Source organism: Myiozetetes cayanensis, unplaced genomic scaffold, assembly GCF_022539395.1.
Source record: "Myiozetetes cayanensis isolate MyiCay16 unplaced genomic scaffold, myiCay2020 scf19, whole genome shotgun sequence".
Classification (NCBI taxonomy): domain Eukaryota; kingdom Metazoa; phylum Chordata; class Aves; order Passeriformes; family Tyrannidae; genus Myiozetetes; species Myiozetetes cayanensis.
The window spans coordinates 9,492,315-9,594,958 of record NW_026087400.1 but is presented as its reverse complement, the minus strand read 5'-3'; the positions used below and the strand labels follow the sequence as shown (position 1 = coordinate 9,594,958).

At 43.8% G+C, this 102,644-nt stretch overlaps 2 protein-coding genes across 3 annotated transcripts; both read right to left on the bottom strand.

The window, feature by feature from the left end:
• Nucleotides 1-5,860: 5,860 nt before the first annotated feature.
• Nucleotides 5,861-62,491, bottom strand: ATP9A (ATPase phospholipid transporting 9A (putative)). 2 transcript variants are annotated; one of them, XR_007628742.1, is made up of 29 exons: nt 62,324-62,491; nt 52,723-52,867; nt 52,295-52,408; nt 51,076-51,184; nt 44,029-44,087; nt 43,123-43,174; nt 42,449-42,543; nt 41,260-41,340; nt 40,278-40,353; nt 38,201-38,277; nt 37,465-37,625; nt 36,570-36,712; nt 35,713-35,825; nt 34,078-34,290; nt 28,512-28,673; nt 24,277-24,369; nt 23,229-23,312; nt 22,092-22,262; nt 20,085-20,183; nt 19,719-19,808; nt 19,482-19,626; nt 18,400-18,464; nt 17,508-17,663; nt 16,264-16,328; nt 15,374-15,482; nt 14,036-14,093; nt 11,915-12,118; nt 7,117-10,734; nt 5,861-7,057 (listed from the first exon to the last, which is right to left on the bottom strand). XR_007628742.1 is itself a non-coding variant. In XM_050313484.1 (28 exons), exons 1-28 carry the CDS (start codon nt 62,389-62,391, stop codon nt 10,598-10,600), a joined length of 3,144 nt encoding a protein of 1,047 aa, XP_050169441.1. In that variant the 5' UTR covers nt 62,392-62,491; the 3' UTR covers nt 5,861-10,597. The 2 variants fall into 2 exon arrangements, 1 of the variants encoding a protein (XP_050169441.1); XM_050313484.1 differs by having other exon boundaries at nt 5,861-10,734.
• A 10,366-nt stretch (nt 62,492-72,857) lies between these two features.
• Nucleotides 72,858-87,322, bottom strand: SALL4 (spalt like transcription factor 4). The gene is made up of 4 exons (XM_050313984.1): nt 87,094-87,322; nt 77,027-79,555; nt 76,114-76,421; nt 72,858-75,022 (listed from the first exon to the last, which is right to left on the bottom strand). The coding sequence occupies exons 1-4, from the start codon at nt 87,161-87,163 to the stop codon at nt 74,600-74,602; spliced, it is 3,330 nt and encodes a 1,109-aa protein (XP_050169941.1). The 5' UTR covers nt 87,164-87,322; the 3' UTR covers nt 72,858-74,599.
• Between the last annotated feature and the right edge of the window lie 15,322 nt (nt 87,323-102,644).

The window sequence follows — 102,644 nt, the reverse complement described above, 5'->3', positions numbered from 1 at the left end:
AGGAAGAACAACACATGCTCTCCAAGGCCAGGTTGTGCAGGTCCACAGGCACCTGCCAGCTCAGACCTCGAGCTGCTCTGTCCTGTGCCCATCCCTGGGGCAGGGGAACATTGGGATTCCTGTCCTGCCTGCTCTGTCCAGTGAAGCTGGACACCACAGAGATCCTGTCTCCTAAATTACAGTTGCTACAACAGTAAAAGGAAAAGAGCTGTTCCCTTTTGCACATTGCTTCCAGCTCACAGAGTTTATGGAATGAGAATAGCATCATTAATTGATCGTTATCCCCAGCTATTCAACTCACCTTCCCCTTCCAAGGAGTTTCTGTAAAGAACCAAGGTAGGAATTTGAAGAAATACTTCTGATTGCAGGAGATGATGAGCCCTTACCCCCAGCTGTTCCTTTTGGGGGGTGGGTTCAGTATCACTCCCAAGTACATGTTCACATGTTCACACACCACTGGCTCTACAGTTCTCAACATGGACCTTCCTCCAAGTCCCACAGAGCAGCAAGTGCCTCTCCAGGGAGACTGAGGGGAAGTTTGCAAAGATTTTGGAAAGGGAAAGCACATCACAGTTGAATGTTAATCCAGGACTAAGCAAACTCAGACCAAGATGATTGTGAAACCCACCACACTCACAGACTACCTGCACTCAAATGCCCACACCTGTCAACTCCTGGCTCAGCTAGACAAGACAGCCAAGGGATTTTTTTTCACACAAATTCAGAGGGAATAGTAGTTTAGATTGATATTCTTGAAACTAAAGACAGCCTACCACCCACTATCAGGGCACTGGCAAAAATGTGTGTATAAATTGACAGCATTAATTTCAGTTACATTAAGACATAAAAGTTGGTTTATTAATAATAAACCCACAAATTAATCAAGTTAGACACCTGTGCATTAGGTTTAGGATGGAAACACTGATGCAATCATTCATTATATCATATGATGGCTAAACTAAATAAAGATAATAAAGAAAGGTTATGACTGTTTTGAAAAGGTGGTTTTAGTCCTTTAATATTAGTGCCAGGGTGTGGGAATCTGATATTATATCCTGAACAGAATTTATAATTCACTACTGGGGCTCTGGCCACACCCGGAAGCTAATCTAGAATTTCACACATTTAATGAACTTCATACTTGAAATATGTGGTCTGTAAAATCTGATTTACACTGTTGTTAAAATAGCTGGTGTTCGAAAGAGAATATATTTTAAAGTAAATTTGTGCACAAAGTTTGTTGTGTTTTTTATTTTCTAAAAACCCCAAACCCGGTCATTAATTTACCCCAACACATATAAAACCTTCCCTACAGTGTAACTTCTATTGCAGTATTTCTTTCAGCACCTCAGATTTACTCCCTAAGTTTCTTTAGGAGTAACTGCACTCAGTTATCCAAAGGGGCAGAGAGCCCCACCATGGAACCGTAGGCACTTCAGTCGTTAAGTTGACTTGACAAGTCAGTCCATGATGGAGTCCAGGGTCTATAATTAGTCCTTACCTGCCACCACCATAAAAGCCCTGCATTAGGTCAGTCCTTGCTTGGGCCATACCCTGCAATCCCAGCTCATTCGAGCGTGTCAGCTTTTTATTGGATGTTAACACCTGATATTTCCTCCAGGCTCTGGTTTTACTGAAGGCTTTGTGGCATTATGTTCCTCAGGGCTGGAATGGCAACAGGAACTGAAAGAGAGAAGAGTGGGAGCCGTGTAAATCACTGCCCGGCCCGGAATCCTGACGGTGAAAGATCACAAAGACACCTCGGCTGCTGGAGGAAATGGTTGTCATTCACAGGTGAAATACAAGAGGTTTCTTTCTGCTGAAGGCAATTTATGGTGAACGTGGCACCTGTAAGAATTAGTTCCACACTTCAGTAATGAGAACTTGCAAGAATTCAACTCAGATTTGAACAAAACCTGAGGGTTGTGTGAGGGGGTGGGTGAGTGTGACCTGTTCATTTACAGCAGCCACGGGTCTTCCACTGAGATACCAACACAATGCTCATGTTCCATCTGATTTGGGAAAGATTTTCTCCTTATGGGTTAGTGTTGAAAATAAAGATTTCACTTAGATTATTTGTTTTCTGGATTGTTTGTAGGAAAGATCAGATATCAAAATCTGATCAATGTGAGGCTCAAGACTTCCTAGAGGCAAAACTGGGCAGCTTTGAATCAAACTTTAGTCTACAGATGGTCACCTGAGAAATTCTGGCACTAGTTTCAGCCTAAAATGTAAAGTCACTTTGGTTAATTTATCTGGATCCAGATAAGAGGTAGCAATGCCTCTTGACAAATAAACAAATGGATACCAAAGACTGAAAGAGATATACCTGGAGAAATCGAGATAGATGAGGCATTGAGAACATCTAACCTTGGTCTTTTAGAATTTGTGGTTTGTTTTTTTTTCATTTTACAACCCAGCTGTCAGGGTGGAAAAGGTCCAAGTTCCTGTGCCACACTGCAAACAGTAATTGATAAACTCCTCTTTGGAGAAGCTCATAGCAGACAATGATAGTGTAGATCCTGCTTAAAACCAGTCTTTCTCTTCTCCAGGGGTTTTACTTACCATGTACACAGATAAATAGAGGTAAGGAGAGGAGCCAGCATTGAGCTCTCCTCAATGGGGCCTGTTCTATAACTGTTGGAAAAAGATCAAAGCCAAAGGCAACGAAAACATTCAAGGTCCCAGTCCCAAACTGTCACCCTGGCCCACCCAAGAGAGACAATTCACACGGGGAACCTTCCTGTGCAGTGACAGGGATGGCTCTGCCTGTGCTGGTGATTCACTGGAACCCACTGCACTGGAGGGGAGATACTGTCTGACAGATGGAACTCTGATCCTTACAAATATTCCAAACCTTAATCTCAAATTTACAGAGGTGCAGAGGGATCCTGCCTCTGTGAGCACCATCCCTTGCCTTTCCGAGTGCTGTTTCTTCACCATCGCTGTGGAGCAGGGAACGTGCTTCAATGAGACCACTACAGGGCATTTTATGTTAAAGTGTCACTGACAAATGGGCTGTTCCCAATTTAAATAAGAATCCTGACCAATGGCAAGTGGCTTCACTTTTGGACAAGCCACAGGTTGGTGAAATCTGCTGTTGCACGTGTGACACGTCCTAAGCCCAGCAGATGCAGCCCAGGACAGACCCGTGCCCACGGCACAGAAATGTAATGCCTCGGCACAGCTTTTGCAGAGCAGATGTGAAACACATGAGCAAATCTGCTGAAAACACAAGCACAGGACATACCTGCTCCCCAGCACCCACCAAGGTGTGCTCAGGGGATACTGCTGAGCTGACTAAGCAGAATCACTCGGCACAATCAACTCACCTCTTCTCATGCTCTTAAATTTATACTGTGGGTAGTTCTACTTCTACCCTGGTAAACAAGTTTCTGGATATGGTTAAGCTACTCAGAGTGTACATTTAAAATAAAATCTGTTTCACATAAAGGGACAAATGAGAATGACTATTACCCCCATCTTTAAAGCGCTAAATTCTTTTGCACAGATTGTTCTTGTTACTACTTCTTTCTGAGAGGGAATCTGAACAGCAGACAATATTCTTCCTTACGTGGACAATTCCAGCAAGCCAAGAGCGGGAGGCTTTAAAGTGGGAATGCAATGATTTTAAAGCCCTTTTTTGTAACCCACTCAGTAACAGTTGCGTCTTGGGCCACGAAGGGAGGAAGAGCAGCAGAGGGAAGGACATTCTTCTGAAGGCCAGATCCTGCAAGATGCCGATCATCTGTAACTTTAATTACAAGCTGCTAAAATTTAGAGATCCACCATGTAAACTACAGAGCCCCAAGGCACCCAGAGAGCTTTAAGGCCAGAAAATGCAACTCATGCCTTAAGGGAGCCACAGCATCAGCTTTGAAACTGGTCTTAAGCAGGCGCTGGACCAGGACTTGGTGCTGCTGGTAATTGCTGCCACACTAGAAGTTTTTCCCTGGATTACCTGTGCAGTTACAATGGTGCCTTTTCTGCAGCCAACTGCTGCTCACTGTCAAACTCTCCACTCCCACAGGCAGTTGCAGAACGTTTAGCACAGATGGAATGTGGATCTGCAGATCCAGGTGGAAGGTGGAAGAATCCAGTGAATTTCTTGCATTGGGGTTTATCAATACTCCAAATCATAAGGAGAGGACCTTTTTGAAACCTGCAATCACATTCTTAATTTAACACCAGACATCTGAGTACTCTGTGGAATAAAAAACTTTCCTATAGGATTGACTCCAATACTTAAGATGCAGAAAAAGTCTAGTCATGAAAATGTGGATCTTGTCCTGCATTCCATGCTCTGCCATGGACTGTGGGGACAGCCCAGACCACAGGTTCTCTCTGCCCCCATCTCCTACCTGTGAAAGGGGAACAGGAGCAGTTCCCTTTCTCTGGTGAACATTTATCACAACAATATTTAACACCACAGGAATGCAGGGGAGAAGGGGCAGTGCAGGTTTGCAGCTGCCACGACTTGGGCCATCAGGAGGTGAAGACAGAGCAGTTTGACCAAGTTTTCTTCTCTCCAAATGGTTTATGGTACAGGAAAACCTCTGTACAGCTCCATACAACACGTCAGGTACAGGGCCAGACACCTAATTACAGCCAGCACCTATTCCTTCTTCTTTTTTTTCAGGAGAAAAAAGGGGAGAGAAAAAAAAAAAAAGACACACTTGTGTAGAATACAACCACAATTTGAAAAACAAGGCCACTGGCATTCTCTGGTAAAGCCTAGGCTGAAAACTTATCCCAGGATGCGTGATCTTCCAAAAATCTGCCAACCCCTGCAGTGTTCAAACTTCTTGTATGACCACAGCCACATGAAGAATGGAATGAAACCCCATGGAAATCTTTGACATTTCTACTATTATGCAATATTTGGGTGAAAAAAAAAATTGCTGAAATTCTCCTTCCCCTTCCAGAGTGAGTTTAGAAAAACTATTTCTAGCTTTTTTTAATTACACATTTCACCATTAAAAAGAAACCATCCATAAATTAAAAGAACCACTAACTAGGGCTTATGTAACCCATTTAGAGTGGGAAATTGGTAACACTTGGGAGCAAAGTCTGTTCCTGTAATTTCTGGAGTCTACACCATTCATTTGATGTGTGCAAACATCACAAAAATTGTTTATTTAATATTTGCATTAACTATTTTATACAAAAAAAGTTAATGATGAAAAAGGGCATCTGTGTCCTACGGAATCTAAAATAAACACTTTCACAGATGTTTAATGATCTGAGGGATAGTTTATCACTGCTTTCATTAAATAGTCTCCCAAGTTAGAGATTTACTTTACCCAATTCCATTTTTAATTTTCTTTTTTTTTAAGTGTTTATGGCTCTATCACATTTTTGGTAGAAAACTGTTGTACTGTGTTTGTAATCAACATTATGGACATTCCCCCAGTGGAGAATATTCCATGTTAAACTCCTGCCTCTCCCCCATTTCTGACCCCGTGTTGGGGCAGCCAGCCCTGGCCCTGGGACTGCTCTTGTGCTGAGCCAGTCACTTAATCAAATGTTCAAGTGATGAGAACATTCCAAAAATAGCTGTTCCTATTGCATCATTGCTGTTCCAAGAGCTGCAAATATCTATGTTTCAAATGAAAGACTTTCTCCTAACCCACAGCAGTGGGTACCAGCAGGAACGACCCTCTTAGGACTCTCAGAAATCTGAATTTAAGGAAGCAGCTCTACACTGATCAGCACAAAACACTGATCATTTCTTGCATATGCATTTACCACACAAACAAATTAAAGGGCCACAATGCAACCTGCCCTGCATTCTGACAATTCCATCTGCACACATCTGGGACCGATCATGCCAGGACTAACCAGGTGCATCATACTTGGATGAAGTAAAGAAGTTGCATAAAATTTATTTTTCCACCTTGTTTTACAACATTCCCTTTTAAGTTCTTACACATCTGCAACATATAACTCCACAGAACAATAAATAATTGGCATTCATATTTCTCTTGACTCAAGAGTATTTACACGTTGTTTAACTAGATGACAGGTACAAAACATCGGCATCACAGTAAATACCATTTTGACACCAGAATCCATTTCCCCATTAAAAATTAAATTAACTTAACATTGATTTTTTAAACAATTTTAACAATTAAAAATGTTCTCAAAGGCATATAAGTACACAAGTTGTTGTAGGCAGTAGTAATGGACCATATTGGCAAAGCTGTGAAACCCAGGATCTCATGCAAATCATAGTTTAATACTTATGAAATAAGTATATAATAAGTATAATACTTATAAATAACTAATAATAAATAAAAGAGCCCATCCAGCTCACGCTGAAGTGGGCACTGGACTGGCCCCAGCAATTGTGGAGATGAACCCAATCCCACGGGAACATTCCCTGCACAGACCTCGGGACGGTGAGCTCACATCCCTGGTTCAGGGCACTACTTTGCAAAGCAAGGATTTATGATGCATCAGAGGCTGCAGCAGCTTTCTTCAACAGATAAAGCCAAAAGAGCAGCTTTAGGGATTCACACCCCTGGCTCTCTGGGGCTCCCTGACAAACCCAGCTCAACTACAGCAAAACTCCCTCCAGCAGCTACAGAGGACGAGAGAGGCTGTCCCAGCGTTTCACTGTGAGAGCTCAGGAGACCACAGAGAAACACTCTTGGTGCTGCTCAGTTTGGCCCCACCACAGCTATAGCTCTCAGCACACCGTTCTCAACCCCAAGGGGACACCAGGGATGTCACTCATCGCTCCTCAGCCCAGTTCTGATAAGAGCCTGCACAGATTTAAGCTGCTGCTGTTGAACAAAGAACGTTGCATTTCCACTGCACCATGAGCTGAGCGAAATGAATGTCTGCACAGAGGAACAGGACCAGCTCTATGGAGGAAACACATCCAGAGACAAAGGGGAAAAAAAGGGATGAAGAGGGTTGTGACACCTGTGGAATTATTGCAGAAAAGCAAGGAGAGAACAGTTTGTGTCACAAAACCTACACATTAACTCACCACCACAGCAGCTCAGCACAGAGCACAAGGTGGGACACACACCCAACCCTACAGCATCACCTGGAGCCGTGGGAAGCAGGAGCAGATGGTGAGACACACACCCAACCCTACAGCATCACCTGGAGCACAGTCCCAAAGCACAAAAGTTAGATATGAACTGCTACAGTACATAAACCAGACAAATAAAGGAATAGTAAGAACACTAAGGCTACAGAACAGATACTATACAGAAGAAAACAATGCTTCACTCCCAAAAAGTACAAATTATGAGCCTACTAGAGGAAAAGATTAAATTTCCAGCAGAGAATCAATTTATTCCAATGTACAGTAAATATGAACATACGTATTAAACTTTACTTTTAAAAACATTTTTTAAATAACTTAAGAGAAATAGATTGCAAACATAAAGTGCTAAACTTGAAAAATAGAAGCATTCCTCTTTCCTGCTGTTTGTTAGATGGCAGTTTTAGTTTTCTGATTGCTTTTAAAAATTCAGTGTGTATCCAGACAGCAATTACTTCCTGGATTTACAATCTTGTGCAAAAACACTAGCTGCAAAGGAACATAATCTGCACCCCAAAATACAGCTATGGATCATTATCAATTCCACTAAATGTGTGTTATTAAAGTTATGATTCAATAAATATAAATGAAATCACAGTTCACTCCCTTTCTTGGTGTGAGCTAATAGTTTGCAAATATGGTCCACTCAGTGTAAACTGTATTGACTTCAGGAAACAGTGAATTCTACCATATACACATCTCAAATATTTACACAGTAGCATGGCACTGTTGTTGCTGCAGGACATTTAACCACTAACACACATGAGAAGGGACTGGGCTCGACACGGACGGGTGCTGAGGGTGTTCACCAACAGCCAGAGGGACTGGACTGCTCAGTCACAAAATCAGGCCAAAAGAAATCCTTCGTTCTTGTACTTAAACCTACTTAAATTTGTCTGGATATTAGGAAGAAATTGTTGTCTGTGAGGGTGGGGAGGCCCTGGCACAGGTTGCCCAGAGAAGCTGTGGCTGCCCCATCCCTGGAAGTGTCCAAGGTCAGGTTGGACGGGGCTTGGAGCAACCTGGGCTAGTGGAAGGTGTCCCTGCCCATGGCAGGGGGTGGAACTGGATGAGCTTTAAGGTCCCTCCCAGCCCAAAGCATTGTGTGATTTTGTGATTCTATGAAATGCTGCCTGAGGACTCCAGAACAGCAGCAGGGCTGACATTACCCAGGAGCTGTAGCATGTCATGATAAAGACAATGTTAAGGATCTTTTTGGCAAGTGACATAATTCACAAAAGGCTTTTCCTCCACAACACAAATCACTGGGAATACTGGACTTCCAGGGCTTTTCTCAACATGAACTTGAGAATCAAATAAGTAGAAATGTATACTATTACTACTTTTAGGGGAAAAATATCAGAAGAGATGGAAAAAGGCAAATTTTCAAAATATTATGAGAAGGTGAATACCAAGAATTAGCTGTCCTTGGCCAGCTGGGTGTTTCTGAAGTTGCTATCTATAAGGACTTCAGACCAGAGCCTAACTGGAAGACTGGCACACAAGAAAAATCAGTGAGTTAAAAGTGTTCTCTGTCCTTATTCCTGAAGGATTTTGAAACCTAATTTTCTAAATCAAGAGGGTTTCCCCACATGAAACAACAAACTCATACAGACTTGCACTTTCCTCTCAACCCAAGCCACGTGCACTACAAAGCACATCCAATTTCTCTCTAAAACTTCTGGAACTTGCTTCCCCTCCCCTTTGATATTTATTCACAGGAACTAAGAGCAAGGAAGGCAGCTCAGGTTGTGCAAAACATTCCCTGGAGCAACTGCCACACGTCAGCCACACAAGCCACAGCTATCTTAGATCTGAAAATTCGAGACACCACCACAATGGGCCAACACAGACTCTTTTAGAACAACATTCCCATTTTCCACCAATTTTCACATCAGACCTTTTAATGCAGCACTGTGCAGCTTGAGACAGTGAATGCCTGTAGCAATGGCAGCAGAAGCTGGCAGCCCTTTAAAGAGGTTCAACATGGCACAGCAACACGGTGGCCCTGACCTGGAAGGGTTTCCTTGTGACTGGAGAAGTGAGACCTCTGGGCTGTGCCTTGAGATTGGAGAAGGGAGCTCAGCTCTGGGCTCTGCCTCTCCTATGCAGCCAACTCCCAACGGCGCCAAGCAGTGCCAGCTCCAACCATGGCTTTTATGATGTGGGAACAAGACAGCAAGCAACTAATTTAGCCCAGACTAAACAGCCTTTAGATGAGGATGGATGCCACTAAAAGCTCATCCATGTTTGATGCATAAACACAACCCTAAAAGGTTCTTGTAACCCTCTGTCCTTCTCCTGAGAAGCCTGAGCATGTGTTGCTCTCCTCATGGTATTATAATGTGGGCCAAAGTTAATCATAACACCAGAACCCATTGAGTTTAATTTTTGAAAATTAAAAATACATGAATTTGCTCTGCACACGAGCCCAACGCCTTTGCATGAACCCACTCCTGTGATTCAAGTTTCAGAGCAAAGCAAGTGCAGGGTTCCAAAAGCTGCCTCTCTGCAGGGAGTGTGTCATTAACAACATCCACCTAGAAGTGCCTCAGCTTATTTGCAGCTCATCCTCACAGTTTCACCCTAACAGGAAACAGATTTTGTGTAGCTGTGAGGAGTAGCAGCTCTGTGACCTCTCCTTTCAGTCTCCAGGGATTCAAGACACGTCTGCCACATTGTCTGCAGAACAGTACGAGTCTCTTTTCACGTTGTCGACACATTTCAAGTATGATCAACTGCAAATTTCTGTTCCAGAGAGGATTTGCTTTAGTTTAGATAATTTTCTCCTACACAAATAAATACAGAGTAAAGCTATTATGTCACCAGCTCCTTTTAACAGGAAGCACAAAAGCTAAACAGAACTGAGTTTCCTCATTTTGGACTATCATTTATCAATGGTTGGATACCTCCAAAATCACTGGGGTGACCACATTTCAACTGAAGGAAAATCTCAACCAGGCTCAGATTCTCATGTGTGTGTAGATCCGACATGCTGGAGCCCCGTTCTGGAAACAGCATGCCATAAATCAGGGATCAGCTGTCAGCAGTACAGTGCATCACCTACATTAAGGGATTTCCAAGATGTAAGAAGAATGTAACTGCTTAAATGAAAAAGACAAACAATATAAAACAACATAACACAATGCAAAGAACAGCACAGACACTTTAAAAAAAAGTCACTTAAAAATTGTCAAATGTAAATCCCAAGGTCAGGTAGCAGCTTTCACAGACTTTTTAACCATGCAAGAGAAACCCATCGCCATCTCAGTTACATGCATTTGACCCCAGCTAAGTGGAACAAAAGTGACAAGAACTGGATGAACTAACAAGTGCCTCCACTCTCAGAACACTCCCTTTTATTGTCAGCTTTCTGTTGGCGGCAGTTGTGGAGTCTTTTTCAATAAAGCAGCAGGTAACAGAGATCACCACACGATCCAGATGCAAATATCGGATGTGCTCGTTATAGGAACAACTACAGGGTTTTGTCTCTCAGCCATGGGCAATGTCTGTCTCTGGTGTGCAGGGAGAGCAGCCCTAGGACGTGAGCTTCGAGTAGCTTGGGGGAGAAAACCTTCGCCTCAGGTACTTGAGGACGTAGAGGGGAAGGCAGCTCACCAGAGTGATGACGGTGACCTTCCACAAGAACGACAAAGTCGCAATGAAGTAAACATCTGTGTAAGGAAAAGAGCACAAAGTCAGCCAAGGTGGGAAGTTCATTGTGGGAAGACGTGCAGAGAAGGATCTACCAACACTTATTTCTGCCTATGGCAGAGGGTTGGAACTAGATAATCTTTAAAGTCCCTTACAACCCAGGCCATTCTGATTTTACAATTCTCAAAAATGCCTCACCTCCACACTCAAGTTCAAAGCTCACACAATACCTGGTTGGTTCCTCACTCTACTGCCCTTGTTTTTCACAAAAGATGCAGAAACACAAAGTGCAGAGGGTGCAAAGGGCTGAAAGGGATGTGACTCCTCAGGGGTAACTGCCCTCACATACCCCACCTGAAACAGGCCCATCCATCTCCTGGCAGTGCTAAGGACTCCTTGGCTGGGAGCTGCCCTCTGCTACTTGGCTGGCAGCCCAGCAAACACATCTCTTGACTCAGAATACCTCAGAATCTCTGCAAAAATAGTCAAAGCCTTGTTCAAAATGGAGCTGGTATAACCAAATCCAAGAGAGGCAAATCCAGCCCACTGGGAAGTTATGCTGGCTGCCTTCAGAGTTAGGGAAGAGCTTTATGGAAGAAGTAGTGACATCTTGTGGTTCCTGAAGGAACAATGGAACAAGCCCTGAGGGTCTGATATTTGCAACTAGAGAGTTACTGGGAGAATCTAGAATTCCTCACCTTTTTTCCTCTAGCCAGGGAAAAGGATTAGTTCTGTTTCAGAAAACTAAAAAATCAACAACCAAACCCATAAGAGAAGGGCCCCAATGAACAGATTAAAGAAGGTAAATTTTAGGAGGTAGCTTCTTCACCCACTTTAAAAGACTAAATCTTTCAATCTACCAGCAGAGTCTTCAACCTGTAACCTCAAGTTCAGTTCCCAAATGGAAATAAAGATCACTGGTACATGAGACAGACTGATGTGTGGCAGAGCCCAAAGTATGGGTGAGATTTGCTGGGCAGCACAGTCTGCTGACCACCTTTACCTCCTCTAGCATTTTGCTATGGGAAGGAACCATGAAATGTCTTCCAAGTGCCTTCAAATCACATAGAACTTATTGTAGTACCCCTGTCATTGTACCTATTTGTTGGCTCCATCAACAGCCTGTTGCTCAATTCAGCTCTTCACAGTCCTGTTCCTCCCCAGACCATGAACCGATTGGAGGGAAGCCTTTAAGCTTACCAATAAACTCGTGTAAGAAGACCAGGGAAGCAATGTAGCAGGAGAGACTGAGCAGCTCAGCCACTATCATGAGCCAGTGCCACGTCTGGATCGTCAGGGCCACCATCAGTAACTCGGTGAGGATCAAGGACGTGAAGGAAATGGCAACAATGTGGACAAACTCGGATTCAAAGAGGAGCAGTGCTCCATACATGATGATGCTACCTGCAAAGGAAGGGAACATTTGGGGATTTGAGTCAAAAACCAGGCTAAGCTCTACAACCCCGTTAGGTCTTGGAAAAGCTGAAATATAATCATATCTTGAGAGTGTTTTTCATGAAACCTGATGAATGTAATGACAACAAATCGTTACTATTTAGGAGAAAGAACTGAGGAGAAGACAGGGAAAAGTTACAGCAGAGGAACCCAAACTTTTATGACAGTCTCTCATATTCATAGACACATGTAGATAGGAAATTAATACACTCTGCTTTGGCAACTGGAGATCTCTAACATCAGGAAACTCTATCCTCCCAGAAAAGCAGTTGGTCACTACTCAGAAGCTAAAATATATCAAATTCTTCTAAAACCTACTGCACTGCTTCAGTGCCAAGATGCAAACAAGGTGCTGAAAAGCTCAGTGGATACAAATGAGGCTCCCTTTGCACTGCTTGGACCAAGATCTCTCCCCTTTACACTTCCCCCCCCCCAAAAAGGAGCACACGTGAAAGCTCTGTTAATGAGGCATTGTTCGTGCTCCCATTCTGGAACACTCACAGCCCTGCGTGGCCACCTGCACAAATAACTCATGTTTAGCAGCATGAGTAATCCACACCAACATCCATCACACGGGGAAGGGAAAACCTGCAAGTGGCTAGAGCTCGAGCCACAAAGTTCAAATCCAGCTGTGAACTTTCCAAAATTTAGGACTGCTCAAGTTTTTGGTCAGGCTCATCTCTGCTAGCAACCAGCCCAATTGTTTGGCCTGCTGTTTTCTGGTTATCGAGCACTTCACAAGTGAAGTCACTTTAACCAAACGCTGTAACCAGATAGTGGTCTTAGCTCAAGGAGGAATCTTTCCCTCCATGCATCACCCTCTGGCTTTAGCTGTCCACCACTTGTGAGTGTTCTATCAATGCCCTGGCTTTGCCACTGTGTTATTCAGCACCAGGAGACCGTGATCCCTGTTGTGAGACTGCACCGTTACAGATTTCAGAAAATAAAGCCAACAGAGATTTTATATTCTTGGATTCACTCCCTGCTGAGGATGGGAAATATCAATTAAATCCATAAGAATTATCTGCTTATTTTGACGCATTGTTTTGACTCTTGTTGACAAAGGAGTTTTGGAAAACAAGAAATATTGCCATTTTAGCTTTTAGCTCCATGTTATTGACATGTTTGCCACAATTCCCTGATTGACACTTTTAGAAAGTATTTGAGTTTGAGGTTACTTCACAAAAAAAAAAAACCAAACACAAAATTAAATAAACGACCTTCTTAGACAAATATCCCAATTACTACATTCACTTTTGGAAAATGGATGCACTGTAATTCAGGCATTTACTTAACTGCTTTAGCAGCCTAAGTAGAGTGTATGGGATATGATCAAGAACCTGACCTCTACTCTAACCCTTCAGTATAGATGTTGTGAAGCAACCAGAACTATTGCCACTTCCATTAAACAGGTTTTGGATAAAATCAGAAGCTACAGATGCTGTATTTTGCATGTTGTCAATAACCTGCAAAATCTACAGATCTGACAAAATCTGCAGATTTGAGATTTTCCAAAAGAAGGGGAGAGCCACAAGCTCTATTTTACTGCTGGAACAATTACAGCACTGAAAGGAACTTGCACAAAATTACAAAGGATGGTGGTTCCAATGATGGTTTGAACTTCTATATCTCTGCCTACAATAGGATTGACAAGTTGCTGCCAGTATTAGATTTTAGATAATTTCTTCCTTTAGTAACACTACCGACATTTTCTGAGACAAGAAAAAAAGTACATATTCATTATCACAAGGATACTTTGTGAAAATCACTTCATGCCTTACCAATAAAAATCTTCCTGCAATAAAAAAATTAGATATTCAGACACATTAAAATATGTCAAGGCACAAGCAGAAGTTAATTTCTTACCTTGATAGATGCTTATTAATACCCATATTAAAAACGTTTTGTATGACAACGGTCGTCCCTGGGGGGGGGGAAAACAGACAAAGCTCCATTGGGGTTTTCTTTTATGAACAGTCACTTACTTACAAATCAACTCAGAAATTAATAAAACAGAATTTGAAGACGATTTGGGGAAAAAATTAAATAAAACAAATCAACCAACCCAGAGTCACTCCCTCTTTATTCTCGTTTTTGGGGGTGCACGAAGGAGGCCTGGGACTATGGAAGCTCAACTGCTCACACAGCACAGCCTCACCCTCACTGCACACACAATTAATTCAGTGCAAAGATGTCTCATGAGTTTAGTCCCTGTACTGTAAAATATAAGATGTGTGTACACACGTATATGTGAATATATTAATATTATTTTTCTAGACACACACAAATCACCATCATATTGAAGGCAGATAGGTTTTTAAAAAAGCATCTCCAGCCAACACAGCTATACCAGCACAAAAACCCCTATGTTTAGACCAGGCCTAAGGATGGTTGAAGAATTAGTGGTTTATGACATAAGAGACAACATACAAGTGAAACCAGATGGAGACTTATTGAGGCTGCTGGAAAAACAGGCTTTGCTTCTGAGAGTATCTGTTTAACAGAAATCCTTGAGGGAAAGGATCTGTTGAAGACTCAGTCCACCCTTTCCTTCAATTAAGAAAGATGTTCCCAGGCTGCATACCCCAGTTATTCAGAACATTTTCCAGGGAGGAAGAATAAAAAATAAAAAGGAACCTAAGACAAGATTTACCTTCCTGATATTTCTACGGTAAACATCAAATAAAGTTTTCTTTGTCTAAGGAGAAGGACATGACTTTGATTCTAAAGCTACAAAAATGGCACAGCAAGCAAAACTTTAGGTACATTTAGATCATCCTCAAGGTAAATTTCTATAGAGGAACCTCTGTGATTACCTCCCTCCTTCATCAAATGAGGATATCCCTTCCCCTCATTCCCTTCTCTGCCTTCAGGATAGCTCCAAATCCCCGACAATTTCTCTTTCCCCTTTATTTTGGAACAAATTAGTAATATTAAATCCTTAGAATTTCCCACAGAATGGAACTTCTACTTCCCCAGCCGCTTTTAATAAATTGCATTTCATGCAGCATTCAATAAGTATCTGCCAGGAAATCTGGTGCTATCTGTTAATTCAAATTTGCCTTTAGAACAATCTTGCTTGAAAATGCCCAATAAAGTTCTGGATCTCTTGACAATATATTTGACTTTACACATTTAGGGAGTTTCAAATCAAGATGGGAACCTTGCCTTAAGCCAAAACAGACAAACAAGAGTGTCCCTCACCTTAAGAAGATCTTTGTAGAGCTCTGGGTACAACATTGCAACTTCAGATTTAACATCCTTGTCCAGGACAAGAGAAAACACTGGAAACATTGTGTAAATTGTGGAGTACCTGGGAAGAAGGTAGAAGACAAGTAAACTATCTCAGGGGTAGATGAGCAAACAGAAATGCCAGTCTTTAGGTGCCAAATAATGCACACGTTATAAAAACTTGCAAAAGGAACACATTTTTGCATGTAGGTAAAACCTGCAGGATTGGCTTTTTGAGTGACTTTAGATCAGGAACACTCACACACAGGTGATTGGTTCAAGTGGTGCAACTGGTGTTACTGGGTTATGAATGGAGTCAAGGACAGACCTGTCCTCACCCCAAAGCCTGCTCTGCAGTTCAGGTTTGATTCTGTTTGCCTCAGAAGCCAAATACGATGAATTTGCCTTTTTTTTTTTTTTTTTTTTTAATTAAGTACTCAGAAGTATAAAAAGTCATACTGGGATTACACCTGCAACCCTATATTTTAGACAGGAACTGTATCCTCCTGCTGAAGAGGTTGGGTTGTCCCTCTTTCTGACACTGTCAGGAGCTGGACACTGGCTCTCACTGCTGTGCAGGCACCAGACCATAACAATTGTCCCTCTGCTTTTTACTGGGATCCAGGAACAATTCCTGGAGAATGGGTTGCTTTCACATGTTCCAAATGTGACAAATCACCTTTTGGAAAGGTTTCCACAAGTGTCTGCACTGCCTTTGCTCAGAGCAGAGAGGGGACAAGAATCACATCCATCTCCTGGAGTGGTGCAGTGAAACACAGAGTGAAGAGGGATGATGTTAATTAGCCCAAATCTACTCCGTGAGCACAGGTTTCCTCACTATTATTAAAAAAATGATCTCTTACCCAATGATGAGGAAGCCTTGGTAGAGAGGAACCGAAGCAAAGTAAAATACTGATGAGAAAACAGCCTAGAAAAGAAATGAGCTTTTTAGGCACTAAGATACTGCAGTAAAAGTAACAGCTTAAAAATACACCCTGTTCAAACTGGCACATGCTTGCAGTGGGTTCTCCAAATTCCTGAAACGAAGACAGACTACTGTAATGCCAACCCTTTTTATTCCTAAGCAAACCTTGGACGAAAGTTATATTTAACAGCAAACACTGGAGAGCTGGACTGGAAACCTTTTTGTAATGTAATTCCACAGAAAGGAACAGAAAGGGTTTCTTCCAAAGCCCACTGGTTCAGTCAAAGCCATCCAGATGCTGAGAAGGACAGGTGCATCCTTATTTATGCCTGGATGATGTTTTCTCAATGTAAAAAAGGGTGAACACTCATTAATACAAAACTCCAAAGAGTTCAAGATTTTTATTTCTTTTTGGCAGAAGTTACAGGTTTGTTCTCTGTTCTTTTTTTTATCTGCAGAGAAGGTAGACTGTCCTCTGAATTTGAAGTTTTTGTCTCTATGCATCCCTCTCCAACATGTTTACCCTGAAAAGGGAAGAGGGCAGAACCAGCCTCCTCCAACATATCAAGTAATTCACTCAAAAAAATACTTAGAATTTTTAAGGAATGTATCAGTGCACCATGGTGTGGAAATAGCACCTTCCAAAGAGTAACCTCTGTCCTTAACTGCAATTTTCACTCGAGTCACCACAGCTAAGAACAGAATTTGGCTCATAAACTCTTTAAAATCTCTTTCAACTCTCCCTGCCAACTGGCAATCACATTTTTGTTGCAGTGAGGCTCTGCACAGGTGTGAATTCCAAATCAAAACTAAGGCCTTCAAATAGTGAGAGACCAAACTTAAAACACACCTGGAAAACATGTGCACTTACTCAGCAGAGGCCTTGAGGGCATTTCTCTGCTTCAGATTTTGAGCATTTCCAAGCACTACTAAACAACTGCACACAGCAGTGTTTTCTAAGGTAGAATACTGTTTGTCCAGTTTTGGAGAAGTTGCTGATATTTGTCCAACACCAGGAACTTTCTCACGTGTTTTCATACCAAAGTTAACAACTTAAGTTCCAGCCCACGAAAATTTTCAGGACAAATAATTGCATCCAAAACAAAACACACAGGACCTTTACTTTAAGATTTGGCTTTTTTCATCCCTTCCCTGGAAAAACCCTCATGGCAGTCCATTCACCTGCATTGTGCTGATGCACAGGCTCCTGTGGATCACAAACTGACTGAGGGCTGCAGACCTCTTGTAGCTGTTCCTTCCGTGCACCATCAGCAAACGACCCAGATGTTTAAACTGAGTGATGGAGAAATCGGCTGCGAGTGATGCCTGCTTTCCTTCCTGTGAACAACAGCAAGAACAAAAGCATAGTGAGATCATTTCATCACTGGAAACACAGCAATGCTGTATTATTATTTAGTTATTGACAGAATTTCCAAGAATATTTGCAATGCATTAGGTGAGGGAGAGTATTACCTCAGTAATTCTGCCTTCCACCGTGGTTTTTAAGCAAAAAGCAAAACTATGAGAATTCCCATCTGAACCTTGGCCTCCAGTTCTAAGCAACCCTCTGGATTATGACTCACAACATGTATGTTAACGTGACACTCATATCAAGTTAGTTCTGAACACAAATTTTCACTCTCAAAAGTTCACTCAGTGTGAATGTTTTGGCTCACTGCAGAGTCTGTCCCTGCCGCCAAATCCTGTCCTGTCGCTCCAGGCAGCTCCACGTGCAGGAACCAGAGTTCTAACCCAGAGTTTGTATCCTAAACAGGTTTTAATTGTACATGTAGGGTATATGTTATCAGTGTAATTATAACTACAGCATTTGGAATATCTATGCGTGATTAAAAACCCACGATGGTCCAAATGCAGGGATTCTGCCAAGAACCAAATAATGAATTTGAACTCCCTTAAACAGTAGTCTCCTTTACAGCCAAATTCTTTTTCATGGTAAGGCTATTGTTCTGATGATTATTCTTGGGGACTTTCTTGCACAGATTTCTGAGGATTCATTTAAGAGTGACTTCCAAACCAGCCATAGGAATTCTTATTAAACATGAGGTAATCTCACCTTTCCTTCAACTCCAACGCCACAGTCAGCCTCCTGAATCATGCTAACATCATTCCCTCCATCACCTGCAGGACAGAGCACAAACAACATTGGGAGTTAAGCAACAAGGGCAACTTGCAATTCCACCAAAGGCATCTGCATTAGACTGTATTATCACAAGAAACATTTAACCCTATCCACAATTAACCCTATTCACAAGCAGGAATTTTAGTTCTTAATTGTTTTGTTTTAATAGACCCACAGGTCACTGATCAATTAATCTAACTTGTAGATGTACCATTACACCTACAGTGCCGAAATAAAGCTCACAGATTAACAGTGGCACTTTACCTGATCAAGTTCAAGCTCTGTTTTACAAAGATAGCACAAGAAACATTCATGAGTAGTTGGTCATTGTAGTTTCCACATGAAAAATTTCATCTTCACAATCATCCCACAAAAACACTGCTCCCCAAACCAGCATTTCCAGGTGTTATGAGATGACATGGGACCGTTCACTCAGAAGAATCACAGAACATGCTGAGTTGGAAGGGACCCACAATGATCATCGAGTCCAGTGATCCCCTTCATGATCCCTCAGCCCTGCACAGGACCATCCCCAATAGTCACACCATGTGCCCCAGAGCATCAGCCAAACACTTCTTGAGCTCTGGCAGCCTTGGTGCTGTGCCCGCTGCCCTGGGCAGCCTGTTCAGTGTCCAACCACGCTCTGGGAGAAGAACCTTTTTCTAATATCTACCCTAAATCTCCCCTGACAACTCCAGGCCATTCCCTGGGTCCTGTCCCTGGTCCCCAGAGAGCAGAGATCAGTGCCTACCCCTTCATGAGGAAGTTTTAACTGCAGTGAAGTCTCCCTTCAGTCTCCTCTTCTCCAGCTGAACACACCACGTGCCCTCAGCTGTTCCTCATAAGGCTTCAAGGCCATTCCCCATCTTTGTTGCCCTCCTTTGGACCCTCTCTAACGGCTTCAGACCTTCCTTACACTGCGGTGCCCAAAACTGCCACAATATTCAAGGTGAGGCTGCACCAAGAAATAGCAGGTGCCATCCTACACGGTCAGTGTTCCCTATCCAGTCCCTTACCTACTGCACAGGTGAGTTTTCCAGTCCTCTCCTGGAGCAGCCGCACGATCTGGGCTTTCTGTGTCGGGGCGCAGCGGCAGCACACGACGGCGGGGCACTGGCACGCCAGCTCCATGAACTCGTACTCGTAGTACTTCAGACACACCTAATTTAGAGACCAGAGGCATCACTGACGGCTGTGCAGGAAGGTTTCCTCCAGCCACAGAGCTCTGGGGCTGTTCCTGGTTCAAAGCCTACCTCCAGGGAGTCCCCTGAGATCACGAGGGCGCAGTCGTGTTTCCTGCGGAAGGCGTTCAGCTCCAGGTGGGCTTCCCCACGGTTGGTCACCTGGGGAAAAGGATGGGAACTGGGGGAAGGTTTGCCTCATCGGGGTGAAAAAACCCCAAAAAGTCTCGGAGGGAGCAAAAGTAACATGGACAGGACAGGCAGCACACTGAGGGAGTCAGAGCACACTGTCAGAGAAACAAAAACTCAGGGGATAGAAAGCTGGGTCAAAGGAATAAAAATATCCTGCTGGAAAACAGTTGTGATCTCAGCACTCCTCCCGTCCCGAATTTGGGCCCCAAACGAGCCTTTTAAGAGGGGTACATGGGTGTTACTCACTAGTCTGAATATATGGATGTCCTGTGTCCGTGTCACCAAATGTGCGTTCTTGGCTGTACACGTGGCTGTCTCTAACTTATCCCCTGTCAGCATCCACACCTAAAACCCGAATATTTAATGCATTAGATACAAACTGAACGACCACGTCCACAGGATGCTTGATCTACAAGCATTGCCTGCCAGTTCAGGCATATGAAAGGACTGTTAAAATACACATACAAATTATTCTCCTAAAAAAAACCCTATCTTGAAACACACAAGAAAATTCTCACACATGAAAGAAAGCAAAGCTTTTAAAGACGCTGAACCACAAAGGAAGTTACAAACTATGTATAACATTTTTCCCATGTGCAATATTTCAAGATTCTGCTGATAAACCCACAAAATACAAGCTAAAAAATGTGTATGTGTGTGTTAATGTGTCCCTCCCCAGCCATTTTTCGAGCGGGCCCTGCTGCAGAAAGATCCTTCCTGGCCCTGCCTGAAATGCGGATGATGCAACTGGGATTAGCTCACTGCTGATGTGTATGGCTGGAACACACTAAGTTACTTGAGGTTTGGGATTTTTTTAGGTTTGGTGTTGGGTTTTTTTGGTTGGTTTTTTGTTTTTTTTTTTTTTTTTTAAAATATACACTGCTCCTTTTATTTTGTGCTGGTGAAGGGGGGGAATTAGAATGCAATGTCAGCAGTAATACCGTGTTATAATCTGACTGGGAATTCCTTCAGTGGTATAAATATATCAGTTTGTTTTGGGTTTTTTCAACTGGTTTTTAACCTTTCAAGACACTGCCTAAGAATATTTAACGAGTAAAAAACTTCAAGAAAAAAACCAAACAAAATAAAAAAACACACATAAAGACTTGCTTATTATAATCTGAGGTTGGAAAGAGATCTGATCTTAACAAGATGGTCCCTGCCATGAATTGCAAGACCCCCCTCACTCTTGATTTATTTCTTGCATGCAATGCCCTGATGAACATTCCAGTGCAAGGAGTGCTCAGCAGTGCTGTGCTCAGGGTGTGATGACACATGTTCCACACCCCAACAGCCACAGTGAGGAGAGAAAAGGAAAACACTTTGGTGTGACGGGTCAGGACTACACTGTGGGGGGATAAACCCACAACGCCACTAAGGAGCTCTGTCTGATTCCTCTGGTCTCACTTCTCTGCTGAAGTCCCTGCTGTTTACAGGGATGGCTCCAAACAGAAAGCACTTTTGGAAGTCTGTCCCAAGCCTTGAATTCCACTTCCTACCTAAATCCCAAACACGCAGCCCTGCTTTCGATTCACAGCATGGCTCAAGATTTTTGCTCACTTTGCTACTTAAAGCAGAGAAACCCCAACCAGACCCTACTTTTATTGCCCAAATCTGAACATTTAATCCTTTTTTTTCCCCTTTTGTAGTCTGGGATCTGAGTGATAAGTTTTCAGAGAGAGAAACTAAGTAGGCACCACAGCAGCTCCCCCACCACTGAGCATAGCTCAGGCTCTAGGTGTCTGAGTATGAGAAGCCAGAGCCCAGAGAGCTGGGGGAAAAAAAAAAAACAGTCTCTGATTCTCTTGGTTCAGACTCCCCTCTAGTGGCTATTGAAAATGTGGATATTCACAGCTCCAAGCCCAGCACCACAGACCAAACACATCCAAACCTGCCTTGATTCATGCAACTACCTGAAAGAAGGAAGTGCCCAAAAATCTCCTGTAGTTCCCCACCCTCCTGCCCTCACACTCTCTGTCTGTGCAGGAGGAGCCAGAGCATGTTAGGGAAAGAAAAGCACGGGAGGTGACATGCTTTCATGTGTTCAGGCAACATTTACTACTTCCCAGCTATGTTCTGTTCCCAAAAGCGATGTTTAAAACACATCACCCAGCCCCATCACAAAGGTCATCTGGTGAAGTGTTTACCTTGACAGGGCCCCCAGACTACCATTATTTACCATCTGCAGGACAGTGCCATGTCCTCCAGAGGGTCTAAGCATTCCTGCTAGGAAGAACAGTGGGTTAGGCAGACCTTAATGCCAGCATTTCTCAGCGTCTCCAGCGTGGGTCTGACATCGGCCTGCAGCTGATCCTCCACCCCGGTGAGACACAGCAGCTCCATCTCCATCTCCAGGCTCTCGATGACCGTGGCCACCTTCAGGGATCGGTCGTGCACGCTCAGCTTTGCCTGGATGTACCTGGCCTGAGGGCAGAGCAGGCACAGCACAGTCAGCCCCTGCTTCTGTGGCAAACTGGGCTAACCAGCATGAGGGTCAACCACTGAACCTCCCTCTGACAACAGGCATTCAGCCTGGTCTAGGGAGAGGTGTTCCTGCCCATGGCAGGGGTTGGGACGAGATGGTCTTTAAGGTCTCTTCCAACCCAGGCCATTCTGTGATGCAGAGATGCCACCTGTGAGTGCTGGTGAACACGAGGTGTGTGTTACAGGATAAGGTGAGAAATACTTCAGGGAGCTGTTGCCATTTTGTCCCTGTGCTCTTTCAGGTGCACAGCGTGGCCTTGATCACACAAAGGCACAGCAGCTGCTGGAGTGGCACCTGCAGAAAGCCTGGAAGCAACTCCCTCACCCCACAGGTCTAACCAAGGTTCTTTACCTAACACATCTACAAATGATGGCAACAGAGAATCCTAAGCATTTCCATTATCACATCTCTGCATTTAAATAACCAGCTTGTCCTTTACATTCTCCTGCCTGGGGTAAGCAAGTCAAGTGCTGTGTGTAGAGACCCATCTAACAACCCCCACGCATGAAGCCTGTGTTTCCATGAAGCCTGAATGGGTTTTATTCAGGCTGTCTGTAGTTCCCCTGGATGTCAGAATACAAAAATGGAAATTAAAAGCCAACACATTTCCCAACACAAACACAACTTGTCTAACAAATTATTAACATTTGCAGAATTTATAACTACAAGAGATTATAAGGCAGGATTCAGGAACAGCTTTGGAGGGTCCTGGCTGGGATCCAGGTTTCATACGTATCACTTAAAAAGCAACTTTGATTAAAAGAACATCAAGACATTGACGAATGACAATTCTAGCAGAAGCAGGAGGGAGATGAGAGGCAGCATTATCAGGAGTGCTCTGGGAGAATCACTTCAGTGATTGTTTAAAAACACAGGGAAAAAAAAAAAAACAAATAAAAACTTACTTCAAAGTCCTGATACTGCTCTTCTGTCAGAGACTTCTTGGCTACGACAAGAACCCTCAGGCCTTCCCGAGCCATGTTACCACACTGGAAAGAAGGATCACATTGTAAACCAGAAACTCCATCTCCAGTAAGATGATTTATGCACAGCAGTGTGGAGATGGCAGTGTAAGATAGCAGGTTAAGAAAATAACCACCCCATTTGAGCAACCCCAGTGAGTCTATAACGTCTGATAAAGTGCATGATAAACCCGAGAAGAAAAAGGAGACTGGCAATGGTTTGTAACCTGTGCCAGTGATCAGAAAGAAAAATGTCCTCTCTGCTATGCCAGGGTGGCAAAAACAATCCCATTGATTTAATTGTCTCTGTCTCTTAAGCAAAAGGACAAAAGCCTGTGATTTCTAGACTTCACATCTTTGGCCATCTACTCTTTTAAAATAAGACCAAGTTGTTATTATTTCTGTGAACACCAGAAAATCAGCAATTGAAGTTATGGTTAGGATGCCCTATCCCTGGAGGTGTTCATGGTCATATTAGATGGGCTTTGGAGGAACCTGGTCTAGTGGTCCCTGCCCATGGCAGGGGGTTGGAATGACATGGGCTTTAAGGTCTCTTCCAACCCAAACCATTCTGAGATTCTATGAACTCTGTGCCACCATTACTACTAACCCAACAAACATGTCCCAGTACCAAGATGCCAAACGTAGTTTTGAAATTAGACCTTTCAGTCTAAAATAGATCCAAACACAGAATCAAGCCCAAGAAAAATTTGGTGAGTGTCAATCAGTTTTTGAGTGAAACCCATTTTATTTACAGGACTTATTCTGCATTAAATATGCTGAACTTGCCACCTGACTTCCTTGTTATTACATATACATTTGGTTGAAGATTAATACAATGAATTGCCAAGATCAGTGACCTTCTGGCTTACAGGTATTTTAGCAGTGAGGTCCCCCCTGCCACACTGACAAGCCTTGTCAGGTGTTTTCCTGGAAGGAGAAAAGCCCCCATGTGAGGAACCCCCTGAGCACAGGAGGGACAGCCCTGTACCTCCTCTTCCAGCCAGTCGTTGTACTGCACAATTCCAGCCATCACCACATCCGCCCCCTTCATATAGAAGGTGATCTCTCCTGTAGATTCATCCTGCAGATGAGAAACAGAACAGTCTAAGCTGGGCCAGTATTAGCAGATTTGGAGGGGCCTCAGCAAGTTAATTATGAGTTCTCAGCACAACAGTCATGGAAATGTCTGTACTGGGTCAGGCTGAAGGTCCACCTGGCTCAGCATCTTGTCTAGGGGTTAAAAGGAGATGCTTATTCAATTCCAACTCAGTTACTTGCAGAAGGAATTAACATTTAGACAAGGAGGATCAGCTTTTTAATCAGCCACACGGCATCTCCACACAGACACCTCTCAGTCCTGACTGTGTGTGCCCTCAGAATAACCTCTAGCCCTCACCTTGAAAATGAATTTCATGCTCACCTGAAACAATAAAACAGATGCGTGAAGCTTAACAGAGTAAAAATCACTCTAATTTACGCCCTCTGTTACATTACATGGAATAAGCAAAATTAAAGCTTCTGCTTGCCACAGAAAGGTCAGGTTGCTGCCTGTCTTATCTGATACAAGCAATTTATAGGCTGCAAGCAAAGCATATTTACACTACCACAAATTAAAAAATCCCTTCTAACCAGGCAGATACCTAAGGAGACCACAGGCATTTGTATTACAAGCTAATGGAAGCGTTGGCAATTTCCTCAAAGGAGACAAAACAATGAGTAAGGAACAAACTGCTCTGTAAACCAAGATAGCCACCAGGGATAGGAAGAAAACAAAGTGAACACGCAACACCAAAAAAGCCCAGAAAGGTCTGCTATAGACAGCTGTGAATGAGGGGGAAAAGTACTTCAGAAAAAAAAAGAAATTAAAGGAAAGCATAGTAGACATTTCATTGTCTCACTAATAGATGGGTCAGTTTGTTCCATTATTACAGAAACTAGTGGTGGAGGTGCTCATACATGAATACTTTGAGTCGGCAAGTAAAAGCCTCATGTCCTGTGGCAAAATAGAGGTTACATCCATAGGGAAAAAAATATAAGCAGTACCTGATGTGGATACTAAACCTGCAAAGAAAAGAAGTATCTTTGCTGGGCAAATTAAGAAGTAGCCAAAGACAATGAAGCTTCTTTACTGACCATTTTTGCCAAGCTCGCAGAGATACTCACAAGGAAGATTCTTATAATTAATCCTAACCATGGTTTTCAATGTCCTGAAACATCCAGCCTTCATATACCAACAGACACACATCCCACATCCCCAGAGGAAAATGTGTCACTCTACCAAAACAAGTAGAATCTGCTTAAATAAAACACAACGCTTTTGGCAGTAGCCAAAGGTAAAGGTTTATCTTTGAAATTATTTGATTAAAGAGCGCCTAACAACATCTCTGTAGGAAACTGAATAAAGACTCCACTTCCCGTGCTGCAGAGCTGGCTTAAGATAGTTTAGATTTTTTGTCCAATATAAATACTGTATCAGCTATCTCCTTGCATTAGTCATTTCCTCTCCCCGAGTTCAGTAGGAGGTTAGTGCGTTCTCATATTATGGCAAGATCACACTATAAATCTACACAGAGATTTGCCAGTTATATTGTTTTGGAGAAGCATCTTTTTCCACCGTGGTCTGACTCTGGCCACGGTTCAAAGGCTTCTTTCAATTCCAGATATGACAATAGCACTATCTTTGCTGTACAACAAAGATCATTCCACAGGGGCAAGGGGAAAAAAAAAAGGCAAAGAAAAAGAAGAATGGAAAATATTGTGGTCAAACAAACAGGCCTTCTTCAAAGAGGAAGATAAGTCAGTGCACAGAATGGTGAAGAGGCTGCTTGAGTTAAACAGGGCTTCTTAGAACTGAAATAATCAGGTACAGAAATAACAGTTGATCACAAGGAAACAAGTAGATACTGAATAAATACCCCAAACCAGGCAACATCTGCTACTTGCTTTCAATATTAACTATTATTCTATTTACTAAAAGCTATACATTGAAGGGGATCTTTCCATAGGAGCCAGAGTAGACAGGATGCACAGGGGAGATGAGTGCCTGCCAGGGACTGCAGGAACAGCATTGCTGGGCCGGGCACAGGAATCACTTGCTGAAACTCCATCCCCAGGGTGTACAGGAAGCCTGGCAACATCATCACAGGGCTCCCAACAGCCAAAAAAATAGCAGTTTATAAGAATGGGCAATACTTGCATAGCTGAGCAGAAAACTTTACCATTTGGATTCTACTCACTACAGTGGTGAGTGCAGCTTCATTTCCCTTCCTGCCTCATCACTCTGTGCTTTTTCTTCTGGATACTTCAGCTACTTTCCCTCCCCTTATTTTTGTTTTTTTTTCAAATAAGCAGCAGAGTTTTAGAAGATACACTGAAGAGGTAAACATCTTGAAAGTTGTGTATCAAAACCAAATGAGCACCTAAACATGAACACATATATGTTTAAACAAAGTAAATTTTACTTGATAACTATTTATAAACTTTTTTTTTTTTTAATGAAAATAAAAACCTTGATTGAAAATGTTATTTTGGAATATACAGGAACATGGCAAAGTAATATCCAGGCAGGCAGCATCTGCTACTCAAACCTAACTCTGCACAGGGTAGAGAGGGAGCTGATTTTAGTGGCTTAGAGCAGCTGAATGGCTACAAAATAAAGACACTCAATTAACACAACAGAGAGGGACTAATGCTTCTTTAAAAGTATTTACAGTCAGGATCTGGGCCTGATGTTGCTCCCACTGACCACAAGTGGGAGTTTTGCTGGTTTTGCCAGCAGAAATACCCTAAATACAGGAATACAAACTGGAGAATTTCTTCCTAATGGAGGAGAAGGTAGACAATAGACAATTTAAAAGGAATAAGCTTCAAATCAAAAAGGCAAAAAAGAGGATTGTCTTCCACTGAGATAAGAAAATTTCGGGCAGAGGAAATTTTTACAATCTGTTTCCAGATATTCCAAATAAACACAGTGTAACCCAGTTTTACTGCAAAGTGAACAGAGGAGAGAAAAAGTAAAATAACCCCCACACACTAATCTTACCTATTCTCCCCACCCTAAATAACAAAGCTGCAGAGCCCACGGTGTGATACAAAAAAATCCAGTCTTGCCCTGGATTATAGGTTTCATATTCATGTTTTAGATTCCTGGTACCAATTATCTGTCTGTACTCTCAGTAAAAAGAAAAAACAAACAAGGATGTTTTAATTATCTCCAAAAGAAATATTCAGATTGCTTCACCTTGTTTGCTCCACAGGCAAACAGCAGTGCCTTACCACAGCTGGATTTATCTTACTAACCTAGTGCTAGAGAGTCAATCTTGAAAACTAACAATCATAATGGTGACAGCTCTTTTAAACACCCACACTTTGTTGTTTTTCTTTCTTTTTCAGGTAGTTTTTTTTTCCTGAGGCTCTGATCTTATACTGTATTTTATCTAAACCCACAGTCATGTGTATGGTTTCAGCTGGGCACATATTCAGCGTGTGCAGTGCCTGCTGCTGAGCGAGGTACTTGCATAAATGTTCCCTTTCACCTCAACTCAGCTATTTCCAAGCCCTGCTCGTGACACTGTGTGCTCAGCCTGGCTGTGGGCTCTGTCCAACACCTCACACCAAAAATCATCTCCACAGCTCCCTGCAGCTCCAAGTGCTTCCTCCCGTGGTGCTGCACTTCCACAGGCTCTGAGAGCACTTTTGATGCCTGGCAGAGATCTGGGGAGCAGATTCACAAACCCACTAGTAATATCTTATAACTGTTGTGGCATCAGTCCAGAATTCCCTTCCTCCTTCCCACCTGCTGCCTTCTCCATCATTCCTTGTTGTACCCCACAATGCTCTGGAGATGCAGTGTAAGCTGGACCCGTGATCCTGCTTGGCTCTTGGCTGACCCTGAGGGGGGAAGGCACTTGTGACCTGGGTCCACTCCCAGCCCCAGTCCATCCCACAACCCTCTCAGCTCCGCCAGCACGACTGTGGCATGGGCATAGATGTTTGATGTGTTCCACTTCACGTTTTTCCCAGTGAGAGCGTGGAGCTTCCCTCACTGGAAATATTCCCAAACCATCTAAACACATTCCCACGGCATTTTCTCTGGGATGGCCCTGTTTGAGCAGGAAGGTTGGACCAGATGCCCCCACCGTGGTCCCTCCCAGCCTGCCCCATCCTGTGATTCTGTGATTTACAGGAGATCCCACAGGGCACGGAGCTCCCGGCGCCGCTCACCCGGACGATGATGCCCATGCGCTTGCTCTCGTAGGTGAAGGGGAAGATCTGGAGGATGGTGAAGTTCAGGATGTGGCCGCCCGGGGTCCTCAGCTGCACGGAGGACTGGTCTCTGCCCACCAGCGTCAAGCCCACGCTCTCAGTCCACTGTACCAGGGCCACCTGAGAGGAGAAGGACACGGTGAGGGCGGCCAGAGCCCACCATGAGGGGAAGGGATACTGGGGGGCTGCAGAGAATTCATTAGTCATTAATGGTGCTATCAAACAGATCTGCTGATAAACACAGGTGCTCCTCTATGGCTCTTCCTAGTGTGTTTTCCTTGATTTAGAAGCTTACTAACAGTGTTTTTGTGGTTTGGGCAGCCCAGCTCCTGTCTGGTTCAGCTGCCAGGCTGTCCTAGACCCTCAGCAGGAGGTGATCACCCTTTAATTGGACATCAGGACGAATTTCTTCATGGAAAAGGTGGTCAGGCATTGGAAGGGGCTGCCCAGGGAGGTGGTGGAGTCCCCATCCCTGGAGGTGTCCGAGGAAGGACTGGACATAGCACTCAGTGCTCTGGGCTGGGGGACAAGGTGGGGATCGGGCACATGGACTTGATGGTCTGGGAGGTCTTGTCCAACCTAAATGATTTGGGGATTCTGTTCCAAATGAACAAGGGCAGGCACAGGGACCCTCTGCCCAGCCCTGTGGTGCCCAAACCTCCTTGGGCACATCAGGTAAATCCCTTTACAAACACTTGCTTTTTGAAAGTGCTATGTCCCAGCTGGCTGTTTATGAAATCAGGAATTCAAACCAAGGAATTCACCCTGGATTTAAAATATCAAAGCCAGAAGCACTAATGCATTCCATTAATAATTCATATTAAAAAAGCAAACAAACAAAATGAGCTCTGTTACTATCTATCTGTTCAGTAGTAACAGTTCATCAACAGCTTTCAGGCTCTGTAGTGATCAGCAAGGCAGCTGAAGGCAGGCTCAGACACTTCTTAGCAGAGAGCCCTTCTCCCTAAACATTAAAAAACCTGAAACACAAAACAAAACCAAACCTAAATCAACCCCAGATTTTTCAAGGCACACACCAGAACTCATTTAACTGAATTTAGGTGGGTATAATTTTGATTGCAGCTTCCAGTATTTAAGGACCTACAGCACTGAATTCTTTACTAGCTTTCACTAGACTGCAGCTGAGTCAGGACAGAAGACCAAAGCCTTTATTTTGCTTCCCTGACAATCCTCCCAGAATCCCCACCTCAGCTGACACATCCATCTAAGACTGAGCTTGCTGAGACTTAACTCTAGAAGCTGTCTGGGCAGTAACAGATGGGAGCAGCAGCTGACACGAGCCCATACATCACTGGCCTCCAGAAAGGATCAAGGGATACTTTCTCCAAACAGACATGTAATACTGGGAGTGTTTTACAGTGACATTTTCAAAGGCAGGAGAGCACTGGGAACATGGTTGCTGCTGATTTGAAGGTTAACTACACCTTATGTCTTTCAGGTCCTGCCTTTAAGTGACCACAAATGCCTTAGACAAAAATGAAATTTATTTTGGGAAATCATAAACATGAGATACTAATAAAAATGGAACCTGTAAATACTTGTATTGGGTCTACATTTTATTATAAGAATTGACCCAGTTGGGTCTAACTGGAGAATCTTTTGTGAACTCAGATCTCTTTCATCCAAAATTAGGCATAAAAGAAAACTTAAACTTTTGCTTTCATAAAGTAGTCTTAAATTGCCAGATTAAAATAAAACTCCAAAAATGGTTGAGTTGACTTTGCCTTGAAAGACCTTTAAGTCAATTTGAATCAATATTTGGTTTAATATTAGCAAGTTTTTGCAGGCTTACTCAAAGATTACAAATCAAAGGCTCTTTCAACCTTATCTTTGAAAAAGTTTCTTCAAGCCATCCTCACTGCATTAAAGTGTGCAGTTAGATAATCCTCCTAACAGTCTCCCAGAGCAGAAATGGAGCTTAGGTTTCTAATACTTTGGTTAATAAATAATTACTGAGAATTGCTCACAACACAATGTTATGTGATGTTCAGCCTGAGCAGCACTGGCTGTTGATTTGTCCATGTTGGTAAGCTGCAAATGCCTGGAGACACAAATCTCTGCTCCCAGCTCAGCATCTCCTTTTTACAGACACCTTCTCCCTCCTTCCCTGCCAGCATCTCATTTAAATCCTACATCAGGAAGCTTTAAACCTCCAGAAAGAAAAGCCTTGTGCAGAGGAACAAATGGATGAGGTGCTACATCATGCACAGGGCACACTTCAAACTGATTGACTGCAGAGCACCAGGAACTGGGCATTGCCCTGAAATGGTACCTCAATGGAAGGGGAAGAATAAGAAAAGAAATTCCCCTTCTCCATGCTGCTCCTGAGCAGGTGTGGGTCCTGTCTCACCTCCAGGTGAACCACAGGGGCCGGAGGTTGACTCCATGAACGTGCCACTTCCCAGCCTCTACAGTACTTAATGAATAACTACTGAGAGAGACAGCGATGTAATTCTGAAGTGTTCCCATCAGATGTACTAAAAGCACTGACATTACTGTCTCCACTCAACAGGGAATACAATGGGCCTGGCCTTTGGGAAGTGCAGTGGCACCAGTGGAAAGAACAATGGCAACGGAAGAACCGACGGCTCTTCTGGCAGGATCCGGGCACCTGGGACAGGGAGCACGTCCTGGCTCCATGTGAGACAGAGGAGGTTTATTCTGTGTTGTACAAACAGATAACTAGAGGTGCTCTCAGCCACAATGAAAAGATGAGAAACATTCAACATGCAAAAATACATTTACAGCTTAGAGTGAGATTTAAAAGAGGCTTGAAGTCCCTCAAACACCTCCACCAAACATGCTCACTGAGGAGGGAAATCAACAAAGTGACCACACGCCAGGATTTTCCAGCTCCATCCAGGCCAAGCCTGATCCTGATCTGAGTATTACAAAGCCGAGCAGCTCCAGCAGCTCAGGACACCATCCCCAAACTTTGCTCTTTCTGCCAATTAAATTACCCAAGCCACCACTGAAGTGGATATCGACTAATAAATTTCATTCTAAAGAGACAAATTGATCCTTGCGTGCCATGAGTTGCTCTGCAGAGCCCCATTTAGGGCTGCCTGGGCAGGCAGACAGCAGGCAGAGACCAATTGATCCGTGCACCCTTTCATGTCCTGGCAGCTGTGGAGGGTTGTCAGGGTTAAAGACTGTTTGCCCAGGAATCCCAGGCACTCTTATCTCTGATCAGATTATATCTATTTCATTTCCCCTGTTAGTTACTGTATGGCCACAACTGACAACTGGCTCGCAGAGCCCCAAGGCTGTAACCGATATCTGAATAAAGATACTTCAAGACTTCTAAATGGCAGCGTGCACAGGAAACAAATTTAGGAAATCCTGCTTTCTGTTACAGGAAATGAATCCTGTGCCAACTGGTAGAAATTACCCTTGCTGTTAAAGTAAAGAGAATACAAGTTTTTGTACTCATTTCATAAACTGACCTTCCCTGCCATGGCAATATTTTATTGATATAGGATTTCAAAGGCTGGCTTTAACAGGAGTCCAAAGCCATTCCCCCACAGGGAATGTTATTTAACAGCATTGCTCCCTACTCGAGGACTCCACTTGTGTTGATCCTGTGTTTTGTACCATCTAGTATGACATACAGAGCATGGCTAAACAATATTTGTATATCTAAGACCTACAGACAATATTTCCTCAGTGCAGCAAAGCATATCTGATTTCTGAACCCGCTGTAATTCTCTACTTAAGATATCACAAGAAAGGAAAAAAAGAATTTAAACAATAATCTTGGAAGGATTAGTTATCATGCTATAGTAAAACAAACAAACAATATCCCCTGGGCATTTCAGACAAATTGCTGCATAAATATTTTAAAGACAGAGCAGTGCAAGGAGAAAAAGGAAAAGAAAAATCACTGACTTCACCATATACCACAGTATATATGTAAACAAACAGAAAATCTGTGCAAAAATAGCCAGTAAATGCTTTAGGGGGAAAAACCCCCAACTTAAATGCAGATCACAAAAATTACCATCTGGAAATCATTCAGAACTCATTTGAATCCAAAGGCAGTTGCTTTCTGTAAGCTGCTTTTACAGGGGAGAGCAAGACATTACAGAGAAGAAAAGCAGGTAAACAAACCCCTGCCCTAGACTGTGCATGGGAGAGGACGAGAGGACACCCACACCCTGCTCAGGGAGGAGGAAATGCTGGTTGGCACTGTGGGCACGTCAATGGAGGAGGGGGAAAGAGCAGAGGTGCAGCTTTTGTACAGTGCAGAGAAAAGCACAATATATGAAACGAATGGATTCCCTTACTTTGGAAGAAAAACACTATAGGGAACAGATTGAATGTATATGAAATGTATAAACTAAGTCTGTGTGCCAGTCTTTCAGTAGTTCATACAATCCCAAAATCATCACACAGCTGGGCTTTTAACAAATAAATGTATTTCCATGCAAAGCATTTCTCACCTCTAACAATGAGGAGAGCCAGCTTCTCTTCTGATGTCAGAGGTGAAAAGGTTATTATCAGAGGCAAACCTGGTTTATTTGGGGCAATAAGTGGAAAAGCCCTTCAAATGTAGTCAGAGGGGTGACATGTTCTCATGGCATCAGTGGGATTCTCAGGGGAAGTTTAAAACTTCAGTCTCTTTCCATAGCACAGAGAAAGTGTAGTTGTACAAATTAACAGAAAGCAAAATCATTAATCTTGGTTGCACTAAAAGATGTATCCAAGAAGTGTAACCAATACGCAAAAATGTATTTTATTCCTCCTGTCTTTGTCACAGAAGGAAACAACATTGCAATTCAATTTTCCAAATTTTGCAGAGGGTTGCAAACAACACTTAAATTGTAGGTCCTGTATTGAAACTGATCTCCCAAATGTTCAGTTAAAGTTCCCAGTGAGGGTCTGGAGAGCTGCAAAGTTTCTCCCTCCTGTACCACCCTGCATAGCCCTGGCTGTGCTGGGGGCTGGCAGAGATCTGGCAGGGTACAGCTTTGCTCCAAAACAAACTTGCACACTTCACTCTTGAGCACTGGGCCTGTCCATCTGCATGGGAAGGGAGGTGTCCTGGGTCAGCAGGGCTGTCCGGTGTGATTTACAACTTTTCCCTTGGTCTGGAAGTTCAAACACCTCACAGAGCAGGGACAAGCTGAACTGTGTGAGTATTCTAACCCCCTTCCACAAGTTTTCTCCCCAAAGAAGATAAGACTGCTCATAATTCACCAAACGTGGTCAAAGGGACTCATGGTGTTGAAGTGCAAAATACACCCTGGACAAAAGCTACAGGAGCAAAAATTCTGCAATGCTACAACAGATCCCAGTCACCATGTGGATCTGTAGCTTCAGGCAAAGAGGCAGAACAGCTGAGAGGGCACTTATGGTCAATTCATGGGTTATCAGAGCAATAAACACATTGAAATATTATCCCCTTCACCAAACTGGAGGGCTTCCTCCAAGTAACTGTGCTTTTTTCCCAGCAACAAGCACGGTCATACTGACACTTTCATCCACCCCAGTGGGTACTGACCTCATCAGGGCTGGAGGCCTGGTACACCCTGCAGGAGTCCTCGTAGTGTCTCTCAGCCTCTGCCTGGTCCGTGACCCCGTTGGACTCGTACACGGGGGTCACGTTGTGGCACAGGGCGATGGCCTTCACCGCCTCGTGCACGCGGCTGCTCATCGTCTTACGCACCTTCGTGGCCAAGGTGAGGCCCTTCACTGCAGGGGGGTCCTGGGATTGCTTATAAACAAAGAAAGGAGGATTACTGGGAGGGAAATTTATTAGATGAAGTCTTTACTTCAGTGAAGACCACATATGAGGCAGCTGTGCAGTCCATCCCCAGAAGTGAGACACACTCATCACAGATCTTAACTCAGGCCATCACTGGGAACACCCCAGGGCAATCCAGCTCCTTTATCGTTGTTACTGGTGTAGCAAAATGTCCCAAAACTTTTACCTAAGGTTTTGGAACAGTACACCACGGAAAAAAAACTTTTGTTGCAGATCCACCAGGCACCACATGGTGATGGACCAAAGTCAGAAGACTCAGTGAAACCACTTTTTGCTCCACAAAAGCCCGGCGTGGCTTGGAAAATTAAGAGTCACGTGGGTTTCATGTTCAAGAGAATATAATTGGTGAAAACAGAAAACAGATGACTCGTATGGAGCTAGAAAATCTTAATTACATTCATTTAATTTTTAATACTATTTTTAGTATCAGAATGGGAGTCTTCAGATAATTGCACAATTACTAAATTATCCTGGTTGAAGAAGGGACACACAGTGATCCAGTTTCCTGCTCTGTTAACCTTTAGTGTCAAGAGGACAAAAGTTTCACTTCCAGGTCAAAGGCCACAACATGGTAAAAATAAGAGTAAAGAATAAGAACTACAGTTCAAAATGAATCATTGCCAGCAAATGCTCCTCATTATAAGGAATCTCATTTGGTAATTATACAAGTTTTATGAGACATGTTCTTTGCCACGGTAATTCCACGTGTTATTTTCCACGCTAGTGATTAGGATACAAGATCCTCAAATTTAATATTGCTGCTCATCAGCACTGCTGCCAAAAACCAAACAGCAAACCCTCAGCTGAAGTGCATTCAGTCACTAGTCACACACTGGACTAGTCAGTCACCCAAATGTTCTTGACAAATATTGAATATTTTGGCAAATAATTAACTAGTAGTCAAGTTTTCTCCAGAGCTTGAGTACAGCATTGAGGGCAAACAGAACTGAAGTTTGGTGGGTTGTGATTTTGGGAGGGGGTTGCTGGATTTTTTTTTTGGTAGTGCAGTTCAGTCATTTAAGGGTCTCAACACCGAGAGAAGAAAGAGCTGCTAAGAGAAGGGAAAGAAAGATGCCTAGATATCTAAATAATTGTCTGTTATTTTACACTCAGACCTCAGTAACAAGACCCAGGCACATACACCCACTTACACTTGCATGTGCTGGGACATTTAAAGACTGCAGACATGTAACTACCTACAGATGCAGCAAACAATCATGATGTTATTTATGCATTGAGCATCCAACGACCTTCAGACTTTTCCAAAAAGTAATAGTCAGTAACAGGTCCCTGCCATTACAATTCATCATTAGCCCAGTGACCTGGAAAACTTTTGTGAATGAAGAGTCAATTGATGCAGTTCAGTTCTACCTGGGTGTATATGCTGAATATGTGGCTCTGCACTTCATCCATGGAGTCCAGCCCGTACGCCACCGTCCCCAGGTGCAGTCTCTTGAAGACCATCTCGTTCTGTGTCAGAGTTCCTGAAACAAAAGCAGCACCAGACACGGAGTGGGAACCAGCACACCTATTCCCCAGCACTCCTTATCCTTGTGTCTCAAATTCAAGATAAACTGGGCCAGAAGCTGAACCAGCCACTGCACCAGACTGTCAGCACAGGCCAGGGCTAGTAAAAAAACCCCAATATTAGCAAACCCGAAGGCTGATTCTCCTGGGAAGTAGTGGTGCATAAATAAGAAAGACATTCACCTCACAGTCAGTGCCAGCAGCAGCTGCAAGCATAATTCTGGTCCCATTGGAACAAAAAAAAAAGAACTGGAAGCAACTTCAATGGAATGAGGATTTTATGTCAGACCAAGGTTTTCATTACAGCTTAAGCTTTCAGAATCATGCCCAACTTCAAAAGTGTAAAGACAGTAGCAAACAGACTAATGATATGTTTCTGCCTGCATATATAAACTATCTTTATCTGGCTTTGAAAACTATCTCTAAAAAGTTGATTTTAATTTTGTTTTTACCCTCAGCTTTTGTTTTAATAGCATGCTTTAAGTGTTCTTTGAAGTAGTGTAACATTCCTGTCCTACCTTACCTATAGTGCCTTCAGAACAAAAAAAAAGCAGAACTTTCTTTCAGATTAAATCTTATGTCAAAGTGACAGGAAATGCATATTTCTTCTAGTCCAAAAAAAACTTACATTATACTCTCTGCCTGGCCAAAAAACATAACAAAATCCCAACCACAACATTCCATGACTTTTCTACAGATACCTGTTTTGTCTGTAAGCAAATAGGATATCCTGCCCAACTGCTCAGGAATAGTGCTGGATCGAACCACAGTGCCAGGGATTTTGGAATCTCGGCGGATCACCCAGCTGTAGACAATTTTCCCCATGTCCAGATTCACACGTAAACTGTGCAGGAGGGAGGGGGAAAAGAGGGGAAGGGGAAAGAAAAGGTATCACCAGTTAAACTTTGGGAAAAATCCTCATGAACTGCCTCAATGCAATGAAAGGACACACAGTCCACCCTGAATTTGAGCTGCTAAAGAGGGTGTTTCAGGAGAAGTATATTCAAAGTCAGTGGTCGGGTGGCAAAAGTAATTACACTGTAATTCAAAGATAGATGATAAAATTACAATGAGAAGAACAGATACGATTTGAGGGGAAGATGGACACAGAGTAAGAACAGTGGGATTGATCCAGAGAGAGCAGATTAAAAATGGAACTCAAATGAATCCCAGTACTGCACCCAAAGTAATTTACTAATTCACTTCCTAATCCAGTACAATTCAATATTAAAGTTTCATTCCCCTCTAAAAGACAGTTGTGTTCCATGACACTACAGGCTGTATAGATAACCCTGCTTTTCCGTTTTTTGCTCTGTTCTTATCAAAGTAACCAGGTAGTCCAAACACAGAGAAGGGCCCTTAAATGACTAATCCACAGCCCGAGTCAGTGAATGGGTTAATAAGTTTGAACAAAGTCAGCAGAAACAACAAAGGAATTCTTATGTTTGAACAGTAACTTGATTTCTATTTCTAGATTTGCTTAGCTGTAAAACGAGGAGCAGATAAGAGTTTACGTGCTTGTTCGTGGTAGAAGCATGGAGGGGGACACAAAGCAAGCAGTATTTTGCTGGGAAGCACTAACAATTGCTGCCTTACCTAATGGGAATGATGTTTGAGAACAGGAGGAGAAACCTTATGATCTGAAGATACCAACGGCCAGCGAAATGCTGGAGGGCCACCATGACCAGGGAGACCACCACGAGAGCCCCAAACAGGATCTTGGTGAGACAATTCACCTCCAAATCAAAGAGACCAATCTAAAAAAGCAAGAGAGAGACTTTTCAAGCACACAAATGAAAGTGTGAGTTCAATGTAATATTCACAAAGGAAATGAACTGCTGTATCCAAAGAGACATTCCTCACCAGTCAGCTTCTCTTTTAAAAAACACTACAAACATATTTAAATTTATAAGTAATACTCTTGCCAGCTTATTAAATAAGATTTCCATCCTTTAGAAGCCAAGCAGCGCATGAAGATGTGTGAGAGGACACTATATAAACATCCCTGCACTGTGTCTTAGCTTTGCTGTAATAGAATAATGCAGCAAAATGAGCTTTTCTATTCTGACTGAGACTGTCTCATTATAAACATACAAAACAACGGTTTAGCCAACCTTAAAAAAGTGCGAAGACACATGTATAATAGGATCAAAAAAATAAGGAGAAATAGGTTCTGTTATGGCAACTATCCTGAATCACAGCCTAGAAAATATCAATTATTCCCAGGAGGTTGTCCCTGTAGTGTGTACATAGAGCATTTGGAAGGATCTTCCTTAAAAAATTATCCATTTCTGACCCTTTTATTTATTATAAGACTATTTCTTCACCATACCTTACTTCTTGGGTTTGAAGTATTCATCACACTGCGCAGTTCCCTTCCAGTGTAGAGGACAACTCCCACCACAGTACCTAAACAAACAAATGCTTTCTCTATAAAAACACTTGCTGGATGTTGGGTGGGAAGGATTTTTAGCATGTTAAATTCAGAAGCAACCAGAAATTTAAAAAGTTGGTATCAATATGACACTTAGTTGAAAACACGGACTGGAACACAAAACATCCTCCATGCCAGTAAGATTTCAACCACACTGCATCAACTCATGCACATGGAAAGAGCAGTCAGCTTTGCTCTCTCTCAGCTTTCCCAGACCCCCTTTTGCTGTCAGTTGTCTCTCCATACTATAAATAAACGTTGGTGGGGATGGAGGACCTCTTGGATTTCCTCCCACCACTTGGTGTTGCCTTACACCAGACAGTGGTCCTTATTTATTGGTGAAGTTTGACACAATCAGAGTAAACCCAATGAATTACAACAGCTTTCAAAGACAGAATTACCTTATTTTAAAATCTAAATTTTCTTTAAGTTGTCTGATTACTGCTGCTACCATAAAGTGAATCATACCAACTCCTACCTTACTGTAACAGATGGAGCTGCTGGGAGGCCATCAGTGTATTTTAATGCTCTATGCCACAGTTTCTAAAGAGCTGAGAGCAACAAAGTTCTCTATTTTCTTCTTGCAAAAACATAATACAATTTAGTCTCATAAATTATTGGGTTTCTCCAGGTTTTCTCCTTAAGACTTTGCAAAAAGCCATAAAGAAAAAGCTATGTACCATCAAGAGTTTAAAAGCTGCTACTGTCAAGCTCTAATCTTTTTTTTACCGTAAAATTTTACTCTGTAAAAAAATGCAGAAAAGCAACTCTAAAATAAACCACTACTGCAAACACATTGTTACTTCATACTCTACTATTCCCCTACTCTCATTAATGATCAAAGTTTTAATAAGCTGTGAGCGAATTATTTTTAAGTAAGACTGATTCAAAAGAGGTGGTTTCTAAAAATATGCTGAGAAACATTCCTTTTAAAAAAATACCTCCAAAACCAACAACAAATCTCTGGAGCCAGATGGCAGGTGGTGGTAAGATCATCAGAATTCAAATCAGCAGATGGCACAGCTACTCCAAATCCAACCTCAAGCAGTCAGAGTCAGACCCATCCCTACTACAGCAGATGGAGAAGCCACATAGCTCTGCTCGGCCTTTCAAGCAAGGGCTGCCCCAGTGAGATGGCACCACAACTTGGCAGCTTTCACTCACAGAAGAAGAAAAATAATACCCACATCTTTTTCCTAACAGAAATAACCTACAACCTGCTATTTATTATTGCCACAGGAGGAACAAAACTGAGTATTATGTTGATAAGTGAGTCAAAATGAGAGGAAACACCTGCCAGGAGAGTTTCTAGTTGGTTTATGGCCACTTAAAACAGACTCAATTGCATAAACCCTTTGAAATTATATTTGCAAATGCACTGTCAAGTCTCTCCATTTGACACCTTTAATTCCAAAACTGGACCTCAGAATTTCACCCTCCTCCAGCCATGGCCCTGCAAGCTTCACAAACACACTGGACAGGAGAGGAACAAGGCTTTTACTTTGACAAGCCTCTACAGGAGGGCATTGATTATTCTCAGGCCTTGGGAGCTTATCGTGTATATAAGTCAAAATCTGTCAAAGACTTTATTTTTTTCCTTTTTAAAAGTATATAGGACGAACTCAATGGAAGCACTTACCTGGAAATCTTTCATCTTAGCTTCTGTTACCAGAATCTATTTGACACCATTTCTGTTACAGATTAGGATGTCAATGTGGAGAGCAATTAAGTGCTATTCTGGCCCTACATGCTAAAGAAGTGCCCCAAAGGCCACTCCAATTCTTTCTCATCTAGGAATGTCCAAGAGGCAATTAGATGTCAGCTCAGGTCCCCAGAGGTGTTAGGACAAGTGGGAAACCTCATTCCAACTGCTAATTTCCCCAACTGACAGAGATTATTATTCCATTACAAAAATACCTTTAAAAATTGTTAACATATTCCCTTCAAAACAATTTCACACGTGCCTCCATCTTACCTGATGCAATCACTGTGCTGGCCCACAGGGTGTTTTCTATGCTCAAACTTTCATTTACTGGAGGGTCACTGTCCTCCTGAAATGGGAAGAAAAGAAACAAAATAGTCAGCAAAAGAGCAGAGGCACACAGAGGTGTTTGCAGAGGGATGCTGGCAGAGTTGGTAGAGGGATTCTTGACAGGATGGAGGATTTTCATAATCCCTGGTAAATCTCTGGGTTAAAAACATGACCACTTTATTTCAGTGGGGATCTATTAAGACACCTCTGCCTGGTAGAGGTCTCTGGGAATCAAAAATGAGAAAGGGATTTGCCAGCAGCCCTCCAGGGAAGTGTTCCCTCCCTGGGCTCATGTGGCATTTCTCCTGCTGCTGGAAGATCTCACTGAGAACCCGTTTGGGCAACAACTTCTAAAAAGCTCTACCTGCCTCCTATTTGTTACAAACCCATTTGCCCTCTGGAAGCTCCCCAAGGGTATCGGATGAATCTCTCAAAACTATCATTAACCCACTGAGAGGAAGGGAAAAAAAAAATCAACCTTTTGCCCCAACAATGCACCTTCCCAACAAGTCAGAAGAGATATGTTTTTAATGGTGACATTTCTCAGTGGCTCAGTGCTGCTGCTCCCTGAAATGGGGGCAGATATAACTGAGTTCACATACACTGCCTTCAAACCCAGCTAAGATCCCCTTTTTTTTCCACAATTCAAAGATTTTAATCCTAGAGAGTCCATGGTGGTCCAGACTTTCTTCTGAACAGCCACCATGAACATGTAAGTACCAATCTTGTCCAAGTGTTCATGTCTCACACCTTCAGGTGAAGTCCTTAATCCCAAAGAGGATTAAGGGCATTGTCTCCAAGTCAAAGTTTCAATTTTTATTTCATGGATTTTATGAAATAATAAAAAAAAAAAAAAGGAAAAGTAGAAAGAAATGCAAGACAACTCCACTATTTCTCCGGGAAAAACCCTGTCAGCAAGACTCACCCTTGTGAAGGTGCCCACGAAGTTGTGGATGTCAATATTGGGCTCCTCTGCATATACATAGGATCGGATTTGCAGCAGGTCCTACAAAACAGACACGTTTTGGCAGACAGACAACCACATTTTAATAATGTACAAGTGTTTCTACCAGAATACTTGAGCAAGAGTTACTTATCAAGTTACAGCAATTACTAAATCTTGTTACTTACTGCAGCCCAAGAGTCTGAGAGAACATACACTTGGTGTAGCAGCCTCACTGAGGAGTATTTCTTGGAGGGATACCTGACAGACTGCTGGGACTTACTCACATCTCTGTGCCCCATAAAGGAATTTCAGCCTGAATAATCAAGGCAGCCTAAGATACTTCTTACCTTATAGCAAAGAAGCTTTGGTCTTTCAAGGCAACTGAGGCACACCCTGTCACTCAGTATTTCGTGTCACTAGGACAGTTCTGGGGTGGCAAGAAGACAAATGCCAGTTCTGCAGACGGTTTTCACTGTTGACTCCTACACAGGTATGAACTTGTTCACTCCATGGAGAGAATGCCTTGCTTCAAAGGCTTTGTACAGAATAAGCTCCTGGCACTTTTTGCAGATAAAACATCAATAAAGCAGGTACTCTGATTTCCCCCTTCTTTTACTTGTTTTCTTAAAAAACAAGCAAACAAAAAACCCCGCCAACACACAGCACACAAACTGCTTTAGCTAGAGATTTGAGGAAATAGCATGTTTGATGGAGGCTTTATGCTTATTTTAGATCATGCAGTAGAGCTGCCATGGTGACACCTCCCCTTTCATAAGGGTGGGCAATGAAAACTGAGCGGCCTCCGAAGCCATCTCAGAGGGCAACAAGACCTGTCCTGCACTGAGTGGCAACAATGGTCTCTGGAAAGGAAAAAGAAAATAGGAGCATCTTACCTTGAGCCACCTGAGGCTGCTGACCCCAGAGCCTTCCTGCAGAGCCTGTGGTGAGAGCCCTGTGGCACAGGGGCACCCAGTGTCACCTTACCTGCCACTTCCCCTGGAGCTCAGGAGGAGCCGGTTCACACCTGTATTTTTGGTTGCCAAAGCTAATCTGTCACATGCCCTGAGCAGAATTGTGCTCTTGGGTGCCCGTGGACCGAGGCACTTGAACGTTTTTCAGGTACAACGTGCCCAGGTTTAGCAAGGCGAGGTTTGCAGCAGGAGCTTACAGAAGCAGTCGGCAGTCTCTGGGTGCAGGTGACGGGCAGCCGCAGTTTCCAGTCTGTCTCCCCATCCAGCTGGTCGGTGCGAAGGAAGCAGGACCCTGTGGGTTTTCAAAACAGCAGTCAGTGCTCCTTCCAGCTCTGTCTTAGCTACACCTACAGATAACTCATATGAACTGGCTTCATATCTAGGATATTCATGTCCTTTTTCCTTTGGAAACAGTACCTGATTCCAAGTAACATTTGTTAATAAGGTAAGGATGATGTTCCTGCATCACACATTCATTTCCTTCCACTAGTCCAGAATACAGTGAGACACTACATTTCTAAGACATTTAAAATGTTCTCATTAGTCTTTATATTTTCTAATCCTTCTGATTCCTTACCCCACACTTAACAAAACAAGTCTGAACAGCAACTAAAATGATTTATATCTATAATGCAAACTGTTATGCAACCAGATACATCTACCCTGGATTCAACTCCCCACGCTCTTTGATTAGCAAACAAAAAAAGACTATAAACATGCCCAGAAATGGTGGTCCATAAAACTGCTTGAATTGTCTGTCTCTCTAAAATTTTACTATTATCTATCTCTTTCACATTTCCAAAAGATAATTTTCTCTAAACAACCAGTGAAAGGTTAATGGCTATTTTGACAATTGGTTCCAGATGTTTACCATTCTTCTCTGACGTCCTCAGGAAGATCATGTCAGCAGGGACCCGCTGGTTCTGGGAGGAGAAGAAAGGCCATTATTGTGCACCCAGCCCTGCACGCGTGTGCAGCTCCTTGCACAGCCCCACCGTGACCAGCAAAGGGGATGTGGGGGAGAAAGGGGATTCCTTTGTCAAGCCAAAGCTTGGGATTCATTTTGCTTTGAATCCTAAACTCACTTCCCTGCAGAATTCCAAGTGCAAAATAATAACTGCTGCCAGCTCCCACTGCCCAGACCAAAGGGCTTGGTTTACAAAAAGGCTGGTGAGTAATTCTAGAAGTATGAAGAAATCTTAAGCTAACGCTGATTTCCTTTCAAGAAGTCCCATGCTAGAAGAAAAGGTTGTATCTGGAATCCGCAGCCACCAATTTTCTCTTTTTGTACTGAATATTTTCATACTAATGGCTTTAAAGGTCATAGCTGCTTGCACAGAGAGTGTGTGGGAAAAACATAAAACCAGTGGATAAAAAACCCCACATACGAGCTTGTATAAAGGTGGAATTATACCAGTATCTACAAATGGATCACTGTGTCTACCAATACTGTGTTTATACCCAAAGCAACATTTGAATGCTGGATTTTTAACAGCTTTTAACCAACAGTCAGAGAAAGGATAGGGAGGCTCTTTTATCTTCTTATAGTATAAGTAGAAAAATTAGGTTATAGGAGCACGTCTACAGGTTTGCAAAGATGGTGGTGTTATTGGTGGGGCAGGGGAACCCTGAAAAGTGATTAAATATTGTAACTAGTGTTCAAGACAACATTCTATTGTGATTTGTAAAATAAATATGAATTAAAAATTACATCATTTTCTATGCACTTGTAAAAAAAGTATTTCAGACAGAAAAGATGTATATATGTAAAGCAAACCTTTTCAACAATGATGAGGTCACCCACTTGTATATTAGAGCTCTTCACCTTCACAGTCCCTGCAAAGGAAAGATACCAGTGTGTTAGAGCAGCAGTAGGACAGGGTTTCTGGGTGCTGTGTGATGCTCCTTCCCTCCCTTCCTTCCACTGCACTATTTTGGGGGAAAAGGGTAATGTCTCCATCACAAGAATTGGCCTGTAAAGACTTTCCAAGCCCACTGAGTAAAGTGGGGGGAACTCAGTCTACAAAAAGAGCTGAAAGCCTCTAGTCTGCCAGCTCCAGACCTCAGCCTTGGATGCAAAAACCCCCAGTGACAACTCTGTAACAACTCCTTCAACTCTTTTTTGTACTGTTTAACTCACGAATTCAAAAATATTTTCAGTGTCAGGCAGAGAACAGAGCAAGAACAGGAAAACTACAGTAAGGAACTATCAACTCCTTTTTCTGAGGTGGCTGAAAATTTAAAGCTTGACTCTCAAGCCAAGACCTGGAAGCTGCAAGTACAATGGGTCCATCTAAAAACCAGGCTCATTTCCTCCCCTGCTGCAGCTCCAGTATCTGACTCAGCTCTACCACCTCCCTTCTGCCTCTCCATGGACCAGCCAGAACGAGCCCTGCAGAGAACAGGTCCTACAGAAAACACGTAAATATTTATTTCTGTGCAGCTGTCAAACATTTCCCAGTTGCTTTAAAACAGGGGATTAATTTAACAATTGGCTAGTAATTTCAAATCATTAGCCAGCTCTAGATTTGGCTTCTCAGACTAAGCAGTGATTTATAATCAGTTAATTTGAACCCTGCCTCTATGTGTCTGTCTGTTATATTTCAACAAAAGCCTCTTTAATCTGCTGTGATTTGAGTGGGAGTGGGGGAGGCACGTGGAGCTCACCCCAGCATGGACAACACTCCTACTGTACCTCAAAATTCATGGACTAAATGGCCAGATAGCAGCTCAGGGGGGACAGGGAAGGGGGAAGGGAGAAAGGGGGAATAGAAATTAGCACAAAGCACAAAGGTCACTGGGATTTTACTACTGGCAGTCCCTTCATTAGCATCCTTCTCAGGATATGCTTCAGTGTTTCTGCTCCAAATTAACAATGAAAGCCTTTCTGGGCTCCGGGCAGCCTGCTGCTCTGGTGACACACTGTGTGCTTAACAACATGCTTCAGCACTGCTGCTAATAAACGCAGACTTCCTTACATGCTGTAATTATTCCTACAAATTATAAGCAGTCATGGCCCATTTCACAAATATCTCATAGGTCTTTCGTGGATTCTGGGGTTTGCCTTGTGAGATTTTTTTTTTTTAAGTTAAAAAAAAAAAAGGAAAAGAAAAAGGAAAAAAAAAAAAAAGGTAAACAAAACGAATGCTGGGCTGAAGACATCTCTGCCGGGGCAGGAAGCAAACCGGGGATTAAGAGTCCATTACGCTGAGGCTTGAAAAGAAAAGCCGCACTCCAAGAGGATCAAAAAAAGCATCCCTGGCAGTCTTCTGTATGGGCTATACAAAGTTAGGTACTATGACACTAAAAGGGTCTGACAGATAACATCTCTTCCTCCCCCTTTAATACGGTTATTCACAAAACAACAAAAAGTGCTTTTGAATATTCTCCTGTGCAAAGGAAGGGGGGTGAAAAAAACCCGTGTGCTCTCCCCACACAGGCACAGCCATTCCTAAAACACTGTGCAAGAAAGCTCTTGGAAGGAGAGGTGGATTTGTTCAACCATATTTTAGGTATACTCTCAAGGGTAGATTTGTTTAAACGTATTTTCTGTATTCTCTTAAAGATCACAAGGATTTGCAGTAGGAGCAGCACTGCCTGGAAGGTTCAGGAATGGAAACTTATTTTTTGTAGTGCTTTCCCTAATGAGGTAAAAAAATCGTGCTGCAAAAGAAAAATTAATGCCTGGACAAAGGTAAAATGTGACGCTTTCCTATCATTATGCACATGAAAGGCTTTTTAGATCATTATTCTGAAAACAGCATCATCTGCTTTAAAATTTTTCCAATATGAGCAAACCCAAAGCAGCTGGAGCAGATTTGTCTTGTTCAATAACCCTCCCAACCTCAGCTGTTTGAAGGTAAAACACAGAGGGGACCTTTCTAACCAACACACATTTTTATAACTCCTGTATAAATGAGATGCCCTTTTTAGGTAGCTAATTCTGCTTTTGCAGCCATCCCTGGCCCCTCGTGGGTGACATCTCTGCAGTTGCACCACACGTCCTGCTAAGAAGGAGCAGGACCAGATGTTTCCTTTGACTCAGGACTCCCATAAAGCAACTAACTTGAATTAGTTTTATTTTGATCTTGGGAATTCTGTAATTCCTTTTTCTTTCTGTGGGGACACTGCCACCTAAACATCAGATGTTTTCTCAAGCATGTCTAAAACTAGTTAATAACACAATTGTTTCATTTCCCAATATTGCTCTGCTACTAAAAGTATTTTTGTAATTATAAATCACTGTTTTTATAAATGCAACTAGAAGTGCTTCCTCTAAATACACACAGGTTTGTTTAGCATTTATATATCACTTTCATTTTATATTTTCTGAAGTTAATCAGAACACAAGTCAGTATTTAACACATTTTTTAAGGGGAACTAGTCTTGATCTCTTATTAAAAAACCCACTTGTTGTTAAAGTGTGACTGGTATTTGTTTAATTCTTTGCTGTATCCTGATTTATTTTTTGAAAGACAAAATAATAAACACAATAAAATGCAAACAGTTTGTTCCAGACCTAAGCTATGGTCTTTGAAATTATCACCAGATCTGCAGCATAATAGATGTACCGTAAAGCAGATTATTTAAAGTATTACATTGGCCAGAAGAGATGCCTTTTTTGTACCATGTCAGTACTTAAGATTTCACAATAGATCTGCAGAGATTCACTTGAGATACAGATCAAAACACTTAATTTGGAATTAAAGATGAAGCAAAAAGTTTATGAAAGCAAGTTAAATACATCTGTAAAAAAAAAAAAAAGGGTTGTTTGGACGTGCTGCAGCACACTTTTGGCTTTTGCAGCTTTATGCTGTGGAGCAGGACTCAGAGGGTTTGGGAAAATATTGTTTTTATATGGCTGGTAAATGCCAATGATCTGTATCTTAAGTAGCACCCCTCAGTAGGAGGTCTCTTCCCACTTTTCTGTGGAGTTTCTCTCTATTATGCAGTGTTACCCATGGAGGGGGGGCTGAAGGAGAAGAAAAACAAACCAAGAATTTGCAAGCACAGTTCTAACTTTCCGTCAAGCAGAAAGTCAGCACACAGCCTTCTGAACACAAGGAGGCTTGTGGGTTTATGAATAGGGGACTGAAATTTGATTATTTTTTATTGCAATCCAAACAACTGTCCTTTAAATGGAGAGCTTTCCACAAAAAAAATGCTTTCCAGAAGTCTGGTGGTTTGATCATTTTGGAACATAAAAAGGATCGTGTTGGTAAAAACATAAAAGAGGTTTAGGGTGGAGTTTTTTGTTGTGATGTAAAATAAAGGAACATAGAAAATACGCTACTGTCTACTCTAAAAGATTAGTCCCTGGAATGCAGCAACTATATTCAAAATAAATGGGATCCAAAGAGGATTCTTCCTTTTTCTCTACGAGGCAAGCAGCTTAATCAATCTTAAAAAGCTTAACAAGAAGAGTGCAGGAAAAAAGTTTCACGCACAGCAGCAAAGCTGCAAATCCAAAATGTGCTTTTTGGTTCAAAAAATTTTTAGATCCCTCCTTGGGGGGAGGGATAACACACCAGGCTGGTAGGTGTGCAGGGGCTGTGCCTGGCCGTGCTCCAGCCATGGATCTGCACAAAGAGCTGCACACAAAGGGGACAAGAGGCTTGGGAAAGCACCCAAATTACTTCCCTGTTCAAAACTGTGCATAAGCACGTGCTTAAGTCTCCCCCAGTTCACTCAGACCTAAGTATGTATTTACACCCATGGGGTTGCAGAGGGAGGCCAAGGTTGGAGATGGGAAAATTTATTCTCCAGTCACCTTAACTGCAGCTTAGTGCAAATGCTCTGGAGAAATAAAAGTCCCTTGGAGAAAGCCACAGTGCTCCATTAGATCCATTATAGCCAATCTCCAAGACACTGCTTAGTGTTGAGCCTCACTAATCCCCCTCCCCCAAACTCTGGCTTTAGAGGAGAAATTAGCGTGAAGATTTTTAAAAAATTATATAGCAACAGTTCAGAAGGCTTTTGTGAATCAGTACCTTCTGCACTGCCCCTCTCAGTGTAGGGCTGTGTCAACATCCTGAAGCACGACCTGTGCTAGTCAACAGCAATTAAAAAAGAAAGAAACAGCCTGCAAACAGCCCAAGTCGAGCCCTACCTGCAGTTTTGTCAGCTACGCTGCAAATTAATCATTCACATCAGCTCTTCTCAACTTATTTTGATATTTGCTGCTTCTACTTCTGAAGTGACAAAGGGTTCCCTCAAAAACTTGCCTCCTTTCTCTGACTGTGCTAGTGGATGTGATAAACCAAACCCAAAACTTCCATCCCCAGCCATGGCCAGGCTCACAAGGTCCTTCCCTGCTCCCAGGTAATTCTCAGAGGTGCTAAAGCTTTAATTGGTGGAAAAGGAGATGGTCAGGTCTTCCAAAAAATTAAGTACTGAGATCCAGTGAGAGACAGAAAACTACTTTTCTCCCTATGAGACAATCATAAATAATTTTCTATGTTTTTTCTACTCTAAACTGTAACATCAGATAATCTCATTTCTGTTTCTGCACCAAATTCATGTTAAATAAAGTGGCTTAAGATTTTCAGCTAGTGTCCAGCTGCCAATCCTCCCTGGTTTCTTTCACAAAATCAGAAAAGTTAAAGGACTGGGGGGAGGGAAATCATTCATGGGAAACGTAATAGCAATATGAAAAGAACTGAAGGAGAGGTCAGGCCCCTTATAGATCATTGAATAGAATCCAGAAGGCAACTCTTTTATATCTTTAAATAGATGTAGTACACCCCTCTTGGATGAGGCTTTTGTTGGTTGCCAAGCATTTTAAGTGTTGTAGTAAGAACACGTTATTAAAAGGGGATTTAATATTCAGAAACTCAAACTCCCTAGTTTGGAGTTGCCTCATAACTCCTGGCACTTGAAATATATATAGTTTTAAGCAATTGCATAGAAAAAGCAGCCTTATTCTTAAAAGTGCAATTGTTGAAAGGAGGCATTTTTTTCTTATACCCAATTCATTGCATCTTAACTCAGGAATATAAACTTTTATAACAAAGAAACTGGAAACGAAAAAAAAGATTGCTTAAATTCAGTTCATTCCCTTTTTAAAACAAAACCCTGGCCTCACCATCTTTGTCATGGTATTAGGAGTAACTCCATAGTGAGGCAGCACTGGATTTTTCAAATGAGAATTTAAATGTCTTTGTTAGGTACTGCACAGCTGTAAACAATGGTCAGAGCCAGGGATCAGACTCAGCTGAGCTGCAGCCTGGGCTCTAAAATGAGGGCTCCAAACTCCTCACAGTTGGAGAAAGAGGCTAAAGATGATGTATACAAAAAAATACAAAAGCTGATACTGCCAGTGCTGAGGAACTACATCAGTTGCTGCTGACAGAAACACACACACATCACACAGTCCTTTTTATCAAAGGACTTACATGATCTGAGTCCCTGTCTGCTATAACCCAAAAAAAGAGCTATGAAACTCAACCGCTATTATGTTCTGTAACAGATGAAACGTCAGTACCTTAAATTTAACACATGCACTCAAGATTCTTCAGTACACAGAGTACCTGAACTCCACTAGGATTTGGGGTACCTGTGCTGGAATGGTCCCCACCCTTCACCTTCTGCATAACCATCTCCTGACAATTTCACACACCTACATTTATTTTTTCAAGTAAAGCACTTTTTTAAACAATCTGCCCATTTGGACCCTTTTTAAAGCACACATTTGTGGTTTCCTTTAAGAAATATGAATTGAAAACTTACAGAAAATCCTTCTCACATCTTTCTATCTCACTGACAAGGGTAAAACAGAAAAAAACCAAACAAACAAAAAAAAAATCCCCAAATAACATGTCTCATCTACTACAGCTCTATTGTTTTCTTCCTGCTATGCTGTTTGCTGTATTTGCCCCTCCCTCCCTTTATCCACACAACATTACAGAGCTCTTCTCTCACGTCACAGCTTTACAGGAAGGAAAACACATTTCCCTTCTGGAAACATCCACCTCCAGTTTCATTTTCTTTGGTGACTCCAATCCACCAAGGGACAATAATCAGGAAAGATGTTTTAGATTACACTGGAGTTAGGAGCAATTGGGGTTTCAAAATATCCCATCAGTTGCTCTGAAGTTGGCCCCTGCCTGGTGCTGCAGTGAACTCCCAGCCCACCAAGGAAGGCTCCTTTGGAGTTGAAGCCTCTGGATGATGATCTGAAGTTACCTGAGCAATTATCACACACACACACCCTTGCATTAGCTGGGCACCTCTCTAGGAAACATATGGACATTTCCTCCTACAAGGAAAGGCTGAGAGAATTGGGATTGTTCAGTCTTGATTGTGCCTTACAGTGCCCGCAGGAAAGATGGAGAGAGACAATTTACAAGGGTCTGGAGTGACAGGACAAGGGGGAATGGCTTCACACTGCCAGAGAGCAGGGTTAGGTTGGATATTAGGAAGAAATTGTTCCCCGTGAGGGTGGGGAGGCCCTGGCACAGCACAGAGAAGCTGTGGCTGCCCCATCCCTGGAAGTGTCCAAGGCCAGGCTGGATGGGGCTTGGGGCGACCTGGGATAGTGGAAGGTGTCCCTGCCCATGGGAGGGGGATGGAATGGGATGACCTTTAAAGGTCTCTTCCAACCCAGGCCATTCAATGATTCCATAAACCCCTCAGCAAATCCCAGCCTCCAGCACAGCCTGGAGAGGAGCCATCCAGGAGAAGCCACCGGGACTCCTGAGGGCTCCTCAGCAGCCACCACACGCCCACGACCCCATCCCCACTCCTGGGGCCCTGGCTCTGCCTGCCAGCAGTGTTGGATTGAGTGGCAGCAGGATGCAGGGGGTGCTGGAGCCGCCGGGCTGACCTCTGGCTGTGAGCTTGCTGTAGATCTGCGAGTTCACTTCCTTGTCCCGCATGTAACATCGGATCTCCTCCGCCGCCTCCCGGATCACCGTCACAGCCAGCACAAACCCCTGCAAGGAGCACGGAGGGGGGACACAGAATGGATGGAAAGGTCAGGGAAAATCACATCTGCCTCTAATAAGAGCAATATTTGCCAGTGCCAATGCCAACAATCTGCATTTCCTTATTCCGTCTTATCTTCCTAAATCGTTACAGTGGTATGTGCCACTGTGCAGGACTCCCAACACCAAACTGACAGGACCTGCTTAAAAAAACCTCATTCCTTAAAAAAAACACAGTTGTTTTTCAGTTTTACCATGATTCTCTCCCCAGGCAAATCTTTGTAAAGTTTATCTGAAGAATGTAACTAACACATTTCATCTCAATTCACAGGTAACTGAGAGGGGTTACACAGGAGTCCACTGGAAGACAGGATCCCTCAAAACTCAGTACTCCTGCCACCACAGAGCCATCAAAGTTAGCTCACCTTTCTTTATTTTATATCCTTATTTATATAGAAATGTATACAGAAATTTACATATGCAGATACACAAATATAGAATGCATGTGCCTTCCTGTGTATGTACTCATACACTCAACCTGCACAAATAAGCACTCTAAAGATATAAATGTGCACTACTCATGGTGTAATTGCATGTTTGCCTGATGAGGGTTTCAGTCCTACTTTTCTGTGGATATGAGTAGTCATTTCATTGCCATTTGTCATGAGGAAAATGCCCACATCACACCCTTCACTGTATAAAAAATAATTAAATCAATGCAAAACAATTCTTTATGGGGTTAGTATCACAAAGTCATGTTTTTACTAGACATTATTGAGCTCAGACTCTCTAAACAGTTAAAACTCTCCTCATCCATCACAGAAAATGAAGTTTTTACAACCTGTATTGTTGAAAATTGCAATCATGTTCTGATTATCTCTGTCAATAAGGAACTTTTTATTTTTAGAAGGGGACAAGGTGATGTTGGAAGCTGAAGGTTTCTAGCATATGCATCTTGGCTTAAATGAATGATCTAATTCATTAATTTAATACTGAAATGCAAGGTAGAAAATTTCTGCAGTATTTAAACATGCAGACACATGTAGAGACCTACAGGATGGGCTTTAAAACTTCTTTCTTTTTCAACCTTCTTGAATAAATAAACCTTCAATGACCTACCAGAGGAACCCAGTACGTGTAAAGTGCACCAAGCCTCATCTCAACGACGAACTGAGAGCAGGCCAAAAGCAAGAAATAAAGGTTGAAGAAGTATTTGAACTGGTTAAACAATACCTAAAAAACGAGAAAAGAAGAGGATGGAGGAGATTAATGGAGTTCAGATGTTATGCATATTGACCTAACCACCAGAAACATTTTTGCATGCTCTTCCAGTGACTAAATGCCAACTTGGGGCAGTCTTAAAGTAGTCCTGGCCACTCAGGACAGATCTGTGTCTGCCCTAAGGCAGCCTCTGCAGGAAGCCTACCAAACCCAACCCAAGCATGATTTTCTCCAGCTCCAGGTTCTGCACTTGCCTACTGCAAAACCACTGAAAGCAGGGAAAGCATTAGGGTGGGATGATGAAAAGCAACTTTACTCATGCTTACCCCAGGGAGAAATGTGAAAAAGTTGTATTTCTGATTGTTGATCACATTGCGAGGGTATCTCTGGTCTCTCTTCTCGGGGTGGCCAAGCCAAACAGTGCGAGGCCTCGGGTCTCTCCTCCCACAGCATCTTAAGCACTCACAACACCTGTAGAAGGAACATTAATTTATTAATTAATTCAGTCATTTTTAACACACTTTTCTGAGCCACACACATTTGCCTCCAGACCTTTTCTTTCCACAGGTGGGAGCCCCCCCCTGCCACCAGCTCCAGGTGCCTCGCAGGACCTTCAAGCCTGGTACTAAGGCCAGCTAGAAATCCCTGCTCCTGGGAATTTTAGTGAATAAAACTAACACTGCTTGGTGTTACAAATCCTTACTCGATACAAGGAATCAAACAGAGCATCAGCCCCTCCACAGAAGATGTAAAGACATATCATGAATCCCTCTTGCACCTTGAAAAAGCCTCTCTGTTCAAAATCACAGCATTGTACCCTCCCAAACCCCCAAAGAGTTATTTTCCTGTTGTCACTGCTTCTTTCTGAAAGCCAATCTCTTCCCAACCCTCCTTGTTCCTTTAAAAACAGCCCTATTGAATTTCATTGACATTTGGGAAAGTCAGCATCAGCCAGATTGATAACCAAAAGCTTCAGAGCTCTTATAAACATCTTTCCAGAAAGCACCACAAAGATCTGTTCTTGAATCAAGCATTCTGCCACAAAAGTTCACTTAAATGCACAGCTAACAAAGAAATAACTATTTCAGGAAGTACACAAAGCGTTCAGCTCTTGAAGTCCTTGTCGTGCCAGAAGATACATGTGGCACCGTGATCAGAGTGCACAACTCGCCACACAGAAGGTGGTTTCCTACAAAGAACCATTTTTAAAAATATTTTATGCCCTGCTGGATGCAAATAATCAGTTAAGTCAGTTCCCTCAGTACAGAAGGGGAGTAAAAACCAACTTTGCTTTCAGAAATAAAGAAGAGGTGTCACCATGTGATCCAGTGCTCCATGAGCAGACACAGACATTAACTTCACAAGGCTGGCTTGCAAGACAATTTCTCATGAGCTTTTAAAACCAGATAAAAGAATTTTTGCATAATCAAATTACTTAGTCATTATTCTATTTCATGAAGAGTGACAGATGAGCCCTGGCAAGGTGGATTTTCTCTAGTCTGTACTCAAGCACAGCCTGAGCCCTAAGTGTAGAAATGCCACCCAAACGCAGGAAAAGTGGCTTTCTTGCTCAAAAAAGCTTTGAGAACAAAATGCTGACAAGACAGCAGAGCACTACACAGCACTCCCATACTGGCACTGAGGGAACACAAAATCACAAGTTTTGGATGGTGCCCAACAGTCTCCTACAGCCCCAGGTTAAGTCAAACCCTCCATTCCAAAACCAGAGGGTGTGTAAGGTCCCTCCAGTTTCAATAATGATCCTACTGCTTTCACCCACACCAGGTAGAAAAGTAGGAGAATGCAGGAAAATCAGAGAAATAAACACAGTGGGCAAGGCCAACAGTTCAAACCCTGATAGTAGGGAAAACCTAAATCAAATATCTGGAATAAAATGGTTGGAGATGTTTTAATGTTCAGGTATATACAAGAGGCATCTGATTTCCTACAGACTTGCAGCACCACTGTCATCTCTGCTTTCCTCTGTACAGGGATATTACCTGTTATTCTGAATTTGTAATGTTTCTAAGCCAATAGACTTTCATATTTGACTATTCCCAAGGTAGTAGCATACAACCATAATTAACATAAGTACCCCAAATGTAACTCACTTCAAAAAGTTATGTTTGCCCCTGATGTCCTCAATTTCTGTCAACTCTACAAACTGTTTTTGCTTGTTAAGAAAAACTATCAGATCTTTTTTTCCCCACACATTTGTTTACAAACTCACACCTGAAAGGCAGTTTGTTACCAACATGAGACAAACAGCAAAGCTGATGTTAAACACTCAAATTCATAAACTCTACTACACAAGTGTATTTTATTAGCTTGATAGCTTTTAACTGCAGTTTTCCTTTGTCTTTGCAGATGAAGACCTAAGACAAATATTCACTGGCATCCCAAATATATTCTAACAGAAAAAATGGTATTTGGATCACAATAGGAAACAGATATGCTCTATAGAAAAGAAAAAAAGAAAGGAGGTGAAAAAAAGAAGTTTTCCTTCTTTCACAATGAAGAAAAGGCTCCAAAAAAGAGGCTTTGCCCAAGGGAGCAAATCTGGTGTCCACACACCCCATTTCATCACAATGTGCTTTGCATTTACAGAGTCAGTCAGTCCTTGTAATCAGACATCTGAAACCAGTTACCTTTGTTTATTTTTAGGTTGGGCCTCTTATAAGGATTGTACTCAACAGCAAAAATACCCACACACCTATATCATAATATTTGCTAAAGGATAAGTAAGGCTCAAAGAGGGCACTACTGTCAATTTAATACAATTTTTACTTGTCTTGGGAATATTTTTTACAAAATAAAATTCACCCATATGCTCTAAAGAAACTTCCAAATATCTGAGCACATCTACAAACCAATACCTAAATGTCCAAAGCAGACTTTCAGACTTTTAATAAGTTCAATGACTTACCAGTGTGTTTTCTTCATTGATGTAAAAGAAAAAAAGCAAACAAACCCCACAAAGTAATCAAAATATTTTACCTTAAGAAGAGTGTGCTCTGACCAGATGTTTATATACCATTACATTGTTTTTAGTCTTTTGGTTTTGAAATTACTAGAAATTCACTACTCTGTGAATGCTAACACCTAGCAATGCAAAATTGCTTACACTGGTGTGGTTCTAAATAAAACAGCAGCCCCCAAAACTGAGAGCACCTACAATGGCAGGGAAGTAGAAGGTAACTGGACAAAAGTGAAATTACCCAAAATTTGATTTGTGCAATCAAAGTCGTGATCTCTTGTAGCGCTCCCACCACAAAGACACTCTTTGCTGTAAGAATTTTAATTTACAAATGCTGTGTTACTATAAGGTTTAAGAAACAACCTAAAAATAATGCATCCCCAAGTAAAAGCAAGAAAGGGCATGGGAGAATCTGCTGTGTAAAAATAACACGTTTGTGAAATTCCTGCCTGGCTCAAGTCACAGTTTTTGCAACCTCCTGAATTACAGGGAAAGCAAACTGGAAACCTAATTAAACAAACAAACGACAAAACTTCCTGCCCAGCAAGTTTTGAAGGCAAATATCAGTATTATCAATGCTCAGGTAAAGAATATCCAGCATTTTCACTATAAAGTCTCCTGCACTGCCTTTCAGCAAGAGGCTTATATGTAAAGGATTTAATTAAACAAAAACCAAAAAAACCAAACCAAAACAAAACAAAATGAGAAAAACCCAACAACAAAAAAAAACCCAACCCAAACCAAACAACAACAACAAAAAAAAAAAAAACAAAAAAAAAACCACCCAACCAATGAACACAATACTACAACCAGCACTCCCAGAGTCACAAGTTGCAACACTGACTGGGGAGGTTCATCAGCACTCAGGAATCCCATCACGTCATGGGCTGGGAGTCTCCTCCACAGCTGCAGCCTCAGCCAGGAACTCAGGCACCAGTGCCTGAAAATCCTGGCAAATGCTGACTTTTACCCCGCAGTCATTCAAAGAATTTTTGGTAGGAAGGCACCTGGTCAACCCCACCACTGGCATTTAACTCTCACCTACTCTATGACCTTGTTTTTCCCTCTTGTGTTCTGCTGGCTGGGCACAGGGCAGAAACCCACCATCCAAACCCTGGGATAGCAGGAATGTTATCTCACCCACTCATTCCTCAAGTGCCAGCCCGTGGCTTGCTGAAATAAGATAGAAAATGAATTTTTTTGTAAAAACACAGACATTTCTCAAGCACAGAACAATGTGCTCGTTCTTACAGGCAGATGTTTATCACTCCTTCCAAAGATATTCACTTGCCATAATTTTTACATTTAACTTCTCAACGATGTCTTAAACTTCACTGGGGAAGAACACATTAATAAGCTCCTTATTTCTGCTTTAAGATCCTCTATATGACATCTGTGAGCCTTAGAAAGCACTTTGCAAAAAAAGGAGCTGCTGCAGTGGCAGATTGTGTTTTCACAGTTTCAGGGCAGGTTCATGCACTGGCAGGAAAGTCCCACTGCCTGAGCCTTTTCTGTCTCACACCTGATGGATGTTGCAATGCAAGCAAACACCAATGTCCACAAGCACATTTACTGCTAGATATCCAACATGGGAGACCCACATGATGGGGGGACAAAACACAGCTCATACTGAGAGCAAAAGGGAAAGAAGAAGTAGAAAGATGGGTGGTCACCCTAACAAGGAACATGTCAGACACTCTTCCCTTTCTCCTCTTAAAACTGAATAATACTACAACCAGCACTCCCAGAGTCACAAGTTGCAACACTGACTGGGGAGGTTCATCAGCACTCAGGAATCCCATCACGTCATGGGCTGGGAGTCTCCTCCACAGCTGCAGCCTCAGCCAGGAACTCAGGCACCAGTGCCTGAAAATCCTGGCAAATGCTGACTTTTACCCCGCAGTCATTCAAAGAATTTTTGGTAGGAAGGCACCTGGTCAACCCCAGCACTGGCATTTAACTCTCACCTACTCTATGACCTTGGTTTTCCCTCTTGTGTTCTGCTGGCTGGCACAGGGCAGAAACCCACCATCCAAAACCTGGGATAGCAGGAATGTTATCTTACCCACTCATTCCTCAAGTGCCAGCCCGTGGCTTGCTGAAATAAGATAGAAAACGAAATTTTTTGTAAAAACACAGACATTTCTCAAGCACAGAACAATGTGCTCGTTCTTACAGGCAGATGTTTATCACTCCTTCCAAAGATATTCACTTGCCATAATTTTTACATTTAACTTCTCAACGATGTCTTAAACTTCACTGGGGAAGAACACATTAATAAGCTCCTTATTTCTGCTTTAAGATCCTCTATATGACATCTGTGAGCCTTAGAAAGCACTTTGCAAAGAAAAGGAGCTGCTGCAGTGGCAGATTGTGTTTTCACAGTTTCAGGGCAGGTTCATGCACTGGCAGGAAAGTCCCACTGCCTGAGCCTTTTCTGTGTCACACCTGATGGATGTTGCAATGCAAGCAAACACCAATGTCCACAAGCACATTTACTGCTAAATATCCAACATGGGAGACCCACATGATGGGGGGACAAAACACAGCTCATACTGAGAGCAAAAGGGAAAGAAGAAGTAGAAAGATGGGTGGTCACCCTAACAAGGAACATGTCAGACACTCTTCCCTTTCTCCTCTTAAAACTGAATAATCTTAACCTAAAAAAAAAAAACAAACAAAAATTTGACAAATACCAGAACCAAAGTACAAACGTGTTTTCAGATTAGCCTCGTGCTCATTAAATTAAAAGTCCTTTTTCCAGTTAACTTACTCATTTCCCCCAAAAGAATTTTGCCTACAGGCATTGTGTAGTTCTGTGACCTACTCTTTCTTTGGATGCCACCCCTGTTTTTAAGTATCAAGCTCAGAGACCCAGATGATGAGGGAAGGGGATGCTCAGGCCATCACATTACTCCAAAGTTTTCTGCTCAGGGCAAGGGCAGTGTCACAGGAGAACGTTTCTGGCAGAGAACCATTGGCATTATTAGGAATAATAAAACACTTGTCATCAAGAAATCAGAAGACAACAGCCTTGAAAGGGAAAGATTGTCCGGAAAAGCAGCTGAAAGTTTACATCACTGCTTAGAAATGCTGATAAAATTAATACACATTTTCCAGGAACACAAATCACAAAGTTACAGAAATATGAGCAGTTTTCTAAAAAAGTTTAGGAATGAATACACATTCCTAAACATTTCTCCTTCTCCATTTTTGAAGTATTGAAGAACAGTTACTGCAATGTAATAAATTATACTGAAGTATAATAAACTAGCAAGTCAGGGCAAACCATGAACTCTTAAAAATGATCACCTTATAGAAAGAACATGAAAAATACATGAAGGCAGCTTACATAGGGCAGCTTTTACAGCACTGTGCTATTCACATTTTAAATCATAACTTGGCAAAAATAAAGAAGAAACAAGCTCACAAATCTCCAAATAAAGTCACAACCACTCAAAAGCATTTCATTAGATGTGAACTGTATCTGAAACGTTGAGTCCTATAAATGACGTGTTCCTTAATCTGCACAGGGATCTAAATGAATGGGAGGTGCTGAAGAACAGGTTTGCTCTGTACTTCACTTAGGACTGTGTTTGCTTACAAACATGCATCCTTAGTGATGATGTAAGAAGCAGCAATATGACAGATTGAATGTCAGATGCCAGATGAACAGCCATTACCAAAAAGCAGGTTTTATTTACAAAAGCAGCGTGTTTGACGGAGAAGTATTTGAAGATCAAGTGAAAAATGCTTTCATAAGCATTTTTCATGCAAAACAAACCTAATGGAAAAATCGTCCCACATTTGTCTAATACGGTGGTAGTATTTGTCAAATTAGTGCTGAAGTTCATTGACATATTTAGTCACTTTTAAAACAGGTACATTTCTCAGATGATGTTTCTATGACCCTCATGGGCTGTGCCAGTAAGTCCTTGGCACCTTTAATATACAAACCAACCTCCCACATGACATTATTTCCAAACCATATAACGAATTTTTCATGGACAAAGAAATCCAGAGCCATGCAAAACTGCCTAGCCTGTTTTATGCACCTCCACGTCAAACATTCCACATGAAACATTCTGAACATTCCCATCTCAGGCCGTGCACTGGCACAGCTGCTGTGGCTCAGGAAGGGGCCAGGAGAGCTGCTATTCCTGCAGCCCACCCCTGCCATCCAGCAAAACAGCTCGGCTGTGGGAAAGCAGCCCAGCTCTGCACGTGCCAAGGCACACCCACACGCAGGCAGATGGAGGGCAGGAGCTCCCATCTCTCTCTGTTGACTTTGAAATGGAATTTGCCATTTTAAACAGAGCCAGAGTACACAGGCATGTACAGTGGAACAGCCTCACGGAGCGTTACTGAAGAGCTCCTCCTTCCACGCCCCAATCCCCATCCTTCCCCCCACGTTTCTGGATCAAGGCCTTTTACATTGTAGCAGCAGCAAGAGCGCAGCAGTTTGCTGGTTTCAAAAAAAGCCTTGCAGGATTGTGGACTGACACCATGAGCTATTTAGGGAAAAACTCGTGTCATGTGCCGAACGGGGCACCTGGGGCTCTTCAGGAACTTGTAGCTTTCCTTCCCAGAAGAACTCGGCCCCTGGGAAGCTCAGGTTCACTTGCCGTGCCACCAACAGTCCCTTTGTAATTAATGCCGTCCTTCCCTCCTAGCTGGCACATAGCTCACAGTGGTTTCCAGAGCGCTGCAAAGCATTTGGGAGAACATGGCTGAATCCAAGGCACACAGCTGCAGAATTTGGAGCTTAGCCTTTGATGGAAGCAAGGAAGAGCCACATTAAAGTCATGCTCAGGAACAGATAACCACAGCTGCCACTTGGTTCATTAAGCACATGGCTTCTCTGTGACACAGACCTCAGCCTTGTGAGCCATCATTCATCTCTGCAAGGCTACTGAGCGAGTTCCTCCCTGGCTTCTCCTCAAAGTATGTGAAAGGTTGAGGGTAATGAAAGCCTTGCTGGATGACACCTGCCCTACATGAGAATTAGGCATTTCTCATTACTGTGTTAACAGAAGCAAAGATGTCTACAAATTCCTTCAGTACATGGCCAGAAATTTGCTCCCCATTCCAGACAGACCACAGTGACAAAAATCTCTGTCTGAGAACTTGGCCCCACTGGCAGGGGGAAAACCCCCACAGTAGAAGTGAGTAAAGGCTATGCTAAGGTGAAGCCTTTCAAGATTTGCTTATCCCTGGGTTTTCACATGTAGCAAGGAACATAACTTGGATGGCTTTTGTTTGTGTTTTTCCTCAGAGGGAAGAGAAAAAAGGAGGTCTTGATTATGGCTTAGAATTCCCAGGACACTGTTCTGGATGTGTCACCAGGGACCCTGCTGCTGGCTGATCTCTTCTTTGGTTTACAGTACATTGCTTGACTTCAATGCTTTCTTATCCACACTGTCATTTGACCAAACTACTCACAGGTCACAGGCTACTCATCAGTAAAACAAGGGTCCCTTACATATGACAAGTCCCATCCCCAGCAGTTACCACACCAAACAGAAATCCCAAACGCAAGTTATTTCAACTGCTATGGAGAAAAATCCTAGGCAATCTCCCTTCATGTGCTGCCAAAATTTTTCACTAACACTGGCAACCATCTCTGTGATTGCTAATCAGGTAGAGCCCAACAAACCATAGCTTAGGTTAGATGAGGGCAATCTCTGTTAGACAGTACTAACCACATTGTAACACCCAAGAGGGTCTTGGTAGAGATTAGAGAACTTCTGGAAAAGAAATCACTCAAGAAGCTTTGAGAAATTTCTCAGGCCTTCACCTCTCCCTGATCCCTTCAATCACGTCACCAAATGTAATGCCATGGTGGCTGCACCTTGTGGTACTTGCTCGGTGATGCATGTGACACAGGCACTGGGGAATTACTTGCTGCATCACACACTCCTCCAGCTCAACTGGCACTGCCACGTCAGTTACACAAACAGTGCATAATTCTAATACTGAATAAACTATATACAACAACGTCAATTACAGGAATCTGAATGAAAACTATCAACCAAAGCCATAACAAACAAGGAAAATGTAAATATTTCCCCTTGTTCTAACAGTGAGGATTTCCTTAGATGTTTTGGTTTATTTTGCTAATACAAATCACCCAGTTAAAAAAAAAAATTATCTAGGGACAAATGAAATGCAGCAGTAACTGACAGCCAGGTAACTTGGATACCCTGTATATCCCACTGTGTGCAAGCCAACCTGTCTGCATAGTGGTGCAATTTCATAACGAAATAGTATTAAAGGACCATTTTTCTTATTTAACTTCCTGCAGGGGGATACCAGTACAAATATATACACGCATCTCCTTCAGGAACGCAGCCCACACTCAGGATATTGCAACATCGCACACCAAGGATATTGTATTGCTGTAGCTGATACAGTTAATCAGAGCTTCCAGGGAGGGCCTTTGTTACAGATCCACACACACCATTTATGGTCCAAGGCCGAGGGATTCTCCAGCCCCGAGCCATGCGCGCAGCGGGGATGGATGACAAGCAGGACTCGGGCAGGGCGGGTGCCCCCCTCGGCCGCGACCCCCGGCTGCCGCCCGGGCAGGGCTTTGTCCGCGGGCTGTGCGGGGCTGGGGATGCGGTGCGGGCCGGCCAGGCCGCCCTGTCCCCCCGCGAGGGGCTGCCGGGGCTGTCCCCGCTCCCCGCGCCGCCCCGCACGATCCTGCCCTGCGCCCGGGCGTGCCAGGCAATGGCGTCAGGAACAACCTGTCAGCACCCGCCTGCCTCCTGCCTGCCCTTCCTCCTCCTCCTCCTCCCCCTCCCGGGGCTCGCAGCGCGGCCGCCCCCGCGCCCCGCCCGCCCCGCGCATCCCGCAGAGCGTCCCGAGCGCGGCCCCGCCACCGCCCCGGGGGTCGCGCCGCCCGCCCCGCAGCACCAACACCGCGCTGCCCCCCCGGCTCGGCTCACCCGCCGCGGTGCTTGCTGTCCATGCGCTTCTTCTGGCGGACGGGCTGCAGCGGGATGTTGTCGGTCATGGCCGCGGTGCCGGGGCGGAGCGGAGCGGAGCGGGCGGGATGCGCTCCCAGCAGCGCCGAGCCGGGCCCGCCGCCGTCTGGCGGCAGCGCCGAGGGGCCGCCCGGCGCCGCCGCCTCCCAGCACGCAGGTGCCGCGCCCGCCCCGCCGCCCGCTCCGCCCTCCGCGCCGGCACCGGGGCCGGGTGTCTCCTCCCGGGGTACCGGGCTGCGGGTCGCGACTGTCCCCCCGCCCGCCTATCCTGGAGCGCCCGGCTCTGTTCGGTTCTGCGGGCTCGGGTCCGCTTCGCCCTGGTCCGGGCAGCCCTGCCCAGCCAAGCCCAATCCAGCCCAGCCCAGCCCTTCCCTACCCTGCCCTGCCCTCGACCGGCACCTGCTCTACCCCAAGCCAGCACCTGGGATGCTCCGCCTCATCCTGCCCCATCTCCTCGCACCCCATCTCCGTTTCTGATCATCTCTTGGGATCCGACACTCCCGTACCAGCCCTGGTGCCCACCTGTGCCCAGCACCTCCGCATCTTAGGGCTCCTCACCTTCACCCCAGGGCAAAGATCTGCTGCACATCCCATGTGTCCTCCCTCAGCCTTGCGCAGCCAGCACTGGCTCCGAGCTTGATCTGCCCTTCTTTATACCATCCCTCCACTCACGTTACACGACTGTGCTTTATGGGGCTACTGCTCCTCACACCCCTCTTGCTCAGTGACCTTCACCCACTCCTGGCAACACTTATTTCTGGATCCCAATTCAGATTTCCTCTGCCAATTTAGGCACAAATTGCTCCAGCTTTTCTATTTATGACTTCACACATTTCTTCGCATTCATGGTGACCAAATCTTTATGAAATGCAAGTGTACAAGTCAGATTCAGAAAAAGCACTGGGTTACAAAAGCTGAAATATGTGCTTTGTATTTTATCAGGCAGGGGTCCTGGATGCCACCATGATCTTTTCTTCATGGTTGCTTCACATTCCTGTCCCAGCAAAACTCTGCCCTACATGCCTTTGACACCTGCTTCATCTTCACCATCCACTCATCTCAAGTGACAAAGATATTTCATAGGGCAGATGAGAGAAACTGGTACTGCAATGGTCCTGGTCAAATGACTTACACTCTCCTAGTGATACTATCAAGAAAAAAATTGGTCAAGATAAATATTCATATAACATATCCTTCTTACAATGTGGAATCCTAAAGCACATCTAGGAAACCACAAAGAGGGAAGTCTAACAGGGTAATGGTATCTGCTCAGCCACCAGAACTGTGTCAGTGGAGAAAACCACCAAGTGACTGAAAAAAATGTCAGCAACAGTTACAAAGAAAAAACTGCTTCCAACTGAGTAACTGGTGAGGCCATGGCCCTATGTCACAGGTGGTCCAGGGGTACCAGCCCCCATGCCTTGCAAATCACTTCCTCACGTTCCTCTCTGATGCTTTCTTCTCTTTGTGGCTGTGCTCTACATCAGCTCTGCAAAAAGGGCTGGTTTTACAGCATCTGCCTGGAAGAGCTCCTCGATTTATTTATTTATTCCAATCAAATCCCATTAGGAGCTGGATGCTGAGCACAGCCTGGGAACAGCCAGGCAGCACTAGCGAGAGCCCTGCAGCCCTGGGAGGGCATGGGCTTGGATCCAAGGCTTCTTCAGGCAGATTTGCTTCGAGGGGAATCAACATGTGGGTGACAGACCTTTGCTGAAGCCCTGCCTGCACTGAGCAGTAGTTGTGGAGGTGGCTGTTGCAGGTGCTTTGGATAGAGGCTCCAGCCCTGTGGGCATCACCCATCCAAGTTTGCTCTCACCACCTGCACAGCCACAGCAGTGAGGGCAGAAACATGCTGGGGGCTGTCACTTGTGCCAGAGGAGCTTCTTCCTGTCATAAACCACCCAAATTTACCCTGGTGCACCTCTACAGATGGAGGAAATGCCCAGCGCAGGTAAAGATCGTATGAAACAGTCAGATCTGCACATCCAGCTCAGCACCTTACACTCGCAGTCACCAAAAAATCTGAATCCCTTTCTAGTGCATGGGCAGCTTATTTCTCATCCCTTTACAAACAGCCTGCAAAACCCTTTGTTTGACAAATAACCTCAATACCCTGCAGAACTAAAACACCAGTCACAATAAGCAACGGCAGAGGATGAGTGGGTAAGCCCAAGAGTAAGTTCAAAATCACCCTTTTTTTTTTTTTTCTTTTTTAACATACTAGAAAGTAGCATATACCAAACTGACCGGCTTTCTTTAAGATGAGGGATGTTTGCATATATCTTAAAATGAGCTCAAGGGTAATCTTAAATATAGTTAATAGTACCTTCCCAATGAAAAATGAAGACTATCAAAAAAAGAACTCAAAATAATATATGTAAAAAAAGAGAGCAAAGAAGAATGAGTCACATCAGATTTTCTGGGCAGCTTTTTTCTTTCCATCCCTCACTGTGCTCTAGCTCAGGTTACACTATGGATTACACCAGCAATTGTCATTTAATTTTCCCTTACAGTTGAAGCAGAGTCATCCTAACATTTTGTAATGAGGATATTTCAGCAATGCAATGAACAGTTACACCAGCTTCAGGCACCAGCACTGAGACTGTTTAGGCAGATATTTCCAATGCCATCCTGACTAGGGCTGTCTTATTACAAAACTTTTTGTAGAACTGACTTTTAGGCTGTATTTCAATTAAGTAATACCATGTTTTAATTTCTTATTTCTCAATCTACTGTTCTTATTCCCTCATGGGGACAACTGAAGTAGAAACAGAAATCCCTTCTCCTCCCACAAACCCTTCAGCTCATGAAAGATATTTGCTCCATTTTTTCTCATATTCAACATCAGAAATATTTTTTTCATATGAAAGAAAAGATAGGATGATAGAATTCACTGCAAATGATGATTTAATAAAAGGAGCAACTGAAGAACCTAAACAGGACATTGTACTTGACCCAAACTAGTCACACCATTGCCACAAAACCACTGGCCTGATGCTGTACCTGGCTGAAATGCCAGTCCTAACCTCTAGCCTAGGTTAAAATAAAACGTATCAAATGCCACTGGTACTTGCTTTGAGGTGAAAGTGGCACTGGATTTTAAAACATCCATCATTCTTTTAAGTATCACATTTTGGCCCTTCATAGCTTTGTGATTGGACAGAAATTAATGACATCCCTCCTTCACATGGAGCAGCTAAACTTCCTCCCCATCATTTCTGCACATGGCCCAGCTCCAACATCCAAGAACGTGGGAGGACAAACAACTGACTGACTCAGCCCCAGGAATCCTAAAAGAGGAGCAAAGGGATGCACTGCAGGCTGCAGACTTACTCACACAGCATCTGAGGAGCCAAACAAACTTTCAAAGCCTCCCTTACGGGCACTCTGATTTTCTGCCTTGTATTGAAACACTTTCGATTTTTAGTTAGAAAATCACTCTGAAGGATCTAGACTAGGCTGTAACCCAATGGGCTAAACCCACTCCTTGATGTATTTCTGGCATAACATTAGATTTGCTGTAAAGATTTCACTTGTGATTTCACCACTCACAGCAGGTACAAGCTCTCCTGGTTTCCAAGCCTTTGATTTTCATTTGCCTGTTGAGAAGGAATGCCCAAGGGAAAACCTCTAGCCCAGAACTGGGAAGTTAGATTTGTTACATCAAGTGAAATAAAACCTATTTTGGTTTTTCTGATGCCACTGGATTGTTCTGATGCTTTATTTTTACAAGCACATAACTCGAGGCTCACAAAGGAGCCCTGCAAGCTGCAAAATTCATACTGCATCACTGCTAATTAAAAGGAGCTCATTTATTTTCCATCATTTTAAATCATTATCTCTGTTTTGGTTTTTTTTTCTCCCAGGACTTTTTTTCCTCCCAGATGATTAAATTAACAGCACAGCAAGCAGTTTCATACTCCTCCCTGCTCCCCCTCATCCCCACCAAGGGATTTGTCTTACAATCAGTTCTGGACCACTTGGCCTCCTCTGAGGTTGTCCTGTAGGGACAGTTCATCGAATGCTGTCAGTGTTCTCACCTCTGCACATTGTAAATCCCATTTCAAACCAAGAAACTGATTATTGGCAAGTCCAAAGTTGAGCTCTCATTTTTAATGCGAAGGGTTGTCTAAAACTACCAAGTTGTTGATTGGGATGATTTAATCTCTTTTCCCAGAGCAGGTAGCACAAGCACTTGCTTTGCCAGTAGAGTTATGTTTTATGCACTGAGTGATCTTGAGTCTCTTGTGATCTGACATTCAAGCTCACAAACACAAGGGGAAGCTCAACCTGGCAAAGCACAGCCTATGAACACAACTGGCTCCAGGGTGTGCCTAAATCAAACAGAAATTTCTATGTCCATGGCCCTGTACCATCATGGTCCCCAGTGGTTTTAGAAGCCTTTCCAGCCTTATCTTTTGCCTTTCTCCTCCAGTTCTCCACAGTACCTCTGTGATACAGAGCTCTGCCACCTCCTTGTCCCCGTGGCTTTGTCTCCCGCTCTGTGCCCACGACAGCAGCTCCTCACCCACAGGTGATGCCTTCCAATGGCTTTCATTGATCCTCAAATGCATCCAGGTCTCTAAGCTCCAGTGATTAAAGAACATGTAAATAAACTGTATTTTGGAGGTGTGCCCATATTCCTCCAAGGAGCAAGTCCTCGTGCCAGTTTCCCACTCAAACAATGGATGGGTGGTTTTGACAATGCACTTGCAAATTGTACTCATTACCTCTTTGGCACAATGTGCTATAAATTTTCTTCCATTATAGTTGTGCTACTAAATAAATAATTGAGCTTTTTATGAATAGGACTCTAGTTTTGCTTTTTTTTCTTTGATGAACACAGAGGAAGGTCATAATAATGATATTCTGTTAGACATTTTATATGCTGAAAGATTAATTCAGTTTTGGAACTACATTTAGTTTTTTCCCTAAGCATGAGTATCAAATTATAGATAATTCTGACATCTAAGGAGTTGGCTCAGACTAAAGGTGTGCACAACTGGTTGAACAAAATGTTTATGATTCCACAGGCAATCAGAGTTGTGCCATTATTCTTTGTACCTGTTATTATCTGATTTCATAAGTGCATGTTTTACAAATACCAGGGTGCACCCTCTTTGTCTGAAAGTGTAGCCCATTGCACACGGTATTTGGAGCTTTGTTTCAGGGCTGTGTTTGCAGCTGCACCATTTGTAAAAGGAAGGCAGTGGGCAGGAGCAGGGATTTGGTTGCTAAGGGTTTGCAAACTTGCAGCCCTGCAGGAGCTGTGCTCGTACACTGCGGTATCTCCCCGAGCTCCTGACTCCCTCCCACCAGCGACCAGCAGGGAGGGTTTGGTGTGCTGAAACATCACTCCTCCTCGCAGCAGTACTGAAACAAGCTTGGACTGTGACATTCAATCCCTCAAAATCGGAACAAACACCCAAAAGCTGCCCGTTCCCAAGGCTCAGCTCCGCACGCACACGGAGCCGGCACGGGGAAGGAGCATTTCAGAGCAAAGAAACACAAAGTGGGACGCTGAAACACGAACCATTAGCAATGTGGTATCATTGTATGTGTGCCCCCAGCCTACACGAGGTGCATTCATCTTTTAAATTTATCTTTTAAACGTCTGGGCTCAGACAAGACCACTGCAATTAATTGGGGAGTTAAACACTCCCAGATTATCATGCACTGTTAACACCTGCAGCTCTGATCTGCACGCATGGCTTTGATATTATTTCTCCTTTTGACAAGTGGGCGATAGCGGATATCCTTTAAGCCTATATTTAATGAAGCCCTCCATAAATCCATCAACACTTGCTAAGGGAAACTACAATAAAGCTCCTACTGCCATGGGCTCTGCTATGGAGAGAACATTTGGCGTTCTCATAATGAAGTTTGAGAGCAGATACTGTTCATGCTGATCTGAGGAAGTGCAGTCTTTGTGCAGGATCTTTTTCTTCCTCGCATAATTACATGTTGTGGCTCAAGAAGAAAACAACCCTTCAGTACCTTATTTTTAAACCATAATAGTCAAAATGTCGTTCAGAGAGGAGAGCTGTCAAATCTAAGAAATGAAGAAAGAAAAAGGCTTTCTAGACAAATGAATTCTCATTTGTAGTTTGTATTTGTATTTTGCTAGGTCTTGCAATGATCTGGCTACTGTTGTTGTGTTACACATCCTGTAAGTGTGATAAAAAAAAGTAAAGTCATAAAGCGAAATAAATTGGTATTTTTTACACATTTTATATTTCCAAATTTTATAAAAAACCCAATCCAAAAACCTACATAAAGTGGTTATTTTGTCATTTAGGACTGAAAGAATTGAGCTGGGAAATAGAAGAATAAGTAATGAGCAAATTTTGTGTTTTCCAAATCTGGACATCATGAGTTGAGAGGGGTGGAATACTTTTAATATATACAGATATTTAGGTACTCCAAAGCAGTAAATCACCTGAATGTGTGCTGAACTTTAAGGACATAAGTAATCAAACTGGTTTCATGGAGAAAAAGCAGTCTGTCAAAAAAAAAAAAAAAAAAAATTAAAAAGTTATGTTTGGTATTCTGAACATCTAGACTGCATGGAGACAAATTTTTCTAAAACAAACATTACCAAGTGGATCTGCAGGACTGTGAAGGGCTATAAAGCAAATTCAGGTAACTCAATTGAAAAGCATCCTCTGTCATCACACACATAGGACTGCAAAGCCAATGAGTATCTAGGAAGATAATCTGCATGAAGATTTCGGGACTGGTTCTATAGTTGGACTCAATGGTCTTGGGGGTCTTTTCCAGCCTAAACAATTCTGTGATTTAGGTTCCATACTTGACTAAATATTAATATAATAGCACTAGACATTGTGATTTTTACTTGATTTGCTTTTTTAGTTTTCTTTAGAGAGACAGTTTTACACAGATCTTAAGTCATGTCTGGATTTTGCCAAAACCAAGTATTGGAAAATAGGGCCCATGATTAGATCCCCCTGTTCTCATTCTGAATTGAGACGTTTTCTGCATGAAGCAACTAAGTCAGAGAAGTCAATCGTTGGACTGTGAGTTATGACAACAGAGATGCTAATAAAGAAGTTTGACAGGAGAGGGATGCTGCTATAGATTGGCTGGATGTCCAGCACACCACCAGTTACAACAGGCATAAACAAACATGCTTTCCAAAAAACCAGACAGCTTTGAGCATTGGCGGCATTAACAGCAATCAAAATGTTGCAAAGAACACTGCCCTTCATAAGCAATTAACTTAAAGTGCAGAAAACAGAAGATAGGATAACGAAATAGATAATATGGTAATATGCTCCAGGAGTGTGTAATTGCTGGTTCTTTCTCTGCCCCTGAGTTGTTTCCTGTCCTGCTGTGGCTGTGCAGTGCCAGACGCTTTTCTAGGTCAGTGGTGAATGTGAGCTGAACCGAACACACGTGAGTCCAGCTCACCCACAACCCAGCACTGCAGAGCCCTCACTGGGGAACCCCCGGGAAGGGCACACAGAGAAGTGCCCTCTGGGCTGAGCACACTACACAAAAATCACCAAAAAGCCTCAGCACTGAGCAGTAACCTCACGGGATCACACAGACTGTAAGGCAGCTTTCTGCCTGAGCTGGTATTTTACAGACAGAAGCCATTGCCTTTCCCTGATTCCAAACAGGCTGCAAACCCAGTAGTAAACAGTAGAAAAATTAAAAAATCAGTGCAGTACTCACCGCTTTTCCTCTGTTTCAGCCCCTCTCTGCCATCCCATCAGCACAAGCATCTCATCCAGGTGTCCTTTCCCCCTCTGCTGATCCAAGTTCAGTGGTCATTCACCCTTTGCTCCACCTTGTATTTATCAGCAGCCCAGGAAGGCTCCCATCTCCTCCCTGCCAGCTGTGGAAAGGCAATTGGCCTCACTGAGCTCAACCAGGAGAGCTGGTTCTCTACATGATTGTCAGACAAACTCACTCTCAGAGTTCCCATTGACTTTTTGGAAAGTTTTGAACAGAAAGGGGAGGTTAAAAGAAATCTCACTTTAGAGGAATACATCAGAGCTAATACATTAGAGCTAGTGTGCTTTTTTCTTTTTAAGGCAATACAACTTTGAGGTTCAAATTTAGCATTTGAAGTAAACCAATGTTTACCTCAGTTCATGCAAGCAAATATGCTACTTACACAAAAGCAACAGCCTGCAAATCCTCTGCACTATGAGCAAAGTAAGCAATAACAAATAAGAACAAGAAAGTCCTTTAGGCAAGAAGAGAGGCTAATGAGCAGAGACAGCACACATACCGTGCTCACTCTGCCCTCACACCACTAGAGCTACATTAGCTTCGGTAACTTGTTCCTAATTTACATCAGCAAAGGTAAGAGGAGAATCAGCTGTCTTTTTTAATTGTTAAGAAGCAACGTTACTGTAAATAAACTGAACACACTTGCCGGTGTGGGGAGTTACCACGCTGAGTTTCAGAAGGTGTTGGCTCAGCCCTTGCACCTGGGAGAGCAGGGCATTCCCAGTCTTGCCTGCTTTGTAAATAGTCTCCCCTGCAGCTCCCTCCAGCAGAAACACCCCTGTGGCACAGCCTGCTTCTGCTGTGGGGATGGGGGGGATAGTCCTACCCATTCTCCACGTTTTGTGATAAGATCCATGACTTGCTGGCAGGGGCTTAGCCAGGGATCCTGCCACGCTCCAGCAGGAGCTGCCTCATCACTGAGCAGAGATGCAGCTTTGGGCACAGCGAGCACTTGACACGGTGGCCTGGAGAGCAAAGGCGTGCAGTGTCCCTGTGCCAAGTCACATCATTTGATCTCACTGCTGTCCACTCAGCCAAGGCAGGTGCTGGATGAATCAACCTGATTCCCCTGAGTAACCCTCTGCTGCAGGGATATCATACACCTGCTTGCCAAAACCTCTTGCTGTCCCATCAGTTCCCTGACATTTTATTTCTAAACCAGCACTCATGCTTTAAAAAACTCCTCGTTTGTCATCTCCCACCTGCTGACCAAGTTTTAAAGGCAGCAGAGGTCTGAATATGTAATTATATTCTTATAGACAGCCCTGAAAAGGCAGGCAGAGCCCCACAGCTTGGCAGCTTTTGAGATAAAGCAGTAATGTGTGCTCAGCCCTTATCGCACAAGGGCAGTCTATATTTAAGAAAGAAAGAGACCCCAAACCTCAGCAGCTGTTTGGATAAGGAGACATCAACAAATACCATCAAGTTACAAAGCCCCAAGACAGCAGGTTTTGTTGGCTTCCTGCTAGAAAAGCTGCTCTCTTCCTCCTGCTAACAACGTGTTTTCATGGCATTATGGTACCACTTGGTATCGAGCTATCAGCAAAGAGCAGGCCTTTTATCAGAGGTTCTTTTGAAGCCAGGGTACTTCTTTACAATAGCCATGATTGGCCTATGCTGGAGAGCAATTTCCCAGTTAGGGTAGGTCTTTAGACATCATCCACCTCTCCTCTAAACCCAACACCACCTCTTTCCCACCACATTGCTCCTCGAGCTGCTGCAGTTCATCCTGCACAGGCAGAACATCCTCAGCACCAGAGTGAGGAATCAACCTTAAATCCTGCCCACTGTTTGAAGGGACAGAGCAGCAGCTCCATCACCAAGCCCATTTAGGTACCCAGAGCAACAACTGCTCTCAAAGCAGGTTGTAAGCTCAGGAGTTGCACACAGCATCCACACTGGCACGAGTGCAGTTTTTACTTACCACCACTTGCCGCATTCCTCACTGGGGTTCAGATTCTCATCCCTTGGTTTCCCTGAGCAGAAGGACCATGTCTCCTCTTGCCCCCAGAGACTATAGTGCTGCTTTTAAACACCTTCATGCTCTAGTGAAGCACTGCATGCCTTCTACCTTCCAGCACATCCACTGTGTGCTGTTATCTTTCCTTCTGTTCCTATATTTATTTTGCCCTCCCTGCACCTTTTCTCAGCCTGGTGGTAGAGCCTAGAGAACAAATGTTTCCTTTCTGCCTTTCTTTGCACTCCCAAATTATTGTGCAGACAGCTCCACTGCTGGAAACATCACTGTTTCTGCACCATTTTCCTCCACTATTACCTCCCAGGCCTAAAATACATTTGTTAGTTTAGGCTGCAAGAATCAGAACCTCAGCACTTTTCCATTATATCAGGGCTATTCTCAGAACTGTTTTCCTTTGCTCTTTCCTTTTTCTGTGCAGCCAGTGTCTTCAGGCACCAGCAATTTGACAACTTAATATTCTTTTCCCTTTCTAGGGTGATCACAGTACAGGAATTGTTGTACATATTCCTGTCACCCTATTCTAGTGTGGAAATAAACATGCCTGGCACATACCAATCCCTGTATCAAACCCCAGCTGTTCCTAAGAACTGATCTAGAAACTCCTCCACTCCTACCTGGTTCCTGTTGTTTAAAGGAATAAACTAAAGCACAACCAGGCCATGGATTTCAAGTCCCTGGAGCGAGACAAAATCCTGCCTCTTGAACTCACTCTACAGGAGACAAAAGCTTTGCCAGAAAAATTAAAGCACCAAGTGTGAAAAAGCCATCCCAAAATTTATTCTCAAAAATGTCAACAGAAACGCATCAGTAGATACTCAAAACTACAGAGTTCTCAAAAGTCATACATTCACAATGTAGAAACGTGACAATTGGGATGCCTTTTGCATGGTCTATGTAACAATATCCATTTTACAGTGTAAACAGGTACTGGTATGTTCTTACTTACAAGTCCAGCAGGAAAGGCACAACTCGGCATACAGAGATCATAAGCAAGAATCAGGTGCAACAACATTACACAAACTTTTGGTAATCTGCATTTCTGGGGCCTTCCACAACAGAGACTGGACTTGAAGATTTCCTGCAGTCCACAGCGAGATACTTCTCCATCCTTCAGTCCTTCCATACCAAATGCTCACTTTCCAGTCTGGTTCAGATCCCATTACACATCCAGTTCCAGCAGGCGTCAGAGGAATAGTGAAAGGTCAGTCCAGTAACTCTTCAGGTGCTTCCACTAATACATCAGGTTTTGGTTTCGGATAGTGCATGGAAGCATCTGCTTGAATCTCAGTCATTACAGTGGTCATTAATAGAAAAATAGACACTACAACTACAAAAGGAAAAAATGAGGTAGATAACTTAGAATCCAGATGACTATCCCAGCAACCTTCATACAACACACATGGATCATTAATTACCATTTTGGCAGAATGCAAATTCACAGACCACCAAGAAACTTAATGACCAGAGTAGGAATGCCATCCAAGAACCCACAAAACATTTAACCTAAGCATGAATACTTCATATTTAAATACAGGTTTACACAGACTGATCTCCTAAATTACCCAAATGAAAAAAAAACCATAAAAACAAAAAAGTCTCTTGCTAAGGAAACCAGTTCCCATGCCAAATTGCAACAGTCACCTGAGATTCCTTGCAGAGCTTTTAGACCTGACTTCCCAAGGCAAGTCTTCCCTTTCAAGAGGAAACAAACAAAAAAAAGTATATACATACCCGCCCATGTTTGTTTGGGGCTCTTGGTATTGAAATAAAACATCTAGGAAAAACTGCACATCTTTGGAAGTAGGAATTTTGGCACTACACTTGAAGGACTGTCCTAGTAGTAGTATTAAATAAGCAGCAGTCAACAACAAAGAGAATTAATTACTTAGGAGCAGTGACTAAAGAAAAACAGCAACTTTCTTTCCATAGAACTTCTGAGGCAAAAAAAAAAATGTAATTAAAAAAAAAAACAACTGTAGTTTTTATAGCCATTATAGTAAAAAGTACATTCAGAAACCACACAGAGCCAAAAATCCAAACAGAAAAACTCTTCCTAGGAGGGTAGCAGACATTCTAGGATATTTACCCGCATTAATAGTTTTCATTTCTCATCAGTAAATAGAAGCTTTTCCATCAACAGTAGGTTGCTTCCACTCTATTCAAAACCCCCAAGTATCACTCTAAACAGAGGTAAATATTCTAACCTTTGGAATTTCAAGTTGTAGAAACTTCTGTAAGGCTGTACACATTAAAGTCACACGCAAGAACTACTTTGCAAGACCCGCATCTTTCCAAATAGAAGGAAATCCTAATCTTTATTATTTACTATTTGCAAAGCAATATCATGATTGTACTCTGGGCAACTCTTACAAAGACAACCATAAAATCATTTGCACGTCAATAGGAAAATAGGAGGCTGAAGTGGAATCTCTTAAAAATATATGTTTGTGTATATATATATTTGTTCTTTCTGTACGTCAACTTCACTAGAGTTTTTAACTAACAGCAATTTTGTTCTCCTCCATGAAGTGAGGGAACTGGTGTTTTGGCACATTGTCTGCAGCAGCACCACTGGCCTTCTCTGTTTCAGAACCAGTCCCAGACTGGGTCCCATCTATTTTGGAGACTGTAGCAGTGTTTATGGCCGAGCCACCCCCGATGGTGACCGGGAGGGTGGGCAAACCACCGCTCTGGATCACCGAGATCTCGTTGGTCTTCATGGCGATGCCATTGCTGAGCACTGCTGCGTACTGATTCCACACCGTGGGGTCAATGCTCACTGAGGGAGGCATTATATCCTTTGGGAACATTTCAGATACCTTCTTGGGATCGTTCCCCAGCAGAGCCATGGGATTATCAATCGAAAGCCTTCTTCCCCGCCTGGCAGAGTTATTCCACATGTGAGTTCCCACATGGACCTTCCAGAGGGGGGCAAAAAGTGAAGAGAATCATTATTACTGCAGTTGTTTCACAGCATTCCCAAGTTCTACTTTGCTTACAGGCAAGTTGCCCAAAAGAAGTCACATTTGCATTCAGGTGTTTCAGCTGGGGTACTTTTTGTCACCATTCCCTTCCTGGCACATGTATGACAGAGTCATTCCACTACCTGACATTACCATGGATCTCTAGAGTTTACTGCTCAAGGGCCCATAGGACTGTGTTTTACACTTATTTTAAGTGGAGTTGGCAAAGACGCCGCTCTCTCCCCCAAAATCAAAGCCGTGTTATCTGGTGTGAACAGACTATACTGAAAAAAAATACTGGTTAATGAAAAACAACCACCAAGCAATTTGGAAAAGAAACACCAAGTAATGTGCAAGATTTCACCTAAGCTGAAATCTTCCATACCACATGCTGCCAGTACTTCCAGTAAGGGACTGTTTGCAAACTGCAGAGTATTTTCTCTCCTCATCAGTATTTTATCTCCTATTTATACAAGAGGACTGACAAGCTTGAAGAGTTTCTCACAGGAAGGGAGAAGCCTCTGTGAGGGTGAGGGAGCTGCAAGTCCCTCACAGGGCAAATAGATTCATCTGACAATAAGGACGGGCTCACAGCACTTCTTCAGCAAGTGCTTAGACACAATCCCCAACTACTTTGTGCCATCTCAGGATTATCCTGTTTTAATCCCTCCTCATCTCACAGTGTTTCAAGCAGTGCAGTGTAATGCATTTACTCTGCAGGCAGAATTTTGTAGCATTCAGCCTATGAAAAGTTTATGTCTTGACACATCCAAATCCAAATGAAAAAGAAAAAAGCAATCTGCTTAGTAAGGGCTAAGACTTCCCTTCCATCCTAAAAGGAAAGCCAAGGACAGAAATGAAGACCTGCAGGCAATCTCAGTACAGTGTTTAGTGAGAAACTGTGTGAAGAAACCCAGGAAGGAGAGGCAAAAGTCAAAGATAACTATGTGAGGAACTAAAAGAAATGTTGCCCCAAAGGGCAGGTCTTTCGATCTCTAGTATGAGTTTCACCAGGAAAGGAGATCAACACCATAGACATGACCTACCTTCAGGTTTCCTTTTGTGGTGAAGGCTCTCCCACAGATGGTGCAGGCAAATGGCTTCTCCCCAGTGTGGGTCCGCTCGTGGATCTGCAGGGCGCTGGCAGAGGAGAAGTTCTTCCCACATGTAGTGCAGATGTGCTGTTTGGCGGGACGGCAGAACTTGGGTCGTGGCACGAGGAGAGGGGCAACGCCCGGGGACAGAGCTGGTGGGCCAATGAAGTGGCCAGTGCTAATGGGGCGATCGCTGGGCAGCTCCATCTTTATCAGGGCTGGGGGGGCTCTAACAAAAGCAGCTGGAATACTACTTCGGCCTAGAAAGAAAGCAAAGAATAATGTGCATTCCAACCTCATTCTGATTCAAAGCTTAAGCCTGGCTAAGGCTCCAGAAGCCCTGCCTGTGGAGCTGCACGAGCCTGAAGAGCACATCTGCAGAGCCCTCCAGAGACACATGACAGGGCTGCTACTACACTTCCTGGGATACCCCAAAACAAACCAGTTCATCCCTTTTCTTTGTTGGTGAGCTTATGAGCTAGAAAGTATTGCTTTCAGGTCAAATTTAGATAAACATTAACCTTAATGCTAAAGAGCCTGAAAAGCCTGCAAATGATTCCAGGGTTTCCATGACACATTCCTGGAATAAGCAGTTTTCCCACAGAACACAAACGTGTATCTTTAAAGAGATATAAGGAAGTATTAGGTGAGCCCATGTAATACACTTAGTGCATGGACTCTGTTACTTTTAAGAACCTCTATGCTACCCCTTGCAGGAGACAACAGCACTTAAGTCTAATCCTAACAGAGGAGAAAGAGGGGAAAGCTAAGAAGGTTTTGTTTCCTGTTGGTCCTTTTTAGAGATGACTTTCCTCCAGTCCTACTGCCCCACCCCAAGTTATCACCAGCATTTTGAATTACTCACCATATTCTCCATTTGCGAAGTGTAACCCGGGCTCTTCTTTAATGACCTTCCGACCAATATTGCCGTAAGTTAAATCCAAAGCACCAACAATCCCTTCCATTTCTGCAGGAGCGTTCTCAGGACCCTCTGGTTTATTTCCCACGCCTGAATCTTCTTGATTGTTGAAGGCAGGTGACTTTGACCTCACGCTCTCAGCTTGGCTGTTGGCTGGGGACAGAGCCTGGATAGACGCGGACTCGGAGGCAGCAGGACTCCTGCCGTTCTGATAATCTGGATCTCCTGCCACAGAAGACGAATCATTTGTCATGCCATCGCTTTCTGCTGAGCCGTTGTCACTAGACTTCAAACTGCTTTGCCTCTGCAAATTCAAAGAGGTGACAATCTTCATCTGATTCTCCAGGGCAGTAACACCAGAGAAGGAGGCTGCTGTGGCTGGCGACTCTGATTGTGCGTCGTACGGAGTAGGAGGTTTTGAAGAACTCCTGGGGCCATCCTGACAGTCCATGTCCTCTTCCATCTCTATGCTTTCCACGGTCTCATCCGGGCGACTGATGTCTCCGTTCTTCTCAGCCACAGCAGGATCCACGTCGGTGCTGTCGCAGGTGTTCTCTGGCATTGGCGTGTTGGGGATCTGTCCCCCCATGTGCATGCGGATATGCTGCTGCAGCACAACGGCATTTGTAAACTTCTTCTGGCAAATAGGACACGAATGCTGCATCTTCAAAGGGGTATTGGCCCGGTGGACACCATAGTGAGTTTTAAGGTTCCCTTTAGTGGAGAAAGCACGGCCACAGATCTTACACTTGAACGGCCTCTCCCCGGTGTGAGTGCGATAATGCATTTTGAGTGAACTCTGGCAGCTCAGCACTCTGTGGCAGATCAGGCACTCGTTGGGGTCAGCAGTGGATTTGTCGATATTTTCAACCAGTTGCTGAAGCTTCGATGTCTCTGAGCCTTGCTCGTTTGACCCACTTACATGGAAGATGCTCACACTGCAGGTGGCTTGTGGTGAGCTCAAGCTCTGCTCTGTTCCTGACTCATGACCGACTGCCCCCGACGAGGAGGAGCCACCCTCACTTTCTGGAGACGGCCTTGACTGCAGATCACTTGAGAACGTACCAGGCAGAGACTCCTTAATGCCTGCTAGGCTGGAGATGGCCTGAGGTGCACTCGTGGCCGCAGAGGTAGGCAGAGTTGTTAGGAGAGGTTTGCTATCCACAATTAGGTTAGACTCATCCAGTGGCACAGACATCCCGTAGGGGATTCCAGTGCTAGTGGGAACATTGTCCAGGTGCTCAGGAACCGGGTAAGGATTCATCTTTATGTGGGGGTATTTGTCTTTGTGACGCTGAAAATGCACTTTAAGGTTTCCTTTGGTTGTGAAGCGGTTCCCACAGATGTTACATTTATAGGGCCTTTCTCCGGTGTGGGAGCGGAGGTGGATCTGCAGGGCACTGTCATTGCCAAAGACCTTCCCACAGAATTTACACTTGTGTTTGAAGAACGGCTCTTCTGCATTCGGTTTGCTTTCAGACACACTAATGTTGGGAGGTTTCCCCTTCCCCTTCTTTGAGGAATCTATGACAGAAGAAACAGCCGAAAGCGGATTTTGGAAGATGACGGAGTTGGAGGACTGAGGTAGCAAAGGATTCGGGAACTGAGAAATGGAGCCGGGGAGGCTTCGGCTTCCCTCTGGCTTCAGGGGGAAGGAGGAGGACAGCCCAGCAGCCAGCGAGCTGGCTGCAATGCCAGTGTTAGAATGAGGTAGTTTTCCTTGCTTCAAGGATTCCAGTGATAGGCTCTGGCTTCCAGCTTTCTGTCCAATTAAAGCCACAGCAGCCGACAGCTGCTGAGACATGTGAGCGCCCAGAGCTTTCAGCGGATCGGTAGCAGCTGCTATTGAAGGATGCAGGGCATGGGGAGCCATCATGGCAATCTGAATGCGGATTTGCTCCGTCAGCTGAATCTGCTGGAGTTGCTGCTGCTGCAAACACACGAGCTGCTCCAGGATCATGGGGATAGCATTGAAACTGGCTGCTGAGGAAGAGATGGCATCGGAGGTCCGCTGGTTCACAGCCACTTTAGTGCCACGTATGGTCTGCAGAGTCACGTTAGTGTTTGGTACTTTGGATTTTGGTAGATAGCTTAGCCCGGGAGCCGCAGGCGTGACGGGGGGTTCTATTTTAAGGTACATTCCTCCAACTGATTCAGCATCCATTTTTCCTTCTCTCTTTTCCATAGAACCAGTGCAGCCCTTTGCCTGAATGTCCTTGCGTGTCCTGCTATCCATTCGGTCACTTGGAAAGTTCCCTAGAGAAGCTTCAGAGAAGCTCTCAGGGGGTACTGTTCCCTCACTGTCATTCATGATTAGAACAGGTGGATTTTTAGTGCAATTTTTCTTATGCTCAAGGAATTCAGAGAGAACAAAGAATTCTGCACAGCATTTCTCACAGATTTTAGTTTCCTCCGTGCGGCACCTTTTGGAACTCATTTCACCATCTCTATCACCTGGGACGTCTTGTGGACTCCCTTAAAATAAAAGAAAGTCACATTATTAATTACTAGATTTAAAATTGAGTAGTCACTATTTTTAAGATCACTGACTTCACCTGAATTTCAAGTTAAAAAGATACAAAACACTGGAATCAAGTTTGCACATCAGTCAAGTTCTGCTCTTTATGTTGATGCCAATCCCTTTGCAGCCAAAAAGAAATCTGCATCTCAGCTGTGTTTTCAATAAAAACAATAATATAAAAGGACTCTGACAAGGCTCAATGAAAAGAGGTTTATCCAAAATCCCTTTATACAGGTAAAAAGAAACAGTGCAACAAGGCAGCATCTGCAGCACAAGGTAGACAGAAAAACCATAATAACATTGAGCAAAACAGCGCATAAGCTTATTTGGTGTTTGTACTTCAGGTTCTAAATCATTTTTAACCACCTCTCAGAAACTCATACAAGATTGTTAACAGGGGAACTTAGAACAATTCTTAATTGTACACTGATGTATTAAACGACTTTCACTCCACCATCACGAAAGTAATTACAACCAAAAAGGGCTGACAAAAGGCCAGTATTAGCTTCTAAAACCTTCAAAAAAAAACCCCACCTCTAAAAAGACACAGTAGTAAAGAAGACATGATTAATTGACAAGAACTCCACACATAGGTATGAGCCTACACTGATACTGGTGATTATTAAAGCAAACAATCCAAGTTGAAAAACACACCAAGTCGTTTCAGACTCCATTTTGCTGCATCTGAAACTCACCCACTTTTGGGAAGGGGCAGAAAAAGCCAAGCTGGGCTCCTCGTCTGCTCCTGCCCTTCCACCACCAGCACCCCCCAGAACAGACTGAGCAGAGTTTGCACGCAGACAAAAAAACAGAAAATCATTCGGGGAAATATCAGAACTGGAATAGAGGTTAACAGAAACCCTAAACCAAAACAGGATGTTTTTGCTCAGTCTTGCCATCCTTTAAACAACAAACTCAACACCCAGCTCGAGGCAGGCCAGCACTCAGGGCAAGGGGGGGACAGGAGTGCTCACGAGGTAAAGCTTCACAGCTGAAGGGGAAGCAGGAAAGGCTCCAGCTGTATTCCAGTCTCCATCAGCTCCTGTAACTTCCATTAAGTGGTCTGATTTTCATGGGTACCAAGGGTGCAGTAACTAAGTAACTTCACCTCCCACAGGCCCAGCAGGGCACACCCCAGACCTGCACCACGCTGAGAATTCGTATTGAGATCTGTCCTGCTCAGGCCTCGTGGCTCCAGTAATTCACCCCTGGTGCCGCATTACCGGCCCACACCATTTCACAAGGTGAACCCAAGACTCTGCAAGCACACGAGCTATTTGCGGCTTTCATTTTAGAGGTGTAACCGAACCACACATCTGATACATGTGTATATCCTGTACATGGCAGGGTGGAGGGGAAGGATGTCCAAGCACATCAACTTGCTGTTTGAGGGGGGTGTAAAAGGTCTCTAAGGGAGGATATTGCAAAGCTTGACACTTCTTAGCTGAACAACCGTATTATATGCATATTCAATACATCAAACTTCAACGGTTTAATGCTGCGTGGCAGAAAGTGCACGTGAAAGTTTATTTTTAAAAAAATAAACATTTGATCAATTACAAAACATTGCAAGCATCACAGGCCTGTTCTGCTATCATCTCTAGAGCAAGAAGTCCAAGTCTGTAAAATATCACATACACTTCAAGTCCTTGAACAGGGAGGAAAGGGGTTCTCAGCACTGGTAGGATCAAAAATGTTTGGATGCCTCCTATCCAAACAGCGAGAATCAAATGCCTCCCCCCCTCGCCCTTCAGCTCAAACTTCTGTAAGTGAAATAAACAAATAAAAGTACATTATCACCCATCCTCTCATTAAATTGATGCCTCTAACTTTGATTTAACTCTATGCAAAAACATATAGAGAAATCTAGTCTGCAGACAACAACAGAGTCAACCAAGAACAGATAATTTTAAACTCTGTTTACAAGACTCTGAGCAGCTACAATGGCAAAGTACCTGTGTCAAAAAAAAACACAACAAACTTCCAGAACTACTCTGTGCACTGACTTGAGAGGTCTTTACTTGACTGCTCTCCTGTTTCCATCCATTACACGGGTGTTTCATAGAATAAACTAAAACATGAAAATCTCTTTTCCAAATCTCTCAGTTAACAGGCCCATCTTCCAGGCCGAACTACACTGTTTACACGTTACAAAATAACTTCAGGTTTTCCTTTTTCCAGCGGAGCAGAAATGTCTGCACCAAAGACTCTTGCCCACCCCCAAGAAGATATTCCAGGATAATGTCTAGACAAGTCCTCTAACTTCTTCAAAGCATCTGAGCATTTATCTCCCTTCCCTGGATAGTACTTTCTTATATTTCTACTGTTCCACTGATAAGACCACACTAAACTCAATGCCACTTTTCCAACCTCCAGTACAGCCCGTGCTCCTCATTTTCCTAATTCTGAGGAGCTCAGGTAACTTTTCTGGTCCTAAGCAGCAGTTGCCGCCTCAGAGAAAGAAAGCTCCAGTAAATTGAAGGTACCTGTAATGGGCAGCAGAAGGCAGGTTGGGAGCCCTGCCCCTGCCAGCCCTTGCTGCCACGGTCGCATATTTTATTTTCCAGTTCCCCTGACAGTAAGGCACTAGTTTAGGACTCCAAGTAAATTCAAATCAGAGCTTGAAACGACTTGCTGCATGACAAATAGGGAAGCCTTATTTTCCTTTCTACCTCAGAAAAAGTGAATATAATATCTTCCCCTGTCTCACAAAGAATTTTAGATAAGTTCTGAAGCAGGACTCTAGGTTACTGTGTAGTAGCTGGAGTAACTAAGGAACAATTTACTGTTTCTTTAAAACCACCAACAGCTTCTGTAAAACTCATCTTGATTTCTAGGTACATCCTCTCCCAGGCACCAAGGGCTGCAATCAGAGCACCTCAGCTCCCCAAAACCTCAGCAGTTATCACTAACATGAATTAACGGTCTGAAATCAGGGGTTTTCCATGCCAAGAAACCAGCTCTGCCCACGTACTGTACAAGGATTTACCGAGGAGAGCCATGCCACAACAATTGCTTGTGCACTTCACTTAACCCTCTCCAAAGGCTTCCCAGGGATAGGACTTCTACTGTGTTTTTTTTATCTCCCCACCCCCGAATTTCAGGAATGTTATCTCTCAGCATCTAGTTATCCAATAAGTTAGAAGAATGCAGTAAACCCAGCAGGGGGGTTAGATTGAATCACTGACAAATGGATGGAAAAAATCCACTATTGTGTAGGACAAGGCGGTCATCGACAAGGAAGGCTGATAAAATCCACACAGCTCGAATAATTTTTTTTTTAAGGGAACCAGTAAAAGAGTGAAATAAGTCTGGTTTGATGTGATTTCAAGGGTGTTGCTGGTCTGCCACTCAACTGAGCCACTAGTGACTTATTTTTTCCAACTGTATTTCACTTGAATTGGGATGAAACTGAGCTCAAGTTTTCCCACTCACTTTTTTTTCCAGGAGTTTTAATATCTTTGGTGAGCTTACTTTCACCTACAGACTACAGCCGATGCACTATTTTTACTTTAATGTTAACAAAACCATGTCTGTCTCCGGTTAAAATTAACTCATGAAGAATTGATTATCGACCCTCCACTCTAGTTCTAGACATGAAACCCTCTCCCATCAGCTCCCTGTTGCTCTCAGGCATCCTGCTCCCCTGATACTTTTTTCCCATTCCAAGCTGAAAATCTGGGACTTCCAAGAACTGCAAACTGCCCAAAAATTCACTCTCTTTTTCTCCCACTATCAAACAACCTTTAACGCATTTTATTTAACTGTAACTATGACAAAATCACTTCCTTGAATTAAGTAAAAGACACGACTAGCTACTTACAGAAATATGCCACAGGCCTTGATGTTTTCTACACTGGTCATCAGCTGCGTTTTTCTACCCAAGAACGAACCAGAAACGCGTTACGCCTACAATCAGGATTTCACGTGCTTTCAGGTTGTCTCTCAAGGCTTTAGTTATTTTACCATCTCCCTACTGATTCACCCTTTTGGTGACCCACCTATTCAAGCGACATAATCGGCCGAAGACAGAACGAACTAACGCGAATAAAACGCTTCTGAGGAGCGAAACGGGCGTTAAAACACGCGGGGAAAGCGAAGCTCCGAGGCGGCGGCTCCCGAGGGCGCAGCCCCGCTCCCGCCCCACCGGGAAGGGGTTCTGAGCCCCCCGAGCGCCGGGGCGGCCCTTGGGAAGCGGCTGGAGTTACCTGCGGGCGCTGCCCGGAGCCCCGGCGGAGGTCCCGGTGCCGGTCGGTGGAGGGCACTCACGGCCCGCGGGACCGGCCACCCCCGGGCGGGGCCACCGCGACCCCCCGGCAGCCACCTGAGCCAACAGCGACCCACGCATCACCCGCAGGACGAGTGGTGTGTCGTCGAGTTCGCCCCAGAGCGCTCCGAGCCCCCCCAAAAGCCGCGGTTCCCCCCAAAGCCCCCCCGGCCGCCCTACCTGCCCGGCGGCCGCGCCGCCCCTCCCGCAGCCGCGCAGGCGGCGGCCCCGGACCACACTTAACACTAGTACAGTGTTTAAGAGCGAGCTAAACGGCACAAACCCCGCTGCCAAGGTCAATTGCATGAGAGTCCTAATTGTGAGCCTGACATCAACTTACCACCCACAGCAAGCAGGAGGAGGCAAAGGTTAGAGCAGCAGCTCTGTCAAAACGTCACATGCCGCCGAGCCCGGCGAAAGGGCTCCATCCCTACAACCAATATAATGTTTCACTTACGTAAAAGGCAAAACAAGCCGGGCATCGCCCCCCTCCGCCCCCCGGCACCCTCTCCCCCTTCACACGGCTGCAGCACCCCGGGGGATGCTCCCGTGCCCCGAGGCTCCGGGCCGGGCCAGCCTGTCCCGCGACAGCAGCTTCGGGCAACCCAAATTAAACATAAAATAAACCACTAAAAAACTTGGTTTTCCTCGTTCAAAACCCCTCTCCGCTTCTGCAGAGCTCAGCGCACCAAGCGGGGATTTAAATCAAGTAAATCCCTAATTTTGCAATGAGAAAAAAAAATTAAAGTTGCGGTTTGATACTGTATTTTTAAGAATGAATCCGATTTTTAATGGCAGCAATCCAGCACAATGGGTATTTTCAAGCCCTTTGTGAAAATGCTAATTTTCAGTATGTAGCATTATTCCTCAGTGACCACCTGCTGATTTTTTGACCTGTTAATGGATCCCCAGGTTCGCGGGACACTTTAACCCGCTGCATTGTTCACAGAGGTGGGTCCCAAATCGCTTTGCAAAAAAGGAGAACACTTGCAAAAGAGGAGATAAGGGCTTGATTTTATTATTACGGTTATGTGTATATCCTCGATAATGCCCCAGACAAATCCTTGCGGAATTTCGACTTTGTTATGCAGTTTCATCACTTATTATTTACGGGCACACCTGGAGCGGGGAATAGCAAGACTATTTTGGATACTGGCGGGCGGTCCGAGCCATCGGAGCCGTAGCCAAGGTTTGTATTTCTGAGAGCGGAGATCCCGCCGGACGGGGCTCAATGCGGGACCTGCATCGGTCACCGCCCCGGGCGGCTCCGGAGGGTCCCGGCCGGTCCGCGCACGGCAGCTCCGACCCCCTAAAACCCCGCTGCCCCATGAGCGGCAGGGGAAGCTTCCCCCCAGGCACGGCCAGAGCTTCACCAGGTCCCCCGGCCTGTGCAGCGGCTCCCGGAGGGATTTCAGCCAGGGTTTGGTTGTTAAAAGAGAATGGGGTAAAAAAAAAAAAAAAAGCTCCAACAACAACAACAAAAAAGCAGCTGGCCATTGCCCCGGAGAGCGCGGTGTGGAGCGATCCTCCCTCCCTCCCGCACACCTCCCCCGCCCCAGCGGCCGCATCAGGAGTGATTAACCCTTTTGTTTCAGCGCGGGGCCGGAGGTGCCTTTCCAGCAGCGGGCAGAGATTTACATGTGGAAACATCACCTCCATCCCCCAACCTAACCATATGCACAAAGGAAAACAGTCATGCATTAAACATGGGATTTATTGCCTTCTGGCCAGCATGCTGTTTCTTAAGTCACCATTAACCGGACCCAACAATTGCACATTTCGACTCAAAGAAGAGAGGGGGGAGGTGGAAAAAAAAATTAAAGAGCCCGAACCTCCTGCGGGTTGGGAATAAGCAGCTCCTGTAACGTGCCGGGGTATTGATCAGTTCTAGGGATGGAAACAAAACCAGTCCTAAAGGATGGCAGAGAACCAAAGAAAGTTCTTGGGGGCCACACAGAAACCTTTGGGTATAACGACCACTAATGTGAACAAACGCAGCCCTGGTCAGCCCTGATCCCCACCCGGGACGGGACGTGCCCTCCTCCCCGCCGCAGTCCCGGCTGGGAGCAGGACGGGCACCGCGGGAGCGTCCCCGGCCCCGCGGCACCGAGGGCGGTGATAGCGGGGGCAGAGCCCGCACCGGATCCAGGAGTCGCCCCCCGCAGCGGGAAGATGCTGCTCCGCCGCGGGAACCGGGCACGCTCCGGGAGCCCCGGCCCTTCCCCGCTCCCGCGGGGGCCACCAGCGAGTGCCCCCTCCGCCCCTTCCCCTGCACTCCCACCCCACCCGGAGCTCAGGGCTCATTTGAGCCAAAATTTCTACTTCTCCCGTGGCAGGGCCCAGGGCTGCGAGCTCCACAAAAAAGGGGACAGCGATTTGCGGTGGCAAAGTCCCCCACGCCGCCCAAATACAAAGCGCTCACGCACACCCCACATTAGCTCACCGGAGTTATTTTAGGAAGTCGGAAATCAAAGATGGCTGGAGGTCAAGCTACAAAAGGTCCAGGGCGATTGTGATCTCCAACAAAAACAGTCCGAACGTGGAGGGTTTTTTCCCTTTTTTTTTTTCTTTCCCCCCAAAGCCCCACAAAAATCCTCAAATAACTCCCGAGAAAGTGCTGGATAGATCAAGGAAACCGAACTCGAGCCATTTCCTACTCCTCCGAAGTTGTCTGCAATTTCTTCCTCTGCTCCCCCCACCCATTTGCCCCCCGCCCCCCCCCAATTCTCTCCGCCTCAGGGCATCTTTGGGGTTCCTCTCCCATGAGGCTGCACACCCAGGGTGGCCGCAGCGGGGCCGGCGCCCCCCGCGCTCCCCATGCGGGATCCGGCGGAGGCTCCGCGGGACCGGGGGGTGCGTGCGGAGCATTAGGGGGCCACCGGCCGGGCAGGGCGAGAGACCCCTCGGGCACCCTGGCGCAGGGCTGCGCTCCGGAGCGGCCCAAAGCCGAGCCTCCCGCCCCCCAAAAAATAACGAGGTGCCCCGGTCAGCCCCGCGGAACAACACCGCGAGGGGCTCCGCGGGGCGCGGGGAGTTCAGTGCCCCCAGAAAGCTTGGGGGAGGCCGGGGGTCGGGCTCCTAGCAGAGCCCGCGGGGGGAAAAGCGAGCGGGATGAAGCACGAGGGTGGAAAAAGCTCCCCGGGAAGCGCCCCCCGCGCCCCGCCGCCGCCTCCGCGCATCAACCAAGTCGGGACCCGCGGCGGCTCCGCGCCCCCCCGCACTCACCACTTGCAGCATCTGGGGGCTGCTCCTCGGAGTTGATGTGCTGGGGCTTCGCCTGCTTCCGTCGCGACATGGTGCACCAGCATCGGGAGCAAAATAGTAGCAATTATTTTCCTCTTCACAACAAATTCCTAGAGTTGGGAAATTACCCCCATTGGGCGGAATGCGCATGTCAGAGTAATTATGATTATCAATAATGCATTGCGATTTATCATGGGTCCCTGACGGCTGATTGGCCTGAGTCCAAGGGCTCACAGATTATTCAAATCAGCCCCATTGATCCGCGCAGCGGGGCACGCTGGGCCATGTAGTCCCCGCGCCCGGCCCGCCCCGCCGGGCCACAAAGGCGAGAGTCCCGCGGGGGCCGGGGCCGCCCCCCCGGCTTTGGGGGGGGGTCACCGACCACCTCCCAGAGTAAACAAACAACCCGGCAGCACGGCCGGCCAGGCTCCCGACCGGCAATACCTTTGTTGTCTCACCTGCGCTTTTTACATTGTGCTTTAAAACTTATTCCCTTCCCCCGCCCCCCAAAACAAGCAGAATCCCGGGACAATGCTAATTCTTCCCTTTGTCGCTCGATAAAGTGGAAAAGGGAAGAGCGCTGATAGTGGGAGCGGACAAACTCCGGGTCCCCCGGTGGGGTGGGCAACTCAAGGGGCTTCAAAAGCGGATCCAGACGGCACGTAATTGTGCTGGCGTTGGTTCAGTTGTTTAGGGACTCTTTAAAGTCTCTGGGAAGCCGGCAAAATCGAGCCAAGGGTATTTTTAACAGCAAGTAAAAACGTTACACACGTAGAAAGTTCGTGTGAAAAAGTTGAAATAAGTGATAAGGCAACACTTGGAAAGTGTTTTCCTGAGCTAAGTTGACTGTGTTAGTTCATATTGGAATCATTTTCGTTTTCACTCCCCTCTTGTGCTGTTGGGTTCCATGTGAACACGCACCACGCTCAAATCCTCCCCACAAGCCCCAGCTGGGTGGCCCTGGGGTTGTGTGGCACACGGGGGACAGTCCATGTGACTGGAGGTGATTGCAGAACCCACCTCAGCTGAGGCTCGAATTTACTGTGCTGTAAAGCCCCCAAGCGTCGTAGAGCAGAGTCACTTCAACCCCTCCGAACCCCACTGAAGTCAGATGGATCTCCATAAGCAAAAATGTGAGGATCCTTGAGTATACAGAGATTGCAAAATCTTTGTGGGATACGTGACTGCTTTCTGATTTCAGGTGGAACAACACACACACACACACAGAGCAGATCTATCTATGAAAAATGAAATGGATTGCTAGAAAACTTTGGAGAGAGAGATTGATTTTGGTGAAGGGATGGTTTTGTTGATTTGGAGGAGCAGGACACTGAGTAAGGGTTCAGGAGAACTAGGCTCAGGTCAAGTCAGACCCAACACGCAGTTCCATTGCATTCATCAGCAAACAGGGTCTGTGCCTCAGTTTCCTGCTTGTGAACTGGGGTTCCCTAAACTCCAAAGCTGCTGTGAAGATAAAGACCCACCCAAGGTTATGGGGCAGTTCAGGAGAGTGATGTGGAGTGGAAAACCCGAATGTTACTAGACAGCAGGGGGGAGGAAGTGCTGGTACCTCAGGCAGCCACACTATTGCCACAGGACATTGCTCAATACCACAGACTCATTTTACCTGTTGCTTTACCAGCACTTTTACCCTACAAAAACCCCTGGGGTTTCTACAACACTTACTCTCTTACAAAATTTGTGCTGCCTGTGCATATGATATAGTCGTGCCAAGTACTGGTCAGGATTATCTTTTTTTTTTTTTTTTTTTTTTGTGGTGCTTGAGGAGAGGAGACCTGGATGGGACAGGCACGAGAAGATCTTAATGTTGTAGACCAGGGTAAACAATGCATCCTGATCTAATTAGTTATATATCCTCTTGGGGTTTGGTTTTGTTTTAATAGCGTCTCACAAGGGGGTTTTATTTAGCTAAGGATAACACAAACCTTCGAAAAAAATCTTGCGGAGCAGAAGGTGTCACCCTCCTCCTTGGACAGCTATTGAACATGGAGGTCACGGGACAAATTTTGTTTTCCAGGCCACTTTCCTCCCCCTTTCCTCTGCAAGCAAATAATAGTTTTACAACCCCCCACTCCTGATGTGCTTTCATGGGCACATTACAAAGTAAAGACAGAGTTTCTCTGTCTTTACTAATATAAAGTAGAAGAGATTAACAGGTATTTAAAATCCCTGACCATTTTTATCTGGTGCTTACTCCACCCCCATGTTGCCCAAAGAGCTTCTCTGTATTTGTTTGTTTAACCAGCAGTTTGAAATGCTCTTTGTTTCCAAAGTGTGTCCCGAGGAAATAGACTGTTAAACAAGATTGATACCAATTGATCCACAGATAGATATTCACATTGATGAATTTTCTCCTTTTACACTTGATGTGCTCAGTATAACCAGCAGATTTTCAGTTATTACACATAAAGGCACCAACCCACACCAACAAATTTATTGAAACACGCTGGTTTATGTATCAAGCTGGGAGACTGACAGCCCAGTACAGTAGATCCATACTTAAAATAGACAACTCACGTGGAGCATTTGTACTGAATTTAAAGGAATATATTACATGAAATCAATGGAAGTTTTGGTATTGATTTCAGAGGGCTGGGATTCCACTCGGCACAGCTCTAACACACTGAAAAAAATACAATACATGGAAAGCATTACTTTAAAATAAAAATTAAAAAGCTGCTGTATTTAAGGCTGGAATAACAGTGAAAGTAGGAGAAAGAGCACAACCAACTGAAAGATACAGGGAGGAAGAGGGGGAATGTGACCAAAGGAAAGCTGTCCTGATTATATTTTTCTGGGAAGGTGTTCCCAGCCTGTGGTGGTTATAAATAGGCTGCACTGGATGATTACATCATATGCAAAAGGCAAGTTGCTTGGCTTTAGCACGATCATATGGATTAGCATGATTACAGCTCCTGGATTTGAAAACTAGCAGGCTTCCTTTTTGGGCTTGACACTTATTTATTTTTTTAAGAAAAGTCCAGAGGAACAATCTTCTACCACCAACAGAGCTGAGGCATCATTCTTGATAGGCATGTTTCCAAGAGCAGCCACCCCACCTCGGGGGTGATAACAGGGAGCTTTTTTAACGCCCTGTGTTATGAGCACGTGGAACTCATTGCCACAAGAAACTGTTGCCAGCGGCAGGAACCACAGCTCTGCCCAGCCCGGGAAATTCCTGTCCTCAGGAATGTCACTGCAAAATGGCCATGACTATGGAAAAACCTGATAAGCGTGTTTGTTGGGATATATATATATAGTATATACATATATATTGTATATGTATATATGTTGTGTATATATATATATGTGTGTGTGTCCCTATACACACACTTACTAACTCCCACCAAGGTAAAGAACATTGTTTTAAATTCTGCAATGTCCTGCTCTGAACAGCCCAGAGTTATTGCTGGGAAGAATACTCAAGTTTATAACTTAGTTAATAATTATTTTTTTTCTATATTCAGTATCTAAACATAACTAAAATTGCCTTTTTCTAAGTTGCACTGTGTATTATCTACAGCTATATAAATAAAAATGCTCTTTCTTAAGTTGCACTTTGTATAATGTACATCTTTATAACTTGGAGCACAGGAAAAAAATCTTACTATAATTTGAGGCCCAGCAGTTCACTTTGCTTCTGTATTCTTTCCCCTGTTCCTTACTGCAGCTCATTGCAAGATGAATCTCCCAGTGTAGGCTCCCAGGGCTTATCTCCACTGCCTGGAAGACAACTTGAAGGTTCCCTGTTGGAACATGTTTAGAAAGCTCCAAGTTTGCTGATATGAAGTTGACCATAGCTCTGTAGTCAATGTAAATCAGAGTAATTAACGTTCTTTGTTGGGCCAGTTAATCAAGAGTTAGTGCAGAGACCCAGACATTCAAATTGAGAAGCAGTTAATAAGTGTGTTGAATTGCACGTTGGTGAGTGCTCTGACTCCTCCAGACTATAGCTGAATCTAAAGTCAGGAGACATTCTCTTTAAACAGTTCTTATACCTTTATAACTGTGATAATGAAGGGATTTATTTTTTCCTCCTTTATAAGAAAATACATTTTTCCTTGGTCCATCCATCCATCGTTCCTTTTTGAAGCTGCTGACAGCTTCAGTCAAACCTGATCATGGGGGAGTAGTTCTGAAGACATGAGTTTATGCAAATTGTGGGACCACCAGCATCTGGAGAGAGAAGGAAGATCCAAATTAATACAATCATTGGAAGAAAGAGTTATAGTTCAAACCTTCCCCACATGGCAGCCAGCAAGGCAGAGAGCACAGAGGAACTGCTGGCCCATCAGCCACTGTCCCTCCAGATATAGGACTGAGAAGGGGAAACATCAAAGAGTGGGAGAATGATGGAGCATAAACCTTCAGGAAACAGGTTTGTTCACCTTCAGCTTGGGAAACACCTCCCTTCTTGACCCAGTGATGCTTTTAGTCCAGCTGTAATTAATGTAGCCACAACATCGCTGAAGTACCTTCCATGTGGGAATTGTTAATGCAAACACAACTGCAATCAGCAGAGCAATAGTCCTACTTTATACAGATATTAGCAGGCCAATATAGTTACAGGGTACACCTGTTCTTTAGTAAGTTTCAGGTTAAAGTTAGAAACTCTCCTGAACTTGCTTCTGGGTTTGGGGGCTGTATTTTTTATTTTCTTTATTTTTTTTTTCTTTAGTTATTGTGCTAAAATCTTTGACACCAGTTCTTTTAAACAGCAAGGCATATTTAAAGAAATATTATTTTAATAATTTTAGTAGTTTTTAATATTTTTATAATATTTAAAACATGACAGATAGACACTGCATTCCCTTGGACACGCTGACCTAAATATTTAAAAGCAGAAATACTAAGTAAACAGGTAATGAAAAGCTGCAACTAAGTTATCAACAGAGCTTCATATTTTCCTCCTGTCATTAAATGGTGTCCATGTAACAGCATCACAGAACTATTTCCATGTTAATTGTGAGCAGCTGTTTATACTCGGTTGGAACTCTGTGATAGCAGCAAGTCCTTTTGCTTTAGGGGTTGTGACTGCAATAGTCTCTCTGTTCCCTCCAGCTCCCTTAGCTGGGATTGACGGGAAGGGATTGCATTATTTTGCATTATTATGTTTTAGGAATAATATTTACACATTGATGATGAGACTGAAGGAAGAGTTCCGAGGTGGCGAGATTTTCACAGTATGGAAAGGAGAAGGAGAAAGAGACAAGGTGGAGATGTCAGGAGTAGAAGATTGTTACCCTCCCTCTTTAAACCCAGTCGCTGGTACTTGGGCTGCCAATTTGAAGGGTTTATAAACACCACGGAAATAGCACCGCCTCCCTAATGGACAGCTGATTCCCAAGGGTTCTGGGGTGTTACATCCAAAGATACATCTGACAGAAGATGGAGGAAGCAACTTCCTTTCAAAACCTCAACTCTCCCACAATAACATAGGAATTGTAACTTTTTGAAAGAACCACCGACTGGCTCCGGCCAGGAGGAATGAGAGGCATGTGGGCTGGGCAGGCAAACAAACAAATCTCTGGGTGTTTGTTAAAATGCCCAAGCGTTTCTTCAACACAAGAGTAAACAAATCAGCTCTATTTCTCACAGCATGAGACGTGTCCCCCTGTAATATCTTGTATTAAGTGTCAGACGCAATCCGGAGAATGAGAGATCCAGCTCTCCCCAAGAATACAAACCATTCTAAGGAATGGATTACCTGCGTGTTCAGTGAAGAGCATTCCCCCTCCTCTGCAATATTTGTTCAATTTCAAACACTTACTTGCTTCTGAATAAACCTAAGATCAGAGGTAGGTGTAACTTGTCTTTGTCGCGCTGTCTTCATTGAATTTCATGGCCCAACGATACATCACAGATAGTAACAGGAATCCTGTGAGATCGTTTCCTTCCAGACAAGGTACACAAACCCTTTTTTTTAGCACTAAGCTGTAACGGAGCCTTTGGAGATGTCTAATTATTATCCCTTTTTGCAGGGGGGATGTAGGGCTAGCAGTGGTGTGAGGGGCCTGGAATGGTAAATTCCCTTCATGGGTAGGAAGTAGGCTGATGGGTTTGGATTATAAGACTTTTTTTTTTTTTCCCCTCAGTGAATATCAAACAATGTCTGACTGTGATAGTGAAGTATTGAATTAGATGACAATACTAAATACAACTTAGTAGGTAACAAATGAGCACAACCTCCCTGTGTATCGTCATCATCTCAGATAACCACGACTGAATTGCAAGCAGTGTTGTTCATAATCCATTTGTTGTTACACTGAGCCACTGTCTTATCCTAAAAGGCAGCTCATGAAAGGCACGTGGAGGACATTACCTGTCCTAGCAAAGGATTGAGTTTGGTTCCTAAAGGTCTGTGTTCCCAGGTCCGTGTTCCTGGTGCTTGCAAAGAAAATCTGTGATCGTCTGTGTGGAGATGGCTTGAAACAGCAACTCGGGGAGAGAATTATGAATTTCCTTGTTCCTGTCAGTGAAGTACCAAGACCGAAACTGAATTATTTTCAGATGTCAAAATACCACTTAGCAGGGGGTTTTTACTTAGTAAAATTAGCTTTCATTTTCTGCTTTCATGACTATGATTCATAAGATTTTTTTTCTAATGTGGTAGACCTAATTCCATTTCTTCTGCTACAGCAATTTTTCCAATTACTTTTATCAGTTACACCCCAGTCCTAAATGTGGCCAGTTTCCATGTGGGTGAATTTGGCTCATGCCACGCTTCGTGAAAGACTGACAACCAATTGTTAGTAGAGGTTATTCAGAGCATTAGCAGGTTTTGGAGGTGCCATCTGGTCTTTGATAACTCACCTTTTAGTAAAAAAATAAAAATTGTCGACGACTGAAAAATCCCCAAGTCCCCTGTCTTCACCTGTTATGGTTGGAAGTCAATGGGAAAAAAATGAAACCAAAACACTGACACTTGAATAGAAGTCAGCACAAAATTGTCCAAATAAGACCCTGAAAGAAATAAGGACAAAAATGTGAACGATTAAAGGGATTTTTGTCTGTGTTTTCACAGAGGTACTGAAGTGCCACAGCAGAGTGAACCCACTGAAGTTAAGATTACACTTCTGATATTATTTGATATCTCTACTTAGATTGAACAACTGAAAAGTTGCATTTGAATTTGTTTTGCACGATAAGATTCATCTCCAAACATTCAAATTACAGGTATAATGCTATAAATCCCAGGGTGTTTATTCCTTCTGGATGCTGTATCTCCATGTACCTTATTACTGTATTTAAGAGAATGCACAAGCCTTTCTAAGTAAGTCAGATCATAAAATTAGGGCCAAACTGGGGAAAACTGACCTTTTTTGCAAGGTGTCCCTGCTTCAGACACCACTTTCAGCAAGAGACAATACTGCTACTCAATTTTCTCTTCAAACAAAGGAAACGATTGTTGAGTGTTAGTTCATACATTGTCTCCCAAAATGCTTCAAACAGACTTTAGTCTTCATCAAGGCAGCTTAAGTACATCCCTTAAAACTGAAAAGGGGAGCCTGGAACTGGTGAGTAAATACATTGAAACTGAGCAACTGGCAGTTGGGACAGAACTAATTAAATTTAATAGCTGCCCCCAAGTATGATTAGACACAATAGGACCTCTTTGCTGGTTTGTTGGCCAAGGTCGCTCCAGCCAGTCAGTTCTGGGAGAAATTAAAAAACTCCAAAAAACCAAAACAAACCCCCACAACTCTACAGCATTCCTGCCTACTAAGCTCGGTTATTTCAGTGTAACCCCACTCTGGCTGATCAAACTAGTGCAGAACTTGATGGTTTGACATCAGTTAACCAGAGTGATGTGTCTTCTAAAGTCGCTCTGAAGCAGCAAGGCTCTGTGGCCATCTGTAAAGTTCCCCAATAATCTATCTGTTTTACAATCAAGGCCTGCTTTTATACCTACCAGACCTTTAACACTGTCTGATTATTCCCTTTTTGGGGGAGTGTAAATGGCAGTGTAAATGATGCAGCAGAGCCACAGTGCATCACCAGTGTGTCTCAGGTCACCTGCCTGTGTGCACTCACAGAACTTCTTAGGGTAAGGCTTTTGCAGGGGGGGTGCACAGGTGAGGGTGGATTTGTGAAACACCTGGGTGTCTGCCAGCTGTGCCAAGGCCACACATAAGCAGGTAAGATGCCAAGAAGCTGCCAGACCACTTGCTCCAAAGAGCTTCAAGGTGACACCCTTACGGAAGTGGCACTGAGTTCTCCCGAGCCTGCTGTGGGGGGAGCTGGGATGAGGTGTTTGGGAGGAAGAAAACAACTAGTCAGGGCTAAAACAGCTGTATTTGGCTCAGCCCAAAAGTACTTCTCAAGGCTCTTTATAATTAGAAACTTGGCAGAGATTTGGCTGCAAGAACTGGTGCAGAGTTTGGACATTAAATGAGGATTAGCCCATTTCCATTGCCAACCTCGCACTTTTCAGCTAGTTCTGGCTGTCACTTGGTTGTCCCTGGATCAACAGCTTAAATTTTAATGTAGTTATGTTAGCTAAGGTACTGTCTACTCTACAGACTTTAACTAGATTAAGAGACAGATCAGCTATAATTGGAGTCCCTGATTGAATTAGATTGGGATTACAAATATAATTGGATACTACCCTATTTGAGACACTTCAAAGGAAATATATCTTCAGAGCATGAAAGCTGAAAAATCAACAGGCCTTTGGAAATCCCTGATCCTGTTTCCTGTGTGGCTGTAGCCAGGCCCGTGTCTCTCCAGAAGGATATTTTGTAACAGACAGTGCAATAGTGAAATCTATTAACCAGACTCCCGATGCAAGTCAAAGGCAATGTAACCTTGGTAGCGATACAGCCAGATTAGGCTAAAACTGTGCCCGAAAGGAGCTTTAAAACCTAGTAACAAGTCCTAATATGGACTAATAGGCCTCAGGTTTTATTGTGGGATATAAGCTAGGAGCCACAGTTTAAGCAAAGAATTCCTTTTGCTGACATGGCTTTTGCAGGCATTTCCATTTGAAAAGAGCAGTTGGTTGAACAATGGTCTCGGTGCTGGTTCAGTGCTTGACACCTTGCAGCATGTAAAGGACAAAAGCCTGAAAACTTTTTTTTTTTTCCCATATGATATCTTTTCCTGTTTGTGGCCTTTAGTCTTTGCACTACCGAGAGCCTCCAGCCATCAGAGCTCTGCTTAAGTAGGTCACACCATAAACAGGCTCATCAGAATAACAGCAGGCTCATAACCCAAGTGGGAAAAAAACTAGTGAATATATTTTGTGGAAGGGAAACAAAAATCCAGCGTGCTACCTCTTAACTGACCAGCCATGTGACAAAATGAAATTAAAATCCAGCCCTCAGAGCACCCAGTCCTATTTCAGGGTATGCCTTCCATGAAGGCATCAACATTGTTGAGAGGGTGCTCCATTCTGGTCCAAGCACGAAATGACTTTAGGTCATTCTGCATCTTACCCTCATTTGATCTAATTTTCCAGGCTGCTCAAAAGCCCCCAAACATTCAAGTTTATATGGAAATAAGTTGCTGTGTGAGAGGTATTTTTAGGGGCAACACCCAATTTGGGTTCTTTTTTTGGATGTTCCCTTTCTTGGCCTTCTCCTCTTGACTTTATCAAGAACTTGCCACTCTTGTAAAAAGCACTGGTGCAGTTGGACACTGCTCAGCCCTGGAGTCTCAAAGTGCCTTCCACACATGAAATACTGTTCAGAAGATTAAAAAAGGGCCTCAGCAAATCTATAATCCCTTGACCTATTCATTATAACAGTCCTGGCTCCCTCCACAAAAACTCAAGAGCAGCAAAACACCTTTACTGGATGCTGGATTACAGTTAATAAATTGTAACCCACGTGTGTTTCCTCACGCTCTTTTGCTGATTAATTGTTAACAACATCCCTGTTTAAAGGTGTGCCAGGACAAATTGGATCCTGATTTATTTTTTTGACATCCCACCGGTAGGTATTTTTAGGCAAAAAGACAAATGCATTAAAGTGATTCTGTGGCCCAAAGAGAGACCTGTAACCGTGAAAAACAGGAGATATGGGACTCTTGGCTCCTTTGTGTAACAGATCATGGGTATCTAGGAGAGGTTTTATTTATATGTCATTTGTATACACAAGATTTATGTTTGCAATTAAGTTTCAGTGTAAATTAGCCTGGCCTGTGTGTCTGTTTAATTGCAGGTGCAAATCAAGTTGGTAAAACATCTTTTTCTGCCCCCCTTGGATTTGTAAGCAGCTCACATAGGAGCTTCCAAATCCTCCTGTATATTTTGCAGATGACATTGTGCCTTGCAAAAAGCCTCACAGTTCCAAGCTCTCACAAAGCTTCCCCAAGTAAATGGTCCCTTATACATTTTAATTAAAGAGGTTATTTCACAAGAAGCCCTTCTTTGTCAGGCTTAGGTGCATAAATTCACTCAATTTTGCACATTGAGAGAGTAAATCGTCTCCAAATATTGATATATGTTGAAACTATTGATGCAGCCAAACAGGTAGCTTTCCTTTTAGCTGAGATTTTCCAATTTCTAAGCCTGGTGTTATGTGACATCTTTAGCATGAGCAATCTTTATCTCGGTGCTGGTTAATTGAGAGGAGTCAGATTACTTTAAGGAGCCAGCCACTTCGGGGTGGGGGTTGCTGTAATTTAGGACATCAGGAATTTTGGCTCCAAGAACAATTCTTTGCAAACTTTTCTTTTCATCCCCGAGATTAACTTTAAAATTTTCGGGGGGGGGGGAGAGGGAGGGGAGGGAGAAAAGCACCAAATAGATTGATAGTCACCTTGAGTGTACCAAAGGGTGACCAAAGAGAGGAAAAAATTGCAATTTCCTTTATTTACTAAGCTTGCTCCATTCCCGGTTGTGTACGACTCGCAACAGTATATTGATTTTTCAGGAGTTTCTTTTTACAATTACAAAAGAAAACGAAATTACTGATTGGGAAGGAAAACTTCTTTGTTCTTTTTTGTAAAAGAAACAGGGTTTTTTGTGTGTTCAGAAGAAATAGGAATGCATTAAAAGATGAAAAAGGAAGTAAGAAGATGATGCCACAGAAATCAATACAGAGAATTAGGTGAAATAGAACATCTTGTATGTTTTTTAGAAAATCATTTTTCATACACTAAATACATTTGCAGACTTGTTTCCTACAAACCTTTTCAAGCTGCAATTTGAGTCTGAAGCTATAGGTTTTAAGATGACTGAGAAATCTTTTTTTTTTTTTTTTAAGGGGGGGAAAAAGCAAAATATTAGGAAGCACTTGGGCATTCAGAGACCACCTGAGGCAATCCTAAGAAATGCACATGTATTTATCATCCCTACAGCCATGTGAAAGACAGCATAAAATGATTGCCTGAGGGCTGAAAGACCTGCTCAAGGTGCAGGGTGGGACCTGCAGATGATGCAATGAAAGAACTGGGTGCTGAGGTGGCACAGCCTCACCCAGCCCACAGAAAACACCCAGTCCTGCTTCTCCCAGGCAGGCTGTAAGAGAGGGGTTGTCTGAACTCATGAGTAAGGGTGAAATCAAGGCTGAAGGGCTTGAATTTTGGATGCCAATGCCACTGTCAGAAATGGTATCACCACCAGAAACAATCAGGGGGCAGCCCCTCACCCTCATTCCCCTCTGCTGTTTGTGTCGGGCACTCGGTGTGCTCAGGGCTGTTAAAACCAGAAGATGTCAAAGCCCAGGTGTCTCATCATTAGGAGACCTGGTCTTTGCTTTCAGGGTGAAGTTACAGTTTGGGATGAGCCAAAATACCTGTTTTCTGCCTTCCCTGTTTCCAGCCAGAAAAGGGCAGAGGATCAGAAGTGGCAGCAAGTCTTTAGATGGGGTTTTTGTGTTCACAGAGCTAAAGCTTCCCAGTTTAGTTCATGTCATTTGAGTATCAGCACTAAACAGCATCATGGCTGAACCAGCCTGTGCTCCCACCTCTCTTTTGTTCTTTTTATGCTGCACTGGCTGGAAAATAACCCAGTAAAAAAAAAAAGTTGCTGCTTCATCTGGCTCATTTCCTCAGACCACAGGCACAAAAAGTGCTTGTGGGCCCATCCAGTGAGGAGGGGAGTCTCTACAGGGGCTGGACCCCTCAGCTGTGGGCTGCAGCCTCCTGCCATCCCCGATACCTGCACCACCCACGTCTCTCCCTTTCAACAGGCTCCCACCAACCCCGGACAGGGCAGGATCAGGTCTCCTGTATGCAGGAGCATTTCTGCTTTTGACAAGACTGTGCAGGGTTTTTTTTTTTTGCCACCAGTGTAACTTCACCTCTAGGAAAGGGGAAATTAGTCTGCAATTATGTAATTATCAGCCACCCTGAAGCTCAATTAATGCGTTCTGTAACTCTTCCGGAGAAGGGGGGAAGTCTGTTGGATGCATGGTGTAAATATAAACCATGGGAATTTCTCCCTCCAGCTTTGTTTCTCTCTGGTTTTAATAGCATTAACAGGGTGGCACATAAAGCAAACTGAATTCAGACCACTCAGGGTTTACATCTGCAGCTCTGAGCTGTGCGTGGCCTCGCTGGGGGTTATTCCAGACCCTGCCTCTATGAATGGAGTTGCTTCAGCACAAGGAATTTTGCTGCCATAGCCTGGGGCAGCCATGCACAAACAAACAGCCCGGCAAGAAATACTCTGAGTAACCCAGGATACAGTTTGCCTGGCTAGGCTGGATTGACCTCAAGTCCTGGATTGTATAGGATGGGCATAACTTTTTAAAGGGCTCTGCTCCCCTGCTTTGCAGCGAAGCACTGGGGGTGTCTCCCAAGGTTAGGAAGCTTTTCCAATATTTAGGAGTCTCCAGAGAGTTAATCAGGAGCACCAACGCCAAATAAAGACTTAAGAAGGACTTGCAAGTTCATGTAACAAGGCAAGGCTTGACCATGTCACAGCACAAACATCAGGATTGTGTGTCCCCAGGGGGTGTTGCAGCCTCCCCTCCTGTTTCTGCCAGGGCTCTGCAATGGATTTGCACCCTGAAGGTGCTGATTTACCAGCTCCCAACCTAGCCAGGGAACACAACTGCAATACCAAGAGGAGAAGGACAAAGGAATCCGTAAATTTACCTTTTTAGCCTTAATTAATCCTAAGCAGTGAGATGTCCAGCTCTTCCATTGCTCCACAGCATCTTCTTCCCCCTGCATCCTCCAAGCCTTTGGCTTGTTCCTCAGGCACACTGGGAGCTCTGGTGGGAGGGGTGGATGTTCTCAGCAGCAGTGATGTGATGGGGAACAGCTGAGGCTCTGGCCCTGTAACAGTGGTGGTTCACCAGCTTCCTGCTACCTCACTCTCTGCTTTCAACATTTATTCAATAAAAACTTGAGTAAATTTAATTTGATTTCATAGAAAATTTCAAATTTAACTTATTTCTTAGAATCACAGAATTTCCTGAGCTGAAAGGGACCCACAGTCCAACTCCTGGCCCTGTCCAGGACACCCCAACAGTCCCACCTGAGAGTGTTGTCCAAAGGATCCTGGAACTCTGGCAATCAATCCTTACAAGTAAATCAAGCCTGACATGTAATTATGTCTTATCTGTGAAATATGATGGACGAACCATCCATGTGCGCACAAAAATCAAGGGAAAAAATGTTTTAATTCAGCAGTGTGAGGGGATATTTTTGCAAACTTCCATAATTTTAGGGATCTACTGTTACACAGCCAGCTGATGGCAGTTCTGAAAATGAATGACGACTATTCAGAGCACTCACTGTTCATATCAAGCAGTTCCTTGATACAAACTCTTTGGTTTTGGGTTACTAACTCCCACGATATTTGAGGTTTCATTTAGACCTGAAGTTCCTAGAGAAACAAATGATTGTAAGAGAAGTCTTTCTTTTGCAGATCTGTAAAGTAATCTTAAAATATGGGATAATAAAGAAAAGCCTGAAAATAGGGGGTCTCGATGTGGTTCATCCTAAGGTCACAAACCCTCAGAAAGTAAACAGAACATTTCCAATATGTATATCCAATATATATATATTTCCAGCATATTGATATTTCCAGTATTTATATATATAGCCTCTGTGTATAAATATATCTATTTATACATTACAATCTCTGACAACTTTAAGGTAATTTTGGAGCTTTTGGGGTAATTGAAGCTAAAATCTGGTGGGGGTGTGTGTGTTTTGTTGTTTTTTTCCCTCTGAATACCTATGAGGCAAAATGTGGTGTTTATCTCACTCTTACGTGAAATTCATTCAACCAAACCCAATGCATATTTTCAGTTTTCCAGGCACTATCAATGATTCATGATGAATAAAACAGGCAGGAAATCAGCTTTCAGCCTGCTGGGAATACGAGCTTCAGCCTCTTTGTGCTTTTAGTCTGATCATCACAGCGGGTGAACGGATTGTGGAGATACAACTTGGAACAGGTATTAAAAATAAGGAAAAGAAATGTTGAGGGAGATAGATGGCAGGAAGTGAGGGAATGGGTGAATAAAGTGAAACATTCTGGGGCTGGGAAGGACGGGATGTCCCCCGTGATTGATTGGCTCCAAGTGACAGATTCCTCAAGGTGGAAAGATGCCTCAGCAGGACTGAGTTTAACTAAGTGGGCAGATCCACAGTGGGCCTCCAGCCATCAAACAGATTTGCCAAATTGCCTTTGATTCATTATATTTATGAGTTTAAAAAGCATGTAAAAATTTTTTTTTTCAGGAAAGAATAAGCATAAATAACGCAGGAGAAGGCTGAGTTCAGTACCCACCTGAATCCTGATGAATCTGAGATTAGGGCGTGTGGGATCAGGTCCATGTGGGGTAAGACCCTGAGGACAAATGACAGCATCCAGGGAAGAAAACTTTCATCTGGACAGCTGGTTATTACTGTGCTTTAGAGCTCATCACCTTTATTTTCAAGAATCTCTTGGAGGGGCATTTGACCTGTACCTTCCTTGTGATGTCTGAACACCGAAACTTGGAGTTAGGACAAGAGAAATGACTAAACCAGGGGGATGGGAAGGTGCCTATCTCATTCTATAACTAGTTTTGATACTAGATGTCATTTGATGCTGCAGGGAAGGTGGCGTAAAAGACCAGCAAAATAATCACTCACTGCATTAGGTTTTGTCTCAATTTGAAAATCAGAGGATAGATGAGACCCCAAAGCCTGAGGTTAAACAACCCTTGCGGGAGTGCCATGAGCAATAAGAGTTAAACAAAGATCTCTCATCCAGTCTGTGCATGAAACTTTTAAAATCCTTGTCTCAGTGGCCATGAATCCCACAGCTCAATAAATCACTTCACTGAGAAAGCATTTCCAATGAATTTGCTGTCTAATATAATAAAATATCTCTTGAATGTCATGTCCCCTTTTTATGTGTCTCTCTGCAAATTTTAAATGATTTTACTTCCTGCTGGAATCAGGCTATTGTTTAATCTTTAAAAGCTTCTTGCCTGGTTTCCAGAAGTGCTGAGCACCCACAAAGGGTGTCAGTGGGCTCTGTAAATGTCCAAGATCTTTTTAAGTTCAAGGTGTTGATGCTCAGCCAGTTCAATGCTGCCATTGATTTTAGTCCCTTCGAT

Excerpts from the sequence above, each read along its gene's own strand:
- ATP9A (XM_050313484.1), bottom strand. The coding sequence starts at position 62,391 with ATGACCGACAACATCCCGCTGCAGCCCGTCCGCCAGAAGAAGCGCATG. Across the intron at positions 52,868-62,323 it reads GACAGCAAGCACCGCGGCGG|GTGTTGTGAGTGCTTAAGAT; the intron begins GTGAGCCGAGCC and ends TTCCTTCTACAG. Across the intron at positions 22,263-23,228 it reads AGCAGTATCAGGACTTTGAA|GCCAGGTACATCCAGGCAAA; the intron begins GTAAGTTTTTAT and ends CTCTGCCCTCAG.
- SALL4 (XM_050313984.1), bottom strand. The coding sequence starts at position 87,163 with ATGTCGCGACGGAAGCAGGCGAAGCCCCAGCACATCAACTCCGAGGAG. Across the intron at positions 79,556-87,093 it reads GCCCCCAGATGCTGCAAGTG|GGAGTCCACAAGACGTCCCA; the intron begins GTGAGTGCGGGG and ends TTTTATTTTAAG. Across the intron at positions 76,422-77,026 it reads CTTCGCAAATGGAGAATATG|GCCGAAGTAGTATTCCAGCT; the intron begins GTGAGTAATTCA and ends CTTTCTTTCTAG.